The sequence below is a fragment of the Gymnoscopelus braueri genome (assembly GCF_963280865.1).
Source record: "Gymnoscopelus braueri genome assembly, chromosome: 9".
NCBI lineage: Eukaryota > Metazoa > Chordata > Actinopteri > Myctophiformes > Myctophidae > Gymnoscopelus > Gymnoscopelus braueri.
In genome coordinates, this window is record NC_137610.1 from 8,535,190 (window position 1) to 8,657,085 (window position 121,896).

The 121,896-nt window shown below is 41.7% G+C and overlaps 8 protein-coding genes across 8 annotated transcripts in view; 3 read left to right on the top strand and 5 right to left on the bottom strand.

Annotated features, from left to right (window-relative positions):
* LOC308091933 (calcitonin-1) overlaps positions 1-403 on the bottom strand; it is a gene marked incomplete at its 3' end in the record, with an annotated part of 5,360 nt that extends 4,957 nt beyond the window's left edge. The window contains 1 exon segment of the mRNA XM_080437699.1: positions 330-403.
* A 34,367-nt stretch (positions 404-34,770) lies between these two features.
* On the top strand, positions 34,771-42,228 carry psma1 (proteasome 20S subunit alpha 1). The gene is made up of 10 exons (XM_080437477.1): positions 34,771-34,841; positions 36,596-36,640; positions 36,767-36,868; positions 37,722-37,825; positions 38,804-38,892; positions 39,436-39,506; positions 39,947-40,076; positions 40,821-40,900; positions 41,030-41,134; positions 41,912-42,228. Exons 1-10 carry the CDS (start codon positions 34,839-34,841, stop codon positions 41,981-41,983), a joined length of 801 nt encoding a protein of 266 aa, XP_080293603.1. The 5' UTR covers positions 34,771-34,838; the 3' UTR covers positions 41,984-42,228.
* Positions 42,229-43,567: 1,339 nt separating this feature from the next.
* On the bottom strand, positions 43,568-48,423 carry ric3b (RIC3 acetylcholine receptor chaperone b; the record flags this gene model as incomplete). Its single annotated transcript, XM_080438012.1, has 6 exons — positions 43,568-44,358; positions 45,045-45,178; positions 45,942-46,035; positions 46,317-46,395; positions 46,628-46,848; positions 48,306-48,423. 6 exons carry the CDS (start codon positions 48,421-48,423, stop codon positions 43,568-43,570), a joined length of 1,437 nt encoding a protein of 478 aa, XP_080294138.1.
* Positions 48,424-54,763: 6,340 nt separating this feature from the next.
* LOC308091454 (rhombotin-1-like) lies at positions 54,764-68,152 on the bottom strand. Its single transcript, XM_080437080.1, has 4 exons — positions 67,699-68,152; positions 66,082-66,295; positions 60,906-61,031; positions 54,764-55,567 (listed from the first exon to the last, which is right to left on the bottom strand). Exons 1-4 carry the CDS (start codon positions 67,718-67,720, stop codon positions 55,465-55,467), a joined length of 465 nt encoding a protein of 154 aa, XP_080293206.1. The 5' UTR covers positions 67,721-68,152; the 3' UTR covers positions 54,764-55,464.
* A 9,898-nt stretch (positions 68,153-78,050) lies between these two features.
* Positions 78,051-88,212, bottom strand: rerglb (RERG/RAS-like b). Its single transcript, XM_080437177.1, has 5 exons — positions 87,484-88,212; positions 84,156-84,212; positions 83,572-83,645; positions 82,006-82,163; positions 78,051-79,420 (listed from the first exon to the last, which is right to left on the bottom strand). The coding sequence occupies exons 1-5, from the start codon at positions 87,533-87,535 to the stop codon at positions 79,135-79,137; spliced, it is 627 nt and encodes a 208-aa protein (XP_080293303.1). The 5' UTR covers positions 87,536-88,212; the 3' UTR covers positions 78,051-79,134.
* Positions 88,213-99,686: 11,474 nt separating this feature from the next.
* LOC308091820 (uncharacterized protein) lies at positions 99,687-103,844 on the bottom strand. Its single transcript, XM_080437552.1, has 8 exons — positions 103,768-103,844; positions 103,408-103,544; positions 102,778-102,988; positions 101,847-102,607; positions 101,111-101,228; positions 100,855-100,929; positions 100,365-100,517; positions 99,687-99,948 (listed from the first exon to the last, which is right to left on the bottom strand). The coding sequence occupies exons 2-8, from the start codon at positions 103,518-103,520 to the stop codon at positions 99,739-99,741; spliced, it is 1,641 nt and encodes a 546-aa protein (XP_080293678.1). The 5' UTR covers positions 103,521-103,544; positions 103,768-103,844; the 3' UTR covers positions 99,687-99,738.
* A 2,863-nt stretch (positions 103,845-106,707) lies between these two features.
* Positions 106,708-111,878, top strand: rpl27a (ribosomal protein L27a). The gene is made up of 5 exons (XM_080437581.1): positions 106,708-106,742; positions 107,616-107,679; positions 107,802-107,877; positions 109,077-109,251; positions 111,690-111,878. The coding sequence occupies exons 1-5, from the start codon at positions 106,740-106,742 to the stop codon at positions 111,816-111,818; spliced, it is 447 nt and encodes a 148-aa protein (XP_080293707.1). The 5' UTR covers positions 106,708-106,739; the 3' UTR covers positions 111,819-111,878.
* Positions 111,879-113,011: 1,133 nt separating this feature from the next.
* Positions 113,012-115,721, top strand: akip1 (A kinase (PRKA) interacting protein 1). The gene is made up of 4 exons (XM_080437535.1): positions 113,012-113,551; positions 113,819-113,893; positions 114,378-114,497; positions 115,097-115,721. Exons 1-4 carry the CDS (start codon positions 113,354-113,356, stop codon positions 115,232-115,234), a joined length of 531 nt encoding a protein of 176 aa, XP_080293661.1. The 5' UTR covers positions 113,012-113,353; the 3' UTR covers positions 115,235-115,721.
* Positions 115,722-121,896: the final 6,175 nt, after the last annotated feature.

Genomic DNA, 121,896 nt, shown 5'->3' on the forward strand with positions numbered 1-121,896 from the left:
CTCACCATCTCCACTGTCACCATGCATGCATCTCTTCCTTTTTCCTTTCTTCTCAGTTTTACTCTCCGCCTCTCTCTCTAGGTGCCACACACTCTCTCTCTTTGGCCCCCCAAGAAACAGAGTTGCCCCACTCACACAAAAGGAGGGGAGGCGGTGGCCCCTGCAGCCAGCCAGCCACTCTCTAATCCCATTAAGGACACTATCACTTCCCACATCACAGTCAGTCACTGCCTGCATCCTACTGACCACACACACACAAAGGACATACAATATATACTTGCCACTAAGTACATTGCTCATCATTTAGTGCCATAAAAGTCTCTGCTTACCTTCAAAGATAATCAAAAAAATAAATATATCTCTCTCTGTGGCTCTCGACCAGCCGGTGTTGACTTCTCTCAACTTGAAGAACTACTCTTGATTCTGTTGCATGCAGCGCCAACGCATCACCCTATATATCCCACCACTTGGATTTGTGCACTGACCGTGTAGGTGTTTAATTATCCGCCGTCGGCCAATGGCGCGGCTCCGCCGCCACGGCGGGCCAATGGGACGCCGGCCCCCTCGCTCCTGGCACGCAAACAGGGGATGTGGCTCTCCAATGACGTCATTCCCCAGTCACTAAGTGCCCCCATTCACAAAATCCACCTGTCATTTTGGACCATTTGCTATCCCAAATTTGCATTGAGGTCATTAATTAAATAGGAGAGGAGAGGAGACTGAGCGAGGCCGTCTCAGAAAAAAGACCCATCACCGGTGATAAATATTTGAGGAGGCTTCCAAAATATGTTACATGGCATGCAATTTTTCAAATGCCCAAATCAATAAGCAAACCACCCCCGCCAAGCACCTCCAGCAAAGGACTGGCAGGCGGGGCCATCTACTGGGAAATGAGATCTACTACACAGTATCACGAGTCTGTTCATTCATAACAACAGGCTTTAACTGGTTATGAGGAGGATTGCACTGTCAGCCACACAGCACTATGGTCTGACTGTCTTTTAAAACTTAGAGCACACACAATAGAATTGGACAGTAATGTTGTAATCAGATGATTCTCTCCGGAAAGGGTGCACCCCCCATTCCTAAACCCCCCCACTCCTACACAAATTCGGAGTGGGGGGGTGTAGGAGTGGGGGGGGGAGGGGTTTCGGAGTGGGGGGGTTTAGAAATGGTGGGTGCACCCCTCAGGAAACTTCTCTTATGAAGGACTGGTTCAATAACATTGTTTATGGGGATAGCTTACCGAGTAACATGAGTTACTGTTATGTAGGGTCAGGGTGGCACAAACGTAGAACCAGCACTGGTTCTGCTCTCATTTCTATGTTTAATGAGATTCCAACATGGATTTGGTGTTGGGGAACATTCATGAGGACTTTAGTACATCCCCATTCTCAATTAAGTTGCGAAGCACAAAACAATAGAAAATTGTGATGGACAAAAAAGGGGTAAGACGTATTATTGTCTCCGCCAGGCCGAAGGCATGGCGAGAGAGTATGTTTTACCCCCTGTCCGTGTGTCCGTGTGTCCGTGTGTCCGTGTGTGTGTCCGTCTGTCACCAGCTAATCTCCGGCACCGTTGGCCCGGTCGCTCCGAAACTCTGCACACACACTCCCTGGATGCCAATTCAGAACCTCTGCCCCAAATCTTTCACATGGGCCTGTTATAGCGCCACCAGGAGGCCGATTTGTGCAAAACAATTTTTTTAAATATCACTCCTAAAAATGTAATCCAAACGTCATGCAAATCAGTACACAGTATCTCTATAGTCATGTGATCAACCCGGATCTGTCCGATTTCCCATATTCCATCCTCATTGCCTAAGGTTGGCTTCCAAAGTTTGCAGGATTAGTCAGTTTTGAACAAAAAGCCTCAAAGTATACACACAGCTTGCGATTTCCGTGAAATTTCACACGCACATTCCCACTAGGCCGAGGAAGAAATGCCACCCTTCTCACATTGGCCTGTTATAGCGCCACCAGCAGGTCTAATTTAGCAAAACACATTTTTGGAACAAAATGCCTCAAATCATGAATGCAGTGTCAATGCAAGAATAAATGGCACGGTTGGCACCCTTTTCACATTGGTCTATTGTAGCGCCACCAGGAGGCCAGAATAACGTACCTGACCTGGTGGAGACCTGTGCTCCGAGGAGCACTTTTTTTAGTTAATTTTCTTTTGTGTGTTTTTCCATTGTTGTCCCTCACCTTTTCAACAGGGATGGCCGTGAATACCCTTTAATAAGCTAATGTAAACATACACTAGATGTAAAAAGAAGGCTATTTAGAAAGAAATGGTCTAGAACCTCAAATATTTGTTAAAAAATTACAACAAATATATGTTGCTATATACTGTACATAGCAACAAGAACCCCAAATGGGGTTCCCGTCTTGAAAGGTATGTATTATTATCTGCGCACCACCTTGGAGGTTGAGGGTTCGAAATCCATAGTGGACACAATTGGCCCGTATTCGAGGGAGGGAGGCCGGGTGGGGAGGGTGTCTCTGCATGCATTCCTACGAGCTCGACACCTGTCAGCAGGGAGTGTTGGGTGTTTGGTGTCTATGTCCTCCCGGTGGGGGCTCCTCACTGGCAGGTGAGTCACCAGGTTACAACACAGAAATGTTTGTGGGGAGGAATTAATTGGCATAGCAACCAAAAAGGGGTAAAAAACTAAAAATAAACAGATAAAATAAAGTTGAACTAGACACGAAAACGCAAATGTCACACAGTATTGGCCATTTAACACAGTACAACAAGTTTATTGATTTTGTCATCCATGAATTTCATATAGAGCACTTTCAGGAAGTATGACTCACTCATTATTGACTTTTTCATGTCTGCTTTATTAGACAGTATATAGAGCGCCGAAGTCCTGACGTCACTCCCACTAGCCCTGGGTCACATCGTTATTTTTTGTATTGGAATCCCCATAGGAAAATCATAGATCGCGTCATATAAGAACTGTGTTCAGACTTCGGTTCTCTATAGTGGACAAAGATAACTACTTAAAGCCTCTACTGTTAGTGAAACAGACCTGAGTTGTAACTGTACTTGGTCTTGATTGATTGATTGATTGATTGATTGATTGATTGATTGATTGATTGATTGATTGATTGATTGATTGATTGATTGATGTACTTTATTTAGTAAGACATGAGAACATCAGTACATGGAAGTACAAATTCACAATACAAGGTCTACTAAACTGGAAGACTCATTGTCTCCGCCAGGCCGAAAGGCATGGCGAGAGAGTATGTTTTGCCCCCTGTCCGTCCGTCCGTGTGTGTGTGTGTGTCCGTCCGTCCGTCCGTCCGTGTGTCCGTCATTCTGTCATTTTGTGTACAGCTAATCTCCGGCACCGTTGGCTTGATCGCAGCGAAACTGTGCACACACACTCCCTGGATGCCAGAGCAGAACCTCTGCCCCAAATTTTTCAAATTAGCCTTTTATAGCGCCACCAGCAGGCCGCTTTTTTCAAAACACATTTCTTGACAGTACTCCTACAGATTTTATTCAAACATCACGCAAATCAGTACACAGTATCTCTATAGTCATGTGATCAGCACGGATCTGTCCAATTTTCCATATTTCATCCTGATTGGCTAAGGTTGGCTTCCAAAGTTTGCAGGATTGCTCCGTTTTCAACAAAATGCCTCAAATCATGAACGCAGCTTGCGATTTCCGTGAGATTTCACAAACACATTCCCACTAGGCCGAGGAAGAAATGCCACTTGAAAATGTTCAAATCAGCCTCATGGTGGCGCTATAAATGGACGATTTGTGTTTTTAACTATAACTGCACCGATCTGCATGAAACTTTGCACGCACACTCCCTAGAGGCCAAGGAAAAACAGCTGCCCTGAATTCTTCACATTTGCCTTTCATAGCGCCACCAGGAGGCCGACTTATGTGAAACACATTTTTTGATATTAAGCCTTCAGAATTTATCCAAATTTCACGCACATCGGTACACATGATCTCTATAGTCATGTGATCACGATGGATCTTTTAAATTTTTCATATTCCATCCTGATTGGCTAACATTGACATCTAAAGTTTGCAGGAGTGGCCCGTTTTTAACAAAATACCACAAATCATGAATGCAGTGTCCGATTGTGGTGACACTTTGCACGCACATTCGCACTACATTGAAGAACAAATGCCATCCTTACATTGCCCTATTATAGCGCCACCAGGAGGCCAATTTTGCAACACTTTTCTTTTTTATATTACTCCTACAAATTCAAACATCATGCAAATCGGTACACATATAGTCAAGTGATCAAGATGGTTCCGTCCAATTTTTCATATTCCATCCTGATTGGCTAATTCCGAACATTGCTGCCCCACAATAACCTATCTGACCTGGCGGAGACATGTGCTCCGAGGAGCACCTTTTCTAGTTAAGCACTGAGCTTGTTGTCTCCGCCAGGCCGAAAGGCATGGCGAGAGAGTATGTTTTACCCCCTGTCTGTCCGTCCGTCCGTCCGTCCGTCCGTCCGTCCGTCCGTCCGTCATTCTGTCATTTTGTGTACAGCTAATCTCTGGCACCGTTGGCTTGATCGCAGCGAAACTGTGCACACACACTCCCTGGATGCCAGAGCAGAACCTCTGCCCCACATTTTTCAAATGGGCTTGTTATAGCGCCACCAGGAGGCCTCTTTTTGCAAAACACATTTTTTAACAGTACTCCTACAGATTTTATCCAAACATCACGCAAATCAGTACACAGTATCTCTATAGTCATGTGATCAACACGGATCTGTCCAATTTTTCATATTCCATCCTGATTGGCTAAGGTTGGCTTCCAAAGTTTGCAGGATTGCTCCATTTTCAACAAAATGCCTCAAATCATGAACGCAGCTTGCGATTTCCGTGAGATTTCACACGCACATTCCCACTAGGCAGAGGAAGAAAATTTTTCAAATCAGCCTCATGGTGGCGCTATAAAAGGCAGATTTGTGTTTTTAACTATAACTGCACCGATCTGCGTGAAACTTTGCACGCACACTCCCTAGAGGCCAAGGAAAAACAATAGGCTAAGGAAAAACATTTTTTTCACATTTGCCTTTCACAGCGCCACCAGGAGGCCGACTTACGTAAAACACATTCTCTGATATTAAGCCTTGACAATGTATCCAAATTTCACGCAAATCGGTACACATGATCTCTATAGTCATGTGATCAAGATGGATCTTTTTAATTTTTCATATTCCATCCTGATTGGCTAACATTGACATCTAAAGTTTGCAGGAGTGACCCGTTTTGAACAAAATGCCACAAATCATGAATGCAGCGTCCAATTGCGGTGACACTTTGCACGCACATTCACACTACGTTGAAGAACAAATGCCACCCTTTTAACATTGCCCTATTATAGTGCCACCAGGAGGCTGATTTTGCAACACTTTTCTTTTTTATATTACTCCTACAAATTCAAACATCATGCAAATCGGTACCCATTGTCTCTATAGTCAAGTGATCAAGATGGTTCCGTCCGATTTTTCATATTCCATCCTGATTGGCGAATTCCGAACATTGCTGCCCCACAATAACCTACCTGACATGGTGGAGACCTGTGCTCCGAGGAGCACTTTTTCTAGTTTAAGATGAGATCCCCATGCACACAAATGATGACATATAAGAGACAGACAGATATACACACTACAATACAGAACGTCACGCAATCAGCTTACAGGTTACTGGTATGGTCTGCTGTTATTTCCTTCTACACCAAATCTCTTTGCCAGAAATAGCATATCTACAAGCTCACAACGTGTCGTGTGAGCTTGTAGATCTGCTATTTCTGGGGAATGTTCCCCCCAGACAGTGGTGGACAGTAACCATTACCATTACTATAGCAGGGCGCAGCTCTGAAGGTGCAAATGCGTGCCCGGGAGTGAGCCGGCAACGCGAATAGCCCAGACAGAGAAAAATTACTTTTTTCCCCCGGTCTTATTCCTGTTTTTCTAGTCTCTGAGTATTCAACCCATGGTTGCCACATTTTCCAGAATAGTTGAGGAGTACCTTTCAGATTGTAAGTGATCTTTTCTTGTGGCATGCATGAACTAAGCTCGTTCCTCCAATGTAGTATACTAGGTGGCTCTTATCCATTTTAGTGCAATGCAATTTTTTTTGCTGGGGCTGTCTTTATAGCTACAAGCATAATGGGGATCTAAATACACCAACACAAATACACAACATCAACACAACTACACAACATTAACACAAATACACAGCATCAACACAACTACACAATACCATCACAACATCAACACAACTGGTTCTGTGGCTACAAAGCCACTTGCCACTTGGTAGCATCTGAAACAGTTTGGGATGGCTAGGATCTTTGATAACCCTGCAAGCTTTGCTGACACACTGTCAGTCATGTATGGATGGAGGGAAGTTCACATCTACTACTGACGCACTCTGCTGTCTGCAAGACCCTCTGCGTAACCCTCTGAATAGCCCTTGAGCAAGGCTTCCATGCAGGGTCTGGCTGTAAATAAGTTTCGCACTTAGTCCAACACCCTGGGTAAACAACAAACTTTGCTTTGCTTTGCTTTGCTTTGCTTTGCTTTGCTTTACTTTGCTTTGCTTTGCTTTGCGTTGCTTTGGTTGAGGTCAGTTCAGTTCTGATACCAGGCAGTGATGCAGCCCAGTCAGGATGTTCTCTGTGGTACCTCTGTAGATAGTACACCTGACATAATAGAGGCGTTAGTGTGCCTTCCTCACCACTTGGTCGATGTGTACATCCCTCAGAATCAGAATCAACTTGAATGTCACGCCACTCACTGGTTAACAGGTGTAAGGAAGTGGGTGAATTTCGTTTTTTTTTCATAAGCTCCATCATTTTGTTGTTTTCCAGAAAGGGAGACGAAGAGAATGTAAGGGAGGTAGAGGGGGGGCAGGGAGAAATACATCTAACATTAAATAAGCATGTCAGAGAGAACATACAAAAGGAGAGTTTCTCAGTGATCTGGATGCAGAGGAATTTGAAGTTGCTGACCTTGCCATCTAGATGGAGGTGTGCCTATAGCTTACCCTAGTCCACAATCAGCTCTTTGGTTCTTGTCAACATTGAGGTCAGGTTGTGGTAAAGTCCTAGGTTTCTGAGCTTGGAGTCAAGTGTGGAGGGAACTGTGGTGTTGAACGCTGACCTGTATACAGTACACAGCATGCTAAGGAGTACCTCTTCAACAGGTGGGTGAGGGCACTGTGTAATGCTATGGCATCATACATGGATTTGTTTTGCCGGTAAGCAAATTGGTGGGAGTCTAGTGTGAGTGGCATCCTGCTGTCGGTCAACTCTACAGGATGCCAGCCATTTAGACCAGTTATTGTCGTGGCATCATCTGTCTACAGGGGAGAATCTGGCATAAAAACGGTTTACCTTTGTCTGGAAGAAAGGAGAAGACAGACAGTTTTCCCGCTCAGTTGACTCTGTAATCTCATTTGGCTGAATTAACTGCACTTCTGAAGACATAGTGAATGGCGTGTTTCTCTTCTTGAGTGCCTTGCGGGTTGTCCGCGCAATAACCCCAGTAACAGTGGGCAAGCTCATAATGGGCCACAAAGCGCCATGTTTTTTCAGCTTGTAGTTCATAAAACAGCAATCGCACAATATTCATTCTCCTCCAGGTGAGAAAGGGCAGAATAAAGAGCCATGGCATAGTTAGTAGTGATCTATTTTGACGATGCGAATTGCCATGGGTCCAGTGTGGCAGGCAACATGGAACAAATGAAGTCCCTCACCATACCCTAACCTTAACCGCACTAAACCTATTTTCTATACGTATACGTATACGTTTATGTCACCCACTGTTTAACTTGTATGAGTATAAACTATAAAGCATGAAGTTGTGAAAACCACATCTCACTCAGCTCTTTAAAAAGTATGAAAAAGTATGAAAACTTCCATCCATTTAGCAAAGGAAAACAGAATTAATGAAGTGATCCCACTGTTGTGGGTACACTGCCCCTATCTCGTCTTCCCACACAGTGAGTAAACGAGGCTGTCTTTGGCAAACACTGATCAATGGCCGGCCCCCAGCAGAGCCGTTTCCGAAAGGCAATTACACAACTAGTTTGTGGTCTCAATTCCCTGTCTTTTCATTGATGTGCAGGTTGCGTGTGTGTGTGTGTGTGTGTGTGTGTGTGTGTGTGTGTGTGTGTGTGTGTGTGTGTGTGTGTGTGTGTGTGTGTGTGTGTGTACGCACGTGAATATAAAATGCATGATATAATTATTTTGAGCGTCTTTGTACATGGTTGTGCATTTGCGCATGTGTCAGTGTACATAATGACTGTGTGTCTGAGTGTGTTCCTGGACCTACAGTATGTGTCAGTGGAAGACAAACGTAGGTAAGAGGAGGGAAAGAGGAGACAGGGGGAGGAGCGGGGTCCATCCTTGCCTGCGTCATAGAGGAACCCCATTAGCAAGGATGAGCCTTTTAGTGCTATTGAGCAGCTGCAAGGCTCACCCATGTCACAGCCGCTGAAGACTAATTTATGCTTTGGCGACAACAAAAATGACACGGCATAAGGCGGTGTGTGTGCACTTTTAGTTTTGACTGAGAAAGAGAAACGTGCCAGAGACAATAGTTTCTTTATGTATCTCTACATGTATCTGAAATTCAGTTGCCAAAGGCAGTACAGCAGTAAGATGTAACTATTGTCATGGCAGACCCCTGAACAGTGTTTGTGCCAAGTTTGCTACATATTGGAGCAACACTGTGCCTGTGACCCCCGGGGCCCCTAACTTGGCCCCTAGGGTCACATGTGACCAGTGGTGTGTTCTAGTTTTTTTTGGAGGGCATACTATAATTATTCCCTCCCACGCGCACACATGCGCGTATGTACGTGCGCGTGTGGTCGCCCAATGAAATAACCACGCTATTGTTAAGTAGTTAATGTGTCAATTACTTCGAAACTCCAATGGCCAGCGGTCATTATCACCTCAAGACAATAGCCAAACATAAGCCTGCACCTCAGACGCCACATTATCACATGAAAAAGGCTATTTGAATTGAAGTTTACATTCTTGCTGCCCCCAGACCCTCCTCCTGCGTATCAGATACGCTTTCTCGGACGGTTTCTGGATGGCTACGCTTGGCTACGAAAATGTTCTGCAGGTCACACTACGTATATAGCCTAACGTGGTAGAACACACCACTGTGTGGCCCCTGGTGTGAGTATTGTCATGGCCGACCCCTGAACAGTGTTTGTGCCAAAATCGATATAGTTTGGAGCCTGTAGCCCCTGGGGGCCCCTAATATGGCCCATGGGGGCCACACATGGCCACACATGACCCCTGAACAGTGTTTGTGGCAAGTTTGGTGCGTATTGGAGCAATAGTGCGCCTGTGGCAACCAGGGGCTCCCGGGGGCCCCTAATCTGGCCCCTGGTGTGGCTATTCTGATGGTTTTCTGACCCGTGTTTGTGGCAAGTTTGGTGCGGATTGAACCAACTTGCCTTGCAAGTCTGCATGTTATATGTTTGTGACGTCCGCCGCCCGTTCGCCCGCCCGCCCGACCACCCTCTATAGGCAATTTTTATAGAGTACCGAAGTCCTGACGTCACTCCCACTACCCCTGGGTCACAGCGTTATTTTTTCTCTTGAAAATCCCATTGCGTCATATAAGAACTGTGTTCCAGAAATAAACAAACCACCCCGGCAATTTTGGCATGTATGTGACTTTGTGTCGTTTATTGAGTTACATTTGATAACGTCTATGTTTTGAGAAAAATACGTAATTTTCTTACCGTTTGGATACTTTTTCACTGTCAGTTGATGCTTCATATCCATAATTTATGAATAAAATCGCCCTGCTGATTTGCTTATTTCTCGAAGATTCCCCGATGGGATTTTCAAGAGAAAGAATTACGCTGTGACCCAGGGGGATAGCGCCCTCTAGCGACAGTGATGTCAGACTTCGGTGGAAGTATATAGGAAGGATATAATAAAGGTGAAAACAAAGCATTCAAAATGTGTACAGTATGCACACCTGTTCACGTGCATAGGTTTGAATGAAAAAGTAATTCATACATGAATGTATGCACTGGTGTAAAGTAACTAAGTACATTTACTCAAGTACTGTATGTAAGTACAAATTTCAGGTACTTTTACTTTACTTGAGTAATGAGTATTTCCATATTTGTTTATTTTATACTTCTCCAATTTAGAGCAGAGGCAAATATTGTACTTTTTTGCAAACACAGCGGAAGGAGGCGCAAGTGGAGCTTACTATGAAACCGTGCTCGGGGTGTGTGTGTCTCTGTCTGTCTGTGTGTGTGTCTCTCTGTGTGCATGCACTGCCTGTGTGCAGCCGCCAGAGTGCGCCAGAGTGCAGGAATGTAGACAATGCTCAGATTAAAATGCACAACAGCCTGAAAAACACACACACACACACACACACACACACACACACACACACACACACACACACACACACACACACACACACGATGTCAATGTTCTCTCCCCATCACGGTGAAATAACACGGATTACAAGTCCGTAAATACACAATATTTTCGAGCTGCGTTCGCTTCCAGCGTTCGCGCGTCTTACTTGTACTCCACCACAGTTATTTGACAGCTTTAGTTAGTTACTTTGTAGATTTAGGTTATTAACACAAAACATACATTAACTAATAATTGATGATGTATTATTATTATAGGTTAAGCTGCTCAGCAGCACAAGTAATTAAAACCAGCCCCACCTTAAATAAAACATAAATGCATTACTAACTAGAAAAAGTGCTCCTCGGAGCACAGGTCTCCGCCAGGTCAGGTAGGTTATTGTGGCCTCCTGGTGGCACTATAATAGGCCAATGTTTAAAGGGTGGCATTTGTTCCTCAACATAGTGTGAATGTGCGTGCAAAGTTTGACCGCAATCGGACGGTGCGTTCATGATTTGCGGAATTTTGTTCTAAACAAGCCACTACTGCAAACTTTAGATGTCAATCTTAGCCAATGAGGATGGAATATGAAAAATCAAACACATCCGTCTTGATCACATGACTATGGAGATCATGTGTACCGATTTGCGTGAAATTTGGATAAAATCGGAAGGAGTAATATTAAAAGAATTGTTTTACATAAGTCGGCCGCTTGGTGGCGCTATAAAAGGCAAATGTAAAAAATGCAGGGCAAAGGTTTTTCCTTGACCTCTAGGGAGTGTGCAGTTATAGGTAAAAACATGAATCGGCCTGTTATAGCGCCACCATGAGGCTGATTTAAACACAAGTGGCATTTCTTCCTCGGCATAGTGGAAATATGCGTGCAAAATTTTACGGAAATTGCATGCTGTGTTCATGATTTGAGGCATTTTGTTGAAAACGGAGCACTTCTGCAAACTTTGGAAGCCATTTTTAGCCAATCAGGATGGAATATGAAAAATCTGAAAGACCCGTTTCGTTTAATGACTATAGAGATACTGTGTTACTGTGATACTGTGAGATTTTTGGACAAAATATGTAGGAGTACTGTCAAAAAATATGTTTTGCACAAATCGGCCTCCTGGTGGCGCTATAAAAGGCTCATGTGAACAATTTGGGGCAGAAGTTCGGAATTGGCATCCAGGGAGTGTGTGCACAGTTTCACTGCGATCAAGCCAACGGTGGCGGAGATTAGCTGGTCACAGACGGACACACACATCTTGCCCCTGCACCTTGAGACCGGTAGGTGAGGAGTAGTGGAAGAGGAGAGGGTTTGTATTTATTGTGATATTGCGGATATTGAGAGTGAGTTCCATTTTGTTTTTTATTGCCCTTTGTATCATGACCTGCGTCAAAAATTATTTAAGAGGTGTAGAAACCCGGATTTGATTTGGTTGGATGACGCACAGAGACTTACATGGATTTTTGAGCACAGGATATTTGCACTTGCGGAGTATCTGGAAGGGGCCTGGGACAGACGGGCAAAAAGAACATACATGTGAAGTGTAATTTATTTTTATTTATTTTTGTTTTGTTTTTGGGTGTTTGCCAAACGTTTTCCTTTGTGCAGTCTTCTATGAAGAGAATTTGATATTGTTTACTTATGTTTTGGTGTCTAATAATCCCGTAAGGGATGGGTCTTTTTTGACAAGACACGGGGGAAAAAATTCATTCATTCATTCATTCATTCATTCATTCATTCACACACACACACACACACACACACACGGACGGACGGACGGACGGACGGACGGACGGACGGAGGGTAAAACATACTCTCTCGCCATGCCTTTCGGCCTGGCGGAGACAATAAAACCCAATATGATTGTGAAATGGGCTCTTCTGCCTATAATGAGTACTTTTATGTATGGTATTGTACGTATATTTTGATAGAGCGAGAGAAGTAGAGAGAGCCTATTTCACCCACTTAATAACCCAGCCAATGCTGCCTACCGGAACCTGAACACGATCAATGCGACAGCACGTTGTCAGCACTATAATGACGGTTTGTAAGTAACTCAAGTGGGAGTATGCATAGAATACGTGTTCATTTTTCCTGCATGGGTGTTCCTCTTTTGAGTCATTTGCATCACAGCTTGCCCCAGGGATTACAAGCTCTTCAAAGCTCTTGATTTGTTCCAAAGTAAAGTCGATACGCTAACCTTTGAGGACAGGCCTCTGATCAACACGCCCACTCTGGTGTAAGTTATGACTGGAGACATCTAATAATTGTAGCTGCACATTCCAAACACTACCAGCTAATGCTGGATGTGTGTTGAATAGTGTGATAGTGAATAATTACTAAGTAATATATTTCTGTAATGTTATTACTTTCCCCAGTAGCTAGTAGTATAACGTATTAACTTATTAAACCGTAATAATATTACAGTTATTAATAAAAGTAACTTTGAGTTAGCGTGATTTGTTTTTCACAGAGAAAGACTATAATTATGATTGTCACACACATTGCAATGTGACACACTTGTTAGCTTGTAAATCTGTTCTTTTTAAGTATGCACCCTCTCGCATGCTTTAAAAGAGTGGGTCTTCACTCAGTATAGCCATTAAAAGCCCTAGAAGCATAATAATGGGACCATAATTTAAAATGCATATCATGGTAATTGAAAGAACACTTTATAGCGACTGGAAGCATAAAGTATTTATGACAATGATTACTACGGTAAGAAAATCGAGTATAAAGTCTGGTCAAATCCCCATTGTAATCAATGGCGTGGTAATTACTCTGCAGCCAGCAGGGGGGAAATAGCGACACCTTCTATGCCAGGGGTTCTCAAACATTTTCATTCCACAACCCCATTTTACGGGGGATCTTTTTTTGGCGACACCACACTTTATTTATAACGCAATTTCAAAGTGTTAATAAAGAATATCTTAAAATAAAAGCATACATTGCTGGACTTATATATGAATATTTATTAGAAAATGAAATTATAGCAGTGATTCCTGCTGATGTGTAGACCTATCTTATCAATGAAGTGAATGAATTATATTGCAGCGATCGCGACTCTCCCCCACGTGAGTTTTCTTGGCGCAGCTGGGTCTGCTGCTGACTGAGCTGGAGAACAGCGTTCGATTCCAGCTCGGGCCACTAAAACGCTACAATATCTATAAAAGCAGCGGAGGGGTTTCTGTAGGCTACACACATTATGTGAACTGAAGCATATTAAGCCAAAATATGTTTCCAGAACCACCAGAGTTTCTTAATCCAGCTCTCGGTTTTATCTTTGGCCACTGACCGTGTGTTTTTCTCCGTCCCGGGCGGCAGCTGTTGCTGGTCGGGTTGTCTGCCCGCTCGGTAATACTAATGTTACATTGCAATCCTAAAATTACCGCTTTTTTGACTCAAATGCCGATTCAAGGGCTTATTGTGTTTGCTCGCACACAGGCTACAACAGGTAAAATGTACACAGTCAGTGACCCCTCCAGCGTTAATGTAACTCCGAAAGGGTAGGCTACAAATGGAACGAAATGGACCTATGGTCCATGAATCCTCTCGCTCTCGGAGTTACAAAAACTCTTTTAACCCATTTAGACCTGAGGCCGATTTTTTTAAATCCCGGGGGTCACAGGCACAGTGTCTAAAGCCTTCTAAATCCTTCTAAAGTTTTCTGAAGAACTTCAAATATTTATTCCAAAATTTCCAAAAAATCCATGTTGCTATACTGTACATATTCCGTATTTTTTCGGTTGCCAATGCACGAACCCAATGGCCTTAGAACCATAGTTTGAGAACCGCTGTTCTAGGCCGTTCATAAGAACTGCAGTGCTGAAAAGCACTTCCTTATTGGCTTCATATCCAGCTGCAGCTTCCTTGCCTGGATGTGATTCTGATTTTGTTCAAATAAAAGAAAGAGCGTTGCACTCAGAAAGGATCTGTTGATTTATTTTTAATCGTCCATTTTATCGTTTGTCATTTCAAGCCACAAAACGTTTTCAGTTTCAGTTTAACTTGTTTAGGACAATGCACCAGATGGTCAGAGAATGGTGGTATTACAAACAAACTCTCCTTCATGAACTTTCATCTTAGACTCTAGCTAGAATAATTATAAATCATTATAAAATTGGCATGAAGTGACGATGGGGTCAGAGTGACACTGGAAGTGTCAGAGTGACACTGGAATGACACCGTGGTTTGTGGTGAGGGGTGGGATGGAAACATCCGTGAGTCTATCCAGATAAATCTCTTCCTGAAAGGAAAGGGAGAGGAAGGAGCAAACAGCACTTAAGTCATTAGCCAAACGGCAGCCTCCAGTAATGGCCCTCAATCTACCAAATCTAATCGCTGGCTCACCACTACAAATGACGGATCAGCGCCTGATTAAATGCAGGTTCAAGATGATATTGGGAGAGTGTGATTGGTGGTTGGTTGTGAGTGTGTTTGAACACCTGGGACAGCGTTTGACTGGGATTAACCAGCAAAGGACGCACAACCACAAGCTAGCAACAGCGTGTGCAAGTACATGCATGCATTAGGCAGGCACATGTTCATGCTTAAGCACACACACACACACACACACACACACACACACACACACACACACACACACACACACACACACACACACACACACACACAGAGACACACACACACACACACACACACACACACACACACACACACACACACACACACACACACACACACACACACACACACACACAAGCAAATTCTCACAAGCATACACATACATTACAAACAAGCACACGTTTTAGATTCAAGCATGTCTAGCACTTATCTTTCCGTCTGCCTGCTCATTGGCAATATACAGTAGGTAGCCTATATGCTTTAGATAGATCATACGTACCTCTCACTTTTGACTAGGGTTATCAAAACAGAATAGTTCATTTGCACGACAGCAGAAGCGCTTTTGTGGAATGAGGGGTGGGGAGGGGGGTGGATGGGATAGACGGATACAATAATAATCTATTGATGGCTTGATTTGAGTTTTGAAGGTAATGTAGCACAATAAGTAATTTACCTGCTGTAAACAGTATGGAATATTTGGGACTGTAGGGCTGTAGAGGGACTGGCGCGTCACCGCTCTGGTGTATGACCCTTCCTACCTGGTTTGTGGTTTGTTAGGTTCATGTCCTGGTGGCACCAATAAACACTTGGAACATAGGTGAATCTAATATTATTGTTGAACACACCACATGCAATGTAAAATAATGACTTGAATCTATTCTCAAAAATGACCATACACTGTTGTGTGAATTTGTTCATAGCATTTCCTCAGATGTTGCACTTTCTTAGTCGCTCAGAAAAATGTTGGCATCTACATGTACTAGCTCTGATCCATAGCCTAGAAGGAGCTGGCTATGGGACTTTTGATTCTTTGCGCTCGTACCACAGGCTGCATAGCATCTCGTCTGCAGTAGAAAATAAAAAATCACACCCAGTGTGAAGTGGGCGGTGTGGTCACAGTGGTCATCACAGTGATGGAAGTTCACTTAAAAGAAAAGTAATATTTCTGAAGTGGGTGGTGCTATTTATTAACAATAAACAATAAATAAACAATGGTTGGTCCACAATGGGTGATTCACTTAAAAAAAAACATAAATGTGTTTTTTTTAAGTGCATGGTCCTATTTATAGGGCTATGCACATGTGTCATGTGTTTCACTAGCCAATCACAGTCCTGAATAGAGTCAGCCAATAAAGTCAGCCAATCATATTACAGCTAGCATTGAATGTGTAGGGGTTATGGGTGTACAATGGTGGCCAATCACGGTGCAGGGTTAGGGGGGTACAATGGTGGCCAATCACAGTGCAGCGAATGTCGATGTCCAAACCTCACATATAGGGGCGGTTGCACCGCCCAAAAATACTCTTTCGCTACTCACCAAAACAAAGATGGTTTTATGGAGTTGAAAGCCAACTCTACTAAATGGGAACACTCTGAGCCTCCCACCTCACGTCTAAAATACACTTTTTGGCCAAAATGTTGAATATTTCACCCGAAAGAAAACATAATTTAGTTACTCCGCTGCGCCCTCTACAGATCGGGTCAATGGAATTTTTCTATTGACAAAGAATCGAAAGTACCATTGCCTTAAGGAGAACTCCTTCTAGGCTATGGATCAGAGCTAGGCATAAGTGCCTAAATTGTAAAAAGGTTATAAATTGTATGAATACACTACATGCTCACATACACACACAATAGTATGTGAGCTTATTCATACACTCAAACACACAAGCTATTCACAGTCTCACATTATTATACATCCCCTCATGACAACAGAAGGCAAGGAGCTGAAAGTGTAGCCACTCAATTACACGTCGGGGGTTCAGAGAGTGTGACTGCACCCGGACACATGGTGGATGGGGCACCGTTTACAACATGGTCCTCATACTGTATGTTTATGGAATATGTGTTTTCATCACTATACAAGTTGAAAGGTCAAAAATATAGGTTATTATTTAATGAACCATCTGAGGTGACATGTCACATGTAAGGAGCAGGCAAGGCACTTGCTGCCCCCAGGCCTTTGCCGTTGTTGGTCCTGAAACATTAGGGAGATTACATTTAACCACTGAAACGGAGAGGCATCAATCAGCATTGCAGCATGGGAGGGGGGGGGGGGATTGGCTTAAAGCTCTGACATCATTGTCTGAATGGGCCCAGGCTCTGTTGTACTGTAGCTACTCCACTTTCATTCAAGAAAAAAGGAGAGACTGAATAAAGAGACCTTTCAGCAATCGATGAGCAGACACTTACAAATGGTGTGGCTGGAGGGAGCAACACTAAGGAGAGTTTGTGCTTCCGAAAAGTGCCTGGTGGATAGCCTATTTGTCACGATTACACAAGACTGAATGAATCAACCTGACTACTAGAATTATAAAGGATTTGGATTTGAACTGTGCAATGACTTGAAGTGATATTCAATTCTGAGAGTAAAGAACAGTTATTGTACTGACTGATTTGTGTCTACCAGTCAAAATAGCATAAAATAGCTGTGCATTTATAGATTCCTGGTCCATTATCTCACACCTCAAACTACTTTTTATGTATGTATGAAAGTTAGAATACAAATGGTTTATAAATGTTATTATGTGTCCCTGAGCAAGACACTTGGTGCTGTATTAATAGTCACTACTCCTAATAATTAGTATGGGTAAATGCAGAGTACAAATTCACACACAAGCACACAAAGGCAGGCAAACATGTGGTCACTGTCATGTGTAATATCAGATATACTTTGTGACATACTGAAAGCAAACCATAAGAGAATCAAGAATCAAGAGGGATTTATTTGTCACTTACTCATACAGGTGCAACCGTGCAAGCAGGGAAATGTTGGTGCACATGTTCTGCAGAGACTGTGCTAAATTAGCAATACAATATAACAACAAAATACTAATAAAAATAAGTACTGGATGTAATGAAGTACACATAAAAATAGAAAGAAGTTATGATAAACCTCTTAAGGCAGGTACAATATCGTTTAGGAGCGGAAGGCACACAAAATCACCATGCCTATTTCACTTGTCTATGTACATGTGCAAGTAATATTTTTAGCACCTTCTCAGGAGAAATACAAATATAAAATAAATACAAACTTGAATGTGCACACACGTGTGCGAGTGAAAATATACACAGTTGTTGGTCAGCCTAGATTTTATTTTGATGTATAATATCATTTATAATTCATAAATGTTTTTGTAGTTCCAAAGGCTGGCTCATATGTGAATGCAATGATTCTGCTTCAGAGATTGGTATATACACTGTTGAGTGTGTCATCATCACCTTTGTTACTCTGATATTATTATATATTCATTACAACAACTTACACCAACACCACCACTATGTTTACTTAAATTACCCCCCAGTGCATTGCACCGTCCTCAAGAACATGTTCAAGTTACTCAGATGAGAAACCTATCAGAAGCTGGGCAGAGGAAAGCATTTCCCCTCTAAACTGTCTTAAAAGAAACTTGGCTCTAGTCTTTGGAGTCAGTTCAGATTCAATCACACTTGATCAACTTGGACCATAGCCGGTGGTATTTATAGAAAGTTAAACGGTATGCGGTTATGAAACCTGGCCAATGGCCAAGAGCTAGCCATAATTTCTGCCTCTGCAGCAAAGATGAGTTTTCTTTTCTTTTTCTTTTTTTTGTCAGTGTAAGGTGCAGTTCAAGACACTCATGTTCCGCTGAGTGAAAAAGACACAATAATACCTTCTTTTTTTTTTGTCAACTAGGGTTTATTGGAGAATCATGAGTACAAATGAAAGGTAATACAGATTAGAAATCCTCAGGTTTTCAAGATAATGCATAAAATAAAACCTCCAATGAAACAACAGACAGAAAAAAAAACACTTAAGTAATAATAAAAAGAACAACACTGACAATAAGGAGAAAAGGAAACAGACAACTCTTTCTTTCTTTCTTTGGTCAGTATGTACAGTATTCCGTGCTGCCAGAGAAAAGATCTTCTCGAGGAACATGTTCCACCTTTTCCATGACAAGCTCCTCAAATCACGGACCATCAACATCCTGACCCCCAAAGCCCCTTCTCATGTTATGAGACCATCATTGACGTAATTGAGTATTTCGGTTAATGGGTCGATTGGCCAGCGTGGTGATGAAAGTAATACACCGTGCTCTGACGTGTCCATCGCATTCTCCCCACGCTGGATGGTCTTATCCAATCAGTCCAACGCAGTTTAAGAAGTGCCTCTAAATTGCAAAAGCCATTATTGTGACGTGATGGATCCTAAAGCATGAGAGCCCATTAAGATGTTTTAATGAATAGATTAGCCCAAGCAGACAGGTGTCCACAGGACAACACTTGATCACTTGCCCAGACGAAACATTGCCATCCTGAGTGGGCGTCAGTCCCAAAGTGCCCAATCGCACAGGTTCCAAGCCACTACATTGATCTTCTTGCCAGCCAGGTTGCCAGGTGATTGAAATTAATTCAGGTTATAGCTGGCTGAAATGGTGCCTTGTAGAAAAAGTAATTGCTATTGTCTCACTCCCTCCTTAAAGGTTTCATGACGTTCAGTTTTACCACACATTAAAAGTCTTTGTCATGGTCCTTCAAACGTGTATAGAAAGTTTTAACAAAAAAATCCACTCCATTGATCCATGGCAGGTGTTTTTCTCTCACATTTCTAAAGCCTTTTCAACTGCAATGAAAAAATAAATCTTTGCCTGCGGGTGTCGCTGGTGAGGGATTTTGCCTGTCAATCATCGCCTCTGCTCCGCCCCCCCGCCCCCAAAGGAAAGGATAGGGGAGGGGCGAGGATGAGAGTGGGCGGGATTAATCGGCTGTGACCTCAGCTCAGATTACTTTTCAGCCTAATTATTCAGAAAACCCCAGACCACAGAAAATCCACTGAATGTTCAAAGTTCAGATTTTTTGGGTGTAATTGAGGTCATAAAACCCCCCAAAAAACATAAAATAAAAAAAAAGTGAAAATGAATGTCATAGAACCTTTAAGTAGGAGATAAACTGAAGGGGTAAATGACCAAATGGGTAAAATCCTCTATCCCAAGTTTATCTCAAATTCCTGAGTGGGCACAACTCAAACAACAACCCCAAAAAGCAAATATGACCTTTATTGGAAGGATAAGCCCCTTGAGATGAATCATCTCGTTTTGGAGTCCTCAACTCTTCTAACATACAGAAAATACAACACAAAATATGATACAACACAAATGCATCTATTCAAACACAGACAAAGCTCATTCATCCATCCATCCATCCATCCATCTTCAACCTCTTATCCGGAGTCGGGTTGCAGGGCAACAGTTTCAGCAGAGAGCTCCAGACTTCCCTTTCCTGAGCAACATTAGCCACTTCCTCCTGGGGGCTCCCGAGGCGTTCCCAGACCAGTGTGGAGATGTAATCCCCCCATCTGGTCCTTGGTCTGCCACAGGGTCTCCTCCTAGTCGGACATGCAGCGAGGACCTCCCTAGACGCTCAGAAGGCATCCGTACTAGATGCCCAAACCACCTAAGCTGGCTCCTTTCCAAGTGAAGGAGCAGCAGCTCTAGCATGGCCAGACTGGCTAGTCTGGAATCTCCGTGTGGAACCTGCATTTCCAAGGGGTGAATTAAAAAAATGCCTCTGGTGATAAACCCGCCCCATATTTGCATACTGGGCCCTGATTGGTCCCTCACTACTTTGGAGGGAGTGAAATCCAATCACAACTGAGCGATGCCAGACCAATTCTGCAGAGGGCATTTTTTTTTGCAATGGCAGATTCGTCTCGTTTCCAGGCTACAGCGGCTCTACTCCGAGTCTCTCTCGGATGACAGAACTTCTCACCCTATCTCTAAGGGAGATGCCAGCCCCCTTCTGAGAAAACTCACTTCAGCCACTTGTATCCGCGACCTTATTCTTTCGGTCATGACCCGCACTTCATGACCATAGGTGAGAGTAGGAACGAAGATTGCTTGGTAGACCGAGAGCTTTGCCTTCTGGCTCAGCTGTCTTTTCATCACAACAATGTGGTACAGCGACTGCAATACCACCCCTGCTGCTCCGATTCTCCGGCTGAACTTCTGCTCCGTCCTCCCCTCACCCGTTAACAAGACCCCGAGTTACTTTAACTCCTTCACTTGGGGCAAAGTCTCATTCCGTACTTGCTTGGACTACACAATCCATCAGTTTCCTGCTGACAAAACATGGCCTCAGATTTGGAGATACAGATCCTCATCCCAGCTGCCACTGACTCGACTGCGAACCGATCCAGTGAGAGCTCGGAGGTCTCGGACCGATGGTGCCATCAGGACCACATCATCCACAAAAAGCATTGAAGCAACCCTTAGCTCACCGAAGCGTATACCCTCTCCGCCACGACTTCGCCTCGAGATCCTGTCCATGAATATCACAAACAGGATATAGGTGACAAGGTGCAACCCTGGGAGACAACGCTCTCCCAGGACAAATCAATATGAATGACATGAAGGCAGTTGAACTATTATGGAGGCTCACCAGATTTGTCATGAGTATACTAGGTATTGGAAAACTTGTGGAAGAACTAAACAAATAAAAAGCTAAATAAATATTTCCTTCTGAAATATATTAGATATCAAACATTTGACAGAACTATGCTAGTAGTGTGAGACATTCTGAAATATTCGCTTAAAGGAGTAGTTCACCCAAAAAAAATCGTATTTTCTATCAATTAGACACCCCATGAAAGCCTTGAATTCATGGAGATGTTTTTTGTTTTTGTCACATTCCCAAGTAATTTGATGACCAGACTCAACAAGAGTCACATACTGAGTCTCCACATTTTTTGGGTGATCTACTCCTTTAAGACTTTATGACCATAACTTTGCTCTAGATTTCACTCTGCTCAAGTACTGTAAATTCAGCTGGCAAAATCACTGGTATATTTTAAATAACTTCTCAATTTTAAATTGGTAGAGACAGACACTTAAGTAATTTGTTTCTACTACTTGTGTTTGTGCCTCTATCATATAACCTTATTTTAATTCATACATGGCATTTGTATAAATTGCCTTCTTGAATTAGCCCAAAAGAAACGTGGTTGTAATTCTTTTTTCTTTTTTGTCCGTTTACATATGAATTATCTTCCTAAACTTTATACTGTCTTGTGCTAAGTGCGCTGACCAAGGGCTCAGATTTAAGACAACATCCACTATCCACTATAAAATCTAGTACACCATACATCACTGTCTCCAAAAACATCTGATCAGGAACTATGCCAAAATGGAGGAGGAGCATAAAGTGAGCAAAAGGTGAGTCAAGATTCTCTCAACTGTGTTCTCTTCCAAACAGTTGGAATTTGTCTTGCTTTCAGTGTAACTAAAGCGATCGTTAAATACTTGTTTTATTTTAGTTTGTGGAGTCTAAATTTATTTATACATTTATTGTAGTATGTCTAACCAACAGGGAGGGATCAGTCATGTATAACTGTTGTTTCTGCTTACTTATCAAAATATGGAATTACTGTTTCATTCACAGAGAAAACAAAAACACTAATATTTTCCCCAAAAGTGACCACTTAGATTAGCTGTACACAGACGGACGGACGGACGGACGGACAGACAGAGAGACAGGGGCAAAAACATAGCCTCGGCCACGCGTTCGGCCTGGCGGAGACAAAAAGAGTGCAATGGCAAATGGACGAATGCAATTACTGTTTAAGCATTTGCCTGAGCACTAAAATAATGACTGGACGTCTCTGTTTCCACAGACTTGGCATCATCATGCTGCACTGACACTGGCAATAACAAATGAACTAATGGTGCTAATGCACTGGTTTTAGTGCATGCCTCTTATCTGAAGGATTAAAACCTTTTTGGGTTATTGTGTTTTTACAGCGTAGCACTGAAGGGGCCAGCCAGGTTGGTCTGTATACAGTATGTATGTATATATGTATGCATGTACAGTATGTATGTATGTATGTATGTATGTAAGTCCCAAGAGTTGCCACACCTGACCTGAGTTAAACTAATTTGACTGTAACAAAGATCCTCAAAATTCCAAGTCTTGCCAATGGTATAAAGGGTTAGGGTATATATACACTCCTAAGTAGGCGCAGTCACCCCACATGAACGCCATCTATTGCCAGATCCCAATAGCATCCACTGCCGACTCGTGGACCAGGCTCATGGTGTATGATCGTGTTGCCAGATCGCGCTCCCACGTGACACAGATAGCTACAGGTACTGAATCTAATTTGCTGACCATTGCTGACACTGAGCTGGGTGAGACGACATGCATTGTGCTTCAAGCTAATCGATGCACGCAAGATAAATCTCACGCACGCACGCACACACACACACACACACACACACACACACACACACACACACACACACACACACACAGAGAGAGAGAGAGAGAGACTGCTCTTGTTTGGATCTTATTTATGTGTAACTACTGATTATAATATATAAGGCATGGCAAGCAGTTGAATAGGTTTCTAGTGCTGTACAGAAATAAAGACAGCTTTCAAGGAAAACCCGCTGTCATCTATCCCAGCTGCTATTGAGCCAGGGATGGATTATGGCCCAGGCCAGTGTCCAGGGGCCCTCGACTACCAGGCGCAAGACCCGGCAAACTGTGCCCCCACAGGGTAAAACTGGACATTACAAGCACACACTGCACGGCTGCTTCCAATAACTGTCATCAAGCTGGCTTAGAGGGGTGTCTGTGTAGCAGTTGTAGGCCTGTCCTATATTATCTGCATTGCCGAATTTTATTGTAATTGTTTTGTGAATTATTTGATGCCTGGAATTTGTTAAGAAAACGTGTAATTGTTTAGATAGTCTTAACTCATGGTCCATGGTTAGCCTTGTTTGAGTTGATGATGCCAATTACTAATCAATGTGGGTGGGGCTCATCTGGTATACTGTATAAGGGAGGCTGGAAATGTTGACTGGGGAATGCTCAGTTTGCTTGAAGCTAACACGTCGTAGACAACACCAAGGAAGAGCTGCCAGGGCCTTGGGGAAAAAGGCATTGCCTGAAACAGTGTATCTTACGTTCTTGTTTTGTTGTTGTTTTTTCTTAGTTTAGTTGTCAAGTGTTAATATATTACTTTCTATTTTTGAAAGTGTAATCTTTACTTACTTACTTACTTAGGCCTTTAAATTCCCTGAGGAACATAGGCCATTGATGAAACTCCTCCATCCCCTTCGGTCTTGTGCCTTCCGCTCCAGTTGTTGCCATGACAGCCCTTGCGCCTTCATCTCCTGCTCTGTGGTTCTTCTCCAGGTGGCTCTAGGCCTTCCTCTCTTCCTCTTGCCTTGCGGGTTCCATGTGTAGGGATCACACACTGGATGATATCGCAGCATATGTATACAGGACGTAATTATCTCATAAACCATATAAATATGATTTATGAATCAATTACAATAGAATAATACATACATATAGATATATATATATATATTATTATTATTGAAACTTACGTCACTGTAATGTAACGTGAGTTCTTGGACAGGTTTGTATAAATGTCCGTTTAATCAGAGAGAGATAATCCTTAACTGGTTCAACAAAAGAGGCCAAAAATCATTACTTTCCTTGTTACAATAAAATTGGGTTTATTCAGACTTCACCGTTACAAGTATTTATAAAGCAACGCTTGGGAAACAGAAACTTATGTTGTGTATGTAGTTAAATGTGGGGAGATAAGAAAACAGGAGAGAGAAAAAGTCACAGAGAGTAAAAGAAGGAATCGCATTGGGGATGCATTATTGTAACACCTTCTGAGTTATGCTCAACTATAACAGATATTCTCTTGTAAACACAGTAACGTCGCCTTAAGATTAATGCACAAATCAAAATGGTTCAAACACACCTTTAGACCCGGATGGGGCCTGAGTCCGGAGACTCTGGGTTCGGGAGAAAGGTACACAGCCGCGCTCTAAAGCCCAACTTGGCACTGGTTCTAGCGAGTGGTCTCAGAGTTCGGGAATCTCAGTGTAAAGGCAATACTGAGTTGGCGTCGACGGTGGCGGAGACCGGGTCGCCGAGTTGACCGCGGTGATGTCCTCTTGGAGAAGGGCGCACTGGTGCTCTTTCAGTGCTCGCTGCCGCGGGTAGACGAGAGTGAGGCCGTGGTAGGCCTCCGTGCTACGGGGACTTGTGTGTCCCTTGGATCGCGTCGTTGGTTGGATGGAGCCGACAGGAGGTCCCGTGTTGAAGAGCCCTAGGAAGGTGATTAACCCTCCTCGTCGTTGGTTGGTGATGGGAGAGCCAGGGAGAGGGTCATCCCTTGGCGGCTTTGAGCCTAGAGTAGTGTTTGTGAGGAGCCTTTATGCCCCTAGCTTTCTTTGAAGTGTTTCCCAGTCCTCTCTATATGTTAATTCCTTATCTGCTGTGGGATTGCTGACTCTGGGGCACGGGCGGGGGAAAGCAAAACCCTTCCGTGAATTTTATGACCCAGGTCAGCCATGGGCCCCCCTTGGGTCATGCCCGGTCACTTCTAAACACCAGGCATACATTTGGAAATACCGCATAGTAATACATTTTCACATTATTGTCCATTATTGTCCACATGTCTCTCCATGAGGTCACGTGTAATGTCTTCTTTGTGGTGAAAACATGATTTTCCATGCGCTCAAAAAGAGGGAGAAAGAGTGAGAGAGAGAGGGGGGGAAGTTGTCTGTGTGTGTGTGTGTGTGTGTGTGTGTGTGTGTGTGTGTGTGTGTGTGTGGGTCACAAAGGACAATGTGCCTTTTTCACCCCCCGGTGAGGAGCGTCTGTCTGACTGATCTCCAAGGCTTGTCTTCTCGCCAGATCTGCCGTTCCTTCCTGGTTGTCATCTTTGATGTCAGGATGGGGGAGAGATAATGGGAAATTCCAAACAGCTCCTTGGTGAGCAGTCTGGATTTTACGGTTTGTCCGCAACGTCTCTCTCTGTTATCACCGTGTCGATTACACATGTTAGCGCCTGTTTTGTAATTGATTTATTGTGTCTTCGCAGTGTGTGACCTATCCAGTTCCATTTCCTCCTCCCGATTTGTGTTCCTATTGTGTCCTGTCTAGTGAGGTCCCACAGGTTGGCATTGGAGATGGTGTTGGGCCAGTATATTCCTAGGAGGCGTCGGAGGCAGCGGTTGAGGAATGTCTGTATTTTGTTGAGTATGATGGTTGTTATCTTCCAGGTTTCTGAACTGTAGAGTAGGGTGGATTTTACGTTTGAGTTGAAGATTTGCAGTTTGGTCTTGCGTGAAATGTCTTTTGCTTTCCAGATTTTATTTAATATGTTGAATGTGGTCCTGGCTTTGCCTATTCTAGCACTGACATCCTCATCCGTTCCTCCATCCACCGCGATTATGCTTCCTAAGTATGTAAAACTGGTTACCTCCTCTAGCTGCTTTTGGTCCATGATTATTGGGGTGTTGTTCTTATTGTTGATCCGTATTACCTTAGTTTTTGCTGAGTTGATTTTAAGCCCAAGTGAAGCATCTGTTGGTGTGTGTGTGCTAGGAGTGCTAAATCATCAGCAAAATCCAGGTCTTCCAACTGTTCGGTCAGGCTCCACTGTATGCCAGTTCGGCTATTGTTCGTTGCTTGTATCATGATCCAGTCTATACAGAGGAGGAACAGGAAGGGCGAGAGCATGCATCCCTGCCTCACCCCAGTCAGGACCTCAAAGGCCTCTGATAGGCATCCTTCATGGAGGACACGACACTGCATCCCTTGGTAGGTGTTCTTAATAATGCTGATCAACTTTGGGGGAATGCCATAGTGCGCCATCAGTCTCCACAGCATCTCCCGATCCACACTGTCGAAAGCCTTTTCAAAATCTATGAAATTGACATAGACAGGAGAGTTCCATTCAGTCGATTGTTCGATGATAACCCTGAGTGTGGCTATCTGGTCTGCACAGGATCTATTATTCCTGAAGCCAGCCTGGTTTTCCCTCAGTTTCCCATCGACTGCCTTTTGAAGCCTCTCAAGTAGGATGCGGTTGAGCACCTTCCCTGGTGTTGAAAGCAGCATTATACCTCTGTAGTTTTTACACTCCCTGAGGTCTCCTTTCTTCGGGATCTTAACAATGATGCCATCTCTCCAATCTGATGGGACATTTTCTTCCTCCCAGATGGTTTGCATGAGCTGGTAAAGCATGTTGGTGGAGGTTTCGATGTCTGCCTTGAGGGCTTCGGCTGGGATCTCGTCTGGCCCCTCTGCCTTGCCTCCTCTGAGGGCCTTGATGGCCTTCTTGATTTCTGTTTTGGTGGGAGGGTTGCAGTTTATCTCCAACAGGTTTGTGGCTGGTGGGATCTCTGCTGTCTGTTGGGGGGGCTCTCTGTTGAGCAGTGTTCTAAAGTGTTCTGTCCACCTCTTTAGTTGGTCTTCCTTAGTTGTGAGTACTAGTGTACCCTGTGTGTTTTTAATGTGCGCTTGTGTTGAGTTTTTTTGTAGTCATGTAAAGTTCTTTAAGATTGTTTTTTCCTGCTGCCTCCTCTGCCTGTTGTGCCAGATCCTCTATGTACTTCCTTTTATCCCTTTTGACACTTTTCTTCACTTTGTTTACTGCTTCATATTCTTTTTGTGCTTTGGCCTTTGTTGCTCTGGTTTTACTTCTGTTTAGTACCTCCTTTTTCTCCCTTCTCTCCCCCACTTTCTTATATGTTTCCATGGAAAGCCACGGTTTGTTGTTTACCTTCCATCTCCCTACCACTTCTCTTTCCATATTGTTTTCAGACTAGCCCATGTATCCTCAAGTGATCTAGGGGTTTCTTGGTTTTGCAGACCTTGTAGTATTATTTATTTATTAAGTATTATTTTTGCCACATGCCTGCTCTGTAGAAATCCTGCACAGGTTTTTAGCGGTGTTTGGATGTAAATAAAATACAGAAGATCTACCTTCTTGGACTTTGTCAATTCTTGGAGCCTTGACCATCCGGCCAACTGTTACAAGACCCATCGTCAATTTACAAAAATGTGTGTGTATGTATGTATGTGTGTATATATATGTATGTGTGTGTGTATATATGTCACAGGGAAATTGGCATTCCAGGGAAATTGAAAGAGGAGCGCTCGCTTTTAGGCGCGGGGCTTCGGCGCGAGGCGGAGCTTTTCGAGACAGGGTTTTTTTATGCGAGGCTCGCGAGGAGGCGCTGCCTCGTATCAAAGCCCCGCTTCGCGCCTCCTCCTCCTCGCGCCGCCTCGTATCAAAGCCCCGCCTCGCGCCTCCTCCTGTCTGTCTGATATCTCTCTCTCTCTCTCCGAGGAGGAGGAGGAGGAGGAGGAGGCGCGAGGCGGGAGGCGGGGCTTTGATACGAGGCGGCGCGAGGAGGAGGAGGCGCTAGGCGGGGCTTTGATACGAGGCGGCGCGAGGAGGAGGAGGCGCGAGGTGGGGCTTTGATGCGACGCAGACCGCACGTGATAATAGTTATTGTCCATGACGGAGGTCGGCGCGGGCACTCGCGCCTGGAGGCGCTCGGGCGCGTCTCCTCGGCCTCAAGCTCTGCTGAGTCGAATCAGCGCCGTCCGAGTTGTAACCCGATAGGGGGAGAATAGATCTTTTTATGGGTTACTATCCACGACGACACACATGTGTGCGCGTGTGCATGTGTGTGTGCGCATGCACACACACACACGCACACGCGTGCGCACACATGCGTGTGCATGTGTACACACACACATGCATGTGCATGCGTGTGGCTTCATTGCCCTCTAACGTTGGTTCTACAGAATTGCCTGGGTGGGTAGTAAAAACAAGCGCTCCCCTTTCAATTTCCCTGGAATGCCAATTTCCCTGTAACATATATACAGACACCCTCCTCCAGGCGACCCGACCGAGGCTGATCAGACCCCGGCCTGTGTCCAAGTGACATGCTACTGCCCCCACTGTTTCTTGGGGGCCTAGGGTGACAGGTGAGCCGTTAACAGCGGGTGTTGGCGACACTAGGAGGCTCTGGGCACTGTGGGTTGCCTCTGGGCCTGGCTCTTCCTTAGTCTGACCAAATAAGTATATACTTTTTTTTACAGCATCGCTGAAACACTAGGTTCTTCACTTCTCTCTCTTCTCTTGCACTCTAAGGGCTGCCTACTCTGGCATTTGATGTAGGAAAATAGAAGTCAGTGAAGACATAAACCCACTTTTAAAATCTTATTGAAGGGGAAGGGTTGAGATGGCTTCCAAAAGATGGCCTCTATTCATTCAGTGTCCGGCTAGAGACCTTTGAACTGCTGCGTGATAGGATGACTGCCAGCTTTATGAATCCTTGGCACATCCATGATCGTTGGCGGAGGGGCTGCCACGTCCTGCCCATTAGCCCTGTCGATTTCCAGGCCAAAACCACATCACTGACCTATTTTAAGCAATGTGAGGGGTTGGTGCTTACTGCTCTGGAAGTGTATATATTGCATGTGAATATTAAACTGATATGTCAAGATATCAAAGATGTCTCTTGGGCATGAGGAAGACATTAGGCTACGGTGATTCTGAGCGCAGTGATTCTAAGTAAAAGTAGGAATGAAGTCAACTCTTCTGATCTCCACCACTAAGGTGGAGGCGCAATCTAGCCCAGTTTGGAACCTCACTCCACAATAGCACTGAGATGAGGTTCCGCTGCGTCTGGCCCCGGCGGAGGTTGGGTCCGGCAAAAGTCACCTTTTCCCCACATCGTATCCCAAAAATAAAGGTAGTCCGAGACACCTACAGATGTTTGCAAAATAGTCTGAAAGTTTAAGCGATGGGTTGAAACCTGTGCCTTGTTTCCCATTCAGCCCCCGACTGCAGATGTCAGTACTGCTCCCAATTCGGTTGCAATGGGAACCTCATCTCGGGAACCTCATCTCTGAGCTATCGTGGAGAGTGAGGTTCCAAATGGGGCTATAGGCACAATCTAGTTTTTAAATGTATGGCACTCTTTTTGGGCGGTGTAGCCCCTATAAGTGGGGTTGGGACAGCTCATTAGTATTATTTCCTGCACTGTGATTGGCCCACTTGGCCCACTTTCCTGTACTGTGATTGGCTGACTCTATTGGCTGACTCTATTCAGCACTGTGATTGGCTAGCGAGACACATGATGACATTAATAACCTATAAATAGGATTATGCACTTCCAAAAATCAATTGTTTTTGGAAGTGAGCTTCCATCACTATGATGACCACTGTGATGACCACACCGCCCACTTCACACTGGGTGTGATTTTTTATTAATTCATGTAACGCCCAAAACACACCCATGAATAATGAAGTGCCTGTAGCGCTGAGCACAAGAGATAGCACCTGGCGCTACAAGCATTTTAGCGTTGTGGAAAAAGGAACATAGCGCTGGACACACCCCCACGGCACAAGTTAGGACCATGTGCCATGGCAGTACGTTTTGCTGCCAAAATAGGGCCCTGAATCTCAGACTCTCAGTGTAGGCCTATGCTGACTGCTATATGGATAACAATAAAACTTGAACATAGTGGTAATCAGCTCCCACACACATAGAAACTCAAGTACCCATACACATGGCTGTAAGACATAAGAATGCATGGACTGTAACCCATAGTTGGGGCCCACGCTCCTCCCTTAAACACCACAGCTTTCTCAACGTGCGTGCAGCTAGTTGTCCACGCTCTAGCTTGGACCGAGAGACACAGAGTGACTCAGGCCGCTTTTCCATTTGAAAAATTAAACCGGGGGCCGTTTGGCAGAGTTAAATGAGGCACCGGGGTGAAACATGCTGAGCTCAGCAACAGCTCCTACCATCTCAATCACAAAGGCAAGAGGCGGAGGCCTGGCATGCTGATGTAATGGTCGCACACACGCCGTGCGCCTGCCGCTGCCTTGGCAGAAGAGGCAAGCTCGTCAGCACGGCCCTATTAATTCATCTCCTCCCGGATCAAGGGTACATCAGATATCATTAACAGAGCGAGAGAGGGAAAAAAGGATGGCTATAGCAATGGGCCAAGCCTTTTCAACCTAAAAACCAGACATGAAGTCATACGGACTGGGGCCATTTAATGGCTATTTTCTGTGACTGCATAGCAATCTATTTACACTGTAAAATCCTGAGTGTTAATTTAACTCAGAGAGTGTACAAATGGAACCAAATGGAGGTCCATTTTGTCCATTTGTACACTTGTACACTTTGTTTAAATTAACACTCAGGATTTTACTGAAGGACAAATATTAATACCGTTTGAAGAGAGTATATACTGTATTGGGAAGCATAACAAAAGAATGCTGTAATTTAATATAATTTTATAGCAAGTTCTATAGCATTCACCTGTTACTTTCCGTTCACCTGCATAACTATATAATACAAAGAAGCACAATAGAGGGTATGCGCATGCTTAAAGTGAATGGCACATCGAGTGGCAAAGCGAGTGGCAAAGCAACATGCAAAGTGAGTTTAACATTGTTTAATGTTGTTTAATGCAATCAGATATGACTTTTCTGTTTGGATGCATGGGCTGTCAAGGCCAGAAAGTATTTTTTTGACACTCAGTAGGCATTCCTGCATAACTTCCGGGTTTGATGATGATGTCACACGCATACCCTCTATTGGAACGAACACACCAATGTTTCCTTGTTACCTTATAGGAAATTAGTTAAATATTTCCATAGTAGATAGGGATCTAATTTATTTTATAATTTTAATTTTATGTTCATTTGTATTGGTTCCATTAAATCACTTGATCGAGCATAATTTGACAGGCCCCCTTTGCAGCAATACACTAGTATACACTGTAATGTCTGATCAAATTATCAGAAGTTCTCTAATGGTGCCATGTCCTTTCTTGACTGGGTAATTCAATACTTGACTCAGAGTCACCCACCTTGCATACAGTCATAGCAGGGTAGCCTACTAATTTTAGTTACAGTAGCTAGAATCCAAGTTCTTCAACACTTACATAGGAAACTTTTCCCCTTTCCAAATGCTCACTGCTGTTACCTGGAAAATTTGTGAATCATCAACGTTTTTGAGAAATGTCCAGATAAATGTCTTTCAAGACAATAATTCATTTGAATCACTCCGATCCTTGGGTCAAAGCCTATTTTCCTACCGTATGGCATAGCAGTAAACTAATTTTTTCTAATTAATTGCACTCACTTTGCACTCACCAGCATTGCCTCTAAATCTGCCTATATTAGCAACTAGATACGTCTCAAAGTATGTTGCAATGGTTGCCCTACAGGACATAGATGTTGTGTTGCACAAGTATGATATGGATTTGAATAGTAATATTAACACAAACACCAACCTTTTATAGGCCTATACCCACCTTGAAGATAAGACATACTTAAAGGGTGTTACTCATTTTAGGTGAATTTCTTAAACAGAATTAAAAAACGATTTAAAAACACTTAGCAGATCTACAAGGTCAGAACACATCATGATGCAATACATGGTAAGCTTGCAGGTGAGCTATTTTTGAAATGGGGATGAAACAATATTGTTAAAATAAGTGTTAAATAGCTCTATATTCCCATAGCAATCATTGCTATAGTATGGATTCTAGAATGTTGTTCAGTAACAGGTGTCACCCTGTCTCTCCAGCTCTTTAGTAAACAGAAAATATTTTTTCAGGTCGGGATACGAATTGCATCCAGTCATGAGAGATAACTCATACAGTAACAGCCAGCACACAGGATAAACAAGTGGAAGTTATGAAACTAACTAACTCATATATATATCATCACACACTTTCAATTTGCTGCTGCCACCTAGTGCTCATGCAATGGAATGTGTGTGTGTGTGTGTGTGTGTGTGTGTGTGTGTGTGTGTGTGTGTGCGTGCGTGCGTGCGTGCGTGCGTGCGTGCGTGCGTGTGTGTGACTGTGTGTGTGTGTGTGTGTGTGTGTGTGTGTGTGTGTGTGTGTGTGTGTGTGTGTGTGTCACACAGTGTGTGTGTGTGTGTGTGTGTGTGTGTGTGTGTGTGTGTGTGTGTGTGTGTGTGTGTGTGTGTGAGTGTGAGTGTATGTGTGTGTGTGTGCGTGCGTGCGTGCGTGCGTGTATGTGTGCGCACCAGCGTACGAGCATTTGAAATACTTTGTTTAATTGGTTCTAACTAAGGTTCTCTTTGCTTTGTAGAAAAATAGATGTAAAGAAAGAACATGTGTTGCTGTGGAGTGAAAACCTTGTATGGGGGGGGGGCTGTGTTACAATACCATATCAAATGTAAATTATTATTAGTCACAACAAGCTCTTAATAATACCCTTCATTTGTTACATATTTTATAAAACCACAGACACATTTATTAACCACTTTTAAAAGGTTTCTAAAATAGCTGCTATTTCCGCTAATTATTGTGCGACACTCTTGTACGACGTCGACGAAGTATAGGGCATTAATTCATATCACGAAAAAGCAGTGGTGTAAAGTAGTAACTAAGTACATTTACTCAAGTACTGTGCTTAAGTAAAATGTTGAGGTATTTTTTTACTTTACTAGAGTATTTCCAATTTTCAGTACTTTACTTTTACTCCACTACATCTCAGAGGCAAATATTGTACTTTTACTCAATAACAATGATGCACAATGAGTACTTTTGGTACAATAAAGGGATATTTCACTTTCAAAAAAACTTTTGGTCATTTTATCATCTACTCAGGCCTTTGTGAACCCCCCAGACAGTTTTTAAGTTGCTTGATTAATTATTTAGATATTTGATATTCATTTTATCAGACACGCCCCCTTCCTATACAAACCCATTGTAACTTCAAACTCCATTTTAACAACACCCGTCCTTGGTTCTGGTGACTCACCCTGCCCTCCTAATGCGTGAGGGGGCCGTGTTTTTCCGATTACTTTTTTCATTTATTTTATGAAAATTTGGTATTGTATTTAATTTTTTTCATTTTCCAAAAAATATATTTAAAAAAAATGAAAAAAGTAATTGAAAAAACACGGCCCCCTCACGCATTAGGAGGGCAGGGTGAGTTTTAATTCCGGATTTTTACTTGGAACAGAGTATTTCTACAGTATTGATACCTTTACTTAACCCTTGCATCCACAATTGTGGTGTTAGTGGGTCAAATTTGCCCGTGATTTAAATCAGCCCAAAATACTAAAAAAAAAAAAATCATAAATGTTTTTCTCCCACCTCATAGCTGACTTGTAATGCATTCATATCCATGTAAACACTTTTTAAAATATTATGTTGGGTTAGGGCTAGGGTTTCATCTTTCAATATATCTCGTTTTCTATTATAAAAATGTTAAAATTCACTCATTAAATTTCCTATAATGAAGGCAATGGATAATGATGTTATCTAGCTATAATAGAATAATTAAGAATAATAATTAGAACACATACTTCCAAAATATATATATATAAAAAATACTTGTTTTCGTTTTTTAACTTTAAAAAATGTTAATATCATTAAAAAATAGTGACACTAGTGGTGTTAGGGTCATATTGACCCGTATACCACAGAAGGTAAAAAGTCATTTTATTTCATAAACTCAAACTTTATTTTACTCCTGATAGCAAATGCTAATTGAGGACAAGTCTCTCTCACTCTCAAACATGTAAACATTGAATATTGACAATTTGGGGGGAATTGAGCCACACTTCTCTGCCGGGTCATTTCAGACCCTAATACCTTTTTTATAGAGACCATCAGAATTAATTAAAATTATGATAAATAATTTTATTGCGCTAAAATGGCTAATTCTGAGGATATCATGAAGCCTCATTCCAATAAAGAAATGTAAAGGGTACTTTTTACCTATTTAAACTTGAAAACGGGTCAAAAATGACCTTAACACAATGGAAGGGTTATGTAAAATAAAGTACTTTTTCCACCGCTGACAAAAAGTTGAAATAAGAAGATACGAGGTTTCTGCAGCTACCAGGGCTAATCAATCAATCAGCTGTTTGACAACATCGGACATCTGTTGCTCTTCCTGTGACGCAGGAGTTCAGGAAAAGAAATCAAACCGGAATCACAGCTCAGAGCCTCGGGTTCAGAGAAGCTCTAGTAAAGATGGTAAGATTGAATGAAATTCCACATCATTTGACCTTCTCTTGTCTCATATAATAATAATATACCGGATTGGCTTCTCGATCTCATGATGAGTCGTCATGTGTGCATTTCACTTATCTTTAAAACCATAAAGAGCTCACACTAAGGCTAAGCTAACGAGCTAGCACACCGCTCACTGCACTGTGAGTAAGCAAAACCAGGGTTGCCATGTCTGCTTATTATAAGCGAATGTGGGCTTGTTTATTATTGGACTTGTCCTTAAAGTGTAGTTGTTGCTTATTTGGGCTTAATGTTGCAAACATTTTCATGGCAAGGACCCCCAGATTAATATGTATTTGTCCAAAGACCCCCCTTCCCCATCTGAATGAAATTGACTTTTGTGTTTTATTTTATTTTATTTTTTTAAATAGCAGATCTATTAAGAGCTTGGTTGCTTATTTCTCTCGCAGAATCTGGCACTTCTGAGCAAAACACCATCAGCCCTCATTCATGACTCATGAGGCTGGAGAAATAAGTCAGAAAAACGCAATTGTTTTGTAATTGAACCGTTCCAACATAAAACAAATAAATAAAAACATTCATGTATAATAATAATGAGGGTCTTAGTTTTTTACCCGTTGGTGATATCTAGCACGTTGGCATCTTAGCTAGCTAACTAAAGCTAGCGTGCTAACATTAGCTTTCGTTTTCTCTTTTCCATTGATTTCGCTGCGCCTTTTTTTGGTGAAATAAATGCTTGTAATTTGTCATATACTGATGAATGTTAAATGTTAAAGTATGTCCAGCTAGCCTAGTGCCTACAATGGAAGATTCTAAATGTTATAGCGTGTGAAATGAGAATACCACAGTGGTTCTCAACCTGTGGGTAGGATGTTTGGGGATCTGCAGATGACAGTGAAGTGACAGTTTAAGGACTTTTAAGACCTTTTTTAACACATTTAGACCTGAGACCAGTTTATTTTTAATATAATTATTATTATTAATGTTTTTATACGTATTCAAAGATTTTCAACAAAATTCAAGATTTTTCAAAAAATAGCAGATCTACAAGCTCATAGTGCGGCACTCAGTGTTGCGCTATGAGCTTGGATATCTGCTATTGTTGAATAGCCAGATGGGTTAATACCCCCCCCCCAAAAAAAAAAAAGACTGCATCAAAAGTAATCAATAAACTACTATAAAAATGGGTCAAACATTGGACAAATTGTCAAATAATACAAATATATATAAATATTGTGAAAATAGCAGATCTACAAGCTTACACAACTGAACTTGTAGATCTGCTATTTTCACAATATTTATCTGTGGAACCGAGTCAAGCAAAATGTAATGCCTCAACTCTTACAATTCCAAGTGCTTATCAGGGTGGGTGGGGGGAATTCAAATATGATTATTTCAAGGGGTCGCGGCCTGAAAAGGTTGAGAAACACTGCATTACCATGATGACGAATTCCCTGGTGCCATGGCGAAGTTGCAAACAAAACTTTGTTTGCACCTGCCCCAGCTGGCTACTTTATTATTTATTTATTGGTAATCCAATGCCTGAGTCTAGAAGAAAAGCCCATGGCAGTCAGTTGTCACAGAATGTCTTCATCTCTTGTGGAGCCCAACTGTGTTTGGTTTGGTTTAGTTTTGGGGAATCGAACAGAAAATGCAAGACAATTACGTGAGCTCACTATAAAATGTGTTAAATTGTAATGTGCTAGAAATTACTTTTAATGTCATTAACAACATGATCTGTTTTTCAATCTCTCTAGTTCCGCAACCAGTACGACAATGACGTCACAGTATGGAGCCCACAGGTGAGTGAATAGTGTTTATATAGCTCTCATAGGCTTTCTAAAACGTACTTGAATGAAAGATGTGTTATCATTAAATTGTATTCCATAGAATCTTGCATTAATATAAGCTTTTTGCTTCTGTTCCAGGGTCGTATCCACCAGATTGAGTATGCAATGGAGGCAGTGAAGCAGGGCTCAGCTACTGTAGGACTCAAAAACAAAACCCACGCAGTCTTGGTGGCACTTAAGGTAATAACATTACACACTATGAATCACTAGGCTGTTATTTCCAGCTAGTACGGCATACTTTTAGGTCTTTCACTGGCTGTCGCTGAAATTGCAGAATCTCAATATTTGATTATTAATAGGGCTGCCTCTATGTATTATTTTCTTAGTGGTTATTCTATCAATTATTTAAATGAATTGAGAAACACATTTTTTGGGTCATTTGTTTCATCTTTTGTGCATCAAGGAATTGACCAAGAATATTTTTTTAATAATGGACCAAATCGATTAGTCCTATATTATACTACGTCGTACAACAATGTCGCACACAAATAACAAAAATTGAGCATGTAGATCTGCTATTTTCAACAACAAAAAATACTTTAGGAAAATGTTGATAATTGATTGTTGTTCTTTTTATAATCGATTTGATAAGTGTGGCACCCTTAATTACTAATGCATGTTATTTTACCTAACAAGATGATTACTGTATGATTTCAAAGTCTGTATGTTAATTATAATACAGCCAGATATATGCTATACAGTTGTATATGAAGCTTATGTTTTGCAAATATAAATAAATGGAACATTAACATTTCTCCATTTGCGCAAAACGCAAGTTGACAACCCAACTCCCTGTGTTTGGAGGCATCTAGAATCTAAATAGACTTTTATTGAACCTCCAGTCTCCAATGCCCCTGAGGGGGGAGATGTCCACATCAATTGTTTTTATTTGAAAATCTGTAGGAGTGGAGCTACCAAAGGGTCCACTGTTATTGGATCGAACTTTTAAATCGATCTGAATATTATTGTTTGACCTGCTAAGGTTGATCAGTGTCTTACTTAATGTGTGGATGTGGTTGTTGTGTCTCTACAGAGAGCTCAGTCTGAACTGGCTGCCCACCAGAAGAAGATCCTCCATGTTGATAACCATATCGGCATCTCTATTGCGGGACTGACTGCTGACGCCAGATTGCTCTGGTAGGAATCATGTACACACAGAGTCGTGTGTGTATGGTGATGGTCTGGTATCTTAACCCATTAAAACCAGGAATGCATCTGTGTCATTGTAGATTTTAGCTATATATATATATAGCACATTAGTTATATACAAGATACTAGATATACAAGTTCATAGCTTGTAGATCTGCCATTTTTGAAAAATCGTGAACATTTGTGCAAATCTTTCTGTAAGCGAAACATTTTAACTCAAATCTTTGCTTCTGGGGGTCCCTGGAACAAAATATTTTGAGATGGGGGTTGGTGGCCAAATACATATAATGTTGGGGGTCCTTGACATGAAAACATTTGAGAACCACTGATATAGCAACATACGTTTTTCATAAAACTGTTTAGAAGACATTTGTAGACTCTGCCTCAGGTCTTAACACATCCACTGCCAAGGGCTAATCTCATAATGTACTCACCAGTGCCAAGGTGTTTTTGTTGTTTTTTTGTTTTTTTCATGTCGCCATAGATCTTGTTAAAATCCTTAAGATTGAGCGCTACACTGTCTGTTTACATCCGCGAGATCTCCCTGTATCTCCCAGTGAAAACCACGTGTCAAACGGGGCATCCATGTTTGAGTTAGAGCGGATTACGTTAAACAGTGAAATGCGAGGAGAAAAAACTACAGGAAGAGAATTGAGTTTCAGTTTCGTCTGTAGAATGAGAGCGGGCGTGCTCGTCAAAACCGGATCCCAAATAATTCTATTTCCTGTCATCAAACCGGAAACGGAAGTGGATCAAAAAAATTCCGAAAGTGCACCCGGACCGCGCATGCGCGAAAAGACCGCAGCCCGTAGGGCTACGGTCTCGGCGCTTAACAGTTGGATTTAACGGCCCGTAGGACTACGGTCTTGGCAGTTAATGTGTTAATGGGTTAAGTCAAGCTGTGACTAAATGATGTTTTTTTTTTATCATCTAACCAACATGTTCCTATTAATTTCTCTCCCACAGTAACTTCATGCGCCAGGAGTGTTTGGACTCCCACTTTGTATTCGATAAGCCCCTCCCAACTTCACGTCTCGTCACTCTTATCGGAAGCAGTATCCTTTCAGTTGTTGTGTTTAATCCATGATTCAAGTTCTCAGTCGCCACGACTGATTTCGGTCATTTGATTTCTATAGAAGACAAGACATGCTGACTTAATTTGTTGCATTTCGTGATTTATACTTGTTGTAATGTGTGACCCAGTAGATGTTTAGGGGTAAGGGAATAAAGGAAGCTACAAGCTGCCGGTGTAAATTAGGCAATCATTGCCTTTTATTGCTTAATGGATAAATCAAGGTACAAAGTTTGGCATAAAAACTAAACATAACTCTAAATGAAAAGCTGAAAATATCTGTATACCGAAAATAACCAACAGGAACTTAGATGGGAGTAAAACAACTTGAATGAATACTGGCACCAACCATCTGCAAATTCTCCAGTGACCGACAATGACTGGTTGCACTTGCCAGTTCTCTGGTATAAATGAGTAGTGTATTGGTTGTATCTTTAATTGAGCAAATACGATTATGCACAGTCAGCATAGCTTTTGATGTACTGTATATGGTAAAAATAATTGTTATCCTTAAACACATGTTTAGAAACCCAAATCCCAACGCAGAGATATGGAAGAAGGCCTTACGGTGTGGGACTCCTCATTGCTGGATATGATGTAAGTTTGCTTTGTCATGATAATAGTTTTATATTTTATTGAATGTCAAGAATGCTCTGTGCACAGCAAAATTCCTTCCAGGGTGCTGATGAAAGTAGGAATCGATAGTTAAATCATTCATCCAAGAGGTTCACTGCACAAGGAGGCTTCTATTTTCTTTTTTTGTTTAACAAGTGCAAATATTCACCTTTTCCCCACATTTTATTTATTTATTTATACATAGTAGCAATGTTTATTGTGTTTAAATTATTACTTAATATCACTGAGCACAAGCAATATGTCCATGATTCAAATCTGGAAACCATTTGAGAGGGTATCGTGCTGCAAGAATAAGTATTTGCTAAAGGTAGGGTCATGGAGCATAAGCATGTATGTCATTGTATATCAGACTTGTTAATTCTTTATCTATTACATTACAACTGTATGTATTTTTCTATCAGGATATGGGACCTCATATCTTCCAGACATGCCCCTCAGCGAACTACTTTGACTGCAAAGCCATGTCCATCGGAGCACGCTCACAGTCTGCACGTACCTACCTAGAGAGATCCATGGACAAGTTCATGGACTGTAAGAAAATTCACAAGTGTTTTACTTCTATTCATTGAGCCGTGCTGTGGCCTGACTGTTATGGTTCTAGAGGTGCAAAAAGTAAAGAACCACTCATTCACTTACACAAGTGCATTCAAACACATTCAGCCCTGAACGCTAGAAAGATTCGCCCTTTGATATTTACAGCCGCTCATGTACACTCTGTTTGAATGCAGGCTTATGCTTTTGAAAGCGACACATAGGAGTGTATCCATTTAAAAAGATGTAATTGTTGCCTCAGTGAAAAGTGTAATTGATTCATGCCTAAGGTCATGCCATTGAAATTAATAGTGTATGATACATTATAAAACACAACTCTCTTGAGGATTAGTTGAGCAAAGCGATCCGTGTATTGGATCGCTTTGTATTGTATCGATTCAAAATCGTAACACTTGATTTGCCACAGATGACAGATAAACAGGAATTTTGACTTATGACTATTGTAATGCCTTCAACTATTATTCTAGTTGAAGACATTACAACTGACCTGGAGTGTATTTACCCATTAAGACCTGGAACGCATCTGTGTCACTTTAGATTTCTTTGGCTATTTAAAAATAGCAGCTATACAAGCGCACTCAGTGCCGCGCTATGAGCTTGTAGATCTGCTATTTAAAAAAAAATCTTGAACATAAAAAAAAAAAAAAAAGGATTTAGAAAACATTTTGAAGAATCGCCTCAGGTCTTAATGGGTTAAAACAAGAAAAATGTCGATGTTTCTAGGTAATCTGAATGAGCTGGTGCAGCATGGCCTCCGTGCTCTCAGAGAAACGCTGCCTGCAGAGCAGGATCTCACCATCAAGGTACATTGCACACATCTATTCTACACAGTAAAATCATCAGTCAACAGATAAAGAATATCATTATTTTTTTATTACTTTTCATCCCGGTTTGGACCCACCACAGTCTTGGTATATTTTGTTATGTTTCAGAACGTGTCCATTGGCATTGTGGGTAAGGACATGGAGTTCGTCATCTACGACGACGAGGCTGTGGCTCCCTACCTGGAGGGCCTGGAGGAGAGGCCTCAGAGAAAGGTACAGTAATGGAGTTAGTTTGGGTTGGCACTGACTTTCAACCGTTGACTGTAACAAAAAGAAAAACATTTCAGAGAAAGGGATAAGTATAGTACCTTTATTAGAAGGATAGCCCCTTGGGATGTGTCATCTAATTTTCGAGAGTGATGGTTGATTGCTTGCCAAATCAGCTGGTAGAGTTGACAGAGTTACCAGCTACAGCAAAAATGTACCAATATGTGCTAATAATCCCAACCAGGGTGTGAGTTTGGCTTCTGGTTGGTCTAGTCATGAAGCATCTGTTTGGATCAGTCTTGGCTGTCAACAGAGGTGGAAAAAATATTTCCTGTCATGTCAAATCCTGGTGGTTAACCAATGCCATGCATGAAAAATCATAGACTGGGCATCTGCCCCTGTGTTACAGTTCAATTCAGTCCATTTTGAGTCTCTGAAAGGATAGATTTTCACTTGTTTTCACCATGTCCTGAGCCAGAGCACTATAGCACACATCTCACCAAGCCTACCCCGTTTATTGTGAGCGAGTAAATATCACACCCTTTCTCCCATTATCCTATCGATGATCACACTGTCTAGTACATAACCATCTGCTTACCTCTTAGCCCACTTGATTCCGCGTCCCCTCACCTTCCCATTCTCCCAAAACTCATAATAGTTACTTATCCATTTCCTTATTCTCCTTTCAAAACAAATGACCATCAAGAACCTCAAACTAGTGATGACAAAATAGGCTCCACAATGTTCTACTCCTCTCAACCACTGTTCTTCTTTGTGTTGAAGGTTGCCCAGCCAGCAGATGAGCCTGCAGCAGCAGCAGACGTCGCACCCGGCGACGAGCCAATGGAACAGTGAGACAGAAATGTCACTCAATGATAGAACCCAGTCAGTGTCCCCCTTGGAGCAGCTGGAAACGGGCACAAATATACACGTCAAATAAGCGTCAACAGTCACAATTGTTAGACCAAGCGAAAAGCACTTGTAGCGTGCCACTTGTTGAATTGTTTCTCATATGCACTCAGCTAACATCAGGTGATGTTGCTTTTGTATGGGTATTATGGGTACTATTTCCATTTTACAAATAAACTCCTTTTTCTGAACCGCAGTGTCATTGTTCATACGTGGTGAAAGCAATGGATGAAACTTGTATGTTCAAACAGGACATATTGTATTTATTAAATCACTCAACAGTATTTTCTCTCAAACACTGATATGCAAAGATGGGTGCATTTATAAATAATTAAGTGTATAAAAGTGACACTTTAAATACTTGGAAGGTATAGAAGACAAACTGAAGACATCACTGATGCAGGAAAAAGCTCACATCTGCATAATAAAAAAATCACAAAGGTGTTGGATGTTTACAGTGTCATTGATATGTTTAAGTTGGTATTGAAACCAGTTCAATAAATGTTATGTAGTTGTAGACAGTTTGTATTTATTTCTGCTTAAAATAAAGCCATTCATCTATAAAGTGATATGGCCTAGTTGCCAATCATGTTACCCAGTCATCATCAGCATGCATCCTATTTTAAGTTAAAATCTATTCCAAAATGTACTGCATGTCTATAAATCTCTTATTCAAACTTAACGTATTACCAAGAACAATCCAACAAGCCCCATTTGTCAAACTTTTAATTGGAAAAAGGATTCAGTATCAACCTTGATGGGGAAAAAACAAATGTTATCCAATCCCTCATGTCCCTTTTTGTTCCTACAATAAATAGCTACAATACACAGTTGTCTTTTCTACTACTACAGCTTCATCTGTAGAAATACCTGATCTCTGAAGAGTAGCACACTGATCCTCACAAGGAAATCTGTGCTCATGATATTAGCCATTCAAGTATATGCAGGACCAAAATAAATTAGTGTATAATGTGCTGAGGAACTACACAAATGTAATGACCTATCTCCCTCTGTCTTACCTACTTGACATACAGTAATTGAACATTATTGTCACAAATAGACAAGTTGGGACAATGGCCATAGGGCGGAAGTTACAAAGGACTTAAAACTGTCACTACGCAAGTAGTGAACAGCACATTCTTTACTGAGGCCACCAACACCTTGGCAAAGAATTTGGAACTTTGGGGATTTTGATTGTTTTGTGGCATGTTAGAGGTCTACAAGTAATTATTAGTATGATCAATTTGATTGCATGAGCTATCTAAAAAAAAAGGCTCTGTGTTTTCCAAAAGCCTTTGTGCCAAGATCATATGTTGCTGCTGTCTTCTGCTCATTTTGTCACTTCTTTATGCCAAGTAAAGCAAAACAAGATGGTTGTGATGCTTACTTGGCTAGAACTTGTGTTCCCAGTTTCAGTGACCGCTGCCATCCTTCATGCTACCCAGCCTTTGTGAGGAACAGTCATTAAAATGTCAAAATCAAGATGGAGGCCTAAAGTGTGTAGGTCTCTCTTTACTCTCTCTCTTTTGGTCAGTGACAGTCCCGCTTCTTGTTCCTCCTCCTGTTCCTGCGTCGGACCTGGGTACAGGAAGTCGCGGTGTCTCCGTCTGGCATTTGGAGTTGGCTGGAGCTGAGGTCCTCCATCTTCTCCTGCTCCATCACGGAAGTCATGGAGTTGAGGTCCTCCATCTTCTCCTGCTCCATCACGGAAGTCATGGAGCTGAGGTCCTCCATCTTCTCCTGCTCCATCACGGAAGTCATGGAGCTGAGGTCCTCCATCTTCTCCTGCTCCATCACGGAAGTCATGGAGCTGAGGTCCTCCATCTTCTCCTGCTCCATCACGGAAGTCATGGAGCTGAGGTCCTCCATCTTCTCCAGCTCCATCACGGAAGTCATCTTCAGGGTCAGCTCCAGCTCCTCCAAAACCCCCACCAGGTCCTCCTTGGGGACACCCAAGTCGATGTCACCCTCAACCCCACCGTCCTGCCCCACCTCCTCCGGTTCACACGGCTCCTCCTTGTTCCTACAGTCCGGACCACCCTCCTCGGGCCCTGTATCCTCTTCCTCGCCCGTCACCTTTTCTTCACCTGCTGTAGCGAGAGCAGCTTCTCTCGAATCTTCTTTCTGCGAATCCTCCGATTTCTCAGCTTCTTCTGAGTCTGGGTCCTCAGGGTGGTTCTCCCTCAAGTCAGCCCCGTCTGCTCCATCGCCCTCTGTCCTCTCAGCGTCTGTCTCCGTCTGTGTCTGTGGGTGATCGTGCTGGTCATGGTGATGAGGACAGTGGGAGTGTTCATAGTGTTGATGAGGCTCTTCGGGGAAATCTGAAACACAGTTTGACAATACACACTTGTGTTCAAAGGAAAAATACTAGATGACGGCAATAAAGCATAGAGAGTCACTTCACAGTACAGTTTATAGCAGTGTATCCCTTTACAGGCCTTTTTTTCCCTTGGAGCCCCCCTTCTTACATCTGTGCACGCGCACACTGTATAGTTCTGTACGCCGATTAGCGAAAAATTGCAGATACAAGCTCACAACGCGTGGCATCGTGACCTGCCATGCTGTGAGCTTGTAAATCTGCTATTTTTAATTTTTTTAAAAGGTAGGGAAAAAAATAATATTTGACATGCCTAAGACAGAGATGCCAGGTTGAAAATGGATGAAAGCAATTCCGATTTTGTGCAATTCCGATGTTGAACATTTTGGACTACCTCCAAACAGACAAGGCCTCATGCCCCCCCCCTGTGATCTTTGGTGCCCCCCCCCCCCATGGGGACACTGGTTTATTGAGTTTAGAGAAATTAATGCTCTTTTCAGGTGTATTGGTACTGCATTTTGTAAGATAACGCCATTGATGAAGGCAGGAACTCAACAAACTTTACTGACTGATTTTGATAAAACTCTCCACCCCATTTTATTCTTAGTTAAAGAGTCTAAGTACTAAGTACATATAACGTCAACACGTTGTCACACATGTCATTTTTCCCGTCCGTGTGGTGTTGTTTACCTTCTTCCCATTGTGCCTGGGGTTTGCTCTCCGGAGCCATGCCCTCCATCAGCCGACCCTCCTGCATCACTCTGGTGATCTCCCTGAGCTGCATCAGCAGGCTCTCCTCCTGGTCCGAAGTCACTCCCTTCACCCTGGAACACGCAGACAGGAGGAGACACACTGTATACTGTGTTCTCTGACCAAAACAATGACATCCTGCAAAGATCTAATACATATAACACTAGAAGAACAAAGTTGCACCTACAACGTGGCAAAGCTTTCTTGGTCAATGAGGTTCAACAATTTGTTGGTGTATTTTATTCACGATACATCAAATCCAGCACATTTTAATAAAAAATCTGTGTCAGGCCTGTATCAGGGCTTCACATGATAATGATTTCAGAAAATATCTATCCTAAATTGGCTGTTATGTGTAGCCCCCTTTGTGGGACCATGATGGTGTGGGATGTATCACAAATGCCCCCTAATGAGCTGGTGAAAGCCTGGGCCGCAGCGTGACTTTGCAATGCCAGCCTGACAGCGTGTCGCGGGTTCGACCCCCGTTCCCGACGACCTTTGCTGCGTGTCACCCCCCCCCCCATATCCTGTCAGCCTACTTTCCCTATCCCTCTCTAAATAAAGGCATAAATAAAAATATTATGAGTGAAATTGTATTTGACCTGGGTTAAAGCAAAAGCAAGACAAAAGGGAAGTATATTAAGATCCATTCAGATGCATATCTGTACCTGGACGAACACATGAAAAGTTTCAAGTATTCCTTCCTGGATATTTAGGAGATTATTGCCTTGTTATCAAATGAGCACAGACACACAGTTAAACAACGTGGAGACATTGGAAAACTGAGGGAGGAAGCCGGTTGAGGAAATGATGGGTCTAACGCAGGCACACACCCACCTCTCAGGACTGTGGTTGGCCTTGGACACGATGTTCTCCATCACCAACTCGGTCTCCCTCAGCTTCTCTTGCAGCTGGACCAACTCAAAGTCAGCTGGAGAGAGAGAAGATTAAGAAACTGGTGAGGGAGGCGTCTTCTGTCGAAGGAACTCACTTTGATCATGGCTCATGGTTTTAAATAAATATTAAAATGTATAACTATTACTACTACTACTACTATTTGTACTACTATTACTAATAATAATAATACATAATAATAACTACTACTACCTGCAATAATGGTAATAAATGATGATGCTCAGACTGGACACCGTTGCAAAGTAAACTCCATTTAAAAAAGGTGTGACAGGACCGGGAGAAATGAATGATACTCACTGATCTTCCTCTTCTTGTTCTCCGCTCGAACAGAAGGAAACTTCTTCTCTGTTGGTGTGGTGCTGCCCCTGTTCGTGATCTGAGAGAGATTAAGACACCAAGCCTTAGTACAAATCAACATGGTTTAGTCTAGGTGTGTGTGTGTGTGTGTGTGTGCGTGTGTGTGCGTGCGTGCGTGCGTGCGTGCGTGCGTGTGTGTGTGTGTGTGTGTGTGTGTGTGTGTGTGTGTGTGTGTGTGTGTGTGTGTGTGCGTGTGTGCGTGTGTGTGTGTGTGTGTGTGTGTGCGTGTGCGTGTGCGTGTGCGTGTTCACCTTGAAGAGGATGTAGAGGATGTACGCCAGGATCCCAAAACCATAAATGGGTATAATCTGCCCGGCTAGATTGGATTTTCCTCCGGTGCCAACCCCCGTGCCGGCCCCCTTAGCTCTGGCTATGGCCTCTGGGTTGTGGGCCCTGGAGCGAGAACCCACGGCTCCCTGGCCGGCTGGGGCCTTCTGACGGTTGGCCATGGGTGGGAATCGCCCAGGACCTCCTGGAAGATGGACAAGGAAGGAGAGGATAGCAAGAAACTAAACTGTTGAAGTAGTAGTGCATTATAGTGCAGTGAAGTAATTTATTGAAATTTATTGAAAAATGTCTGGCACAGGATGCAATCCTCTACGCCAGACTCATCACAGTATAAATATTTATTTTCAAATTGCGACATTCACAATTCACAATGTACTACCCTTCAACCCACCAACCCACCCCACCCCACAAAGTACAGTAGTGTAAAGTAACGAAGTACATTTACTCAAGTACTGTACTTAAGTACAATTTTGAGGTATTTGTACTTCCAATTTCCAATACTTTTACTTCTACTCCACTACATCTCAGAGGTAAATATTTTACTTTTACTCCACTACTATTATTTTAAAACTTTAGTTAGCTTAGTTACTAGATTTTGATTATTATTACAAAACATACATTAACCACCCTATATAAATTTCGGCCATTTGAAAATAGCCGATCTACAAGCTCACAATGCGACACATTGTGAGCTTGTAGATCTGCTATTTTCAAAAGATTTTTATACATTTGAAAACGTGAAATGGGACTCTCTGTAAATTAGTACTTTTATTTTCGGTACTTTAATTACATTTGTACTTTTACTCAAGTACATTTTGATTCCGGACTTTTACTTGTAACAGAGTATTTCTATATTGCAGTAGTGATACTTTTACTTAAGTAAAAAATTTGAGTACTTTTTCCACAACTGGTGAAGTGTAATAAAGGGTTAAATAAACACTGACATAAATAACGTGTGGTCAAATCCAGTATTCTGTACACTGATGCCAGGCCAACATAGAGAGTGTGGTTTAATGTGCACACTTTAAAAATACACACAGAGACAACACATTGGCCATATTATACATTCAGGTCCAGTGCCTCCAGGTATTTCTGGACACCAATCCTGTTTTGCCCAAAATGTAAATTTGTACATTTTTTTTTAAATGGTGCCCAGAAATACCTGGTGCCCACTGTTCCGTTTACCCATTCAAAAGATAAATGATGAGTTGACAGATAACCCACCCACCCTTATGTGTAGCTTATTATGCTGTTGTAATGTACATGTATGTACGGTGCTATGGCCAAGTAGCCAAAATTGCTATAGTTAAAAACTGTAGTTATGTTGATAGTTTTAGCTAAGAATTAATTCAGCTGCAAAGAAGCTGGTTGTGCTAGTGCTACACCTGGTCAGGTCAGGTGGTTCCATGTCATTTGATGCTGGGTGGTTCTGTGCGCCCTCTACTGGGAGGATACTATTACTACTACACAAGGACGATAACCATCGATAATAAAATAAAATTTAAGTAAATATAAAACAAAATATATTATAAACTGATAATACCAGCTCAGGGCAGGTTTACATCCCACACGTGGAAGCCATGGGAATGCAATGATGATCCTTAGAATAAAGAGACTAGAGAGGCCCAGTTGAAACCTTACCATCTGGACCAGCATCCTTCTTCCCTCCTCGGGACAGCAGCATCTTAGGAAGCAGCAAAGCGACGCAAAGCACCAGACATGTGGCCAGAGTCGCCTTCTGGAAGGTTGACATCGACATTTTGATGTTACTTTACAACATATGAGTGTGGATCTTACGGATTGCAATGTCAAAAGATCGCTACCTACGGCCGATGCTACATTACTGGGATGATGCGTCTCTGTCATTCATTTGTGTACTCGGCCGTTGCCAGATTCTGTGAAAGAAACAAGCAACCAGGTCACTATGAATTCAGTACAAGAAGTGGACCCCAATTGAAACAAGCCAATGGCTTTCTTGGGGTTTTCAATTCCTATTAGCTGACCTTGTTTTGAACTGTACTTTCATGTGCTTTTTTTCTGCAAACTTCGAATAAAGTATTCAATCAATCACTCAATCAGTCTAGGAAAAACAAGCCCAAAAGGTTGAGGACAGAGTAACTTGCTATGGGCCTGGTCTACAAGATTCGACACAACATTGACCAGACCAGACTCATAAAGAGACGGTGCCGACAAGCTGAGCGCAAATGGAAAGCTGACAATCTCCATATTTCATTAGACATCCTGAAGACTCTCATGGCAGATTATCAAAATGCAGTCAAGGTTGCAAGATCAGATTATTTCTCCAATATCATTTCAACCAACAGCCATAACCCCAGGACTCTATTCAAGGTGCTAGACTCGGTCACGAACCCCACCCCACCCCACAGCAACCAACTTTCTAAAGAGAAATGTGAAGAATTCCTCAACCACTTTTTACACAAAGTTGAGAACATCAGATCTCACATAATCCCAGACACTAGCTGCGCCCCCTTTTTCCCGAACGTCTCAGTCTCTTTTAACCATTTTCTACCGGTCACCTACCAGTCCATAGAAAAAACAATTGTCTCAATGAAATCCTCCTCCTGCCAACTGGATCCCATTCCAACCAAAATCTTTAAGGAGGTTTTTCACTCAATTTCACCCCACATTCTGGCCATCATAAACGCATCCCTATCCACCGGCACTTTTCCCTCTGTCTTTAAACAGGCCACCATCCAGCCTCTACTGAAGAAACCCAACTTAGATCCATCTGTCCTTAACAACTACAGGCCAATTTCCAAATTATCATTCTTGTCAAAAGTTTTGGAGAAAATCATCTCTTCTCAATTAATCACTTTCATGAACAACAATGACATTTTTGAGCAATTTCAGTCTGGATTTAGGGCTCTCCATAGCACAGAGACTGCCCTTATTAAGGTAACTAATGATCTACTACGCTCAGTCGATGATGGTGACTGTGCCATACTGGTACTACTTGACCTGAGTGCGGCCTTTGACACGGTCGACCACTCCATCCTATTGACATGCCTGAAAAGATGGGTTGGCGTGCAGGGAATCGCCCTTGAACTATTGCGTTCCTATCTCAGTGACAGAACTATTTCCGTTGTCTCTGGCGACACCTCCTCCCCCTCAGCCCCTCTCACGTGTGGTGTCCCACAGGGGTCTGTTCTTGGACCTCTCCTGTTCTCCATCTACATGCTGGAGCTAGGTCACATCATCCGCAAGCACAAGCTTTGCTTCCACTGTTATGCGGATGACTCGCAAATTTATGTCCCGGTCAAATCCCCAACCAAAGGAAGCTTAGATGGTCTAAGGGCCTGTCTCGCTGACATAAACTCATGGATGTCACAAAACTTCCTCCAGCTGAACGCAGATAAGACTGAGATTGTTCTCTTTGGCCCCCCACATCTCACTAGCCTTTTAAAAGACGACCTGGGCAGCCTGTCCAGTGCTGTAAAACCGGTCGCCAAGAGCCTAGGTGTCTTCTTCGACTCAGATTTCTCATTCAATGTCCAAGTCAAAAAAACTGTACAATCATGCTTTTACCAACTCAGAACAATTGCAAAAATTAAGTCTGTCCTGTCATCTGTAGATTTAGAGAAACTCATACATGCATTTATAACCTCCCGTCTGGACTACTGCAATGGTCTATACACTTGTTTAAGCCACAAAACAATTTCTCGCCTGCAGCTGGTGCAAAATGCAGCTGCCAGGCTTCTGACTAATACAAGAAAACGTGCCCATATCACCCCTATTTTAGCAACTCTCCACTGGCTTCCTGTTGTTTTTAGAATTGATTTTAAGATACTTTTATTAGCTTTTAAGGCCCAAAATGGTCTTGCCCCTAAATATATCACAGATCTGGTGCCTCCCTATGACCCACCCCGTAGCCTAAGATCCTCTGAGGAGGCCCTCCTAGTAGTCCCCAAAACAAATTTGGTCACAAAAGGTGATCGGGCTTTCTCTGCCCGAGCACCTATACTATGGAATGCCCTACCTGTGGAAATTAGGAAAGCAAATTCCCTGACATCTTTTAAAACACTTCTAAAAACACACTTATTCAGGAAAGCCTTTCCCTAGATCCCCCTATCAGCCATAACTGTTTTGTGTGTGCTGTCTTTCTATCTAGTACCTATTTTATTTGATATTATTTCTTCCTTATCCATGTTCCTTGACTTATTTTAATTACCAGATATGTTTTTACTGCTTATCTGAATTGAATGCTTTTATGTCAAGTCCATAAGACTTTTTAATCTTGTATGCTATGTTTTTTTTTCTGTTGTTCAGCACTTTGTAACTTATGTTTTGAAAAGTGCTATATAAATAAAGTTATTATTATTATTATTATTATTGGGATCTCCCTGTATTTGTCAAAATACTTCCAAAACGTAAATGAAGTCCACGATCATAACACCAGAGGCAGCTCCACTGATCATGTTCAACCCAGATTTGGCACAAACAAGGGAATGAACTCTTTCTCATGCTACAACAAAAATGTGGAATGCCCTACCCAAAGGAGGGAAGGAGTGTAAAACCCTACTCACTTTCAAAACTGCCCTAAAGAATCACCTTCAGGAGGCTGCAATTCCAAACTGGCCCCTGTCAAAGTCTTACCTTTGACAGGTCTTACCTTTGCCTACCCCCCCTCCCCCTCCCCTCCTCCTAAAACTGTCTATTGTACATATTTCTTGTTTTTCATACCAGTGACCTGTAAGCTGATTGTATGACGTTCTGCATAGTAGTGTATATTTGTATGTCTTCTTAAATGTCATCATGATTTGAGTGCACGGGGGTCTCATATTAAATAAGCCAAGTGCTTTTATGAGCGATCCAGTTTAGAGGAACTTGTATTGTGATTTGTACTTCCATGTACTATTACCATGTCTTTCTAAATAAAGTATTCAATCAATCAATCAAAAAAGAAGCAACACATGAGCACTTTAAACCTGTTATGCAACAGCTATTTGAAAATAGTCGATCTACAAGCTCACAACACGTTGCGTCGCGATGCGACCATTGTGAGCTTGTAGATCTGCTATTTTCAAACACTCTTGCAATAAAATGTGATATTTGGAATATTAATGAGACATTCTAATAACACAGATCTGGTACGGGGCTCCCTGGCACAAAACATTTTCAGATGGGGGGTTAGAATAGGGGGGGACAGGTACATATTAATTTGGGGGTCCATGACATAACATGAAAATGTTTAAGAACCACTGGTTTAAACAACATTAGGAAACAAGCCCAAATAAGCAAAGTTACACTTTAGAAACAAACCCAAAAAACGCAACCCGCAACTTTACAGAAAAACAAGCCCACAGTCGCTTATAATAAGCCGACATGGCAACACTGTGTGTATCGTGTACTTCCTTGTTCATTCTCAGAACGGAAGTATGAAGAGAGCAGTTAGTACACTTCTATGGTTTCACCACTAGATGGCGACAAAGCTCTGTTGATGCCTCAATGTACTCAGTAGGACCAGCTCAATGCTGGGGCCTGTAATGCTGGTTTTCTACAGTGATGGAAGAAGTACTCACATGTTTTACTTAATATATATACTCTGTTACATGTAGAAGTCCCATATATTCCAAATGTACTTGAGTAAAAGAACAAAAGTATCAAAAATACACTTAAAGTACCAAAAGTTAAAGTACTAGTTGCAGAATGTCTCATCTAAAACGTGTAAAGGTCTTTTGGAAATAGCAGATCTACAAGCTCAAACACGTGTGTTGTGAGCTTGTAGATCGGCTATTTTCAAATAGTACACTTTTGAGTTATTTTTACTTTACTGGAGTATTTTCAATTTTCAGTGCTCTTATACTCCACTACATTTCAGAGGCAAGTATTGTACTTTTACTCCCCTACAATTATTTGAAAACTTTAGTTACTAGTTACTTTGTAGATTTGGATTATTATTACAAAACATACATTTACCACTTCAGCCCTATTTAAACTTTGGCTATTTGAAAATAGCCAAAGATTTTCAAACATTTTAGTACTTTTACTTTTGATACTTAAGCATATTTTGATGCCAATGCTTCTGTACTTTTACTCAAGTAACATTTTGAACACAGGCCTTTTACTGTATTTTAATATTGTGATATTGCTACTTTTACTTGAGTAAAATATCTGAGTACTTCTTCCACCCCTGCATTCTTAATCCAAGACTAATTTAGACCTGGGACAGAGAGAAAGCTATCAGATATGTCTCCAGGAGCAGAGCGGAGAGCCCTGGCTCAGCACTATAAGCATTACAACAGAAACGTGAAAATATCACATTCTCCTCAATTAATCAAGGAGCCAATGTCTTATGCATGCACCTTTTTTTCCACTCACCTGAAATGGCTTTATGCTAACATACTGATTTCCATTTCTTAAGTATCACATAGCCTACAGTGGATATAATAATAGCCCGTTCACAATCCATTAATTTTATACCCCGTTTATTTATTCAGGGGAAAAAACTACTTGGGGAGAAAGGAGGAAAACAAAGTTACAACAGTGCATAAGATACTGTACCCACGGCTCAATAATGTCTCCAGAGTCCAGAGATGAAAAGCAGGCATATTGTCACATGGACCAAAGAGTATTAGCAAACCGTTTTATGTTTTGTTTCATTCCTGCTTTGGTGCCAGATGGGGCGAGGTTTGCCCCGTATACAGCCAAACACAGAGTGTCTGGGGGGTTACACAATCACAGTACAGCATTTGAAAGTCAGGTTTCGTACATTCTCTAATACTGTGGCACTCAAGTGGTATTGCACTGGAATCTGGATTTTTGCGTTGACAACAAAGTCAAGGTCTACCATATTAAATATAGGTCCTGCAATATTCCTCTATTAAAATAGCTTATTTTTTGTTGAGCCCCACTTTGATTATGAAACTATTTCAGTGGAGAGGGTGTGTGTGTGTGTGTGTGTGTGTGTGTGTGTGTGTGTGTGTGTGTGTGTGTGTGTGTGTGTGTGTGTGTGTGTGTGTGTGTGTGTGTGTGTGTGTGTGTGTGTGTGTGTGTGTGTGTGTGTGTGTGTGTGTGTGTGCTTGTGCGTGTGTGTTGTCAGTCTGTCACTATATCATTGTCAAATCAAGGCCATGGAACATCCATAATCAATCTATAACTCAAGTGTGGTCACAGGTCAAGGTCAAGCAGGTTAATTATTAGTAAAGGCATAGTACAGCCCTGTGTTTACATAAAACAATAAATACAAATGTTTAACCATCATTTCCCACTATACCAGCAGTTATCAGCCACTGGAGTAGTGTGGTGGTGTTTACCTGCAGAAACACATTGCCCTATCGCTGTATTTTGCTGTTTTCAGTGTTTGTTTTGGTAGACCAAAAACCTCCCTGTCTACCAAAACAAATAGTGAAAACAGCAAAATACAGCAAGAGTATAATTCGGGTCCTGCATGAAGCACACAGCTGCAAACATGAGAAAACCAGGGAAATTATGGTTAAAACATGTCTATATTGTTTTGTTTATGTAAACAAAGTTACATATTATGCCTTTAACGCATAGTTTGGTTGTACAGAACGTATCAATTATTCATCAGAGAACAATGTGACTGCCTGGCTTCATTTGAAAGCTTTGTCTCAAGCCATTTCAGTTCCTTGCTTTAGCTCACGTTATAGAGCTTGTAGATCTACTATTTTCGGCGTGCAACGCTGCTGTGCGACAAAGTAACAAGCTTAACTATGTACTGTACACTTCTAGGTTTCTCTGTGACCCGGTCAGAACATCTCATGACCCACTTTTTGGATCCTGAGTCCTGACCCACTGATGGAGAACATTAAATACTGTGATTGACAACTTGCTTTAACCACTTAAAGGATTAGTTCACCCAAAAAATTACTTATTTTCTATCAATTAAATTACACACCCCATGAAGCCTTGAATTCATGGAGTTTTTTTTTGTTTTTGACGCATTCCTGAGCCAATAATTTGATGACCGGGTGTATTTCCGGTAGGAGACTCAAAACAGCCTCCTTTGTCTCTCCTACCGGAAACATTAGCATCTTTTTGCCGGTAATCAAATTATTGACTCAAGAATGCGATAAAAACAAAAAAATCTCCATGAATTCAAGGCTTCATGGGGTGTGTAATTCATAAAAAATAAGTCATGTTTTGGGTGAACTACTCCTTTAAACCCCATATGGTTGACCGGAGTACCTCAGGGCTCTATGCTAGTGTATTTTCAGTTTTTTTGTTATTGTGGGGAAAGCTTTTGCTGAAAATAGCCGATCGACAAGCTCACAACGCGCCGCAGCGCGACGCGTTGTGAGCTTGTCGATCTGCTATTTTCCTGCGAAAGCTTTCCCCACAATACAGATGCTGGGGTTCAAGTGGTTAAACTATATGAACTGTCCTTATGTGGTAAACCTGGTAGACTGGTACTCCCAAGATTGTTAAAACAAACACTCAGAATTATTTACAAATACTTTCTCTTCCCGATCTGGTCCTCTGCTTCACCTCAAACTTTGTGAAAACTGTCTATCAACTGCTTTGATCTTTATGATATACTGTATATCTTCAAGTGAATTTACTCCATCTTCTATTGTAAGTATTATCGAGGGTCCATTCGATCAGGAATAGCAGTTATAGAGCTCAATAGCAAACATTATCCCGAGAGCTCCACATGATGCAAGAGTCCAAACTTGTCATTGAGAAACTTGAAACGACGACCATCACCGTCTCCATTTATAGTACCGTAGTAGTCCAAATCGTCCAGTCAGGTGACGAGGATTGTAATGGCATTGTCAGATGAAATCCCGCCACCAAAAAAAAAGAGGACATCTCTGCTTTACTGAGGCTGTCGGTCGGTGCCGTTAACATGGCTTCCTTCGTAGTCAAGCTGGCACAGAATCATGTTGTTCTTGAGGAAAAACTTGTCTCCCACACAAAATCTGCAGAGGGGTAAGAGATAAATGTAAAATATGTAACATTTGTCAAACACACTGTGAAAGAGCATTTATCTTTTCCACTTTGTAGTCATTAAAGTGACATTTTCTCCTGGGGGGAATGTTTTCGTTTTTTTCCACGAATGGCCAGCTACCACAACTGTCTATACTAGGAGACCTGCTTTCGGGCAGTGTCACTTTCTCACTCAATTTTCAACTGTGTGTCACGTGTACAGGGATTTGAATCTTTCTCCCATGTCTTGCAGGTCTCCGCTCGCTCTGTCTCTCGGTTTCCTGGCTCTTCACACGCTCCTAACTAATGCAAAAATGCTAAATGATGATGATGATAATAATAATAATAATAATAATAATAATAATAATAATAATAATAAACAAAATAATAGTAAATTAAGTAAAAGTTGACCTGTACTAGTAGGCTTTAGCATTGTTTAGGATTCAATTGACACTTTGTTTGTGTTGTTTTACAGTGTGTGTCCCAAACTGATTTTTTCAACAACTAATTTTGCCTAGTTGCAATTATTTTGAGTGCTATAGAAAAAGGCTATGAGCTCAGATATAGTCACTTGGAAGTACCGTTACGGTAGCCTGGTAAACCATCCCGGATGCGGAATTTGGAAATGTGAATTCTGCCACCGGGATGGTTTACCAGGCTACCGTTATGGTGCTAAGCTATATGATCATGTTTTTCTTTTAGATATTTTTTTTATGGCATTTCCTCTATAGACAATACAGGGGGGTGAGAGGTTGACATGTGATGACAATGTTTTTGTTCGTTTTTTGTAACATGTGACACAGCTACCAAGCTTAAGTCAAACCACTGACATCACACCTAGAATTACTCAGTAGAGTGCATACCTCTGCCAACGCTATGCAGTTGTCAAGCTATGCAATTTCCACGTGGGATAGTTCAGCACTATATTTGCTCAGTGGGCGGAAATTAGCACTACGACCCCCCCTTCAATTACGCCAATAACTTAGGACATGGGTATTCAACAGGGGGTTCGTGACCCCTAGGGGGTCCTCAGAGTTACTACAGGGGGGTCGCCAAATCTTTATGTGATGTTTACATTAACCACTTCAACCCAGCATCCCTATTCTGAGGGGAACATTAGCCGAGCTTGTAAACTTTGTGGCGTTGTAAACTTTAGAGGCGTTGTAGATCAGCTATTTTCGGTGAAGAGGTTTGGTGTGTAGAGGGAAAAAAGAGCAAAAAAAGTACAGAGCCAAAGGTCAAGTTTACTATTGAGGGTTTAGGTGTTTAAATGTCTGAACATACGCATTAACATGAATACAACATATTAACAGTAAAGATTATGTGTAAACAATCTTTAACTTACACAAACAATGATGATGACAGTACTGTCAAACAAGTCTATGAAGCTATCTAGAAAATTGTATACAATATGTAGACGGGGGGGGCTGCTTCATCTCTCTCTCAGCTAAGGGGTCCTTGGTCTGAAAAACGTTGAAGACCCCTGACTTAGGACTTCAATGTAATATACAAATAATAAAATAAAGTCTGGCCCTAGCCATATTCGAGCATGCCTGACACAGAACTCCATATATGGGCATAAAAGGGACACAGTCAGACAGATACAGACATCTCCATATATGGGCATTAAAGGGACACAGACAGACAGACGGGTACAATGGGTATTGTATAACCAGGTGGGCCATGCATTCCCGACTTGCATCATTTCCGAGTAGGCACCGGTCTAGTAATGTACAGTATATTAATAAACATAGCCGCAAGTATAATGGTGGTACAAATGGTGCTCCATGAAGCTGTTTATAAGTTATGTGTTTTTGTAGAACCGCATCCACCACACACCTCTTTGGCCAATAGGTGTGAAAAGTTAATCAGTTTCTCCTTGCTCCACGACCAAACTGTTTCACTCAAATCTGGCTACGTTTTGGAGCTAAAGGTCAGTCAAACAAACGGACGGACAGGTCCGTTGGGGGCAGAAACATAACCCTCGCCCAATTGGCATAAGTAATCAGTAATTGGTTTTGCCACAAGTGCCATGGTGATCATTTTAAAACTGTATTCATCCTGGGACAGTATTTGCTGAGCCTGCATGCTTTTCCACAAAACCCTGCCTAACATTTATACAGTCACATACCTTCACAGCTGGGACCCGCCCTATAAACCACAGTCTTCTACCATTGGCTACTGAGCAACTCCACCAGGGCAGACGGTTGCTTAATTAGTTATTTATTCAGGGACCTGAAGAACAGGTCTGTTTTATTCAACTTGCTGAAGGTCTACTTGGAATGTTACACAACTTTAACTCTCAGAGTAAAATAATTGATAAATGAACACTGAGGATTTTGCTGTGTAGTGTTATTGTGTTGAAATGTGTTTTAATTGCGTTATTGGGTTAACAGGGTATGGTAAATATGGCTTTATAATGTCTGGTTTTACAATAACAGATTGTATTTGACAGCTACATGAAGCGGTGATATTGGTGTGTGAAAAGGAGAATGTTAAAGAAGTCATGAAATGTTTTATCATAACTTTATCTTAATCAGCATAATGGACACAACTAGGAAAATAGGGCCCAGGTTGAAATAAATAAACATATAAGCAAATAAAAATACACAGACAAGCAAAACATATCTTTAATAACCTTCAGTGTAGCCCATCAGTCAAATTACAAATTATTCAGAAACCTATCCTCTCCTTTATGTAACCTCCAAATAAAATCTGGGACAGTGGTGCTCAGCTCCAGTCACTGGAGGTCCAGAGTGCTGCTGGTTTTCATTTCAGCATTCTAAATCATGGAATAATTGAGTCCTGGGACAATAAATGAATGAATGCCATTAACTGCCAGGTGGAATGGGGGGAAAAAAAGCAGTACACCAGGTCCTCAGGTTCTGAATTGAGAACCATTGCACGATAGAATACCATGTATTTCTTACCCAGTTATCAGTATTGTAAACATAGGAATACTGAACATGCTCTGTCAGTCACACCCTTAAATCATACAGTTATGTACAGCTCAAAAACCAAAACACTTCTATCACAATGAAATATCAATTTGCTACCGACATTGGATGACCCCAAATTAACCAAAAGCATAAACTGCCCACTCACAATCTACCAGGCATACAATTGTATGGTTTGTCATGTGCCATTTGAGACATAATGATAGGCTAGGTGGCTGGCGGCTTAAAAGAATGTTTTGAATGGGGCCAGACCTTTAAAACCATCATAATTCTGATTCTGTGGTATTTGCTGCACTTGCTTTCAACTCTCTCCCAACCGCCCCGTCGGTCCACTTTACCCCACTCTGACTCCAGTGTACCATAGCTTGCCTTACACGCCCCCAAACAGGCTCAATAAAGGCAGTGCTCACACAGGGTTTATTTGTCTCCTACTGCGTTTGAAAGTTGCTGTGTAAGTCACGTTCTACTCTAATGTATTAAAGAAGGACCTACACTACATACCAGTTTGCAATCTTGCCACCTGGTTTGTCAAGACTTTCACAATGAACACTTTTTTGTGTCATCATGAACTCATTCTTTCGTGATCTTTTTACATTGGACAGACAAAGCCAGAAAATAAGTCATTTTTTGTGCCAACGACCCCCAAATTGATATGTATTTGGCCGCGGACCCCCACCAGAAAATATGTTGTGCCAGGGACCCCCAGAGGCAAAGATTTGCGTTCAAAATGTTAAAAAAAAAATGTTTCGAGATTTTTCAAAATTAGCAGATCTACAAGCTCATAGCGCGGCACTTGGTGCCGTGCTATGAGCTTGTATATCTGCTATTTTTGAATAGCCAAAGTATAAAATATGGATAAAGTGGTTAAAATGATTGTGACGCTTATTAACACATTTTGCTGGGGAGAACCGTTTTGAATCACATGATAACCCCACATCTAGTCAGTTATTATGTCGACGTTGGAGGTCAACATCCAGTCTGCATACCACAACTTCTCAGCCTCAGGGGTTAAGGCAGCACTAACCTATTTCATCCTCGTCAGTACAGCTGAGCTACCTCATGACACAGTGGGCCACTGCACTGCTGGACACTTGCCATATGCCTCCTTTAGCTGCGGCCATACTGTGCCATGCTGCCTAAATGCACAGTGATTGAAAGCTGAATGCACATTTGTAGAGTGATAATTATAGTCTGCTGTCCACTCATTTTCTTGCACAGACCCCTTTGTAGTGTACGGAACTGTAACGCCTGATTTATACTCGTTTCGTGCAGCAGTGTCTTGCACCGCAAATATCCGATCTACAGTACAAGCACACAACGCGTTGTGCTGTGTCACATTGTGAGTTTGTAGATCCTCTATTTTCGGTACGTGACACAATGCTCAAACAAGTACGAATCTGGCTTTGCTTCTGTCCCCATATAATCACTGTCAGTAGGTATGCAAGTTGGCAACATTCCTTTGCACCAATGGCAGCAAGACAAGTACTTGTTTAGTAATGAGGGGTGATTTTATAACTGTTCTGGAGGACAGAGGCTCTGTCATGGCAGACAAATCAGTAAGCAGCAGAAGTGTAGGCATGCACCACCATCATCTATAGTAAATAGGTTCTTGACACAAAAGGCAAACTTAACTAAATCTATTTAAAGGGAATAAGAAAAGTCTCACTCTTATTTTACATAGTGAAGATGTTCACATAAGTCAAGAATTCCTAATATTGAGCAGCTGTTATAATTTTTGTGTTGTGTTTTTAACCGGGTGGCAATGTTGGTTGGTTGGTTGGTTGGTTGGTTGGTTGGTTGGTCGGTCGGTCAGTCAGTCGGCCCATCCGTAACTTTGTTCTCAAACCACATATCTTGAAAATGACTCGCTGGACTTGTATGGAATTTGCTGTGGACCTTCAGCTCCCCGAAGGATGAACCCTACTCGCCAAAGGCCTTTCCTCCAGCTCCACCATTGGCCAAAATGTCCAATTTAACATGAGATATCTCACATTCTAATTGGCAGATTGTCATGAAACTTGCTAGGGCGTATTCATTCTCCCTTGAGGATGAACCCCAATCATTTGAGTGACCCTATGACCTTTCCTCTAGCATCAAAATGCCAACTTCACATATCTCATAATATGGCCGATTTTTTTTAATTTTGTTTTCAGCCTGTTATTATGCTTAAATTTGGTCTGCTGGCTGTTTTTAGAAATTGCATTGCCTAAAGTTTGTCCGGGCTAGGGTTACTATTTGTGGGTATTTAGGGTCCATCCAACACACAGGCTTATTTTGGGGGAGAACCAAGCAAGGCTGCTGGTGTACCTTCCAGATAAGTCAACTGAATTTGATCTCTCAGGCTAATTGCCCCCTCCCCCTTCCCCATTCTTACCTCTGGCGGCAGAGCTGACAAGCGAAGCAGTCTAAATGGTAGACGTTGTCTCTGGCTCTCATCACCATCTCAAAGGCTGGGATCAGTTTACTGCAGGCTGCACAGTTCCCTGTCACCCCAAAGAGCCTGCAGAGGTAGAGCAGAGGACAGGAGGGAGAGCATGGAAGAGGAGGACACAGTGAAAGGAAGATTAAAAAGAGAAAGAAGACGGGAGGGATAGAGAAGGGAAGCAATAAGGAGAGAAGAAAAGTGAGGGGGACAGAAGAGAGGGGAAAGCAAAATGACAGAGGGAGAAGATTGGAAAGAAAAACAGAAAGAAGTATAGAAAGAAAGACAAAGAAGAAAGGAAGCAAGCAAGGCAGGAAGAAAGAAAGAAAGAAAGAAAGAAAGAAAGAAAGAAAGAAAGAAAGAAAGAAAGAAAGAAAGAAAGAATAACGGATGGAAGAAGCATAGAGGAAGAGGTGAAAGTATGTAAGGGATGAGTGAGGATCTGTATTCGTTTTTTTGTGAATAATTAAGTGAAAACTAATGGAAATGAGCAAGGTTTCTATACTCAAAACTTGTCCTTGTTTCTGAGCGTTTTCAACACATCAGGACTAAACAGTTTCTGCAAATAACTTTAAGTCTTTGTTCTACTCTTTTTGAAGCACAGAAACTAATTCAAGTTTGACACATGGGACAAAACAGCACTAGAGTTTAGCCAATCAGGGAAATCAATGTAGCATGCCTGTCATTGACAACCTCTGTGACAAAATCCAGATGGTCTTACGGCAGTAAACCCACTCATCTGGCGGCCCAAGTAGATTAAAACAATCGCAGAGAATTCGCTAATACTCTTTCGCTGCAGGTCTAATGAACATGAACCGGGGTGAGCAGCAGTGTTTCTTTTCCATACGCCAGGAGAAAAACTTGGAAGAACCATTAAGAGGAAGTACATCCCCAGATGGAGGCGGTGATGTCTTGAACAAGACGCACTGAGAACTTCACAAGACAAATGAAAATGTCAATCGAACAAGTGACCAGTGAGAGAACAAAAGCAAGGCTCTAATTAACAGAATGCTCTGATCTAACGAGCCTTAGTCCTTCAGTAGGCACCTGGTGAGGGTTTTTTCCTCCCCCTTTCTCCTTAACGAGGGTACGAAGCTTGATGCTAATTCTCTACTAATGGTCCAATTAAAAGAAATCACATGGTTTTAATCCCAGTCTTCAAAGGGTTTTGGCCTGCACCGTTGCAATGATGAGGAAAACAGGAGGCAATCTAGCCAATTTAACTGTCAAAAGGGGTTTTGGTCTCTAAGAGCGGCGCGGCTAATGAGAGACTTAGCCCCAACCAAATCCAGCTGGATCCTACACGAGACTAACACATGAGCTCAGCAATGTGGCGGAGATATCAGGAGTTCTCCCACAGACCTGACGCCATCCGTCTTTACTCCTGGGAAGCACTAGAGCCTGACCGATGTATCGGTTTGGCCGATATATCGGCCATTATTTGACGACATCGGTCAATTATGCAGCAAATGTTTAGAAAAATAGCATATTTTCAAGCTCACAACGTGTCACGACTTGCAAAGTGACACATTGTGAGCTTTTAGACTGGCTATTTAAAAAAGAAATTGAATAGGCCTTAAGTGGTTAAATAAAATAAAGTTGAGTTGTTTATGTACATTTTATAATTCCTTTTTTGATTGTTCATTGTATACTTAAAGGTTCTAAGTGATATTTGTTTGGTTAAAACAAAACTTTTTTGGTTATTAAGTTAAATCGCTATAGAACGTAGCTCGTTCGCAGTACAGCTACGTTCTGCTGGCAAATGTAAACACACTGAGCCGCTATTTCCTACTTTCGGTCCCCCCGCAGGATGTTTCCCACACAGGATTTTTGCTCCAGTAAATTCCCGCGGAAACAGGTGGATAGAGTGTTTTTTTCAGTAACAGGGGTCTCCCCATCTCTCCAACACATTTTCAGATGGGTCAACAATTTTATCCAGTCAGGAGAGAGAACCCATTGATTCAATATTGTTCCAATTCCAAATGTATCTGCTCATTTACTTGTTTTATCACTTCCAATTTCATTTATTTATCCTGTATCCTGTTTGAGGTCTCTCTTCTGATTGGATGAAATTGATATCCCACCCTGAAAATGTTATTTCAGTTTACTAAAGAGCTGGAGAGACAGGGAATGAATTATTAGTGAATTAGTGAATGATGATCAGAATATCGTTACGTAACACCTATTTTAACAAATATATAACTTGCAGCACCTTTAAAGTTTAATTTTCTTCTCAAATATGGGAGTTAAATATATTATTAATTTCCAATTTGTTTAATTTAAAAGGTATAATCATTTAACTGATATGTTTTTTGATTTCAAGATTTTGCACTTTATTTTACAAATTATCGGTCAAAACACTGGTAATAACTCTCCAAAATCAGGATCGGAGTCGGACCCAAAAATCTGGCATCGGTCAGGCTCTAGGAAACACTTGGTACTGTATAATAAAATATTCCATTATCATATCCCATTCAGTGGACACTTTCACTGAAGTGCCTTACGGTGTCATCAGCACTTCCATTATTAGCATGGGTGATCTCATTGCACACTGACAGAGTTCATGCCATGCTCCATCCTTTGAGCTACACAGGGAACATAACCCTTCACCACTTAAGCACTATATACTTTGTTGTACAGCGAATAGTGAAAATAGACGATCTACAAGCTCACAATACGTTGTGATACGTTGTGAACTTGTAGATATCCCTATGCTATCACTATTTTGGAAACACTCTATATAGACACTCTCTAACACACTACAAAAGTTTGAAAGATTTATGTTGGAACGCTGGGGTTAATGTAGTTGACCCTGCCAGTGTTTGTGCGGTTAGTCTATCAATATGTTTAGAAAATTAAGCCCATCTAAGTAATATATTTGCCCTTAGTGGTGTGTGGGTCACATGCAACCACTAGAATTTGCTATTCACCCACCCTCAACCGCTCAATGCCGTGACAATTACAAATATGTTAAACCCCTGTCGGGGCTGGTGCTTTAAAGCAGTGGTTCTCAAACATTTTCATGTCAAGGACCCCCAAATTCACATGTTTGGCCATGGACCCACATCTGAAAAGATTTGGTGTTGGCTGGATTTGTCAAAAATAGCCGATCTACAGTACATGCTCAAAACGTGTCGCTGTGTGATGAGTTGTGAGATTGTAGAATGTCTATTTTCAAATAGCCAGTATAAAAGTATAAAATAGGCCAAAAGGTTAAACTGATTTTCATGCTATGGAACCCTGTCAAGGACCCCTGGGGGTCCCTGGACCCCACTTTGAGAACCTCTGCATTAAAGTACAATTCACTGTGACTATTATTGGTATAATTACCAATCTTCAGTTTACTAGTTATTTTACTTGAAAAACTGTAAAAGCTTAAGTAGCAGAGTAGTCCTTCCTGAAGACCAGAAGCCTATAATATCTTCCTTGGCCAAGGGGTGATTCCCCTTTGGCAGAGCAGTTAGACTAGTTTGGTTTCCCATGAGGGTGACCCAGGTTTGAATCCAGGTGGTAACCTTGGGGACTCATCTGGATTGGGTTTCCCACTAGAGGGGAGGTCAAAGTGGGGTGAGCGTAGCAGAGTAACCCTGCCACGGAGAACAGAAACCTAACATCTCCCTTTGGCCACGCGGGATTCCCTTTGGACGAGCCGTAAATCAACAGCGGATCAGTGTTGGAATCCAGGTGGTTATATTTAAACATGTCATCTTTAAATATTAAATAATGAACATGCGGTAAGACCTGCTCTGCAATGTAACCGCAATTCGCTTTGGGGCAATAAACACCTGGCAGTGAACTGCAAGAGTAGAGCCGGTTTTTATGATCAAAGATTAATTTAGATTTGGGACCCCAGGCAAATGTACCTGGATAGAAAAGAAAATTAGCAGCAGTCTGGAGGTCCCCTGCAGGACCGGAGCTGACAACCACCAAAGCGATAGGCCTGGTGTACTTATACTGTTTAGCCAATTAAAACCGGGAAAACATCTGTGTCATTTTAGATGTTAGCGTTGGCTATTAAAAAATAGCAGATATACAAGCTCACAGCGCGTCACTTCGTGCCGCGCTGCGAGCTTGTACATCTGCTATTTTTTTAAACATTTTTGAAAAATCTTGGAAAGTGTGAGAACAAGTAAGACGCGCGAACGCGGGAAGCGAACGCAAAAAAAATAAAAAAATTATGAAAAAAAAATATTTAAAAAAAAGTAACCAATAAAAAAAATACAATGTTTTTGAACAATTCAACAAAGTGTTTGAAGTGCCTGTTTCACCCACTTCCGGGGGGCGGAGCCAAAATCCGAGCCCGAAGTATTTGTTCGTAGACCCCCACTTAGGGGGGGTAGAAAAAGTTTCGGAGCGATTCGGGCACTTTTCATTTAACATGGGGTTTCAATGGGGAGTTTTTAGGAGCCTTCTCCGGGGCGTGGCTTCCGGGGGAAGGGGCGGGCTTAAACGCAACCTTGACAGGTGTGTTCAGTTTTCAAAGACCTTTCATTTGATGTATGGTACGTCTAAATTGGACATTTACTTATCTCAGAGGAGCTGCATACAGGCAGTGCACACAGACAGAGACACAGAGACACAACCCGAGCACGGTTTCATAGTAAGCTCCACTTGCGCGGAGGCGCGCCTCCTTCCGCTGCGTTCGCAACTACTGATTTAGAAGGCATTTGTAGAATCAGCCTCAGGTCAACGCATCAGTGTCCTTTTTAGATTTCTTTGGCTATTCAAAAATATTTCGAAATATTTTAGATTTTTTGAAAAATCGTGAAAATGTATGCAAATCTTTGAATATATATTTTTTTTTTTGCTTGTGGGGGTCCCTGGAACTAAATATTTTGAGATGGGGGTCCCATGGCCAAATAAATATAATTTTGGGGGTCCTTGACATGAAAAGGTTTTAGAATCACTGATATAAAATATGTTGTTCCAGGGACCCCCAGACGCAAAGATTTGAGTTAAAAAAATCGCTTAAAAAATATATATATATACATTTTCACGATTTTTCACCTGAATATAAGGATAATTACTGTCTTGAAGTGAGACATTGCAATACTTCTGACTCACACAGACAGACATATGCCTGTGGAAGCATGACCTCAGGGACCTCAGGTACTCATGATGACCTTACCTCAGGTAATCCCGCCGACAGAGGATGAGGTTGGCGCGGGTGTAGAGGGTGGACCCCACCTGGCCCAGGCGACAGTCACAGCACGCACATTTCAGACAGTCCTCGTGCCAGTACCTGTCCAGGGCCTGCAGCATGAAGCGGTCCCGGATCTTCCCGTTGCACCCGGCACAGCCTCGTGGCTTCTCTCTGGACTGGAGGGACACCAGAGACACACCTGCCAGCAAGAGACATTATGACACAGAGAGTGAAAGACGGGCAAATAGGAATAGAGCAAGGCCAGAAACAGGTGCAATAGTACAGCGGTGTAAAGTAAAGTATTTTTTACTTTACTGGAGTGCTTTTCAATCATTTTACTTCTACTCCACTACATCTCAAAGGCAAATATTGTACTTTTACTCCACTATAATTATTTGAAAACTTGAGTTACTAGTTACTTTGTAGATTTAGATTATTATTACAAACCCATTTCAGACCTATATACTTTGGCAATTTGAAAATAGCCAATCTACAAGCTCACAAGGCGTCGCTTGTGCGCTTGTAGATCTGCTATTTTCAAAGGATTTTTATAAATTTTACCCATTTGGAAACTTGAAATGGGACCTTCTGCATAATGAGTACTTTTGCTTTTGGTACTTGAAGTACATTTTGATGCCAATACTTTTGTACTTTTACTCAAGTACATTTTTAACACCGAACTGGTACTGGTTACTATTTCTACAACAATGGGGTATTGATAGTTTTACTTAAGTAAAAAATGTGAGTACTTCTTCCATCACTGCAATAGTACCAGAAAAGAGAACTTCAGAGATGGAAGGAGAGAGAGGCAGACAGATACAGAATTACAGTATATAGACAAATTACAATGAATGAAAGAGTGAAAGCAGTGTGTGGAAAAACTACAAATAGTGTCCTTAATCTGCATTAAATCACTATTTAAGGTTGTTAACCTACACAACAACAGGCTAAGTTCTAAGTAAAACATCTATTTGTAGCCTATGCCTATCTCTGAAGCGATGTGCTTTGCAGGTGGCCCTCACTTAATGAAGTCAAAGTGATGTGGGCTAAAGTAAACTAATGCAAGTTGCAAACCCAAAGTTCTCAACATCTCATTCAACAAAATCATTGAACTACAGCAGTGGTTCTCAACCAGTGGTCCGGGGACCACCAGTGGTCCTTGGGGGATGGTAGGGGGTTCCAGGTGGTCCCCAGCTAAATGATGAAGAGTTGGTGACCAAATGGACCCTCATTAGATCTTTAACTCTTGAAAGCGTAAAATGAAACCAATTGAAACCAATTAATGGACCCGTAAGGGTTTCATTCTACACTCTCAAGAGTTAAATTATTGTTAAACATCTGCATTACTTAATTTACAAGAAGCCTACAGAATTAGAGAATGTAGAAGAATTGTTATTTTTGATCAACGTTTGCCTATTATCTCTCCTATGGTAACAAAATCTCATCTAACGATGACAAAAATATATTTAAAAAAAGTTTTGGGTCTGAGGCTTAATCTCGTCAAATGATGGTCCGTGGCTCAAATGCCGAATAAATAATGGACCTTGATATGAAAAGGGTTGAAAACCACTGAACTAACAGGAATGATGATCGTTCACTCACTGTCTTCCTTGTCCAAAACCATAGTTCTTTTTTATATTGACAGCAATTCCTGCTAGAAAAGAGAAATCCCTTTCTCTGCAGTCAGTCAGGGATTATTAATGATCTTGACAGTTGTCTCTCAGTAGCCTGATCAAACTTCAGCAATGCGTCTCATCATCTCTGATCAAAGCGAGGAAAACGGTCTTCATGGTCGTGTGGAGTAAAAAATAAATAAATAACGTGCGTAAAACCCTAATGCGAGTGGAGAAAACCCCGATTTAGAAGAATATAGATGCTGCTCCCTCGTATCAGATCGCTTGGAAGAATAAGCGATCAATGTCCTCAATAAGAGAGACTCCGGTGTTATCTTGCAGTTCGATGGCGGTGTACAGCGGTGTTTAAATCTCTTATTAAGCTTAAAACACTTCAAACAATCTCAATCCTCCTCTCTCTCGACACAGCGTGCCTTTCCCTCTCTCTCGATCGTTCGGAACAGTTCTCACTAGCCCTGATCTAAGAAGGGGAGAGGGAAAAAAACTCCCACAGTCCAATAGCTTTCCAATGCTAATTATATAAAGTCATTATGCTCAGATCTGATATAGTGGCGCCTCCCCCCCCCTCTTTGAATCAATTATTCAATACACAGTCAGTCGCACACCAGGACAGCCCAGAGCCTGAGGTGTTTTAGAATGAGCTTATTCAAGTCCAAGGACACCAATTATCTCCTTTTTCAACCGAACAGATGCATTGCTATTGTGCGTGCGTGCGTGCGTGCGTGCACCTCTCTCTCCCTCTCTCTCTCTCTCTCAGTCTCACTCTCTCTCTCTCTCTGTGTGTGTGTGTGTGTGTGTGTGTGTGTGTGTGTGTGTGTGTGTGTGTGTGTGTGTGTGTGTGTGTGTGTGTGTGTGTGTGTGTAACAGGAGAAGGGGGTTAAGGCAGTCGTTCTGCCTTATCCATGGACGGAACCCCATTTGAAAAGATGTGGTGCCAGGGGCCATGGGGCCCCCGGCCCCGGCCCCGGCCCCCACCATAACAGAAGATCTTATAGCCTAGTTGTTACATTAGATTTAGGACATAATTCTACAACTGTCAACTCTGTGGGTGGGGAGAGAGAAACCTATTAACTGAAAAGTCTCACTAATAACTAGTCAAATAGTATGTTTGAACCTATTTCAACCTGGCATCGCATGTCATAGGCAAAAAAAGAAGAAAATAGCTAAAATAGCTGATAAAAAGAAGAAGAAAATAGCTCAAATAGCTGCATCTACACGCTCAAAGTTCAACGTATTGTGACGCAAATTTTTAAATAGGGTTAAACTGTTTGCTTGGGGACCATCTGGAACACCCTCAAGGACCCACTTTGAGAGCCACTGTGTGTGTGTGTGTGTGTGTGTGTGTGTGTGTGTGTGTGTGTGTGTGTGTGTGTGTGTGTGTGTGTGTGTGTGTGTGTGTGTGTGTGCGCGTGCGTGCGTGTGAGTTGGGACAGGATTTCATTTGACCATGCAGCACCGGTTTGATGCACCGTAGGAGCGCTTGTTTTTGGACAGCCCCGGTGGAGGCGCGCCATCGGTGCAACGTTCGCAACGTTCGGCATGGCGACTCACTTGCCTGGGCTCGCTCGGCGGTGCCTCTCGTGGCTCAAGTCCGCTTCACCCGACTCAGCGTCGTTCAAGTCCCGGTAGGGACAGAATCATGAATCATCGCCCCCTATAGTCTCTCTCTGTACCTCCGAGACGTCAACACCGCCTCGTGGTCCAAGCTAACACAGCCAAGCCAAGTCTCACGTCTCGCCTCCTACCAACACTAATATCGCCCCTTGCTTGACGTTGACGCTACGAGGCGGTCCTGTCGCGTTGCAGGTTGACGAAGACAGACGATTCTCTGCCTATATTGGTATGCAACTCGAATGGGGCTGAGTCAGCAGAAGCGAACTTTGCACCATTTGGTGCGGCCACTCGCTCGCCTATAACGGCTCGCTCTGGGTTGCCTCATTGAGGGTTCAAGTCGACTCCTGACAGCGGTATTTTCACCAGACGGTCAACCTTTTATGAGTTGGAAGTTAAAAAGTCACTTCTGCATTCCCCAAATAGTGGGCAGAACTATGGCGGAAAATTACGTGACAGGGGATTCCCATCACGTTTAATCCCCGGGTGACTTGTCAGATTTTCCCCCGACTCGTCACTATAGTATGACTTGAGAGTGAGAATGTGTGTGTGTGTGTGTGTGTGTGTGTGTGTGCGTGTGCGTGTGCGTGTGCGTGTGCGTGTGCGTGTATGTGTGAGTGAGAGAGAGTGCTTAGAAAGAGTAGGAAAGAGAGATAGATTTGATACCCCTGATACCCCTTAAGCAATTACCATTAACCTGAAATGCATGTTACCTACTTCGACATAAGCACATGATGTCATTGTCTGTTTAGTACCATCCTCCATTCACAAATCCTGTGTGTGTGTGTGTGTGTGTGTGTGTGTGTGTGTGTGTGTGTGTGTGTGTGTGTGTGTGTGTGTGTGTGTGTGTGTGTGTGCGTGTGCGTGCGTGCGTGTGTTTATGTTCCTATTCATGTTTATTAGAGGATCCCCATTAGAGACACATGAATGAGCCTCTAGTCTTCCTGGGGCCTGTGAGTGTCTGTGCATGTCATTTTTATTTTTGTACTGTTCATTTATATTTGTTTGTTTCGGTGGTCTTTTGGATCAGACAAACAGGGCTATGTAGGTTCTATCCTATTCTATCCTGTTCTATTCGATTCTATTCTAGTCAGCATTTCAGACTGTCCTATGCTCGACCATAGCTCCTTGTCCACTGTGTTGAAAACCAGGGCCTTCTCCTTCCTCTCCCAAACAGATCATCAAGCCTAAATCCTGCTCATTAGAGCCAGGCACAAACAACTGTTCCAACATGGCCTCTAGATCGGGTCACACTAATTAACCAGCCCTATTGACAGCCTACACCCTCATTATCCTCCCTCTCATCCGATCGTTGGACGTCAAGACAGCTAACGATCAACACACTAATTAATCAGTGGATTCGGCTCTGGGTTTGCCATTCATTTGTGAGACACATGGGAGCTAATTACTTCAATTATGAATGCGTCTAATTAAATAGCTTCGTTAGGTAACCATTGTTGCAGCCCCATCCTCTCTCCGTGTCTGTGGTCCTGATAAATGAATAGTGAGGGAGAGCGGTGCATTAGCGGCATATTGTCTTTATTTTGACATAGGCCCTACATCAATGCCAAATACTATGGTAAGCCTGGGATGAACATAACACACTATTCACAGCCAGGGTCCATTAGGCTAATTGCGCTAAAAGGGAGTTTTCTCGTTGACATTAAAGGTGAGTGGGGGTAGATGGCTGCTATGGCTCTAATTAGAAGTCTGGGGAAATAGGAACCCTTTTTGGGCCATCTGCTGTTGCTGCCAGTCACGTCCTTGGTGAAAGGAGCAGGAAGAAATGTGGATGTTTTTTTCAGTGTTCAGTGTGAAGGCTTGTTTATCAGTCACGATGCCTTTGCAGTTTGGGTCAGAGGAGCCTGATCTCATTCAGTCGGCCGAACAGTTGGATTTGTGAGCGGGAGTAATGACCTGCAATTTGTGGCAGGCAGTGACGGGTTCCGAATATGAAATTATGGACTGGAGAGAGCCTCCTCATCGCCATAGATTACTTCTACCCCCAGTGACCAGAGAAACAAGAACAGTTTCAAAATAGGTTTTCACAAATAAATGATTGGATTAGTGGGCTAGTAGCTACAAGGTACACAGCTGCAGTCAATCCGTCCGTAGGCTGCCCTAGCGCGTCTGATATCTGGTCTAGAGGGGCGGGTTCAAAATCTCCAGAGAAAAAATCCGCGAGATCCCATTGGTTCACCGCCCCGTCCCATGCCCCCCCCCCCCCCCCCAGCAGCATTGAGAGCCCTGACGTCACAACAATTGGAGCGACGCCCACTGCACTCTGGTTGGTTGGGGAAATGAAACACTTCCTATGCCAGGAACGTCAACAGGCTGGTCCAGGCTCTTATTTTTGAGCAAAACGTGAAGGAAAATAAAAGCCTGGAGATTGATTCACCTGCAAAATACCTGCACTTCTTTTAGACTGGGCTTGGGACTTAATGGTGTAGGGCAGGCCTATACTTTAGAAAAACAAAACAATATGGGGTGATGTTAAAGGAAAAGGGTTTATTAAAACACATCCCACACACACAAGCACCTGATACTTTATGTACACATAGGCTAAACACACACAGACATAGACATATGCCGCAAGCATGTACACATGTACATGGATGGACCCACAGGAATAGCATAACCATTTAGATGACAGTGAGGCTATGTTTCTATATCATAGGATAATAACCGTTTCCCAAGTTGAAATTTCTTGTTTCATTGTGCTTCAAGGTTTAGCTAAAATCAAAGACAGAAGAGTCACAATATAGCTAAATCTTCTGAATTAAATTGAACGTTATCTTAATTCCTAAATCTGCAAGATGCACAGGCTTACTAACAGTGTAAGTCCTAAATTATATTATACGTGTGAAATCTGAATGGCACTTGAGGCAGAAGATTATGGTAGGTAGAGTAAAGGGACAGGTTTCTAGTAGAGGAAAATGTGCACGCACATTTGCACGCCTCAGTGCTGTAGTTTCTCTGTGTTTGTGGTGCGGTCCATCATCCATGTGTACATGCTTGCGGCATGTGTCTATGTCTGTGTGTGTTAAAGGTTCTATGACATTCATTTTCACTTTTTTTATTTTTTATGGTTTTGGGGTTTTATGACCTCAATTAGACCCAAAAAATCTGAACTTTGAACATTCAGTGGATTTTCTGTGGTCTGGGGTTTTCTGAATAATTAGGCTGAAAAGTAATCTGAGCTTGGCCCTTCGACAGTGAGGTCACAGCCGATTAATCCCGCCCACTCTCCTCCTCGCCCCTCCCCTCCCCTATCCTTTCCTTTGGGGGGGGCGGAGCAGAGGCGATGATTGACAGGCAAAATCCCTCACCAGCGACACCCGCAGGCAAAGATTTATTTTTTCATTGCAGTTGAAAAGGCTTTAGAAATGTGAGAGAAAAACACCTGCCATGGATCAATGGAGTGGATTTTTTTGTTAAAACTTTCTATACACGTTTGAAGGACCATGACAAAGACTTTTAATATGTGGTAAAACTGAACGTCATGAAACCTTTAAGCATATGTGTACATAAAGTGTCAGGTGCTCGTGTGTGTGGGATGTGATGATGTGTTCAAATATCGGTGGCACTTGAGGCAGAAGATTATGGTAGAGTAAAGGGAGAGGTTTCTAGTAGAAGAAAAGTTTGTCAACAGTCAAACGAGGTGCCACTTCAATGCAGCAGAACATCAGGAAAGGAGGCATGACATTCTCATACTCAGAAAATAGGACTATTATACAAACAAGATGGGTTCTAATATGGCATGGCTACCATGGGGAACCTTCTTGTGGCCACTCTGTGATGTCAGTCATCTATGATATATGGTGTATGATTCCAAATTTGGCCAGGGTTTCAACCCAATCTGACCCCAATTGTCTTAATTTATATAACCTTATACAGTCAAACTTTTTGACTGTCTACCATAACTAGCCAGTCTGTTTTATACTTTTTGAAATATTTAACGTTTTTATACAAATTTGATTCTGGAAATCAATGACGGTCGGATTGGGATTAAATTGTACCCAAATACCCAATCATAGCCTGGCTGCATGAAAACAGAGAAGCCACGCCATTATTATACCCTGTCTTGTTTTATTTGGATAATTACAACGCACAGCTGCAAGGACTGAATAATGGGAAAATAAACCTTTAACTGTGGTCCACTTACATTGGCTCTCATTTCTCCTTGCGATTTGCCCAGGTGTTAGTAATGACTAGTAATGACTATTGAACTCATTTTCTTGGGTGCAAATGCATCTTTACAAGCACCAACCCAGCAGCATAGGAAATCAGTTAATTGGATTGTTCTAAAGAGCAGATAACAGCAAAGAAACATTTTGAGTCAAGTACCTAGACCATAGAAAATAAAGATGATTATGATTATGAAAGATCCTGCACAACTATATTTCTATTCCATTTTCTCTAGGTTCTCTGTAGTTGCGTGTAGAATGTGTAAGAATGAAAGATAATTTGAAACAGCCTTGTGTCTTTTGCAAGCAACTATTTCACCAGCTGAATGATCATAGAGCACCAGGTGATGTGATGTACTGTAGTTGATGTGAAGGGATAAAGAACAGCACATTGGCCCGTGGCCCGTATCGCTGGCCTAGCGTTCCGGGCACCTATGCTACAGTATAGCCTGACCGCACGTCGTGGGTTCGAGTCTCGTTCCCTATGACCTTTGCTGCGAGTCTCTCCCCGTCTCTCTCTCTCCCTCTTTCCTGTCCATCTTCATTTACATACTATCAATAAAGGCAGAAAAGCCACACAAAAAAACAGCACATTTACACAATGGGCCTCATTCAGGAAGCGATATAAGAACAGATCTTCTCTTATTTTGTTCTTATCTGGGATTCAGCAAAGTTTTCTTATTTTTGCTTTTCTTTTATGTGAGAACACATTTTAAGAGTGGTCGAGAGCACTCTTACTGAGATACAGTAAGAGAAAACACAGTCCACAAATGTTGTTTGTCCAATGCTAGAAAAAATACATTTTAACTTGTGCACGCCTCAGTGCTGCAGTCTCTCTGTGTTTGTGATGGGGTCCATGTTCATGTGTACATGCTTGCGGCATGTGTCTATGTCTGTGTGTGTTTAGCCTATGTGTACACAAAGTGTCAAGTGCTTGTGTGTGTGGGATCATGTGTTTAAATATCGGTGCCGTGTATAGGTGCTGCGTGTGTACAGTAGGTTCTGCCTTAACAATACTGTAACATATGTGTATGAAGGTGGTTGCGTTGTGTCTGCACTCTGCACGCATGCAAGCGTGTGTTCGTGTGTGTGTGTGCATGCATGCGTGCCTGTGTTCGTGTGTGTATGTGTGTGTGGCACAGTACTGTAGACAAACAAGCAACAAGCCTTTAGTTTGTATTGTTTACAAGCCTAATTGCCTGGTGGAAAAAGCTGCTGGTCCCCATGAGGCTGCGGTACCGCTTCCCAGGCGTTAGCTGGAACCGTCCATGGTCGGGGTGGATGAGGTCCTTGATAATCCTACAGGCTTTGCTGACACAACAGGCGGTGTACATCACCTGGATGGAGGGAAGCTCACATCCACTGACGCTCTGGCTGTCCACATGGCCCTCTGCAGCGCTTTATGGTAGAGGGCAGTACAGTTGCCATGACAGGCAGATTTTGTTGATATTTAGTTTTAGTCATAGTCTTTTGCATAAATTTCCATTTAGTTTTATTCATATTTTAGTCATCTGAAATGTTTTAGTTTTTGTCTAGTTTTAGTCGACTAAATATCATAAGATTATAGTAGACTAAATCTACAGTTGATTTAGTCGACTAAAATGTATTTTGGCGGTGCCTTGATGGCGTCGTAATGGCAGATTTTACACTTGGTTGCATGCTGAAAATAGCCGATCTACAAGCTCACAACGCGTCGCGTTTTGACGCGTTGTGAGCTTGTAGATCGGCTATTTTCAGAGCGCAACACCAGAGCGCAACCAAACATAAAATGACTTGTCTTTTAGTTCTACTGGATCTCTTCTCCACTAGTTCCTCCTTAACATTATTATTTGTTGACGAAATTGTCAATATATTTAGTCTTAGTTTTAGTCATCATAGCTTCATTTTTATTTTGTTTTTATTTTGTTTTCGTCAGTGAAAAAAGGTAGTCGACGAACATTTTTCATCATAGTTTTAGTCGACGAAATCAATACTGCGAGGCAGTGAGGCATCCAGTCAGGATGCTCTCAGTGGTGCTTCTGTAGAAGGCCTCCAGGATCTTGGGCCCCATGCCAAACTTTCAGTTGCCTGAGGGGAAAGAGGCATTGCTGTGCCATTTTCACCAAGTGACGGTGTGCTCATCCCAGCAGAGGTCCTTGGTGTTGTGGGCGCCAAGAAACTTGAAGCTGCTGACTCTCTCCATGGCAGACCCAGTGATGTAGATCTCTCCTCTTAGCATCTCTCCTCTTCCTCTTCTTGTATTGCACGATCAGCTCCTTGGTTTTGTCGATGTTGAGAGAGGCGAACGTTGTTCTCCTGACACCATTGTTTCAGGTTGTTGACCTCTCTCCTGTAGGCCACCTCACTGTTGTCAGTGATCAGGCCTATCACTGTCACGTTATCGGTAAACTTAATCATTAAGTTGGATGTGTGTGAGGCCATGCAGTCATGGGGGTACAGGGAGTAGTCTGAATTAGTCCCTGAATAGATTGCAGCTGTAGAATGAAACCCTGCAGTACTCTGGGACCACGACACACAGGAAGGAGTTTAAGGACGGTCACTGCTGTAGGACATCGTGCTTGTGCACTTCCACACATTGATGCTCCGGAGAGGAGGCATGAGAAAAGGAGGCTGTGTGATTTAGCAGGAAACGTTATTAGTATTTAGTATCAGATGCTTCAGAGAAAATTCTCTGCGGGCTGGGTCTATTTCGTCAGAGGGTCAAGTGTCTGGAGGAGAGCCAATCCCGCTGTCCCCACGACTCTTAGCTGGTGGACTTTTCCAGATTGGAGTTGGAGGACGGTGCTCACCAGCTGTGAGATTAAGGGGAACTGATCGATGGCCCCTCTGATTGGCCCTCCCCGCGTCCCAGCGGCATCCAATCCCCTTTGTCGGATGGCTGTCTTCGGCTGAGCCAAAACCAATTCCTCCTCCATGCAGGGGCCGAATAAGATCGCTGACCTGAAGCTGAAAGGCCACGCTTGGAGGCTCTGCTGTCATCCGTCTCCGCTCTGCGGCTCACCGGGAAATGAGAAACACAAGCAGGGAGAAAAGGGAGGGTAATGGAGAGATGCGGGAGAGGAAGAGAGAAAGAGAGGGCACAGAATCAAGTAAAAGTTCAGTCAATTTTATAGGTGCACAATAGTTTGCTTTACAGATACCCACCTGAGATTTAAAATATGATTTTAATATATGATGAGTCAAGATACATTCTCAAATAAATACGAACAAGCTTTGATGTAGCCTATTTACAAGTAAAAGGCCATCTGCACCTGTTTTGTGTGTGTGTGTGTGTGTGTGTGTGTGTGTGTGTGTGTGTGTGTGTGTGTGTGTGTGTGTGTGTGTGTGTGTGTGTGTGTGTGTGTGTGTGTGTGTGTGTGCGCGCGCGTGTGTGTGTGTTCATGAGAGCGTGCGGGATGCAATATTGAAGCAGGTCAGTGGGTTGGTGGACTGATATGTTTTAACTTCAAAAGGCCTGTGTGGAAATGTCTGAATGGGGAAAAGGGAAAGTTGCTGAGTTCATTAAAATTGTTCAACATAACCTATATTGCTATAGAGATGGCCCACTGCAATGTCAATGAAAATGAGATTCAAAAGGAAGAATTCAACAGAGATTTAACAAAAAAGCATAGTAAATGGCATAATAGTCCTTGTTAGAATAGAACCTTAGTGTTCCATAGGTTTAGTGACAATAATTCCATTGGCATTCAAACTGCTTATATAGCATAACCGTACATATTTGATGTTGTAAGTATGCTGTATGTATCCGTTTAGTACTTTGGTGTGTACTTTAATGGGCGTGGTGTGACACTAACTGCAAGGGTAAGCAGATTGATTTCCACTGGGCACAAATCCTATAAATGATCTCCCTCCTCCAAAGAGCATGCTGTTTAGAAGCTAGGCTGCAAGTGGCAACAGAAGTCTAATGCCATCTAGTGGTTACAAATGGGAAATATCCCTGTTTTGTACACCAAAGGAAAACATTATTATGACATCATGTTTTTCACCTTCCCTGCAAGCTTGCTGTTCAATTTGTTCAGGCTGTTTTAAGGTGACTGATACTGTAGTTTAGTGGGTCCAACAATTGGAATATTTCCTTGCAAAAAAAATACAGGTTTGTTGAAAAGCAAGGAAACCATCTTGAGATCTTTGTCCGGTTGCCCTGCACACAATTAAAAAAAAACTCTTTGGTTCTTTGGATCATGACACAACTCTGCATATAGGCCTCACCAAGATCATGTATCAGACAGATTTTTCATATTCCATTCCCATTGGCTATACTGACTTCCAAAGTGTGCCACCCCTGGGTAGGCAACCCAGTGTGTGTGTGTGTGTGTGTGTGTGTGTGTGTGTGTGTGTGTGTGTGTGTGTGTGTGTGTGTGTGTGTGTGTGTGTGTGAGTGCGTGCGTGCTTGTGCGTGTGTCATTTCCCCAAAAAACTTTCAGCAAGCACGCTGCACACATAAGGAATGTTTTCCTTTTTAGCTCCGAGCCACAGGAAAACAGGAGTCTTATTAAGTCATGTTTTACTTTAATTTCCTCTCAAACTGAAAATGTTTTTACAGTATATACAGTAATAACATTGACCAAACGCTGTAAAAAAGAAAAAAAGAAAGACATACATTGCATACCTGGGTTTGATGTAATATTCTTATTTCATTTACTTTGTTATGACATACTGCAAATGGAGACATTAAATGTGCTACAAACAGAATGAGTGTCCTCTCACAACCTTTCTGTTGTTTTCACTTCTGTAGATATTTCGAAATGCTAAATCGGCTGAACTGAAAAACAAAATGAGTATTATACTACTTCATATTTACAAGTTACTTAAAAAATGTTGTTGTTAGCCATACATTACTTATCTAAGGGAACGATACAAAAATAACGTATACTGTACTGACTTGTGGGGGAGCTTTTAAAGCATGTAAACAAGATAGGCCTTATAACCCATGGCTCTATTAACATTATATAGCTCATAAGCTTTTAAAAAATATATACTTTCTTGAAACGTGAAGAGAAATGAGTCTGCATGTCCAAAAAGTGTGTAATATCTGCTGATCAGTTGTTTTGTTAAGAATGGTTTTAGTAGACAAATATGTTTCCAAATTCCAATATCTATAATGATATCCTGACATGGTAGTGAGTGAAATACCTGTGGAGTGTTTCATTCTTGTGTGACAGTATGTGGTTTAGAGAATGGTTTGAATGTAACATGTTGAAATTGCCACTTAACGTGTTGGTAGTATTTACATGCAACAGTACGCATCATTTGAATGTATAGTGCAGTTTTGCTCAAAGTGGGGTCTAGGGACTCGCAGGGCTCTTTGAGGGGGATCCAGATGGATCCTTACAAGTCTGAGAGCGTAAAATTGGAACCAAATGGACCCTTAAGGGTTACAGGTCCATTTGGTTCAATTTGTACGCTCTGGGGTCCTTGAAATTTAAAACCGCTGGTATCGCGCTTACTGATAGGAATATGAATGTACTGCAGTAGTTTTCAGACACAGCACATTTACTTCTTGTTCAAATGCCAAGTTCCCTCTTATTTTGATTTCAGAGAACCCAAGACAAACTCAGTCCAGCCAACCTCACAGAAAGCCCCTACAATAACACTGACTCAAGCCATCACACAGACTTCCTCCTTTTTCCAAAGACGTTGTTGATGAGCTTGGCCATGGACTTGGAGCCGCTGTAGCGGCGGCGGTCGGCGCGGTATTTCAGATGCTCCATCACGTGACGAATGAGCTGTGTGAAGAGGTTGGCGATGTCCTGGTAACTCTCAGCCGCCGACACCTCCTGGAAGTGGCAGTGGTTCTCCTGAGCCAGACAGCGGCCCTCCTCCTCGCCAACTTGCCGGGCGTAGCACAGGTCCTGCTTGTTGCCCACCAGGCAGACGGGCACCTCGTTCTCCCTGGGAGAGACGGACGGACACAAGCGAGGAACATTTTATTTGGACAGTCGGGCAGAAACCTCTGATCTCCATCTTTTTTTGTTTTTTTTTCGTAAATCAGCACCCTACTTGATCATACTACAGCGTCACACAAAACTATCAAAAGTAGCAGATCCACAAGCTTGAAACACGGCGCGCTATTTTTGAATTTTAATCCTGAAAAATGAAGCATAGCGTTAGTTCATGCAGGACATTACGTCACACATTCATACTCCTTAACAAGGAGGTCCCTTTAAATACGGCTTTGCATTCACTAGGTCTCTGCTTGTCTTGCTGCCTGCTTGTCTACTGCTTAGCTGCCTCCTCCGCCCCAGCCTCCACCTTTTGATCAGTGTCTGGCATAGGCTCAAATACTTGTGATATTATATTTGCTAATTCAAACTAATATGTCAATGTATTGCTTATTGTTTGATATTGTATCCCTATGGGGGTTTTGCTTAACATTCCTTGATTTTGCATAGCATGCTGCTTGGACAAAATTCAGGGAATATCTCCAAGAGCGGAGCCTTTAACGCCAAGCTTAACTGTATTCCATAAAATCTACTTTGACGTGAGTGTTCCTGACTGAAGTAACAGTGTTGGACATATGAGGTTTCCACCCAACAGAGACGATTTATTTGAAGGCAGTTATGAGGACAGGTATTTGAAGGCAGGCCTGGGTCAGGACATAACCTGTGATACGAGTCCTGAACTGAACTGGAATCAAGAATGACAAGGGGCGCCGATACTGTGGGTGCCTCGGGGCTAAAGCACCCACTGTGGGTGAGGAGCACCCACTGGGTGCTGGTCAAAAAAATAAAAATCAAATTAACCGAAATAAAGTTACAAAACCCCCCCAAAAAAGTAAATTATCCGGCCAAAACCCGCAAAATTTTTCGTGCATGTGTGCCAGGTTGGGCACCCACTAGAGCTTATAAATATCGGCGCCCCTGCAAGTGGCCCAGGTCACAAATCAGATTCAGACCCCAGACTGGTCTGTTCCTTGGTAATCAAATGAGGACAGCCATTGGGACTTTTGGGTTGAAACTACAAATGCTATCTTTTTTAATTTGTTTTATTTTTATTGAGTGAATGAGTACAAGGTACAACATGCTCCTTGACAATTCAAAACCATAGACTAGTCATCTAACAAAAATCAAGGACTACAACTACAAATGTTATCATCAACAGGTTAACAGCTACTATAGGAATCAAACTATTGACGTTATGCTTATTATGTGTATTCATGTTAACTGTCCCTTGTGATCGCTGGTAATAAAGTAGCTGGTCATTGGTTAAACAGTAATGGGACCAGAAATGGAGTAAAAGCTTCAGGAGGACACAATATTGTTGCTTTTGCCACCTGATATTCATTCATCACTACAGATATTATTTTTTTCCCAATCTGTGCAGGCATTATGACCCAAATACCAACAGCAAATCTCTTCCTGTTACATGATGGATCTTTATGGAGCATGTGGCATGTTGGATATGGCCCACTTTCTGGTCTTTGGACTGTATCTGCGTCATGTTTATGGGCCTGAGGTGAATCCCTCAATCTATCATGTCAGGTCTTGTCAAACTTTCCAGCATACCTCAAACTGCAGCCCATGCCAGTGTATTTCGAGTGTTTGTAGAGTAAAGTTATTATTATTGTAGAGATTATTTGCCTGGAGGTTATGAAGATGACCTACTATTTTCTGTTTACTAAAGAGCTGGAAAGACGGGGAGACTCCTCTTACTGAACAAACACTCTGTAGCAATGATTACTATCAGAATATAGTTAATATAATTAACTTTTTAATAACTTTTTTAACCAAAATCTTTTGCTTTTAACCAAAAATATCAGCACCTTTAATTTGTGCTTGGCAGAGAAAGCAAACTTATGGCTTAGGCCCGATGTTACCATAACATCGAGTGTGTTTACCACACAGGGAAAATTCAAGCAGCATTTATCTAGTTTGTCAATCACCAAACACATTTTCAGAGTTACTTTTCCATAATATCACTATTTGACTATCACTTTCAAGCGTCTTCTGCTGGTTACACCACACCTGTGCATCTAATGGTATAGTACAGTCCATTGATTCGTTTATTTAGTTTATAAACATTTATTCTGGAAAATGTATAATTAAAAGCTGTACTTTAGAGTGCAACACAGATCTACAACCTCATGGTCCAAGGTACAGTACAATGTAGCTAAGAACTGCGGCCCGCAGATTAATATCGGAATACTGATATATTATTGATTTCAGCTGTTCCAATTCCAAACATGACCCGCTTTAATTACTTCAGTAGCTTAATGACTAGTATTAATTCTACTGTCTTTTTTATGTCCAATGTATTTGTATTTAAGTTCATAAAGTTAACATAAGTATAACTAAATGCAATTAAAATTAAATAACATTTTTACTTTTCAGGATTCTAATTCAAAAATAGCAAAGAATATTATATGCAATGTGGCACTCTGGAGTGAGTGTGGATATATAGTGGCAATCTCCATCATCAAAGTTGCCCACCCCTGGTCTAAACGTAGGCTAAAAAAACATCATTGTACTGCTTCTTACCCTTTGGAGTTGTCTGTGTTGTCTGTGCGTGCCTCCCTGATCTGCTGCAGGATGTTCTTGGCATCGATGAAGGAGGTTCTGTCGCTGATGTTGTAAACCACCACAAATCCGTCTGCCCAGTCCACCGGCTCCTCCAGGATACACCTGGCCTCTGAGCCCTGCCAAATCACGTTCAACTTTATTCATCAGATCCTGATAATGAAACAGGCTCGAGACAACGTAATTTTGGAGCATGAAAGCACATGAATACAGATGAACACAGTCACATGGTGCCAAGGATAACGCTGGTGTCCTGCCAAGTGATATTACTTTATTTTTGTATCACGTTGACAATTTCACTGTCACAATTGCTGTGTTGTTAGTTTTGTCTCGTTGTGTGCACAGTTCTTGGGAACTTTAGACTAAACAAGTAACAATAACAATGCCATCTCTGACTACAAGCTATGTGACTGATAAAAGACATGATCAAACAATGCAAATACAAATCACAGTTATCTGTTCTTTAATGATTGCCAACTCTTGTGGTAACAAATGAACTAGTATTATTATAACACAAAATAATTTGTAACCATTGTATCAAATACCCTTAAGAATATTGTTTGATTTTATTATTGGTACCATGATTAATTAAATAAGCTCTCTAATCAGGTTTAAAATTACGGCATCATTCCATAACTTTTCTGCAGTAGTTCTTATCCTGAATGACACCATGGCACGTGCACTGAGAAAATATGTCATCATACAACCTATAATGAACTTAGGGGGGGGGTACTTAACAGTAAGAAGGACATGCAGCCAAAGCACGTGTCTGAACCCCTGGAACACAGATGCCTCAATGCCATAAAAAGTGCCATTATTCCTACAGTACCTCCGCTGTTTTTTTCCTTACGTTCTCCACAGAATGAAGGCCAGGTCATAAAGGAAGGGGAAGACTCAATGTATAGCATTCCTTCTTAAGGAGGACTCGGCTTTACAGTGAACTTAGCAGAGGAGGACAATGGCTGGGGGCAATACCAATAAAGCAGCAAAAGGTCCTCTCAGCACTCTGGCCTCGTTGGTGGAGAGGCAGCGCAGGCTGCGTGGCTCCTTTTCTTCAAAGGGCCCAGTCATCGGCCCACATTTCCTCAGGACACTCATAAATCTCACTGGACCCTCAACATTAAGTGGGGAATGGAAGGTACACGTGCTTGGCGAAGGTAAACATTTGAGCAGGACGGAGTTCGTTTGAGGTCAGAGCTGTGTACAGTAGCAATGTTTGTATAGTGCCATTCTATAGTAGCAGTGATGTGTAGGTATATTGCAGTGTTTGTGGACACTGCCCATTGTTATTGCTGTACAATATTAATAATTTATGAAGGAATCAAAACATACATGAACACTAGCCTACCTTTTCATGTAACATAATAATGTAGACTCTGAATTTATGTTGGTTGAGATTTAGCACAAAAATCACCATTTCAAGAAATTGTGAATAATCGAGGTGGATTGAGTTCATCAGCCACTACAAGCCTTTCTCATAGTGAGATCTATATAGCAATGTTTGAGTGGGCTGTTGTTTCATTGTACCTGTGAGCAGGGGTCAAACACATCCAGGTTTAGCTGTCTTCCATCGATGGACATTCTCTTATGGTACAGGGAGTCTGCGATAAGGAGTAAAACCACAGGGAAATCATGCAGCATAAAGACATAGTTGTGCAATCAATCAATCATATGAAGTATAGACTCGAGTCACTCCACATATATAGTTAAAGGAGTAGTTCACCCCAAAAAAAATATCAATTGCACACCCCATAAGGCCTTGAATTCATGATTTGTTTTAGTTTTTAAGCCAATATTTGTATTACCGGCGTAAAGATGCTACTGTATCTGGTAGGAGACACAAAGTAGACTCTTTGTGTCTCCTACCGGAAATACACCCGGTCATCAAATTATTGGCTAAGGAATGCGACAAAAAAAAAAAACATGAATTCAAGGCTTCATGGGGTGTGTAATTGATAGAAAATAAGATTTTTTTGGGGTGAAATACTCCTTTAACATATCTCTGAAAATCCAACAATATCCATGGTTTCTGAGGACAAAAGTTGCTTTCCACCAACCAACGGCGAAACCCTTGCAACATCATGAAGCTACAATGCTGAGAGAACACTCACTAGCATTGGAGGCATATTCACCGATGAATCTCCGGGTCAGGAACCTCACCAGGACAGCTGTGGGGGGACAGAGACACATTAGACTGCAGTGAAACAATGGCTTCATTATGTACCTGCCCCTCGTTGGCATCAGCAGTGGGACTCTGGATAGCTCACACCACCAGCAGCAGAAATGTGACCAATTGGACCGGATTCATGGTTACACTTATGGAGACGTGTGTAGTACAGTTGCATGTAGAATCAAGCCCAAAAAACTGCTAAATGGACCCTCATTCTGTATATAGGTCTATACACACGCACATGTGTGCGTGCGCGCGCACACACACACACACACACACACACACACACACACACACGCGCACGCACGCACGCACGCACGCACACACGCACGCACGCACGCACGCACGCACGCACGCACGCACGCACGCACGCACGCACGCACGCACGCACGCACGCACACACACACACACACACACACATACACACACACACAGAGCACCATGTCCTCCACACTGCATCTCCACAGTAACAGCCCTGCTTGGCAATCATTTGGGGGAAGGTCAGAGAGACATCCTGTTGTTTTATGAAAGCAGTGTAGAACAGATCCAGACAACCTCTCCAACCACAAGCACCGCTGCCACAGAGAGTCAATAGTGACACTCAACAGGACACACTCACTGGGCTCTTAGAACCGAGCCCCTGCCTTGTTCTGACCTGCATTTTTATTGAGGCCTAAACATGCAATACAGAATTTATTTGACCACCAAAACCGTGACACAATGACACATGGATGCCTTTTAACTCAATTTTATTAGTTTTTAATCCAGAACTTAAATCATGACTTTAAATGTACAGAGCTGTTCACAGTGTGGTTCCAGGCAATAATGTAATCAAACATTATGTGACTTTAAAACAGACACATAATTCAAATTGAAAAGCTCAGCAAATTAATTTGACTGTCCCAGTATCATTTAGTCAAATCACTATGTGAATAAAGCCAGTAGACGAGTGACAGTGTGTTTCACTATAGGAGGCATCATACTGCAATTGTAGATAGGCTACAATGATATATTTTATAGGGTGTTAGAGGCAAAGTTCCTGCCCACCACCATGGAGACTGGGGTTTGATTCCTCAGCAGTGCCTCCGGCTTGGCCGGGCACTCCAATGAACACTGGAAGGGTGGAACTGGAAGGGATCATGTCATGTTCCTCCTCACGCGTTACACTATCCCAGTGAAAACTCACTGTGCTTGGTGACTCCATGTGTGGAGAAGACGCATTGTTATCTACAGTACATAGGTCCTCCCCAAGACCAACAAATAGGGGTTGGTATGCTGACAGGGACTATACACATGAGGGGTAAAAGGCCATGACTAAACTGGGCAGAAAACGAAAGAAAAACCATGAGAACAGTTCATAAACATTTTCATGATTTTTATCGTTGTCACAGTAAATTCCCAATAAGCTTAAAATCACCTCTCAAGTTGCAAACAAGTGAGAATGTTTACACCCCCAGAATTATGCTCTCTGTCTCTTTAGACCAAACTGAACTGTATGCAGCTCCATCTGATTGGAACCTAGCTGTTTCAGTCAACATTGTGAGTCGTGACTTGTATTATTGTGTTAGTTTCAATGATTTACATTGGTCTACCCTTTTTATGTTATATGTCCTTATACATACCTTATTACTTTAACATCTTCATTGTATAGTATTATATGAGACTGTGGTTAGTGTTTAAAACCTGTTACGGTTTAGGACTAGGTCTAAGTCAGGTAGGCCTACATGTCCCTGACGAAGAGTCTAGGTCTTCGTGACGAAGAGTCTAGGTCTTCGTAACCTGACAAAGGTCTTGGTGTGCAGATATTTCCTGCACCGGTCAAATTTGTGGATGTGCATGCATTACATTGAACTGTATATGTTTACATCTAAGTCATTCATGCAGTACTCAACAGCTCAACACTATTTCTAAACTCTCAAGTCATGGTCAAAAGGCATCTATTTGTTACTGACTGTACATGCACACAGTATAACAAGTTCCAGGAAGGCACTGGGATGCAAATGACAGACATTTAAAGGTCCACTAAGTGATATTTTGTATATTAGTAGTCATTGATAGAGTGTTTGTTCAGTAACAGGGGTCTCCCTGCCTCTCCAGCTCTTTAGTAAACAGAAAATGCATTTTCAGGTATACCAATTTTCTCCAATCAGTCATACAGGATACAGGATAAACATGTGAAATTGGAACAGATGACACCAAGAAATGAGTAGACAAAATTGGAACTGGAACGCTATCAAATTTAAGCTGATAAATGGGTACTCTCTCCTGATTATATGAAACTGGCAACCCACATGTAAATGTGTTTTCTGCTTATTAAAGAGCTGGAGAGACAGGTAGACCCCTGTTACTGAATACTGTACGGCAATGATATCTGAATATAGAGCTTTGGTCTTTTCACACAAAAATATCACTTACACTACCTTTAAGGAAGGAATGTAAAATTATACAAAAATAATTACTGGGTAGAGTAATTAAAAAGAAAGCAAATGTTGAAGCTGAAGAGCTAATTATGCTTGATAAGGTCAATAGTATGCAATAATGATATATACTAGCAATATTTTTTTAATTATAGTCACTTTGGAGCTTAGTACTGTACATGCAGTTCAGTGCCATACATTACCATACAATACCAAATCAATTACTCAGAAAAAGAACTTAAGTGGGTTCTTACACACCTGCTCAATAGTACAAGACATGTGCATGCACATTTAGAGTTGATGTTGCTCTAAAAGAAATTGGGCCCCAAGTTTTACCATGAAATCATGGCACATTATACTGTACATAACATTGGCTCTGTATACTTGGTCTGCTCCTGCTCTTTTTCCCCCTCTACACCCAATCTCTGCCTGTGTGTGTGTGTGTGTGTGTGTGTGTGTGTGTGTGTGTGTGTGTGTGTGTGTGTGTGTGTGTGTGTGTGTGTGTGTGTGTGTGTGTGTGTGTGTGTGTGTGTGTGTGTGCGTGCGTGCGTGCGTGCGTGCGTGCGTGCGTGCGTGCGTGCGTGCGTGCGTGCGAGCCTATTTTCAAAAGATGTATACATTTGAAAAGTTGTGAAATGGTACATTCTGCGTAATGAGTACTTTCTACTTTTGGTACTTTAACTACATTTTGATACCAATACTTTTGTACTTTTACTCAAGTACATTTTGAATTGCAGACTTTTACCTGTAAACAGAGTATTTCTACATTGCAGTATCGATACTTTTACTTAAGTGAAAAATGTGAGTATACTTTTCCCACCACTGTCCAGCACCCCACATGGTGTCACCCACCTGATTTCCCAGCTCCCTCACTGCCCAGCATGGCCAGCTTGATGTCGTTCATGCCTGGACGCCCCCTCGGCTGCTGCTCTCTGCCAGGTCCACAGGTGGCTCTGCTGTGACTGGTGTCTAAGGATAACTTAGCAGTCTGGACCACGACAGGATGACATACACCCTCTCCTATCACCTTCTTCTTCTTTTCTTCTTCTTCTGTCTCTTCTTTTCTTCTTCAAAGGGTCCTTTCACTCCTGAAAGACTTGAGGGCAGAGAGGCAAAACAAACATCCCATTTATCTATCTGGATCACTCTCTCTCTCTCTCTGCTGGTCTCTATCTTTTTACTCTAAAGTTCTGTCCTGCTCTCTCTCTCTCTCTCTCTCTCTCTCTCTCTCTCTCTCTCTCTCTCTCTCTCTCTCTCTCTCTCTCTCTCTCTCTCTCTCTCTCTCCCTCTCCCTCTCTAGACTTTTTCTCTGTTTCTCTCTTTTTCACTCCCTCTCGCTCAGTCTCTCACACACTCAATTCTCTCTCTTAACCCTTCTGCCTCCTCCTCCCTGTATCACTCTGAAGTTTTTTCCAGGTCTCTGTTTTTGTGCCCCCTCCTTGTGCGTTCTCTCTCTCTCTCTCTCTCTCTCTCTCTCTCTCTCTCTCTCTCTCTCTCTCTCTCTCTCTCTCTCTCTCTCTCTCTCTCTCTCTCACACACACACTCTTTTTTTTTCTTTCTCTCTCCCTCTCTCTGCCTCTCTGTTTCACTCTCAAATGGTTTCTCACTCCCTGTCTTGGTCTCACTACTTCTTATTTTCCCCTCTACCATCTCCCATTTCAGCCTCTCTCTCTCTCTCTCTCTCTCTCTCTCTCTCTCTCTCTCTCTCTCTCTCTCTCTCTCTCTCTCTCTCTCTCGCTCTCTCGCTCTCTCTCTCCTGTGCAATATATCTCTCTTTTCTATCTCTTTCCCCCTCCCTCTGAGAGGCTACTCAAGGGTCAGGCCCAGACTAAATGTGTTGTTTTGTTCCTGGAGACAAAGGCTACTGTCTGAACTGCTTTTTACAGACACTTATAGTGTTTTAATTATCCTCTGAATATTGTGTTTACTGTCTGGCTGAAAACAACAGGAGGAGATCTTGAGTGTTTTTCTTTCTGTCAATTGGTGTGTTATCTGGTATCATTTTTAGAATTACAGCACAAGTAATACTAGCATACAGTACTATACATACAGTACTAGAAGCATCATGTGTAGTAGCAGTAGTATCAGTAGCAGTAGTGGTAGTAGTAACAAGAGTAATATCATAGTTGTAGTAGTATTTCATGGGGGTGGCGTTGTCATCAGGTAACTCTCAGTAACAAGAAATAAAAAACTATAAAACAGTTGCAGAGTTCTGCTTCTTATTAGCTTTGAGGGAGTACTATTTATTGGTAACACTTTTATTTGTTCAAACAGCTTGAATATGCTTGTTACTCATAAAGGCACAACTGAATGTTGAACACATACTGTACATTTTTTAAAAGCATGCAATTTTATCGAAACACGCATATACTTTTCTTCGCATCATACATTAATAACATCTGATCTCATGTAGACACCTGATGTTATTATAAAGAGACTGTATTGTGGAAAAACCTTACCACACATGAACAACACATAGAGAGCATTGCAGTTTGGAGTAAAGTGTCACACTGTATGGCAAACCACAGAACAGAAAAACACACTATTACGGCTTCAGTCATACATTGACATCATGGTGGAATCACTTTTATTTGGGCCATCCATCTCCATTGGCTTCCCCACCACACGCAATGTGGCACACGCAACCAATAAATCATCTGCCCGTAACCGCCATTTCACAGATGGGAACATCAGCCAATAAAACACAAATAAGTCTTTAGACTTCAACCACATTTCCCCCCCGGTCCGACCTTCTCACTAACTGGTGCTGGGGCCCTGTTCCAAAATTGTTTTATTTGATCCTGTATCTGTGGCCTGCAAAGTCGCTGGACCTTTTCCAGAAGAAAGCCACAAATTCATCCCTTTTGCCTGAGAGAAGTCTGTTGTGACTCTGCTGTGTTTGGGTTGGTTTTTAACTCTGACTGGAAAGCAAAAACTACACTTTTCTAACCACATAAACTGTTGTGCGTCAAATAGCGAACATAGACGATCTACAAGCTCACACAACGTGTCGCAAAGTGATACGTTGTGAACTTGTATATCGGCAGTTTTGCTGAATGTTTGCCTATGTTTGCCTATTAGACTTGTCCAGGACGTTAGGGTTCATGTGGTTAAAGTTTCAGTGTGGAACTTTAATTTGACCATAGAAATGTTGTGTATATGATCACAGATTCTTGAGTTTTACTCAAATGGATTTAATTTTTCTGAGCTTTTCCGGGCCTTAAAATAAAAGTCAATTTATGATATAATATAATATAATATAATATAATATAATATAATATAATATAATATAATATAATATAATATAATATAATATAATATACTATTTTACCTTAAAAAATCTGCTAATGACGCAATTTGACAGAGAAAAATGCCTCAAAGCCCAAACGACGAATTTTGGTTGTTGTGGCCGGGCTAGTTGTTGATGTTTGAATCATGGATTGGAGCTTAGATTTCATGAACCAAAAGCAATAACGATGGAACAAAAATGATGTAACTGCATTATGTCAGTTCTCAGCCATTCACTGTCCATGTAGTGTGACTGGGGCTTTTTGAAAAGTTTACCAAATATGCTCTTTCTTGTCAATGATGTTTAGAAATCTCACAGCACCATGATACAGCTCGCATGAGGGCAAAATAATTGTTACCAGACATTTTCATATTTAAAGAGTTCAGATGGGGATAAAGTGATGGACTTTAATTCTCTGATTCATTTGATTGTGGAATGTAGGGTGCAGAATAGAAGAATTAATCTTGCGTATTTGGAAAAATATGTTTCCAGTGATTGGCCTAATCACACCTAATCCTAAAACATTAAACTAATCTTGACCCACTTCATACTGTATGTTGAAGCATTCAAACTCATTTAAGTTAGTGCCCAGGGATATAGGAAAATACATAAAATGATAATAAACTAAACTAGAAAAAGTGCTCCTCGGAGCACAGGTCTCCGCCAGGTCAGGTACGTTATTGTGGCCTCCTGGTGGCGCTATAATAGGCCAATGTGAAAAGGGTGCCATTTATTATTAGGTCTTTCACAGCAATCGGACACTGCATTCATGATTTGAGCAATTTTGTTCAAAAAATTTGTTTTGCTAAATTAGACCTGCTGGTGGCGCTATAACAGGCCAATGTGAAAAGGGTGGCATTTCTTCCTCGGCCTAGTGGGAATGTGCGTGTGAAAATTCACGGAAATCGCAAGCTGCGTGCATAGTTTGAGGCTTTTTGTTCAAAACGGACCAATCCTGCAAACTTTGGAAGCCAACCATAGGCAATGAGGATGGAATATGGGAAATCGGACAGATTTGTGTTGATCACATGACTATAGAGATACTGTGTACCGATTTGCATGACGTTTGGATAAAATCTGTAGGAGTAATGTAAAAAAAAATGGTTTTGCACAAATCGGCCTCCTGGTGGCGCTATAACAGGCCCATGTGAAAAAATTGGGCCAGAGGTTCTGAATTGGCATCCAGGGAGTGTGTGTGCACAGTTTCGGAGCGACCGGGCCAACGGTGCCAGAGATTAGCTGCTAACACACAGACAGGACACACGGACGGACACACACACGGACGGACGGACGGACGGACAGGGGCGAAAACATACTCTCTCGCCATGCCTTTCGGCCTGGCGGAGACAATTAGCATTCCAAATTCAAAATCAGGTCTGTGTTTTCCTTCACATGCCTCTCAACTTTCAATCTCATAATCTCCTCAATGAACATTCTACATTCCAGCTCTGATCAGAATCAAATTCCTTGTTTTTGATTCCAGGGTGAGAGCATACAGTAAGGCCCAGCCATCCATGACACCACAAGACCTATACAGAAAGAAAGAGAGAAACATTTATACTGTACGTGTGTGTGTGTGTGTGTGTGTGTGTGTGTGTGTGTGTGTGTGTGTGTGTGTGTGTGTGTGTGTGTGTGTGTGTGTGTGTGTGTGTGTGTGTGTGTGTGTGTGTGTGTGTGTGTGTGTGTGTGCTCGCGTCTCTCTCTCTCTCTCTCTCTCTCTCTCTCTCTCTCTCTCTCTCTCTCTCTCTATAGGTTACAAACGTAACCCTGGTTATTTGAGTATTACTCACTCAATGTCTTGCTTATGGGAGAGCGCCTGTGATCACGCCAGGGGGGCGTTCTCCCATAAGCGAGACATTGAGTGAGTAATATGAAAAATATCATTAAATCATATCTCAAGGGATGTCACATGAACACGCAGTGAGTACAATTCTCACAATATTTCTCACAATTCTCTATTTTGCCCATACAAGAAGAAGGCCAGTAAACACACACACCAGAGCACGCCAGACATCTCAAACTTGAACCCCAGCATGCCTATTCTGGAGGGAATTAACATTCACAAAAAATAGCAGCGACAGCGAGGCATTGTGAGCTTGTAGATCGGCTATTTTTGGCAAATAGATTTGGTGTAGACTGAAAAAAGCCGTCCAAGTACAGTTTTAACTCAGGTCAGCTTTACTATGAGTGGAGGGTTGAAGTGGTTAATAGGCCGTCTATGGCTTTCAGAACATACTGTAGGAATGCCTCTGTAAGGATTGGCATCCGCAGGGCACAGTACATTATGGAGGTCATTACATAATGTCTAGCCTCAGGAATCACTGAGCCTCAGGAATCACTGAATGGGTCAGTGTTTACACTGTGGGATGGGATTGTCTCCCTACAGAATATGTTGTATGGCAGTGTCTCGACATTTTTTACTTCAAGAATGGAACTAGGCACCAGGCCCCAATTTAACAATGTTCAACTATATGGGACCACAATGGATCCTCCATTGTAATTGAACTGCGCTGTGAGCTTGTATATCTGCTATTTTTTTAATAGCCAACGTATGCAATATGGATAAAGGAGTGAAAATGTATAACACCTTTTGCTGGGGACCCCCTGGAACCCCCTCAAGGACCACTGGTGGTCCTCGGACCACTGGTTGAGAACCACTGGTTTAGAGTGTGCAACTGTGCATTTGTACACTCTCTGATACAGACCGGTAAGGGTCCAATTTGTTCGTTGTTATGTGCACCCCAAGGTGCAGTATGGGTTTATTAGAAATTGAGAAGTGTTCCAAGATGAGAATATAGATGAAAACAGTCAGCAATAATTGTGTGCAATACTTGCTGAGCAATTTACTAATTTCTGTCAGTGCAACATACAACAGATATGTCTGTGGCCCCTATACACAGTGTTTTTGAGAGTGTCAAATAGGACAGGGATATTCACTCGCGACCCACAAAAATGGATCCGCGACCCACAAATGGGTCCCGACCCACTGTTTGGGAAACAGTGGTGCATAGGGTCTTAAATGGCAGGTCAAAGTAAAGACAAAAGTTAGTTCCTGTACCTACATCATGGTTTGTGGGTCATGTTTACTCTGTATGATCCCATTATCCCCACCGGCTAAGGCCTGGCCACGCTCCCTGCCTTTACAAGCTAAGCTAAACAACTTCAATGTGAGAATGTACAGCGAAATGAAATGGAACTGAGCACACATATGACTTAAGACCCTGAGGCATGGTTTCAGTTAGTTTGAAGTGCAGCGATAGAAGCCTCTCAGCCCGATGACATCATATGAAAAACCCTATTGCTTTTGTTCCACGACCCCCTACCCCTGTCGCCTTATAGCCTCAGTTCCATCCTCACCCCCCCCCCTCCACTCCACTCAACGCACCCCCAGCCCTACTTTGCTCTCCCTCATGTTTGATTCCCAAATTTGGGCAATGGCAGAGAGGTTTTCAACATCTTCTGAAGACGAGTAGATGTGACGGTTTGACTGGGTGTATTCTGAGGTTCCAGACCCGTTTTCAGAAAACATTCAAAACCTCAGTTTTTACAACACAGCAACAGTCAAAGCTGCAGAACAAACATCATCCAACCATTATCTTCTCCTCTTGGAAAAACATTTTTGCCGCTAGATACCAGCACTTTTACTGTGAATTACAGACAAAAATAAAGCAAACGAAAACCTCTTTATGCTATCAATCAAGGCACCACTCTATTACCAAAAGTGTTATAGTATTTCACCCCCATTCCAAGACAAACACAAGTGGAGGAAGTCCAAAACACTTCACTGTACCTCAGAAATACATATTTTAATGCAAGACCTGTTCAAATCCCTCTTCCAACCATCTTTACTGTCTGGGACTTGTGTTTAAAGGACTTGAAATGACTTGTTTTCTATCAATTACACACCCCATGAGGCCTTGAATTCATGGAGATTGTTTTGTTTTTGTCGCATTCCTAAGCCAATCAAATTATTGGCTCAGGAATGTGACAAAAACAAAAGAAATGGGGTGTGTAATTGATAGAAAACGTTTTTTAGGTGAACTCTATAACTAGACTAGACTGGTGGTTCTCAAACTTTTTCATGTCAATGACCCCCAAATTGATAGGTATTTGGCCACGGACATTAGTTCCAGACACTTTTTCAAGATCTTTCAAAAATGCTCAAAAATAACTAGCAGCGTGGCAAGAAGTGACGCGCTGTGAGCTTGTATATCTGCTATTTTTTAATATCCAATGTATAAAGCATGGATGAAATGGTTAAAATGATTGTGATGCTGTAACCATTTTGCTGGGGACCCCCTGGAACCTCGATCCCCCATGGACCCCACTCTTAAAACCACTAGACTAGACTGTTGCCCTACATGTAATCCCAGTTACTTTTCAGCATGTCCTTGTTCTCCCAGCATGATAATTAACTTACCATGTTGTTTGAGGCACTCTAGGCATTACTGTGACCTTCACTTACAGTCAATCTGGATAAGAGCGTCAGCTAACAACCTCAAACGGAAATTGGGATTGTAACAGTTTGTTACATGTACGGGTTTGACACCACACATTAAATGTCATTTAAAATACTTTCACTTAGATGAAATAGTATATAGCACAAGATTAAGATAAATGACAGGTATTTTAAGAGGGTTGAAACTAGAGTACATTGGCTCAGATAATGAAAATACTGGACCCTTCTGCATCTTGATTGAATCACTGACTTTGGGTAAGTGAATGTCTTGAATTGAGCTTTTGGAAATGAGCTTTGCATGCTGTAGCCATTCCAACATGATAATTCCTTTTTTTGATTTTGTCCTTGCTTTCCCTGTCCCCCCACCCTCCTCTTCCTTTTCTTTTCTCTTTCTGAAAATAACAAAAACGATGGAGCTCTCACAAAAACGACTTCCACCCACGTTTTACACCTGTAAACCAGTGATGTGACAATAACGCTGATCCATGATTCTGAAAGTTACTAATCATCTGGCTCTTGCAGTCTGATATACACACTTTATGTAGATCTTATCTCTATGAAGAGGGCCCCCATAGCACTGCACACGTTTCATTCATTTTCTATACTCTATCATATCCAGAATGTGAGAGAGAGGGGGGGGGGGGCTTTGATGTTCAATGAATCATCCGTGCATCAAACTGGAGACACCAAGAGGAAGAGAAAAACAGAAAGAGAGAGGAAAGGAGAACAGTACAGGGCAGGCAGGAACGAGACAAATGGGGAGAGAGAGAGAGAGAGCAGGGAGAAAAAAAGATGGACAGAAGGAAAAAAGGAATAGAAAAAGAGAAAGATGGAGAGCAATAAAGAGAGACAGAGAAAGAGGTATACGGACAGAATGAAAAAGGGGGGTGGACAAGAGAAACAACAGACATGTGGCAGGGGTTTATTGGGCGATGTAGAGCGGGGTAGAGCAGACACGAGCGGGGTATAAACCTCGCTTTGATAACATCTCATGCTCAATTTCCTCCATTTTACTCAACATTAGCCACAGGGTGACTGGCCCCTAAAAAAACTCCTCTCTCTCATCTCCCTCCATACGTCTTCATTCATTGGCTGTCAGATCTGGATCCATGTGAACGTTTTCTATAGATCAAAGACACAGCTTTTACAGTATGCCTTGCATGGCTTCTATCAGCGGCATCCATCTACTATACATACTTCAGTTTTCACACATCATGCACCTTGAAAATTATGAGGATTATATAAGAGGTTCGGGCCGCTATGGGACTCTCACACCTACGTCGCACTGAACCATCTGACCGATATGTCTGAGTCATTGTGCCAGGGGCTTTGTCAGAGTACCCGTTGAACCCGTCTGTCTGTGTACCTTTTGTGCCCATATATGGAGGTACCTGTCTGTCTACCTGTGTCCCCTTTTCAACCTATCTTCATAAAATGTGTCCTCACTAATGCTCATTGTAATATGGCAACATTTTTGTCTACTTGGCCTGTGTCTCAGAGGAGGGCTGTGGACAGTTCAGAAACCCGCCTACCAGTGACATCATCATCCAAGCTAATAGAAACTGCAGGCTGTCTATAATGGAAGCCATTGTTCTCGCGTCAATAAAAAGAAATAAAAAAAGAAATGTTGAAATCTTATTTGGGGAAAAAAAACCTGCATAACGATGATGTCACTGGTTGGTGGGTTTCTGAAGTGTCCGCAGCCCTCCTATGAGACACAGAAATGAAGATAGGTTGAAAATGGGTGAAGTTGTTCTTTAAACCAATTTTTATATAGGATAAGGAGGCTCATTGCAACCTTATTGCTATGCACTGACAATAACAAAGGAATTACATACAAGTATTTGAGTGACCAATGTGTAATGGTCAAACATCCCCACCTCAGAATCTCACCCCTGCTGCCACCCTGGAATGAAACACATTTATTCAAGTAGGCTACAGTGCTTAAGTACAATTTTGAGCTAATTTTACTTTACTTGGGTATTTAAAACATTTGTAATACCTATTACTTCTATACATCTCAGAAGCAAATATTGTACTTTTTACTCCGGCACAATTATGACAGCTTTATAGTTATTAGTTACTTGGCAGATTTTGATGATCAGAACATACATTAACTAATAAATGATGACGTATTATAATGTAGCTACCCAGCAGCACATAAAGCAATTACAACCAACCCATAGCTTTACCAGTTGCTATATACATTAAAGTGATACACACATTAATGCACTACTCATTACAATCCAATAATCACATGAGTGTGAAATGGTCCATTTTGCTAAATGAGTCCAATAATCACATGATTGTGAAATTGGCCGTTCTGGCATAATGAGTACTTTTACGTGTTGTGCTGTACAGTAAGTACAGTATGAAAGTAAGACATTTAGATGCCAATATTTTTGGCATCTTTGGCAAGTAAAAAAAATTATTCTGCATGGACGTTTACTTGTAAAAGTGAATTTCTACATGGCGGTATTGCTACTTTTACTTGCAGTAAATAAAACAGTACTTCTTCCACCATACAAGGTCAAATTCCACCAGAAACATGTGTCATCTACCTCCCTTTATTTTGGTCTCAGCTGTGTTGGACAAATTAGTCTCAGTAAATAATTTGGATGAACAGAAAGTCCCGAAAGGCTTGCTGATCATAATCTCATGAGGAGCAGGGCACTTGAAGTGAGGGAAACAAAAACAAAAGCTGACAGAAAGTCCAGTAGAAATAGAGACTGTTGTTATGGCTCTGTCAACTGTGGTAAACATGTCCATGCTGGCCTGCTACAGGAGACATTTGTTCCTTCTAACGGAGAACACAAGTAAAACTGAATTCACTGCAACAATTCAAGTAAAGCTATGATCCACAATTTACCACATTGTCTAAAATGTGAGTATACTCACAAGTGTTTAAGGAGTTTGCTTTGTATAAGCTTGGAATAAGCCGTAATGTTTTAAACTGGCACTGCCCAAAACCGTCTCTATATTTTACTATCTCACAGGAAAATTAGCAAATGTATAGAGCATAAGGAGAATAAAATACAACAAATATTGACACAATAGTATGTCAACCTTTTAAATGTAAAACTCCATCCCATGATGTCAGTGTGTTTATAAAAAAGAATACAAATATGACAATGAAAATATGTCTTTGATCCAATGAATCACAAGGCAAACAAAGCCCATGGCTATAACATGGATGTAGTATGATACCACAGCTATAGAAAGGGCTTTTTAAGCCTACAGTTATAATGGTAATGTTCTATAATTGCATTTGACCATTGAGAAGCTTTTAGAATAGACTAGTAATGTACGTGTCCTCATGCAGAAAATTAGAAAGTGCCCCATCAACATAACTGCCATTTAATCGTGTTATTAATGTGAAACATTATGTCCTATCATGTGTAGATAAGCACTCTTTGATGTGTAGATAAGCACTCTTTGAACGCACTACAATTAGTTGCTTAATTGCCAAATTGTGTTAATTATTCATCTTTGTCGGCATCATTATGTAAAGTGTTCCCAAAATACATTTTATCGTCACAGCATGGCTTACAATAAAGGGTTTTTATATCAGCCAACAATGTGTTTTAATTACATTCCTTTGGTTGATGGCATTCTGCTGTATCCAAGCAATAACTGAGAGAGCATTATCAGACTTGCATGTTGTTCTACTTGAGACTTCTTCCAGTAGTGTTTCTCAACTCCTTCTCTTGGACACAGAATACTGCTGCTTTGCTAACCCTATAGACTGCTGGTTAGCTGTCTAATAAGGAATTAATAGGCTATTAATTCCCCCCATAGGCTATACAGGTTCTTCCAGGGAACACAATTGGACAATATGTGTGGGCGGCATGACCATTAAAATAGACATGATTTGGACCTTTAATTATAGCACCACCATGTGGTCAGTTGAAGCCATTTGTGTCCAAAGTGTGTTGTGTTCAGTGTTCAAAGTTTCAAGCCTCTACATTTTACTATCTCACTGGAAAATGTGTATGTATAGAGAAGAACAAAAATGAAACATGCTGTAGGAAAACCATAGGTTGTAGTCTGGGTCCCCACCATTTAATTAGCTGATTGAATAGAAAGGCACCATTCTGGGTTTCATCCTGGGGCCCCTAAGGGTTCCTGGGGGGTCCCCAGCAAAACTAATAGTATACAGTAGCATCATTTTAACCACATTAACCCTATACAGTATATATATTGGCTATTTGAAAGTAGCAGATCTACAAGCTCACAATGCATTGCAACGTGTTGTGAGCTGAATCTTGTATGGGGGTCCCTGGCACCAAATACTTTCAGATGGGGTCCAAGTCTTAATTTGGGGGTCCTTGACATGAAAAGGTTAGAGAACCACTGGCTTAAGTCATCATTTATACCTCTCTTATGCTTATAAATTAAGCATAAGATAGCTAGCCTACGATGGTATCGCACGCCAAAATAGCAGCTCTACAATCGACGTGTCGTGAGCTTGTAGGTCGTCTAATATTTACAATGAAGCATGAATGTTTTCTGTTCATGGCTCCATATATGTTCCTGCAATGCTCTACTGTATATGACCAGTAAAATATAGTACCTTGCATAACAAAACGCACAAAGAACCTTTTACTTGGTACATTTTGGTTGTAATATGGTATATTGTGAAGCACAATAAATAAGCAATCCACAAAGGACATACATATATGTAAGAAAGAAAAACAGGTGCGCTTCCTCTGGATGCCTTTTTAGTTTAGGCAGTGGGTGCTCAGCTATGTATATAACTTAAATCAAAAACCACGAAGTGGAAAAAGCGGCACTCCAAAATAAATAATGCAAGACTGGCTCAGATGTAATTTCTCATTTTTATTTCATTTTTATCAAATTTTTATCAATAAAAATGAGAAATTACATCTGAGCCAGTCTTGCATTATTTACTTTGGAGTGCCGCTTTTTCCACTTTGGTGGTTTTTGATTTATGACATACATATATGTATATTATGTAATTGGATTAGAGATTAGAGGCATGGCTCCAGGTCAAGGCAAACTTTAATGTTAACAGTCTCCTTTGAAAATATTAAATAATAGGTGTAATCTCATAAGTACCTGTAAAACTCGACAAACCACAGGGTAAAGAGAAATCACATCCACAAATCAAATCCTGTTTTTGTTTCACAATGCTTCTCCTCACCTATTCCTATTCTTCATGACCTAAATTACAGTATTTTTATGTAAAGCATAACAAGTGTGCCAATTATCCTCTTTCTGTATAAAACACAATATATAGGTAGATTCTTAAACCGGGTGCGTGCGTGAGTGTGTGCGTGCGTGCGTGCATGTAAAAGAAAAAGAGATGACAACACAAACTGCTTCATCCCAAGACCAATCATAGGTCATATTTCTTCCCACTGAATACATGTCTTTTCCTTCTGTAATTCTCCTTCCTCTTCCCGTTGAGCCCCTTGAGACGGCTTCTGTCTGTTCCGTCCTGGGTGGCCAATGGGAAGCAGAAGCTGTGTTCAGGGTACGTTTCCTGCAGCTTGTTCAAGAAGAACACCTCCAGTTCACGACCCGCTTTGGCCACATCCGAGTCCGGCTACAGAGCACACAACAAGACACACAAGTTATTAATGTTCCTGTTCCTTTTTCTTTTTTCTTTTTCCCTCAATTTAGTCGTCATGCCAATTGATTGATTCCTCCCCACTCAGCTTGGTGGGGTTTTAATGCATGAGGACGGCTGAGGTAGTATCTGTTAACAGTGTTAAGATGTCACCAACAGGAGAACATGCATTTCAAATATGTTGTTCTGAATGGTAAACCTTTAATTTGACTGTATTTTTGTGAAACTCTGGCCAACAAGTTTAAAAAACATTGAAAATTTGTCAAATGCTACTTTGCCTAGCACTGATGACACGTGATGTGAGTAGTTGGATGAGGAATTAATCATGATCAATAATTAGATTATAGTTAGATTATTATTTCTGAATAATGTGTTTGTCTGTGTGAACCTACATAGTTGAAGGTGGCACAGTTCTTCAACATGAGAAGGACGTCATCCACAAACTGCTCGGGGGTGAAGTAGTGCAAAGTGTTTCCATGATCCAGCTTCTTCCGGATCAAAGACAGATCCATGGGCCTTTTAATGATCTGGTAGTAGTTACGAGCCTGGAAACCCATTCACAGACACACTGTCACAGCATTATAATATTAAAAAGCATTGTACCATGGCCTTACTCCTGTATTATATGTTGTATGTCGAGATATTACATCACAGTGATTGGTTGGTTGAAATGAGTCCTTATTCTGAAAATATTTGATATTTGGTTTGATATCTACAATGAAGGTCCTTTAACCACTTAAACCCCATACTTACTGTAGTTGACCGGAGTCCCCCAGGGCTCCCTCTATGACTCTTCTGTTTTCGCTATACACTGAATATCTACGCCGGAATATCTACAGGAAGCTAGGGTTCATGTGGGTAATAGAAGAGGATTTAACTGACCAATGGACTGACAGGCTCGTGGAATGGAGCACTGAGCATGTGACAGGACAACAGCAGGGTCAACTTCTCACATCTCTGTAAGGGCAGAAGACAAACACAGACACACTGTTGTATATTCTCAAGAATAATGTGGACTTTCTTTTTTTGCAGTTGTCATCATTATACAATCAAAGCAATCATCGTGTGTCGTTTGTAATCTCTCTCCAAGTTAGCTTTCACCAAGACGTTATATCCTGAACTGTATTCTACCACTCACCCGCTGGTCCAGGTTGGATAGCGTGTATGGGGCTTTTGTTTTTGGTTTTGTGTTCTCACAGGCGTACATCTCCACAGGGTCCTGCTCTGTCCTGCACAGGGTACACACCCAGTTACCCCTGTAGGAGAAAGATGGATGCTGTTTAAACAACAGTTGAAGAGTTATATTCCATGTTCAGTGGGGATAGTAAACACTGATACATATTGATTGATATAGTGTATAAGTATAGTTGACAGTCTCAGTGATCATCCATTATTTGTATTTATTGTTATTACTATTACTTGTTATTACTATTACCTTGCTGTGTGTTATTATCTTAGCACAGTTCTGCGGAACCAGTTCCACCAACATTATGCCGCTTGTGCTTGTATAATTAAGTAAGTGGCAAATAAAACCCTTCTTGATTGTTGATTCTCAGGGGAATATCAGTGCGTTATATGCTTTCAAAAGCATTATAATTTGTCATGATTTATACATTTCCTATGAATTACATCAGACAGGTCAGAGGACTGTGTCAGCCGCAGTGCAGTGACCCTGGAGCATTATTGGAGTTCAGTGCCTTGCTCAAGGGCACTGTGGCAGAGTTGATAGGCGCTGTAGATGTGGTACCAGTCACCCTCCTTTTTGTTTTGGTCTTTTAAGCTAAACATTGCCAAACACTGTCTTCTATACATCCGTACGTACGTACGTATGTACGTACGTACGTATGTATATACATGTTTTATCACATACTCACAGTGGGAAGCTGATAAGAGCAGGTATGTGGCAGTCCAGGTGGAAGACCTTGGGGCAGCCGTCACAACAGAGGAGCTCCCCTCCGTTCAGACACACGCCACAGAAATCCTCGCTCTCCATCTCCCCGAAACGAGCCTCAGCACAAGCCTTAGCACCAGTCTCAACACCAGCCTCAATGCCTCCCTCAGCAGCAGCCTCAACGCTAGCCTTAAGCTCAGTCTCAGCTCCAACTCCAACTCCAGCCTTGGTCTCAACCTCAGTCTCCTGTTCAGCTTCAGCCTGCTGGCTCAGCACAACAAACCTCTGTTGTGTGGGTGAGCAGTCCATAGTTTGACCCTCACTGCTCTCCTCACAATCACATACAGGTTCCATTTCACATTCACAACTGGATTCAGATTCATGGTCTAGGAGGGCAAAGGCACATCTCTGGCCCGGTGTCAGCTGAGACAGTTCTGGTCCCGGATCTATTTCAATCACCATATCCTGGTCTGGTTGTGGATCCAGATCAAATTGCTCTGAATGGGCCTTCCATCCAGACTGGAGCAGAGTGTAATGTGTATCTGGGGCTGGCTGACAGTCAGGGTGCAACTCCTCGTCTGGTTCTGGTGTTGTAGAGGCTGAGCTGTCAGGGTTGTAAGGCTCTGTCCAGGATGAGGCTGTTGGTTCGGACTGGTCCAGATCTGAGGACTCCCCTGTCGGTGCCCATGGAGATGTCTCTTGTCTGATCTCTGGACTGTCCTCCATGTTTGGCTTGTGTCCATTCTGTGAGAAGAAACGAGGCAGATGAGGGGGTGTAAGCAAACCAAGCTTATATATATATACCAATACCAATAATAATAATCATAATAATCATAAGTAAAGGTAAAAGAAAACAAGGATAATTTGTTATCTTCTAGTATGCGTTATATGAAAAGAGTCCTCTACATTCATACCTGGTGAGCATGATCCAAAGAGGAAGAAATGTCAACACCTGTATTCCAGAACTTGGACGTTTGTGGACCAGGCAGTCGTACCAGAGACACCACTGGTTGGAAAGCTGCCATGGATAGAGACTGATCTGGTTCCAGCTGGATCCGCAGACGTTCCAGACAAACCACTGCCACACAGGAATTACCCAGAATCCTCTGGGCCACTGGATCACTCCTACAAAAACAAATTACCAAGTTCAATAATGACTTTTACCTTTACATTTTTAATTAGGGTCATGATACTTTCCTCACAGTCACAGCATTACTTGAATACAGTATAATACAATTGCATATACCCGCATATAATACAGAATAATATTATGACATGTGGCTATTCCTCTACTGACATTCATCTGCTAAAATGGCATTTGAAAATAGCTGAAGAATTACTTTATATCAAACCCCATATTTCCATAATACACTATCACTCAATATGAACGCTAAAATAATTCAAAAACATTATTTTTAAGACATAAAAGACTTTCTATATCAGTTGATTCAAACATTGAGCTGTCAGGGTCAATGTTTGACCCTTGTCATTGTCAGGGTCAATGGACAGCTTGCAGGAGCCAGCAGTTCATATTATGTTGTTACCTAATTCTTCTTAGTTGTGTTGCTATGTTTCTGTCAGCAACAGGTGAGACAGGATGCCTTTGCTGTTTTGTAAACAAAGAGCCCACCTCGCTTTTCCCATGACACGTTTCCATCCCACAGGACACAGGGCTGCCCTGCTGTTATTGAAAGAAGGAACGTCTAGTCATTACATACAGTTTTACTGTCAACTCAAAACATTTGCAGATACACATGATAACATAGCAATACTTCTACTGTTACTGTTAATGCTGCTACTAATAATAAATAATAAGAGAACAAAATGCCACTCCCTCACACTTTTAACTTATTGCTACCATGTTGTTACAGTATATCCCATCACCCTTTCTATAATATTTTTACCTTTCTCTTTCTTTGTATTACTTGCTGTATTATGAAGTCGTGCTGTGCTGCAGTGGTTGCCAGGTCTGTGGCTGTCGTGTCTGGGACAGTCTCAAGGGAAATTGCCACCAGTGCTCGCAGTTTAGCTTCCCGTGGCAACAGTGTGGCCTGCCTTTGGGGAAAGTTACCATGGTGCTTGCAAGACAATTCTTCCATCTACCAGGGGTCCTCTGGGGCAAAGAGGAGAATATAGAAAGACAGAAAGAATAAGAAGACACATTTATAGTGGAGAAGTCAAACCAAAGAACAGCAGAAAGCTTTCCAAACAGGGAGTAAATCCCCAAAGTAGTGTTAAAATACAGCATTCAATGCTTTGAATTTTCCACAATATTCAGAAATCACCGACGAGTGTTCTATTCAAACAAATAGGCCAGTGGTGTAAAGTAACTATGTATATTTACTCAAGTACTGTACTTAAGTACAATGTGGAGGTATTTTGTACTTTACTGGAGTATTTCCAATTTTATATACTTTTACTTCTACTCCACTACATCTCAGAGGCAAATATCATACTTTTACTCCACAACAATTATTTAAAACCTTAGTTACTAGTTACTTTGTAGATTTTGATTGTTATTACAAAATATACAGTAACCACTTCAGCCCTATATACATTTCGGCCATTTGAAAAAAGCTGATGTACAAGCTCATAATGTGACGCATTGTGAGCTTGTAGATCTGCTATTTTCAAAAGATTTTTATACATTTGAAAACTTGTGAAATGGGACATTCTGCATAATGAGTACTTTCTACTTTCAGTACTTTAAGTACATTTTGATACTTTTTACAATACTTTTGTACTTCTTCTTCAAGTAAACTTTGAATTCCGGACTTTTACTTGTAACAGAGTATTTCTACATTGCAGTATTGATACTATTACTATATACTATTAGTAAAACATTTGAGTACTTTTTCCACCACTGGCTAACAGTATAGCAATGACATTGTAGTGGTTAAATACAAGGCAATCATGCTTCCACAACACAGTCACAAAACAGTATCGGGATTCAGACATAAGCCACTTCTTACTAAAGAATATCCCTTACCTGAGTGTAGGCAAAGGAAAAACTAGATGTTTGCTTTGTAAATACAAAAGAACGTTTGTCGGCGTGGGGTGTGAAGTGAGGCTGAAGAGGGTGGGTTCTCCTGTGTGTTCAGCACTGAGGGGCATGTGAGAGACGTGATTGGCGGAGAGAGGTGATAATATGTCAGAGTCTCCAGACATTTCGTTGTTGTGTCACTGCAAGATGGTGAGAGACAGAATAGCATGTCGACTGAAGGGCAGTAAACAGATGTTTAATTGGTAGCCTCTATACACAGTGGTGTAAAGTAACTAAGTACATTTACTCAAATACTGTACTTAAGTAAAATTTTGAGGTATATTTTACTTTAGTGGAGTATTTCCAATTTTCAATACTTCTACTTCTACTCCACTACATCTCTGAGGAATATATTGTACTTTCACTGCACTACAATTCTCTATATATTTTGGCTATTTGAAAATAGCCGATCTACAAGCTCACAACGCGTCGCATCGCGACGTGTTATGAGCTTGTAGATCTGCTATTTTCAAAAGATTTTTATACATTTTGAAAACTTGAAATGGGACATTCTGCATAATGAGTACTTTTACTTTGGTATTTTGGTACTTTAAGTATATTTTGATGCCAATACTTTTGTTCTTCTGAATACCAGACTTTTACCTGTAATGGATTATTTCTACATGAATTAATACTTTTACTCAAGTAAATTTTTTTGTGCTTCTTCCACCACTGCCTATAAATGTTCACAGGTGCTGTCACCCTTCACAATCCGTCGAAATCCCATATACTATGGTATAATGTTTTGCAAAACAAAAAGGATGCCTATGGTAAAGTTGAAGCAAAGTACTAATACATTAGAAGCTTATGTTGTGTATGGTTGATGTAAAGCTTACACTGTTTTGTCTCAGCCTTTTTGATACAACATGTACCCCAAATTACCCCTAGCCTACTTTAGATTGCATCTCTCCACTACATACTTTCAAGATTCAAGAGGGTTTATTTGTCACTCACTCACTCATACAGGTACACCATGTTGGTGTGGCAATGTGGCATGCTCTGTAGACTGTGCTACCAATAACAATTACAATATAATAATAGTAATAATAATAATAATAATAATAATAATCATAATCATAATCATAATCATAATCATAATCTGTTTTATTATTAATATTTTATCATATCATATATTTAAGAGTACAAACCGTTTAGCAGCAATGAGGAGTGTGCAGAATATGGGTGGGGAATAATTTAGTAAAAGGCACACTCTCTCTCTCACACACACACGCACGCACGCACGCACGCACGCACGCACGCACGCACGCACGCACGCACGCACGCACGCACGCACGCACGCACGCACGCACACACACACACACACACACACACACACACACACACACACACACACACACACACACACACACACACACACACACACACACACACACACACACACACACACACACACACACAGTCATCAATCTGATGGATTTATTTCCTGACATTCAGTTCATTCAGGCAACTCGCATGATTAAGGCAAAAATTACTAAGTTTAAATGCAATGAAAATGTAGGTTTAAAGTTTTACATTTCTGCTCAGAAAATTATTCTGTATTGCTTACAATGTATGCCAAATAAAAAATTTACATTAAATTGATATAACATGAAATATGGTTATTAGCCAACTTCCCAGGGAGACTAATAATAAAATGACAAATGTATACTCCAGAAATTGGGGATCAAAACCCTGCAAAACCACTTGGTTGCAGTGAGTCTACCCTCCAGTAGGCGTCGCTGTAGATTCTTACTCTCCTCCTATCCCAAAAGAAAATCTCGCACAAAACCGTGAGATTTTGAATTCCCGTTCCTCTTTCAACTATCCTCCAAGATGGTAGGTGCTGTCAAATACTACCGTGCTTCAAAATTCAGTTTAATCTACGTCCATCCTCGTTCTATTCGTATACAAAAACACTCGCGGAGGGTATTTCGAGGTATATTCTCGTCTTCCCTCCGGTCCCAATATATTATTATCGAGAAACTGGCACAAACACGATAGAAATTGGCGAAGACGCGTATGTTGCATAGTTGGCTATGTCTCGGCCACCAGGCTCGTCCATGCAACCAGACAGACATGGACTGTCCACATGTCTTTAAACACACAAAACCACAAATTCAACGACTGTAATAATGGCTGTTATAGAACTCCAATGAGCGTGCAAATATGTCATAGCCTGCCGAGGCAGGGGAGCTAATTTGTGTTAGCAGCATGAGCCTGATACACCGGTGGTGTTAGCATTGAGCTAACATTATGTAGACCCGCAAACCCACCGTTTCTAAAGTTAAAAAACAACCATGTTCCCACCGGTAGATGAACATGTAGTGTGACCATCACTGAAGTTAGGTTGACATTGGCCTAATAAGGCGTTTTAGGTTGTAAGTTGGCGTCTGTCTGCTTTACTGGATAGCTAGCTAGTCAGCTATACTACTGTTTCACAAACAGTGGGTCGGGACCCATTTGTGTGTCCATCAATTAGAAAACAAATGTTTAAGAAGTAGTGAAAAAAGCCGATCTACAAAGTGTTGCATCGTGACGCCCTGTGAGCTTGTAGATTTGCTATTTTCTCTAGTTACGGTCCTGGGGAGACATCAACTTTCCCTTTTGGGTCTCGAGCTAAAAAGTTTGGGAACCAGTGAGCTATGCTAGCTATGCCTTGTGAGATTTAATGTTTATTATCTCAACCTCCATCGTTGAATCTGTTGACAGCCGACCAAGAAGACCAAAACCAGGAAACTCCGAGGGCACGTCAGCCACGGACATGGTCGCGTTGGTGAGTTGGATGCATAAACCTCATAGAGCTTTAAACTGTCCTGTAACTCCCTTTTGCTGTGTGTTGTACAGGTAACTGGCATAACAGCTGTCATAACCTATTTCTCTATTTACCTTCCACAGGCAAGCACCGCAAGCATCCTGGAGGTCGTGGTAACGCTGGTGGCATGCATCACCACAGGATCAACTTCGATAAATAGTGAGTTGTATGATTGCCTCTTCTGTGTTTTTATTTGGTTGTTGTCAAGCATTGTGGCCCATTAAAACATGCACAAGATACCTAGATAGATACAAGTATACAGATACATACACAGATAGCTTGCTCACTCACCACACCATCAGCTGTTAAACAGGGGAAAGAAGGGCACAGTGCAAATACATCAGTGTATATGTCCCTACACACAGGTACAGTCAATTTAGAAGCATAAACAAGTTGAATCAAGATGTGAATATAGAGAAGTCCTGAAGCGACAGAAGGATGAAATCGATCTAATAGCTAGAGGAAAATTCTCATGAGTAGAGAGATGCCACTTTATGTGGCAAAAGTGCTGAACTAAAAGCAGTGGGAAGTTCTTAATTAAGATGCATTTTATAAATGGCTTACATCCTTCATATCAGGATGCACTTTGATTTCAAAACACTTCGTTACATTGACTTTTATGAAGTTTATGCATTTCGGTGCTTAGATATTAAATGTAATTAGAATACCCTCTTCTCAACTGAAGACCTGACAACCCCAGACAACTTGTCAAGCCGGGTGGTTAATTGCATTCACTTTGAGTCTAAATTAATAATTCCTCTAAAGTGTTCAAATGAAAACCAACTATACTCGAGGTAGCCAGGACCACAGTTAAAACATTGCTCTGATTATCCCCTTTTTAGTGCATTGTCCTCTGTTACTTACTGTAATCTGTGTGCTTAATTGAAATGAACCGGTTAAGAGACTCAGAGTCTCATCTTGACACTCCTCATTGTCTTGATGTGCTAGAGTTCTCTGAGAGTGAAGACTGATCCTATTCACCGACTAGGTCCCTGGTAGGCCAGTCACCCACATGGGCAGTTACAGTGTTGATGCAACGTAGTTGTTGTGATATTGTATATTTTAGCGTTTAAAGCACAGCAAGAATCAACAATTATGCTTTCAGTACATATGAGAACAGAAACAGACTCGCTGTTCATACTGCAGTTTGGGTTTACACTTGCCTTACAATAGTAGGAACAAAGCCTTGTGATGATTTGGGGGTATCACAAATAGGGATAAGAGGACAGAATCATTTCTTTCTTTCTATTAATTGTAGAGTCCATGCAACCAACTAATATTGTCATGGAATGTTAAGACAGTAGATGCAGTAGTTCTTGATGCCTAATCTCCTTGTTCACCCTGTGTTAAATCTTCAGCCATCCTGGGTACTTTGGTAAGGTGGGTATGAGACACTACCATCTGAAGAAGAACACAATGCACTGCCCCACCATCAACCTGGACAAGTTGTGGACTCTGGTGAGCGAGCAGACTAGGCTCAACTATGCCACCAAGCCAGAGGGCCCTGCACCCATCATCGATGCCGTGCGCGCCGTAAGTATTTAACCTGTGGGGATGCCTGAAGGAGTGATTTTGTTTGATATGCAGTATGGCTTGTAATAGTTAAGCTTCTTTTTTGGGGGGGTTTTGTTGAAATTGGACAGTGAAAGCTGAGGGCAGGGATGACATGTAACAGTTTCTATGCCTGGAGTGAAACCCAGGACATTGTTCCTATGTGCCCTGTACGTTTTGTGTTGAGTTTTTTTTTTTTTACAACACTTTTGGACAGGGTTTCATGCCTTTATTAGTAGTCAGGGGAGAGTCATCAGGGAGAGACAAGAAGCAAATGTCTGCCAGGTCTGAATCGAACCTGGGACTCGCTGTCAGGCATCAGTGCTTATGTGATACTCGCCTTAACTATTCATCTATCAGCGCCCCCAGCCAAGGTTTATTTTGATGAGAGTAAATGGTTGAAACTTTATCATAAAACCTATTAAGTACTGTTTGTCGAGTACCGGTCTGCAGAAGACGCATGATGATGTGAATTCACGCGACCGAGATGGTTTAGCAGGTTAAAATGATACTGTATCGTTGGGAGTATTTGACATCCTTGTAGAAAGCAATTTCTGGGGGCGCTCGGGAGATTCAGGGCTAAAGTACCTGCAAGTGCCCACCTCTGTGGAGTCTAGATTCAACTTATAATACCAAAATCTTCTGGACTTCACCATTTTCAAATATTGGATATTAAATGTAATAATAATACCTTCTCTCCTCAACTGAAGACCTGACAACCCAGACAACTGGTTATCACTTTGAGTCTAAATTAATTCCTCTAAATTGTTCAAATGAAAACCAACCATAGCCAGGACCAGTTTTAAACATTGCTCTGATTATCCCCTTCTTCTTAGTGCATTGTCCTCTGTTACTTACTGTAATCTGAGTGGTTAACTGAAATGAACCAGTTAAGAGACTCAGAGTCTCATCTTGACACTCCTCATTGTCTTGGTGTGCTAGAGTTCTCTGAGAGTGAAGACTGATCCTATTCACCGACTAGGTCCCTTGTAGGCCAGTCACCCACATGGGCAGTTACAGTGTTGATACAACCTAGTTATTGTGATATTGTATATTTTAGCGTTTAAAATTACACTCATGACAGACCATTTATAGTACCTTCAGAAAGCACAGCAGCAAGAATCAACAATTATGCTTCAGTACATATCAGAACAGAAACAGACTTGCTGTTGGTTGGGTTTACACTTGGCTTACAATAAATAGTAGGATCAAAGCCTTGTGATGATTTGGGGATATCACACATTATAGGGATAAGTCGACGGAATCTTTTTTAATATGCCATTTTTAAAACTATGTGGGCAGAGGTAAAGTACCTGCAATTGCCCACCTCTGGAGACTACCAAAATGTCTGCCTCCTCCTGCGTGACAGTGTTTAGGTGAAATTGATGACCTGCTTAAAGATGTGATCATCTTCTGGACTTAACCATTTTTCACCATAACACCTCCATGTTTGAGTACAGGGGAGGTGAGGAGACAGAAACGACTAGTCTTGGAATTTGGCTTAAGGGTTTGAATCCACCGTGGTACATCCAGCTTGCTGAACATGTTAATTCCAGATGTAAACAAGGCATATGTTGGCAAGTCGAAGGACTATACAGTTATAACAACTGCCTCACAACTCGTAGTACACCACAGATCCAGTACTGAACTTAATCTGTGGTCCATCTATACTCGGCGAGTCTGTGTATTTGGAATTTGTTTGGTTTTTGTCATACCACTTAGAAGACTCATGTAGATCCTCTTTCAGAGGCGTCAGTGGGTAAGGGGATAGTCATGACTCCTGAATGGTGTTCTGAGTGCAGGTATTCTGTTGCTTAAACAGTAACATGAAGACTAGCATTAACATTTATAACTGTGTGAATAGAATCTTTTGCACAAAACCTTGTATAATGGCACAAGAGTGTGTAGGGTCAAATGCAGGGTGTCTTGGCATTAGATGCCCATTTTTGGTTTGACGATTGAGCATGGCGTCTTAATGTTAAATCTGCCCTGTGTGCTCATGGTGATACTGAAAGTAGGAAAAACTGTAACTTGAATTTTGAGTCTGAATGATCAGATAAGTGTTAAGTGCTAAACACTAACTGGTCCCAATATAATTAAAATTTTAGGGTTGCCCAGTAGATGACGTGCGTAGACCACATTTGTGACGTTATGTCCCTGGTTTGATACGTCCAGAGATGTTGCATGTCGGACCCCGACTCTACCCTCAGCTTCTGTCTTCACAATCTCAAAATGACTCTTAAAAGAATATCACTGTATATCTAAAGTGATGCTTACTTTTTTCATTGCATGTACATAATTAATTCCATAATCTGAGTCTTTTGCAGTGTTTGTAGAGAATTTAGCAGTCTTCTAATGTATTGTAGTTCTGTCTCTGCGTACATCAACCTAACTGGACCAATTGTGTTTCATCTCCACAGGGTTACTACAAAATCCTGGGGAAAGGTAAGCTGCCCAAGCAGCCAGTGATCGTCAAAGCCAAGTTCTTCAGCAGAAAGGCAGAAGAGAAGATCAAGGCAGTGGGAGGAGCATGTGTTCTCATGGCATAAATCTCCTGTCAATGTTTTTTGCAGAAATAAAAGTTGTTTTGGTGTCTGTGACACAAAAGATCGGTTTTAAGATTTGTGGTCATTTGTATTTCTTCTGGAATGTGGACTTGATATCAAGCTTAGATTCTGCAAGATGGTTACATCATGAGATTCATTTGAGCTAAAACATAATTGTACAAAGATATTGTAAAACCTTGTTTTTTGAGAAGCCTATTTGGGCTAACTAAGATATTTATACCTGTGATCTAAAATTGAATCTTTGAATGTGAAGATAAATGTGCAGGTGTGTGGTCACTCGCACTGGTAGATGTTTACAGTATACTTTTGTTTACCTGATGGTACACATGTTCAGGAACAACGGTACCTCAGCTCCTACTGTGCAAAGCGACTGGTTAACATTTGTATACCACACGGATATTGTGAAAGGTTTTTTAATGCCACCTCCCACCTGGGCTATAGTGTTGGACATATGTGCACTACATCAAAAATCTTCAAGGTTCAACTGTGTTCATGGTCATAATTCTTGTGCTTTAACCTTCACCAGTCGATATAGTAGAGAAATGATACTAGTTATAGTACATTAACGACTCAATACTGTATGTATTTGTATTTATTTCCTTTGATATATGTTAAAGAGAGAATGGGGAAATTGTAGCCAAAAATGGGTAAAGTAATACAAATAGGAAATAACTGTCATGCATGAGGCAAAATGCCTAAGGAAAGATGCTAGTGAATAAATGACTTGGGGCGTCAGGTCCAGTGTTGCCATGTCCGTTTATTATAAGCGACTTTGGGCTTGTTTTTCTGGTAAGTTGCTTGTAAATATTGGTCGTTGCGTTTTTTTTGGGCCTCGTTTATAAAGTGTAGTTTATTTGGGCTTGTTTCCTAATGTTATTTAAACCAGTGTTTCTCAAACATTTTCAAGTCGAGCAACCCCAATTAAAATATTTTATGCCAGGAAGATCAGGAACCCCCATGCAAGATTTGTGTTCAGATGTTTCAATAAAATATTCTTCCCAAGATATATAAATAAAAAAAACAGGTCTACAAGCTCGGCTATTTCCAATTGGCCAATGTATTTTTAAAGGGTGAAGGGCTCGCTTCTTTTGGGCTTGTTTTTATAGACATGGTTGCTTGTTTCTCTCACAACATCTGGCAACACTGGGGTCCATACTGCAGGACTTCCTGTGACAACAAAACAAGTAGCGTAATGCTAGATAGATAGCAAATAGAAATGAGCGCAAACGTAATCCGTTTAGCTCTGATCTGTGATTTCTCGATTGTGATTCATTTTAAATTCCACGTTTCTACGACTGATTAAATAATCGTTTCAATACGGTGGGTGGGCAAACTCTTTTCGAACAACTTGTTGCATAGTTGGTATACAGTTTATTGATAGACATTCGAGCAGAGTATATGATTTGGTAAATGATGCCATGGTTTTAAAATGACTGCTTACACCTAGATTACACTAAGCTAGTATCTAGAAATGACCGTTGGTCCAAACAGGAGTAGTTTTAGGAGTAGTCTCCGAGATGATCATGACAGACCGACCCCTGGCCAACCATGCCTTTCTGCAGGCTTCACTCCGCCGCTCGGCTCAGCTGGGACAGCAGGTCCTGGACAGAGCCTCCAGACGGAGGACCGTAGACTGGTGGTCCTCCAGACCGTGCAGTGCCGCCTGTCAGTCCCAAACTCCCAGCACGGATGGAGTCGCGCGACCCTCTGTACAGGTGTGTATTTTTGCAGCGGTGTAAAGTAGCCAAGTACATTTACTTAAGTACTGTACTTAAGTACAATTCTGACGACTGACTGCGAGGTACTTTTACTTCACTTGAGTGGAGTATTTATTTATTTTTCAGAATTTTTATATTGTGGTATTGCTACTTAAGTAAAATATCTTGGTACATCTTCCACCACTGTTTGTTTGTTTGTTGGCACTTGACTCCCTAGCCCCTCTCCTTTTCTCTCATACAGTTAATTATTTAATTTCCCTACAGAGAACCCACACAGATCTGGACAGTGCCTTTGAAACCATAGCGGAGTTCATGGTTCAGACTACTGATCAATGCAAGGTTTGATTGATTGAATACTTGTCTTTTAACAGTTGCAAGTAGTATAGTGGTACAATATTACAATGTTTTCTAAAAGGATAACACAAAAAGCCCTATAGGGTCTTGTTTCCATTGTGGTCCTGTGTATTCAATTCATTGAGACATTTAAAGACATACAATAATAAACAAGACAACACTAGTATTAGCAATATACATATATGTACAGTAACCAGTGGGGGGGGGGCGGGGTCATTTCTGGTGTTCGTCAGATGGGGATTCTTTTTGGATAGCTGTAGTTGAGAATGAGAAATACACACACACACACACACACACACACACTTACATCTCACTAAACATACTGTACATGCAAAGAATACACCTCATCTACATGTAGAGTTCAGATTGTAGATTGATCAAATGTTATGTGATGTTATATTATACAACACAACATTGTGCTGGTTTTGTAGACTGTATTGGATAGTTACAATATGGACTGTTTGTCCAGAATCTCTATCAATCAGACTGCTGCACTGATCCTACTGATATGGAGAGAACCCATGTGCGCAGGTTCCATTCACAATCCACCTCCAGGACAGCTACACCTGCACTGCCAAAAAGGATACAAGTAAGAAGACCTTTTCATGATATTTATTATTCCCCAGGGGAGACATCCCAGAGATGGAGAATTGTCTCTTGGAAAGACAAAACTGGCTAATATTATACTTGTACGGAGCCTGTAAGCTGCTAAAGCAGCTGTACCTGTCTTTCATTCCATTCTTCTGTTTTGTAATGGCCACCATTGCTTTGACAGTAGTTGTTGCTCTGTTGTTGTTGTTTCTCCAATATTTGTATCAGTCCAAGTGCTACTGCATAGTATGTATGGAACATATTACACAAGATTATACATATTATTTATATTGTGTAGGCACTTGGGATTATGGGACATAAAATCTGAGGCCATAAACCGTGGTTATAGGGAGGGCTCTCTAACCTAGCCTGGACTGGCCAGACTAATATCACTGCATATGACAAATGGCAGCCCAAATTAGTCATTTATTTGTCTTTATAACTACAACCTTTTTTTACTAAGAGGAACACAAGTCCTCAAGTGTGCAATTAACGTTGTCTCACTTTTTGTATTAGAACCTGGTAAACATTTTTAGTTGTTGAAATGCCTTCCTCATTACTGACACTGACTAGTCTTAATATCTCCCTCGTCTTCAGGGCCAGGTAGAGGACTTCCGCATCGAGGTGTCCCCGGGGACGTACTCCATCACCGCTGGCATGCAAGACTCACTCGAACAGACCCAGCTTGTCAGCATCGATGCCGGAGAGAGTATCAACCTCACCTTTAACCTCTGATACCACTCACTTTTCACCTTCCAATAACAAAACGGATTGATAAGAACCTAGTGTGTATGCCATTACTTCAGGGGCCTTTGAGCTTTTTTGTTTATTTTTTAAAACCAATCTACAAGTCCTAACAGTGCCATACTTTCTCTCGATCTTGCATCCTGTATGTTTATTTGAAATTGAAGCTCAGCTTGTGAGTGATGTCGTGATGCTGTGTGACTGAGTTGCACGACCAGTAGAGTTATTGTCTGCCGGTGAAGTGGCACAAAATCTGTATATGATAAATTCAAAATTCTATGGTATTGTAATGTTTCAAATAGCCACAGGACTTATGGATTCGGCCTTTGAACTGTGCTAACAGCAACAGTTTATTGTTGTTTAAATATTTATTTGCTGCACAATGAGAAGCCATATTTTGACAAATGTCTATGTGAACATGTAGAAATTCTGCCATAGAACAACACAGAATTTATATGCACTGATGAGTACATCAAAATAAAGACTATTTTTAAAATAAGTAAATACTTGTTTGGTGGCACTGCTTCAATACAGTAATTTCAAGTGTTTGTGTTCTTGGATACATGTTTAAAGTCTTAAAATACATGCATAGTCTTCATGTGTAAACAGCAGTGGGGACGTTGTCAGAGAAAGACTGAAATCCCATAGGTGGTCGATGTTTTTGATCGGTCAAACCAAACACGTCTCTCATGTTTGATTGTCTTCCTCCTGAAGTAGGAAGTGATTGGAACAATGAGCTGTGATTGGGTGAGGCACTGAACTGCAGGACAGGGTAGCTGAATCTCACAGGCAGGTAGTTCCTTGGCACTGTTTTTGCTGCAAAAACAAATGAAAGAAAATTAACAGGATTGGATGTATTCCGAGAGGTTAGATTAGATAAAGGGCTAAACATTCAGATCTACTGTATCCTGTATCCATTTGAATGTCAAGTATAATGTAAATGTGCCATTGATTCAAGCAGAGACTAGTTGAGAAAGTTTCCTACCTGGCTGTGTGTGCTGTGGCTCCTGAGCGTTCCGTCTCCAGTACCTCCAGGGAGGTCGCTCCTGTTCTTCATTCCTCACCTTACCTGAGGCAGACAGCTCCAAACTGGCTTCACCCTCAGACAAAGAAGAGGAAGATGCCACCTCAGGTTCACTCTTCACTGTATCTTTGAGGCCCTCCAATTGAAGATCCATCTTCCTCTCCAGCTCTGCTCTTTCAAACCCCTCCCTCCATCCTGGACTGCACTCACAAGTGGGCGGGTATAAGGAGGATGGCCATTGATGTGGGATTGGACAATGAACAGAAGTAGCTGCTGACTGACAGCGCTGGTCACAACAGAGTTGGGGAGGACAAGAGGAACTGTGAAGGCAGAGCCAGTTACTGTGGCATCTGGGGGCTGGTGCCGCTCTTGGGAGCTCCCTGACAATCCTTTCATGGTGGGAGGCATGGATGAACACGGCCAGGTCAACGGGGACCTCAGTCACACTGCCGTTCCACATCAGTACCTGCAGACCTCCACCACACTCAGCTGTGGAAGAAAAAAAGATGCAGACCATAGTGTTATATACTGCTGGTGATTATTTTTGTTGGGTTTATTAAATGAAAGTCAAGCAGTGCAAATATGCAACAGATTGACATAACATAAAGGATCATACAAGGCTGTTTATGCCCATATACATGAAATAACGGAACAAAGAAAAACAAAGCAAAAAATGTCTTCTCTGTCCCCATAAACGTACTGTATTATGCAGTAGAGGAGGCATGCAAAGACGTACGTTGCCCATACTTGCATATAGATGTATTTTATAGAAAAAAAGCTCAAGTCTAACTTCATAGCATTTCAATCCTGGGGAAAGTCATCGTGATGTATCTTGCCATTTCCAAGAAAAGAAAAAAAAACAATATACAGAAACTGCAAATTTCCATACAAATGTGCTTCAGAATAATACAGCAAAATACTGTATACAAAACATTCAAAAAGTGTAAATTCCCAAATGACTTAAAACTTATGTAGGGGCAAAATACAGAACACACTGGCCATATTCACACAGTGTCCATTTTGCTCTTAGATCATAGGTATGACGCAAAATCAAAATTGGTCACCATGTGAATATGGTCAATGACCAGAAAGCAGCTACAGAGATAAAACCAATACCTTTCAGATTGTCTCTGAGCTCCATGCCAGTCAACACTCTCCCAGGTCCATACCTCTTTAGGGCTGGTTCCCATGGTGTCAGGACTGTGTCCCCGGGCCCTAGGTAGTGCGAGTGAGCCTTGGTGTGGTTGATCATGTCCGGAGAACAGACGAGCTGTTGACGAAATACCTCAGAGAAGCTAAAGCCCAACGCAGCACTACCTGGGTGGTCGAACTCGACTACCCACACTCCTCTGCGACCCTGTTGTGGGATTCATTGGAAAAGGTCAAATGAACAGACATGCATTTCATTTGTTTTATTTCACCAGCACAAATGTGGGTATTTCATCACTGTTTCACAACTTTGAACTAAACTACTAAATATATGAAAGTTGTGTAGACTCTACACAAGTACGAGTGCGAGTACTTGTATGACTCTACACTGTAGAGTCATACAAGTACTTAATATAATGTAGTATGAACTGTAGTATACCCAATACCATGCTGACCCATAGTATTGTGAAACCCATTGTGATACAATACACTGAGATATGGATATAGTTGACATCTAATTCAATTTAATTTAAATGTAAGTCTATCACTAATTACCTGTACTTCCTGTATGACAGTGCCCAGATAGTACAGGCCATCGGCTTCCTTCCTGGCTAACACTCTGCAGCCTGGTAAGAACTCTGTAATGGCCAGGGTGCGAGCGGACAGCACACAGGAAGTTGTTGGACAGAACGGATTACCCAGACTGCACCTTAAACCACACAAAGTTCAAATTCAAGACACTATTTCCCCATAAAATTACATAAAATTGGACACGGAAATTATCTCTTCTCTGCACCTTACACTTGACTGAACTCAAGAAAAATGCTCCAAGGGCACTGCATGTGACCCTGTGCTCTCTGATGTAATACATGTGTATGGGGACTGTAACAAATGTGTGTGGGGATATGCCAAAAGAACACATTACAATTACCTAGTGTTAAGTGACCATATCGTGAATCATCTTCTTATCGATTACATTAGTTTACTTAAAGCAATGGCCCTGGTATAAATCCTGGCAGTGTTATCGTCATGCTCTGATATTGAGCTTCACAGGACAGGACCACAATGTACGAACGATATACACATGCAGAGGACACGTGTGTTGACCCATCAATTGACATGGTTAAAGCATCAACCTGACACCATTATCAACTGTGTAAAGTTTCTAATCATAAAAACGTAATAAAAGTGTGCAATCATGTCTGTGGAATTGTTTGAGTGTTACCCAGGACACTGACCTGAGCACAGGGAGAGGCACATGCTGGTGGTGTGGGATGACAGGGGTGGACAGTCTGCAGGGTTTTACTGTCGAGACATTTGGCACTGATGTCTGGTTCTCCCCAATGAACAGTGGAATCACCTGTCAGCAGTGGTGGAAAAAGTACTAAAATGTTTTACTTAAGTAAAAGTCAGAAATTCTAAATTTATTTCAGTAAAAGTATCAAAGGCATTGGTATAAAAATGTACTTGAAGTACCAAAAGTAAAAGTATTAAAATGTTTGAAAATAGCAGATCTACAAGCTCACAACGCGTCGCAATGTGGGCTTGTAGATCGTCTATTTTCAAATAGCCTAGGTATAAAATAGGGCAAAGTAACTAAGGTTTTCAAATAATTGTAGTGGAGTAAAAGTACAATATTTGCCTCTGAGATGTAGTGGAGTAGAAAAAGTATTCAAAAGTATTGAAAATTGGAAATACTCCAGTAAAGTGAAAAATACCTAAAAACCACTGCCTGTCAGCCAACAAGACAACATTTACACAGACAGTGCGTGTGGTGGAAAACCTATGGTTTCTTCATTATTATGATAATTGTTTTTTTATTCATTCATTTACTGTGCCATATTTTATCATTCTTTTTAATCTATTTTCCCCAGACATTAAAAGAAAAGGATCAAAGGTCACCTTCTCCAATGACCCATCTGTCCCTATTGGAAGCACATAACAGCTCCCTCCGGTGGTGTGAGTCAGACACTGCAGGAAGTCCTGCATTTTGGTATCCAGTGGTCCTTTTGAATCTGACAGGTAAAAGACATTAAGCGGCCTCCCAGCTGTCATGGTGGGCAGAGCTTTTAGGACAGCCTCTGGGTGGTCCGGGAGGTCCCTGGTGACCAGGTGGACGGAGTGACAGGCCGGGTCACAGAGGGCTGTGCTCAGAGCAGCCAGGAGGTCCCTGCCGGGGCTGCAGCTCAGGGAGTGGATCCAGGAGAGAGCTTCGTACACAGTGTCAGGAGCACAGGGGAGCATGTGGTGAGACCAGCAGTTCACCTAGAAAGAGTTTTTTGCTTGTTTGTTTGTTTTTCACAGAAAAAAACCCCTAAACAAACAACCTACAAATAAACATGCACAAATTGCCAAAGTGGCTGGTAGCCTGGTACCATGGAGGACATTCTAACAGAATTTGACTAGATACCAGTCTCCCAAACCATGTATGAGAAGGTAGTGATGTTAGAGAGATCACCTGGTACTTTCCATATTTTTACACCTTTTTTATACACAAACTTTCAATATAACCTAATGCAGGGGTCTTCAACAGGTTGTACAGGACCCCTAGGGGGTCCTCAGAGTTACTAGAGGGAGGCCGCCAAATCTATAATAAATTAACCACTTGAACCCGAGCATCCTTATTAGCAGATCTACAAGTTCAACACGCCGTGCAGCGAAAGGCGCTGTGAGCTTGTAGATCGGTTATTTTCGGCAAAGAGGTTTGGTGTAGAGGGAAAAAAGAGTAGCCCAAGTACAGATTGAAAGTAGTCAAGTTTACTAAGCTTTGACGGTTTATGTGGTTAAATGTCTGAAAATACACATTAACATGAATCCTGATGTTAGTGCTGTCTATGAAGCTATCTATGAAATCTATGAAAAACTTTAATCTGCAACACAATTTTATACAATTTGTAGTGAGGGTCCCCGCTTCATCACAGCTCAGCTAAAGGGTCCTTGGGCTGAAAAACGTTGAAGACCCCTGGCCTAATGGTTGGTGGAGCTTCTGAAGTGGACGCTTCCCTCACTGGCAATCCACCAATATTTCATTTATTGCAGGTGTCACTACTAGTCCCAAATTACCTTGTATGAAAAGGGGATGATGTTGAAGAGAGAGTCCCTGAGAGAGGCTTTGGTGAGCAGGGTCTGGATCATCAGGCGTTTCACTGACCCCAGAACGGAGCTCATGGCCTCCGAGGTGTCCACGACAAAAGTAATGTTGTGGCACCGCTTTCCCAGGAACAGTGGGATCAGCCTGTGGACCCCTGGCCGTAGCTGGGTGTCTGATTCCATTTTGGTCTATTAGCCTGACAGTAGAGAGAGAGTGTAGCAGTGAAAAATCTAATGTCTTGTCAAAATTATTGCCACCCCCCAGTAGCATTTATGGGGGATGTTTTAATTAATGAAATCTAAACTACTGGGCAACCATTTAAAGACACCAACACAGTTAATGCTGTTTGTCTCAGCATGTAATGTCAGGAAATGATAGAGTTTTAAAGCCTGCTTAAATTAATCTGTGAATAAAGAACTGTTCTGCAACAGCAAATAAAGCAGCTAAATGTATCTTTGTTGTTCTTTAGAAGAGAAGAGAAGTGATGACTGATGTCTTTTGATGGAATATTTTCTATTTACAGTATGCATCATTTCTTATGTCAGCATATCACTTGTTACATTTTTCAATTTGAATCTTTTTCAGTTGAACCCCTTTTGGACTCTTTTCCTTTTGGAGTTTTTGTACTTAAGCACCTGAGACATCTCCTCAGAATGCAGACATCTTTACATACAGTACTGTTAAAACAGGTGACACATACTCATGTAGGCAGACAAATATACTCTTACACATTATATATTTATTCTAGAGCAGTGATTCAGGAACCTGAACCCTCTCAAGGGGTCCTTGAGACGGTTCAGGTCCCCAACTAAATGTTTGGAAGCAGAGTTCTAGGGACCCTGAATAATGACCATCCTGTAAGGTAGTGTCGTTTTCTCAAAATGCATTAACACCATCTTGGAAAGGAGCTTGTCAAATGTTTTCCTGTATGTCCACTGCGTCTTCTAAACTAAGCTGGCTTAAAATTAATAAGTTAAACAAAACTTTCATGTTATGAAATATACGGCATGAATACATATAGCCTACCTGAAACGTTAGTTCTTAAATCCCCAGAGAGCCCTCGTCTTCACCAGTCAGCTACTTTAACTTCATTGTTAGGCTGTGGGTTGCTATGGTGACAGATCCACCACTGTATTCTCATGGCCACCACTGGAGGGGTTGGTTCACATCACCTGCCAGTCAACTCTCACATTGTGGTTGTTATAGTTACAGTAGTGGGGTTCCAGTGGGTCCCCAGCAAAATGAGCAAATAGCATCAAAATCACTTAAACCAACTATTTGAAAATACCTGATCTACAAGCTCACAACACGTCGCAATGCAACACATTGTGAGCTTGTAGATCTGCTATTTTATAGAAATCTTCACAAAATGTAAAACATTTGGAATAT

Coding starts and splice junctions, on each gene's coding strand:
- psma1 (XM_080437477.1), top strand. Junction 36,641..36,766: donor TCACAGTATGGAGCCCACAG/GTGAGTGAATAG, acceptor CTTCTGTTCCAG/GGTCGTATCCACCAGATTGA. Junction 41,135..41,911: donor AGGAGAGGCCTCAGAGAAAG/GTACAGTAATGG, acceptor TTTGTGTTGAAG/GTTGCCCAGCCAGCAGATGA.
- LOC308091454 (XM_080437080.1), bottom strand. CDS start 67,720: ATGGTTTTGGACAAGGAAGACA. Junction 66,296..67,698: donor GGTTTTGGACAAGGAAGACA/GTGAGTGAACGA, acceptor TCTTGCTGGCAG/GTGTGTCTCTGGTGTCCCTC. Junction 61,032..66,081: donor TGTCGGCGGGATTACCTGAG/GTAAGGTCATCA, acceptor CTACCTCTGCAG/GCTCTTTGGGGTGACAGGGA.
- rerglb (XM_080437177.1), bottom strand. CDS start 87,535: ATGAACGACATCAAGCTGGCCATGCTGGGCAGTGAGGGAGCTGGGAAA. Junction 83,646..84,155: donor TGAATATGCCTCCAATGCTA/GTGAGTGTTCTC, acceptor TCCTTATCGCAG/ACTCCCTGTACCATAAGAGA. Junction 82,164..83,571: donor TGTTTGACCCCTGCTCACAG/GTACAATGAAAC, acceptor GTGATTTGGCAG/GGCTCAGAGGCCAGGTGTAT.
- LOC308091820 (XM_080437552.1), bottom strand. CDS start 103,520: ATGGAAACGTGTCATGGGAAAAGCGAGGTGGGCTCTTTGTTTACAAAA. Junction 101,229..101,846: donor GCTCTTATCAGCTTCCCACT/GTGAGTATGTGA, acceptor TTTCTCCTACAG/GGGTAACTGGGTGTGTACCC. Junction 100,518..100,854: donor ACGAGCCTGTCAGTCCATTG/GTCAGTTAAATC, acceptor ATGGGTTTCCAG/GCTCGTAACTACTACCAGAT.
- rpl27a (XM_080437581.1), top strand. Junction 107,680..107,801: donor CCACGGACATGGTCGCGTTG/GTGAGTTGGATG, acceptor TACCTTCCACAG/GCAAGCACCGCAAGCATCCT. Junction 107,878..109,076: donor AGGATCAACTTCGATAAATA/GTGAGTTGTATG, acceptor TTAAATCTTCAG/CCATCCTGGGTACTTTGGTA.
- akip1 (XM_080437535.1), top strand. CDS start 113,354: ATGATCATGACAGACCGACCCCTGGCCAACCATGCCTTTCTGCAGGCT. Junction 113,894..114,377: donor AGACTACTGATCAATGCAAG/GTTTGATTGATT, acceptor CTGTTTGTCCAG/AATCTCTATCAATCAGACTG. Junction 114,498..115,096: donor CACTGCCAAAAAGGATACAA/GTAAGAAGACCT, acceptor CCTCGTCTTCAG/GGCCAGGTAGAGGACTTCCG.